Source organism: Salarias fasciatus, chromosome 11 (assembly GCF_902148845.1).
Source record: "Salarias fasciatus chromosome 11, fSalaFa1.1, whole genome shotgun sequence".
Lineage (NCBI taxonomy): Eukaryota > Metazoa > Chordata > Actinopteri > Blenniiformes > Blenniidae > Salarias > Salarias fasciatus.
This window is the reverse complement of record NC_043755.1, coordinates 24742145-24886323: the sequence shown is the minus strand read 5'-3', so window position 1 is coordinate 24886323 and position 144179 is coordinate 24742145. Positions and strand designations below refer to the sequence as shown.

Here is a 144179-nt window from a genome sequence, read left to right as displayed (position 1 = left end):
TGCCTGAGGCCTTCACAGTTCGTTCCTGATGGCGCAGTGAAGTAAAGTGAAGCCTCAATCAGACAGCTGCTTCAACCATTCAGAATTCGAGTTGGCGACTCTGCTCCTTCTAGCTAGCTACACTAACAGCATATCCAGGCCCTCTGATTTACATTCACCAAGAGATACAGTAGGGGGCGGTATGCACCTAAGTTGTTGGTCGCCTACCTCAATTATTCCAAAGAAGAAGAAGCAGAAGACCTGAAGAGAAATAAAACTTAAGCCAGAAATACCACAGGCCGAGCTGGAACTGAAACGCACGGATAATCTATATGACAGAGCAGTTGAACTCTTTTTGAGGAAGGAAAGGAGGATGGATTTTGTTTACAAATAATCGGGATTCTGGTGATTAAAATGTTCCTCTTTTCCTAAATAATATTGCTGTTTTATTAAGTTGTTGATGCTCATTGTATGTGCACAGATGTAGTAGGAGACTTGTGCACTTCAGCAAAGGCATTTATTCTGGCTGCACAAGGTGCTGTCCAACACCTCTTTATATGCATATCTGCACAATAAGAGTTTTTTTTTACAGACATAAAATAGTGTTGAGAGAGAGGTGGATTGGTTCAGGCGGATCTGTTCTGAAGGCCTTAGTGTGAAATGCACGGTCCGCCACTGTAGAACACAGATATTCGTACGGCGGACGGACCGGGTGGACGGTTATTATGGTGACTATAAACCCTAAAAGTACCAAGTTGCATTATCAGCGGCTTCGAGCATCGTTGTTTAAACTGACACCAAAAAGAACGGTGACAGTCGACTAACTTTGTTTCATTCACCGCATTTCTAAATCAGCAGGCTCTGCTTTGGTGATGTTTCTCTATGTTTCTCTATATTAAATATGTCTGAACATCTCCACATTTTGCTCTTTGTTTTTGGAGATGATAGGGTTTTTGTTACTGAATTCCTCTGTTTCCCTCATGTCTTTACACCTTTTTTTAAACCCTGTCACTGCTTCTATTAAGTGATATAAGTAGCAGTGGCTAAAAGACGCGATACTGCACTAAGTTAGCTAGTGTAGCAGCAGCAAACCAAGTTAGTATTAACGTCAGTTGCTTTTCTGTTGTTGTTCATAGGATAAATTTAATATGAAACAATTCAAGACTGAAGACCGGGGTTATTTTGCTGATGTGTGTGTTCAATATCTAAAGCTGATGTTTTATTTTTCACTAACCAGTGTATGAAATATGACAGTCATGTAGCTAACAGCAAACAGGCTACAGCAGTGGTTCTCAATGTTTCTCTGTTACGCCCCCCCTAGCAAGAAGAAAACAATTGCCCCCCCCCCCCCCCCCCCCCCAACACACACACACACACACTATAAATAATAGCATTTGTCTATAAAATTGTTATAGGTACACCTCTGCATAACATCCTTGGTAACATTAAAGAAAACAAAAAAGAAAAAGAAAAGATTTTAAGTGCATCAATTTGCCTGAAATTCAAAAAATAATAATATCCTAGTTTAAACTGTAAACATTTTTGACAGACTTATTGTACCATTTGCTGCTGGAAAATAAAATTAAACAAAATCAATAAATAATAACAAATTCAAATTCTATTCAGCAACATTAACTCAGGAGCACAATATATAAAACACTTTAACTTACAAAAAAAAAAAAACCGAATAAAACAATTTGTGTTGATTTGTTTTCCTTTTTTTTTATCAAAATGAAGAAGCCAGGATTAATGGCTACAATGAGCACGTTTTGCAGTGCACAGCTTCTCAAAGCGAGGTTTGGCTTCACAAAGGTGAGATGTTGCTAAAGGAAGCATAATGCCCACAGACCTCTGCCCTGAGAGTGGATCCTGCCTCTCTACACTCAGCCAGAATTCTCTTTTGACTCACTAACTTCGCCTCTCTTAGCCTTTCTTTTCATCCCTGTTAAAAATGTCTTCATGTTGTCTCAGGGTTTGTTTACTGTGCTTCACATCGCAGCTCGTTGCAAAAGAAACCTACACCATAGAGCTGCGCGCACTCTGACAATGAGAGCGCCACTGCCAACTACTGGAGTGGATGTGCAATTACACATCAGGCATGGCCCCCCCGGGCATGGCACTACGCCCCACAGTTTGAGAACCACTGGGCTACAGTACTGGGGGGGAAAAAAAAAACTATCAGGACACCACGCATTTTGAAACATTGCATTAAAAATCATTCTTAGGTCTTCAATCGCAAATTATTTTTATTACAGTCACAACCAAAATACTAACTAATCTTAAAGACAAGCATTAAAAAGTAAATTGGTTGGTTTGACATTCTTTACATATTTAAGGTTGTCTCAGCACTTTTTTTCCAGCACTGTATTAGCTGTGTTTTAAGTGCTGTTAAGATACTCTTTTTTTCTCTTAGAGAATAAGGACTTAATTAAGCACATATTTAAGGCAGATCAACTTGCATTCAAATGCCATTAATGTTAGAGATCCAATGTGTGTTGATTGTACTATTAAAAATAAAAAATATAATTCTAAACACGGTTGACACTTCCATATTGTAGCTATAGCTATACTTAGCAGTGAATTGACTGACTGGTTGATTAAATGATTCTCCACATTCAGTCTGTGTGTGTAATGGTTACTGGTTTTACTGCTTCAGGTACTAGCAAGTCAATAGGTGACACTGATGACAGAGAACCCCCTAATGTTCACGCTGCTCCGCCTGAACCTCACGGTATGTTGTGACATTTTATGTTGCAGTTCACACAACATAACGACTTCCTTCTATTTAAGTAACATTGGAATAGGGATCACATATTCACTTTGTAACTTGCCATTCTGAATAAAACCTAGTTAAAACTGAAGTAAGTCCTTATCACGATTCTTTATATTTTACAGACATTTCACAGTCCAGAGCAGCAGGTCCTACACAGCCTCATCTCAGCATTTTCCGGCAAACCATGCAAGGCGACAGGAAGAGGTCCTTCAAAAGCGAGTGGTACAAACCGTACCCATGGCTTGAGTACTCACAAGGTCAAAACTCTTCGTACTGTTTTGCATGCAGACATTTTCTTTGCCAAACACCCAGGCATCTGCATTTACATCATCTCTGGGAAAAAGACAATGTTTAAAGATGGTGGATTTAAAGGACATGAAAAGTCAAAGCGTCATGTCAATGCCATGTTGGATGGGATGAGCACAAGAAGGCAGCAGTAACAGATACTTCCTTACGTGATGCCCTTAATGAAGTATATAACCAGAAAGTACTAGAGAACCGAAAATATATTAAAACAGTTGCTGAAGTACTCCTTTTGACTGCAACACAAAACATTACACAACGAGGTCACCGTGAAACAGAGGAGGCAGCAAACAGAGCGAACCTCTTACAAATATGAGAAATGATTGCAAAGCATGACCCAGTGGTAGAGAAAAAAAAATGAATGGAAAGCAGAATGCCAAGTAGACAAGCAGTGTGATACAAAATGAAATCTTGGATTGCTGAGCAAACATGGTTCGTGAGGAGATCATTCAGGAAGTGAAGGAAAGTGAAGGAAAGTGAAGTTTTCTCCGTTATTGCTGATGAAACCAAAGACCTGAAAAAAAGGAGCAGCTTTCACTGGTACTTCGGTACTATTATAACGGGGCAGTGCACAAAAGTTTTCTCGACTTTCAACAAGCCACACGATTGGATGCAGAGGGACTCAAGGACAAAATCCTCCACTGCCTGGAGAGATATGGACTTGAGTACAGATCCTATCTTGTTGGACAAGGCTATGACGGAGCATCCGTTAGGAGTGGAAGACACTCTGGAGTGACGCCAAACATGCAGTTTACGTACACTGCAATGTGCATTGTCTGAATTTGGTGCTTGTGAAGGCAGTCCCAGAGGCTGACTGCTTTTCTGCACTATTGCAGAAACTTTGTGTGCATGTCTGGATCATATGTTCATCAGAAATGCTAGATGTGCAAAAGGAAATGTATGAACGTCCACCAAGGGAGTTACAGAAGCGAAGTGACACGAGATGAGATGAGCATGTAGATACCTGGCCTGCAGAAATCTAATGGACCGATGACCTGCTGTGCTTCGTGCTCTGCATGAGATTGTAACTGAAAATAGTGGGGAAAGATCTGTAGATGCTTGAGGTTTGCTGACTCAGCTAGACTTAAGCTTCATCAGTCTTCTTGCAACCTTTTGAAGGCTCCTTGGGGATGCAAAGTCCTGTCTGACATGCTCCAGTCTCCTTCACTTGACCTTGCCATGGCAGTGGATTTACAACCGTCTTTTCAGTATCCTCGACATGTTGCATATATCTGCATTTGTATTTTAGGTCAGATGTTGTCATCGCTGCCAGATGAATGACCCAATTAAGACAGTAGCACCAGCCTTACATTCCATCAAGTTACATCTTAAAACCTCTTGACTAATTTTAATTGTCATGCTAATAACGAGCTTGTGTGCTGCAGTTGGGGGTGCTAGCTTTAAATTTGTATTTGATAAATTCTCTGATCTGCAGGTTAAAGAACCTTGGGAGGTGCAAGGGGTGGATTTAATTGAACCGCTCCCGGAAACAGGTCGAGGGAACCAATATATCCTGACCATGACTGACCTGTATACCAAGTGGGTAATTGCAGAACCTCTGAAGTCCAAGACTGCAGCTGAGGTCTCTGCAATCATGATCTCCAAGCTGTACACGTTTGGCATGGTCAGGAAAATCATAACTGACCAAGGAAACGAGTTTGTGAGAAAGGTAAAGTTTTGCTTTTTTTTTTCATACGTCGATATGATATGGTGTATTTAAGCTGCGTCTGCTCATGTCACTGCAGCTCAATGACTGCATTTTCAGCACCCTGAACATTAAACATGCTGTCTCCAGTGCCTACCAACCAATGGACAGGTAAGTATTTGGATATCTGCCCTTGAGCAACGCCATTGATATCGGTCCCGATTATTTATTATCTATACCGAGACTGATGTGATGTGTTTTCATGGATGATAACAACAACTATTACAGGCTACATTGGTAGCTGAGAGACAGATACTCTTTCTGGACTCACTTCGCCCTGATGGGTTGGAGATGATCTCTACCGAATCGTGTTTAGGTTGACACTCAAGAAATGAAAAACTGGATGGATGGATGGATGGATGGTGATCCTGTAATATGATGTTCATGTTTTCCTTTAAAGGCTGAGGCTGACAGGTGCTTCTTGTTGGAGGTAATGTTTTCAATTTCCTTTTTCTTGAAACACATAACTGGACATAACTGAATTAGTAAGTACAGCCACAGGTAGCTCCATCAGGGCAGAAAGCGACATTCTTGTGTAGTGAGTGAAGTAATTGTTATGAAAAACACAATTCAGTACATTTCGCATTTTCAGTGTGTACATTTCTGCAACTTAATGTACAAATTTTGTATCATCATCGTCGGCTCATCTACATTTTACAGTTGCCAACATGTGTCCTAGTGGACATATTACAAGGAGTTGTCCTCAGTGAAGGTGACGTCGCGGTCTGCAGACTGGCTCTGGTGCTCCACTTTGAGAGACCTTGTGTATACTGAATCTTTCAGGAGGCAAGCACACTTTAAGTGGCTTCACAGTAAGTACTTCATTAAATATTACAATTACAAATGCAATTACTTTTTGCTGTTGTGACATATTTTTCACTAGCTGCATGTACGAGCTATGTGTATGTGTTTTTTTTTTTTTTACTTTTTTTCCCTTTCCATAGGTGTTTGCACGTGAAGCAGATTCTCTGCAAATTACAGAAAGGAGTACTGCAGAATGTACACCATCGAGATCTGCCAAGAATGTGGCGAGCAATATAAAGAAATGCCAAGAGGTATGCTAACTGTATAATGTTATATTTGTGTCATTACAGACACTGAAAATCTCACTGAATAGAATAGAGCTTAGAGGCCATTCTTCTGTTCTGTTTCTTCTACAGGATATGTTGGCAGAGGGAGAAGAGGAGAAGTGCTAGCCTTCTATTCAGAGGGGAGGAACCCAGGCTACTGCAGTCACTTCTGCAGCCAAATGTGCTAAAATCAATCAGTCAGTTAGTTCTGTGCTATTTTTATTTATTTTTTTTATTTAATTTTATATTTGTTAATAATCCCATTTGACAGAGTTTGTCCCCATCTCCTGGTACAAAAACTTTTGAAATGAGAAAATAATCCCTTAATAATTAAATGGCTGTTTTCTTTGTTGACTAATAGGTCACAACAGGTGAATGTGAATGGTGTTCTTTCAACAGTTAAGAACTTCAGTACTGGGGTTCCTGAAGGAGCTGTTAGTTCTCTTCTTTTTACTTTGTACACAAATGATTATAGAAGCACTCAATCTAATAACTTCACTGTGAAATTTTCTGATGATACTGCAATTTTAAGTCTTTTACGTGTCGGTGAGTGTCCATCAATCTACCACAATGAAATCAAAGCCTTTAAAGGAATACTGTGAAGATTTTGGACCCACGCCCTATCCCGATCATTTACAAGTGAGATAAGCTCATAAATACATTTTTTGTGTCTGTTCGTCAAGTGGCTGGAGCCCAGCTGTTAGCATCGTAGTTAGCTTAGCTCAACGGCTGGAGGTGAAGAGGAGAGCTGAACTGATGAAAGTGGACAAAATCCTCCTTCCAGTGGTCCAGGGGACGGTGTATTAGCACGTGAAGTAAATCCGAATGGTTATAAAACATTTTAAAAGACGTGTTTTCTTTTCAATCTGTTAAAATAATGTTTTGATACACACAGACCTGCACATGCGCAGTGCCCCACGGAAGGATATACTGGAGCACAGCAGAAGCAGCCATAGACTCAGCCGCTGTGCGCCGGTATATCCTTCCGCGGAGCACTATGCTTGTGCAGATCTGTTTGTATTAAAACGTTATTTTAACGGATTGAAAAGAAAACACGTCTTTTAAAATGTTTTATAACCATTCGGATTTACTTCACGTGCTAATACGCCGTCCCCTGGACCACTGGAATGAGCATTTTGTCCACTTTCGTCAGTCCGGCTCTGTTTCCTCTTCACCTCCAGCCGTTGAGCTAAGCTAACTACGATGCTAACAGCTGGGATCCAGCCACTGGACGCACAGACACAAAAAAGGTATTTATGAGCTTATCTCACTTTGTTAAATGATAGGGATAGGGCGTGGGTCCAAAATCTTCGGAGTATTCTTTTAAGGCTTGGTGTGATAACCATCATCTTACTTTGAATATGGGGAAAACAAAAGAGATGATATTCGATCCTAAATGTGATTGTATGCATGAACCGGTAGCAATAGATGATTGTTCAATTAAACAGGTCTGTTCTATCAGTATTTAGGCATTTTTATCGATAAGTCATTTAAATGGAATGAACATGTTGACTGCTTGTGTTCGAAGTTGTGCTGTGATATGTTGTTCAACTGGTTCACAAAATTGTTACTGATCCATCCCAGATCCTTTTCTCAGAATATGACCTATTACCATCAGGAAGGCGTTTTAGAGTTATTAGATATTAAACAAACCGTTATAAATTCTCTTTTATCCCTTGCTGAACAAGGAGTAACATCAAATCAACAGGTTTTAAGACTTTTTTAATTATACTTGATTGTGTTTATCTTAGACTATTACATTTTACAATATTTAATATTTTTGAAGTTTAATTATTAGACTGTTTTTTTTCACATTATGATGTATTGTGTTTTTATATGGTTTGGATGACGTTTTAAGTATGCTTTGTAGGTTCTTATCTTGAGTACGGTAGATGGTGGTGATGAGACTGTAGGTATGGATTGAAAATGTATTGATGGGTTATATGGAAGTAAGAATTGATTGTGTGACTGTTGAAATTGCAGTGATCTGATGTGGCACTTTGTCCATGACATTTCTCTTTTCGGACAATAAAGTTAATCTGAATCCAACTTGAGTGACTGTGTAAACCTGCATAAGGCTGTGGGCTGGCTCCTTCCCTGCTGCTTGGTTTCTTTCCCCGGCGCCATAGCACCAGTTCCTCAGATTTCAGCATCCATTGTTTATTTCTTTTTATGTTTTGTCCATTAATAAATCCCCTTTTATTTTTGCAATCAATCCAGTGTCATTTCCTGAGAACATTACAACTTCGACCCATAACATTCTGCATGTATTGATGCACAGGTAGGTAACACACAGACACTACATAACATGCCCCAGGCCTTGGAGAGCGCCACCACCTGGTCAAAATCTTGTTTTCATTTTCCCTGGCCCGCGGAGGATGTACCATGGGCGGCCACACCTCCAGAGCATCCCCCCTTGACACTTTGAAAAGTCAAAGAACCATGATTTTGACTGGGTGGCGGTGCGCACTGGCCGGAGACGGTGGCCCAAAATGTCTCACCACGCTGGGCAAGAACTCTGGCGAATGCCACGGCATTAGCCCTGATGCCTCCTGCTAAGCTAGCCTGTCACATCACATCACATTACTGAAATTGAACGATAGTTTAAATAAAGTTTTTTTTTAAGGTGGAGTAAATGTGCACTTGCGCAGTATGGATTGTGTAGGTTTTTTTTTTTTTCCGTGTTAAAATGCCGTAAAATGCATTGAAGTACGAGAAGCACAAGTGACGCACTTTCTGCACATGCACAGTACAAATCGGGTTCCCGGGACGGATCGGGTACTCACACAGCTCTCAGACGATTAACGTTTATCTCCGTAATCTCCGCTACGCACAGCGATGGCGTCACTTCCGGTTTAGCCACCGGAAATCACCCAAAAAATTGAAAACAAAAAGCGGCAATGCTGATTAGTTTGGCCATTTCACGACCGAGGGCCTGCAGGGGGAAGGGAAGAGGGGCGGGCTCAGGGGAGCGCGCTGCTGCTAGTGACGACACTAGAACAGACAGACCGTTTTCACAGGTACGGGAGGGGTTGTCTCTCTGAGCAGGAGAAAAATAAGGAAAGCTCAAACACGGGCACGAAAGAAAAAAAATTGCTTTGGGGGTGTTTTTGATGAGTAAATAACTATATAACAAAGTTAAAACATACAAAAAGTGAAATTTGCATGATACAGCCCCTTTAACTCAAAGTTGTTGTATGCTGAATCAAAGCCAATGTTTCAATTTATGCCTTCATCGGGGCCATGAACATGAATACTGTTTGGATTGAAAACTACTTTTTGTGCATGTACACACATCACAAGATACTGTATTGAGATTTTTTTTTTTTTTTTTTTTGTCTTTTTGCCAGTATGTTTCTATTTAAACATGTAAAGCTTATTTTACCTTTTACAGAAAGTTTTTAAGAAGGTCTATAGCGATACTTCAACATTTTGGCAAATTGGCCCATTTAGCGCAATTCCTTAGTCATTTCGAACAGCATACTTACTTTTTTTGTGAGGGCCTGGGCGAGCTGTTGTTTACTCAGAGGTGAGTCGGGGAAGGTTTTCGGGACGGACACAATGGGAGTGAATGGTATTTTTGTTCCCCCTCGTCAAACTCATCAAATACACAATCCAACAACCCCAAAACACTTTAGTGGACACGTTATAATCCGCACATTCACTACGCTGTGGAACACCAACACTATCCTGTTAGCACAATCAGGCTATTGCTCCAATGGTAAAATTTTTTTTTGTTGCAGATTTTCAATTTCCCCCCTCAGATATGTGGTGGAAAACATGCTACCGATTTCCACGGTAGACGACCCATCTTTCAGGAACATAATCAGCATAGTGCCGTGCACAGGTAATAATCATATCGTATTGGTCCGACTATAGGAAGATATTTTATTCCAGAAATTGTATTCTCAAAAATTGAGTTGTATTATAATAGAAGACTATTGTCATTACACTTCCGCCCCGCTAAATGGAGCCAAAGTACTGTTTTTTTACACTCTGACTTGTTAAAGCTCAGTTAGACAATGTTGTCCAAAAGCACTTTTTGTCATACTGAGTGAAATGCTCCTTGCCCTCTGGGAGAAGTCAATACATTATGTGTACGGAAAAAGGTGCGGAAAAAATCTGACAATTGTAGCGGCCACAGGACAGTAAAAACTCTGACCAATCGTAAGGTGCGGACCGCTCTTAAGAAACCAATCAGATGCTCCCCCCCTCCCCCCCCCCTCGCGGGAAAAATAGAACGAAGCAGAGCGGGCGTGCTGCAGCGAGCCACAGCGCGCACGGCCGTTTTTTGCGGCGTTTTTCTCTTTACTGATGAGTAAGTGAATGACGATTATTGTCTCTAATGGGCTGCCATACGCGTTGTGTGTGGGCAGTCAGACAGGTTAACATGGGAGGCGATCAGAAACTCTGTGCGCAGCGCTTCCGCGTCCAGTGCGTTCCCCCGTAACAGCGGGAGCTCCTCCAATGGGGTGGGAGCTGGGCAGAGCCTTGGGGAGATGCTACATTCAAGTACATGCTAGTTTTCCAAGATCGCTGATCCTAGCTTTAGTGCTCTGTGTGTGTGACCCTGGGAAACATCCTTTCCTTTTTTTTTTTTTTTTTTTTTTTTTTACAAGGCATGGTTTTCAGTAAAAATAAAACAATGTATCTGTTTCATACAGCAATACTACTTTGACTATGATTAAATTAAATTAATTTATTTAATGGGGACAATGCAGGTTTATGATTTTCACTCATTACAAATAAAATAATGTGACTAATGTTCTGCATACAGAGATTATAGCTATTGCAAGTTTCTACCTCCCATCCTTAGTTAGGCTTTTAGTAAAAGAAAACGAAAAAGAACAAAACAAAAATTAAGTTTTCAGCATACACCGCCTTGTTCCATTTACAATCATCAACTTGCAGAAGAGCACCCTTTTTACAATATTTAAATCATTTCAATCATTTCTGGTTGCAGGTGATTAAAAATGCATGCAGTACAATGTCTGTTTTTGCTTCAACCCGTCTTTGATATTTTTAGTTAAAATCTTAATATCTTGAATTGTTTTTATCTCACTTGGTAGAGTGTCATCTCTCATGTTTAAATTATTGATTCAACAGGTGGCACAAGGCAGATGGGAAGGAAAACTTTCTCCAACTACCTGGAGAGAGAGTGCGCAAAGATGGAAAACGAGCTCAAGAAAGTTTTTGAAGATCTACAATATATCTCGACCACTGCAGACATTTGGGTCCCTCCAAAACAGGAGCTACTTAGGACTGACAGTTCATTGGATAAACCCAACTACTTTGAAACACGAGAAAGCAGCTTTGGCTTGTAAACGGATTAAGGGCAGTCACACTTATGATCATTGCTGGTGAGATAGACAATATTCATTCTCTGTATGGATTGTCAACAAAGGTCACAGCCACAGTTACAGACAATGGCTCAAACTTTGTAAAGGTCTTTAAAATGTATCAGCCCCCTGTAGATGATAGTGATGACAGTGGTGATGATGATGATGATGATGATGAGGTCGCCTTCACAGATGTTATTGATGTGCTGGATGCTGCAACAGAGGATGGGATTGCTTTGCCCCACAATCTGAGGTGTGCCTCTCACACTATGAACTTGGTGTGATGCTGCGATATTGAAAAATGGCTAACTTTGAATCCTTCAATGAAAGGAATATACTGGAGTGCTACAGCACTTTGGAACAAGGCAAGTAGGTCCACTGTGGCCTCTGAGATAGTAGGAGATGTGTTCTCAAAAAAGCTCTTGGTTCCTTGTTCGACAAGGTGGAACTCTTTTCAGAATGATGCACTATGAAGAAAAAAGAAGACATTAATTATGACTTCAATTTGTAGTGTTACTTGCCACCAGGACGGTGGGAGCCAGCACGATGACATGCTTCCGAAGCTCGGCCTGCATGCTAACTAGGCTAGCTAGACCTCCTGCTAAAAACACAGACGCTTAACCGTAAACGCAGAAATACACGATCGACTATATCATCCCCCTCAAGCATAAACAGAACAGCAACATCATTCTTTATGTATACATACACAGCCACATAGATGGAACTCACCGGTATGTCAGAGGTGTTTCATTATGATTGCATCAAATGACAGCAGGGGATGTGTGACTTGTACCCCTTTCCCACTGGCCAAAAAACCCGTTTAAACCCGCTAAGTCGTGGCAGTGGGAAAAGGTTTGACCCGGGATTTCGACCCGGGTCGTTCACCCTGCAATCGACCCGGTAAATTCCTGGGTCAGCGTTCTACCGGCTTTTAGTGGGAGGAACTTACATGATGACGTCGACGCAGCGCGGCTAAGTTAGGCGGCCGGTGGTGAGGGGCGCTTGTTTTGTTCGCCTGCACCGTGAGTGGCGGGCAGGGTTAGTCCACTTCCGCATTGGCGGGGGCGATCGTTGAAGAAACCAGTTTATTGAAAATGATCGTCTATTTGTTGTGTTTGGAATGTGCCTGGATCGTGGAAACGATCGCTCCCGCCAATGCGGAAGTGAACTAACCCCGCCCGCCACTCACGGTGTAGGCTGACGAATCAAGCGCCCCTCGCCACCAGCTGCCACTGGATCAAACCCCTCTGTTTGGAGTGTGCCTCAGGAGAATCTCCTTTTGGAGGGTGACTGGCCCTCCTTCTTCCCCGTACTCCTACGTCATAATGACAACTGGAACACTGCTACCCTCCATGTGAACGCGCAAAACAAGGGGTAGGGCCAAGGGGAAGGGCTAAGGGGTGAAATGGGATTCAGCCAAAATGTGTCGTTCTACATATGACACATTATATAAATGTGCCTTTTTTAGGTTAAACAAAATGTGTATATGCATTGACACTCTAGTGGAAAAAGGAGCACAAATTCATCAATCAAAAATAGCATCCAACAATCATGCTAACTTACCTTGGTACTATGTTAGCTGCAGACAAGCTTCAGCTAGACTATTATCCTCACAAATAAAACTACCGCATATAGAGTATTATTAATTAAACAAGGTGACATTCATTACATCAGAGGTCAGTACGCCGAAGTGCAATGGCAATACCTCGCCCTGAGCAAACCACCTTCATGATCATGGTGTCTCTGCCAGGTAAGTATCCATCCTGCTCTGAAAGCAAACACGTCAGATACGTTAAGATGCTGGGAGATACTCTGTCAAGTGTTGCTTTTAGAGTTGTTCAGATTCAACTCTCGGATATTTGAATTAAACTAAACAAGTGTTGATTTGACAGTGTATTTTCAACGAACAACACTAACACCATTAAATTAACACTTTTGAATTTGCTGTGTATTATTACCATGTTTTCTGGATTATAAATTACTCCTGTCCAGAATATAAGCTGAAGCGTAGCCGCTACTGGTATCTGTATCATGCAACAGCGAAAACAGCTGAAACAGTGAACTAAAGTTGAAAGAGCGGCAAATATGGCTACAATGGATAAATGTACTGAAAGGGCTAAACACAGGTAAGATGAGCTCAGAAACCAGAAAAGACACATTAGACTCAGAATCAGCTTTTTGGGTAAGTATAATAGTCCATACAAGGAATTTGTTTTGGTGGAAGGTGCAGAAACAGAAAACACAGATTTACAGGGCACAAGTATAAAATATAGAGGGAATTAAAGGTCTAATACACGATTTTCTCGAAAAGACGAAGCCCCACGTTTGTTACTCACTTTTTGAACAACGCGCATGCGCCAGACCATCCGCCCGGCTCTCCTGCTTCTCCCAGGAAACGCGGAAGTGTACGAGCGCGATCTCCTCTTCTCCGGCGTGCACGGCTCTGTTTACAGTTTCTGTGATCCGCCTCGCTCATAAAGCTTTTTTTCCGAAACAGTTACAGTTTCATTATGTCAGACTCGCCGTCGGTAAGTACTAGCTCAGAAGCTCACCGGCTACATAAACACTCTGAATGCGCATGCGCAAAAGGGAGAAGCTGATTGGGCGCAAGCACGTAGAACCACCTTACGAAAGCAGCTCGTCAGAATGATTGACAAACAGACCAACCAATTATTTGTGATCCACCCGGAAATCAAAATGTTGTATTACACCTTTAAAAAAAAGAAATAACTCAATAGCAACAGTACAATAAATATGAACTGACAAGGATTTACAGAATTTACAAAAAATACAAATGGACTCATCAAACACAAAAGAAAAAAACTGATTTGTTTATGTCTCCTGGGTTTCGGGTTTAGTTTTTCTTGTGTTTTGAAGCGGGCTGTGGCTCTGGTCCATCATCATCATCTCTCTTGCTGTCACGGGGTGTGGATCTGAGGCTCAAGTGCAGGAAAGCAAGCAGAAGCAGGTTGGCAGATTAGGATGACGTTTATTTACAGAAATCTTGAGAGTATCAGTTCACCTCCAACAGGAGTAATCCAACTGAAGACGTTCAGAGTTCGCAGTAAAGCGGCAGAGGGGAGGAAGGTCCCCACGAGGCGTCGAGCGGAGCAGTGGGCGGTCAAGGTGGGTCTCCGAAGCGGTCTGGAGAGGCTGGCTGAGATGTGGCAAAAAAAAAAAAAAGACAGTCCAGCATCAAGTGGCACCACCCGCCAGGTTAAATAGGGGGAAGACCAGGTGTAGTTGATCAGGCCAGTCTGCCACAGGTGAAGCTCGTCCGCTGATTGCACTGGCCCAGCCGCTCCTGCCCACACGCACCAAGACACGCCCACCTGAGGAACAGAAGAGGGGGAAGGAGGAGAAACAGTGCAATGCTGCGCCTATCGATGGCTGAGGTGGAGGACATGACACTTGCGTTTTCTCATCAGGCGTTGCGGTTTTGAGCAGGCCGCTTCATCTGCAGCACTGAAAAGTAAAATAGAGTTTGTTTACTCAACCAAGACTAATCAGTCATCTCACTACAAGAGGAACAGCTGTGGATGTTGGTGGAGAGAATCGTTTCTATCCAGCTGATAAATCATGATTTCAGGTCATCGGCTGGTTTTGAATCAAAGCACTTACTGGTGGGCCTGTTGAGTCTCCTCCTCTTTGGTTTTGGAGCCGAGCCTTCTGAATGAGTGCTCAGCAGCCTCTCACCGTCTTCCTGTTTGGCGGATCTTGAATAAAAACAGGCAGGAAATGGTCAGTTTGTTAAAGTAAAACAACTGTTTGTTGAAATATGAATCAAATAAATACCTGCTGACACACTCTGGGACGTCCAAACAGTCTCGACTTCTTTTTCTGGCAGTGGAACTGTCCAGACTGCGGTAGACGCTGCTGCTGTCGTCCACGGCGGTGCTCCTGCTGGTGGTGTTGTCGGTGCCGGTGCTGTCAGAGCTGCTGCTGCCGGTGGAGGCTGTGGAACATTGTGGAGCATCTGTCTGAAAGCTCCACTTGTCACAGACCTCCATGAGCTCAACTGAGCGTTTCACACTGGAAAATAGAAAAAAACACTGAGTTCAAGCACTTATTCTATCATGATATGAGTCCAGTGAACACATCTAACATCTGAGAGCTCACTCACTAGTGGTGGTGGCGACTGGGGTCCAGGTGGCTCAGAGTGAAAAATGGATGCTGCACCATTTGTTGAGGTGTGATCCTCTGAGCTGGATCCAGGGTGAGCATCTTGGTGACCAGGTCAACAAAGGCGGCCCGGTCACACTCCAGAGCCTCCGGATCATCTGACGTGTCAGAAGAAACCTTGAAGGAAGAAACAACAACAGAATGAACATAAACTTCTCATATTTTCACAATAACTGGTGTTTTCAGTGAGATGTTACTCACCAGCAGAAGATCGTTCAGGCTTCCCTCAAGGCTCCGCGATCTCCCGATCAGCTGTCCTCCATCATCAGGCTGCAAGCAGAAAGATTTGTTTTAGTCCAGATGCAGAGGACACAAGAAGAAAAGACAAGCTGGACTGATCAAGCACAGCTAAAAGACACAATGACTTTTACCTTCAGAGTCCAGATGGGCGTCTCGCTTGTGGACTCTTCATCGAAGTAGTTCTTGGTATAGCGTCCGATCCTCATCAAGTGATCTGGAGGCAACCCGAAGAGTTTTGTGATCTGTTGTATCTGTGGAAACAGCATAATGTTGGATTATACCATTGAAATTAACTCTACACAGTGGTAAAAGCACTTATTGGAATGTTAGTTTTATCACATATGCATGAACAAGGGTTCATTAGCTTTCAGTAAAAACCAATAACTTATCATTGCAGTGCTGGAACTCTGTGGCCATACACTGTAAAATGACATCCAGTCTTAGAAATAAAGAGTAAAATTTACCATATGACGGCTGCAGCCTTGGAACAGAGCCCGGCCCATCAGCATTTGTGCTGCGATGCAGCCCAGTGACCAGACGTCTAAACTCTGGTCCATGGGGGCTCCCAGCAGCATTTCTGGACTCCTGAGGACATAAAGAGGACTAGAAATGTCAGGAATGTTGACCCGGCTTTCCCAGATATGCAGATCAGGTTTTGGTTACATACATGTAACACCACGAGCCGCAGACTCGACCCGTCTGCTCCTTGACGTTGTCCATTGCCAGGCCAAAGTCAATCACTTTGGTCCTGAGTGGTTGGCCGGATCGATCTCCCATCATGATGTTCTTTGGCTTCAGGTCTGTGTGGACGATGTTGCAGGACTCCAGGAAGGAAAGAGCATCAATCACCTCTTTATTTTAAATTTTAGCAGTCAGAGCTTGTCTTAAAACTTTCACCCAGTCAAACATTATCTTGGTCAGTTCAGACAACCTTTCAGAGTTAGTTTTGTCTGAAATGTGGATCAGTGTTGAGAAGGGAGCTGACTTTGACCTGGATGGATGGAGAATAATCCAGAAGAGTCTGATAAAGTAAGTGCTTTATTTAAATAAACTCACAGTATTACAGGAGAGGTTGCTACTGACTGGAACACACTGTCACATGCCAACTCTCCATGTATCAATGCACAGATGTGTCACACATAAAGTAGTTCCACAGCAACACATCTCCCGTTCTTTGAGTTCTGTTGGCACAGTGGTGTCCAGCCCTGTTCCTGCAGAGCCCCTGTCCACCATGTTTTAGTTCTCTCCCTCTCCCTGTTTTCACACACCTGCCTCGTTGACAGGCTCATTCCTGGGCTTTGCTCGGTGCTTGGTGAGGATCTGGATCTGTTTGGCTGTCTGCACAGCCCGTTCAGCTTCCCCGTTGGCCTGTGCATAGTGAGGGCTGGTTGTTGTGTGTCTGAAATCAAACATGTCAGCAGGCCATTGTCAGTAATCAGTTCATTTGGGTGACCCCATCTTGAGAAAATATTCAAATTAGCGATGTTTGCAGGAGCTGACATATTAGTGAGGTGGGCAGTTTCGATGTACCTTGAAAAGTAATCTACAATCTTCAAAACCAGAAAGTTGTGGGGGAGATCGGCCATGTATCACGGACAGCTTCCTCAGATATCTCCAACTCACTGGTCAATTCAGCGATGTCCTGCATCCTCTCAGATTGGGGATGTCTGGAAAGCGTGTCTGCGATGACCAGCGATACTCAGCTGTTAAGATATACCACATGCGCAGCAACAGTCTCAGATATTTAATTGGAACTGAATCGAGACCTTTGCTGTCAGTGAGTGGAATGAGTGGTTTATGATTGCTCTGCAAGACAAGTGTGTTTAGGCCATGCGAGTACCTTGAAAACGTCTCACAAGCCCATACTGCAGCAAGGCACTCCTTCTGCATTTGTCTCAGCATCAGTCATTGTCCTGCAGTACAACCCCACCCAGTCCATAGCTACGTGTATCAACACTGCCGACAATGTCTCTCTTTACATCAAAACACACGAAAACAGAGGCCTCTGTCATTTTTTGTGCTGCGCCCCATTCCCATGTTGCCTCGGGCTTGAGGAGCTCAGTCAGTGGCTTGGTGACTGCTGACAGGTGAGGGAGATACCTGCCAAGGCAGTCAATCATCTCGAGGACTCTCCATAGCTCCTGTGCGTTGGCCAGTGGCTGGAGCTGGGTCATGGCTTGAACTTTGGTCACTTCAGGCTGGATTACCTCCTCATAAATGTTGTGGCCCAGGTCGTTTTAGACGTCACTGTTGCAACAGAGACTTGATGTGATTCCGCTGCCTTCTCTAGTGTGTTGAGGCTGTTCTTGAGCCGCTCCAGCTCTGCTTCCTCAGTGCAGATCAAAATGTCATCCATGTAGAAGACAATGCCCTGTAGGTCCTTGAAAAAATTTCCAAAGGGTGATTCCAAACGGGAGTCTACTGAAGCTGCACCACCCGAATGGGTGAGAACATGGTTAGTTTTGCTCTCAATTGGGTCTACTGGAATTTCCCAGAAACCACTTGCAGCATCCGGCAGAGAAAACACTTTAGCATGAGTGAGCTTGAGCAGAATGTCAGCAGTTGTGGGCAGCATGAATTTCTCTCTTGACAGGTTCTAAAGATGGACACATATCCTTACCTGTTCTTTGTTTTTCTTTGTAGGGTTAGGTTAGGCACTAGGGCTGCAGCTATCGATTATTTTAGTAATCGATTAATCTGGTCGATTTGGTCGATTAATCGATTAATTGGATAAAATATTTTTTTTCTTAACATTTCTTTTTATTTTATTTTAGCAAGCATAAATCTCACGACGGACAAAAAAAATGAACTTAGTTTTCTAAAACTTGCTCTGAATACACTATAAAGCCATCCTTCCACCTCTCGGCCTGTTTCTCTTCTTCCTGTTTATTCCTTCATATAACTGAATAATTGAATCAAACCAAAGTGCCTTCATTCAACTTTTATTGGTTTTCAAGTTTTCTCCACACTGCATCCAAAATATGTTGGTGAGTGTTACTTTTTTTGTTTGTTTTTTTTTAAATGCTATGTGGAGCCGTGGAGTCTTCATGTTGTGGTCCAAATGACCGATCCCACAGCAGCCTCCTACGACTGATCATGGTCAGTCTTCTTTTTCTGGAACAAGTGGCTCCAGAAACCTTTAGGCCGCTTGTCATTGTCCACATTGACAACCACCGTGGCGTCCTTCACTGCTTTCGTGGCGTCCTTCACTGCTTTCGTGGCCGCCTTCTCTTCTCTGTTGTTTTGTTTTTTTGCCAACAACCTCCAGAAACGTCTTTTCTTCTTTTCCTTGGTCTTGACAGTCTCCTCTAAGAACCTGTTGTCCTCCTTTAACCTGGTCTTTTCAACCAGTAGGACCTCATTGTCATTCAGGAGAGTCTTTCTTTCTTCCACGAGACTCTTATTTTCCACCAGGAGGGTCTTCCTCTCATCCTGGAGCATCTCCTGAGCTGTCTGGAGGGTCTTAACCTCAGACTGGAGGGTCTTTCTCTCAGTCTGGAGGATCTTCACCTCATCTTGGAGCATCTCCTGGACTGTCAGCAGGACCTCCTTCCCATCCAGGAGCATCTTCTGAGCTGTCTGGAGGGTCTCAACCTCATCCTGGAGGTTCTTTCTCTCAGTCTGGAGTGTCTTAACCTCATCCTGGAGGGTCTTCTGAACAGTCAGCAGGACCTCCTTCTCATCCAACTGGGTCTGTCTCTCATCCAGGAGCATCTTCTGAGCTGTCTGGAGGGTCTCAACCTCATCCTGGAGGTTCTTTCTCTCAGTCTGGAGTGTCTTAACCTCATCCTGGAGGGTCTTCTGAACAGTCAGCAGGACCTCTTTCTCATCCAACTGGGTCTTTCTCTCATCCAGGAGCGTCTTCTGAGCTGTCTGCAGGCTCTTCACTTCAGACTGGAGGTTCTTTCTCTCAGTCTGGAGGGTCTTAACCTCATCCTGGTGGGTCTTCTGAGCAGTCAGCAGGACCTCCTTTTCATCCTCCACCCTCTTTCTAAGCTCCACCTCCTGCTCCAACTTCTCCTCCAGAGCTCTGTACTTCGCCTTCCATTCCTCTTCTCTCTTGAGCTCCAGACTTGTTTTGTCAGTCAGCTGTTTGGAGGTTTTCTGGAGCTTTGCATGGAGTCTCTCATTTTCCTCCAAGTATTCAGACGTGTCGCAGTCCGTGCTTCTGAGCTTCCACTCCAGGTTGCTCACTTGTCGTTTGAGGGCTTCGATCTGCTTCAGATGGCTCCTGCTTTCTGCCTTGACCTTGACTATCATCTGTCTTTTAGCCTGCATTTGCTGAGACATCCACAGGACTTCGTCCTTCAGCTTGTCCACTTCCTCGTTTTCCCACTGCTCTTGGTGGAAGGCTTCCAGTTGGCAAATTTTCATCTGCATATCCTCTTCAATCTCCTCAAACTCTTCACACCTCTTTGTACTCTCCTTCTGTTCACTTTTCAACATCAGGATCTCATCGTCGCGGTCTCTAACAGTCTGGCGGAGCTCACTGACAAGAGAACGCATCTCATCAAGCTCTTGAGTAACGTTCAGCTGATGAGGAAGGCAAGGGTTCTTGGGAACTCCCCTCCTGTCTCTCAGACAGAAATTTCCAGTCATTTCTCAAGAAAAGGGTTCCTTCTCGAAAAGAAAAACAAAAAACAAAAAACAAAAACAAAAAAAAAAGATGCCCGCTAGTGGTCAGTGGATGCTAGGTTCTTGGAGCTGTGTGTGGTGTGTAGCTGGCGAACAGAACTCGTGTGTAGCTGGCGAACAGAACTGATACAATGTGAGCAGTTGGAGCTGTCGAAGAGAGTGCTTGCTTTTGGTGTGAAAACCTGCGATGTCATCAGGTAGCAACGTCCTCTAGAGTGATGACATCATTAAGGATGGGAATCGAGAACCGATTCTTTTGTAGAATCGGTTCCTCATGTCTCGCTTCCAAGGAGTTGTTTGGCTGTCTCCTTAACGATTCTGCTTATCGGTTCTGCTGTGTGTGTGACGAGGTACCATGCACGGAGCGTAACACTGGGCTCACAGCAGCCATGGTGGCTGCGGTCCGGTCCGGCGCCGCTACAGAGCTGCAGTCCGGAAACTTTCAGCAAGGATCCTATTATTCCTCATGCTGGAGCCCTGCCCTGTCAATCTAAACAGAAGCAAGCCGGGTGCCAGAAGGAAAGTAGATCCGTGTTCCTAAATAAGTGATTTCAAAATTAAAATCTGTGTCGTGTTTTTGCCTACACATTGTTTTTTCTGTAATTCTTCTGGTAGAATGTATGACAAACAACGCGATCTAATCATTATATGCATTAGAAGAATGAACGATGTTGTTCTTACTCATTGTAGGAAAGTCAAACACCACCAGAATTGCATAAAACAAAGCTCTGTGACCAGAGCGGCTCTGTGTTGCCAGATTGGGTGGATTTCAGGGTTCTTTTGAACCCGACGGGTGGGTTGATGAAATGGTCATGTGTTTATGACGTGTTATTTTTATTATGCAAATCAAGTTTTTACAGTTTTAACATGCATTTTCAACAGATATGGAGGTTTGGGCTGCTTTCTATTGTTTGACGGTTTGTAACAATTCACCTATTATTTCCAAGGCGATCTTGCCACTACGCTTAAAGAGGTCATGGGCGGAAAACACCAACCAGCAGGGGTGACAAAAAAAAAATGAACTACTATTAATGCTTGCAGTAACATTTATTAAACTGCACAGGAACACTCATTGCTAGGATGAACATTGCACTTTAAATTCTCAAATTATTTAAATAAAAAATAAATAAAATACCTGACAGAGGGTTAAGGCCTTAGCTTCATTGTAAAAAAATCCAACACAGCACATTCACCTTTATAAACTGACAGCAGCCCTAAAATTTTTAAAGTGCATTCAAAGGAGTGCAAAACAACAATTTCAGAATAGTCACTTTTTTTTCTCTCTTCCGACGTGGTGCTGTCATAATACGCCAGCTCCGCTCGGCAGTGCAAACTTTGCACCGAGTTCTTCCCTTTTTTTCGTTTAAAGTTGTCCCATACTTTTGACATTTTCTGGCGCTTTCTTTGTTGTGCTTCCTCCTTTTCGCCAGCATTTTCTTCTTTCTGCTCTTCAACGCCCCGACGCGCCACGACAATGCGTCGGACGCGTTGCGACAACGCGACGCGTCTCGTCCAGTGTCGTCGCTGGTGGAACGCGCGTTCCCATTTGTTTTCAATTGTATTTTGACGCAAAATCGCGGAAAGCATTTGGCGGTGTGGACGCAGCTTTCTCCATTTCTCGCGTCGTTTTACCGCGCTGTGCTCCATCTGCTTGCTCTGACATGTCCGTGCGGCTTACACTCTCGTGCGGAAACATGCTGCGCTTTAGTTCCGGGCGCTACACGCCAGCGGTTTCATGGTAGTTTCACTGTACACAATTAATAAACGAATCCTCGAAGCAACAGAATTTAATTCGAAGCTTTTTTATAATCGAATTATTCGATGAATTGTTTCAGCCCTATTAGGCACACACAAATGTACACACATACAAACACACACACTCCCACTTTCGTCACTTACAGGACTGTCTCAGAAAATTTGAATATTGTGATAAAGTTCTTTATTTTCTGAAAAGCAATTAAAAAAACAAAAATGTCATACATTCTGGATTCATTACAAATCAACTGAGATATTTCAAGCCTTTTATTATTTTAATATTGCTGATTATGGCTTACAGCTTAAGAAAACTCAAAAATCCTTTCTCAAAATATAGAGGGTTTTCTCGACGTGTCATTAGGCGTGTCATCGACCCGGAAGTCACCATCTTGGAGGTACTCCGTATCACAACAAAGCACAAGTCCTAAGGAAGATCCAGAGCGTTATCAAGAAAAATGGTAAATTATTGCCGTGTCATTGGTTGTGCCAATAGGTCAGACAGAGAAAAACATTTGGAATTATATAGACGTCGCCCAGCGACAGACTGGCGACCTGTCCAGGGCATACCCCGCCTTCACCCACAGCAGCTGGGATCGGCTCCAGCCACCCGCCACCCCGAAATGGATAAGCGGTAGAAAATGAATGAATGAATAGACTTCCAAAAGTTGTAAAAAACCAAGGCGAGGAATGCCTAAAACTATCAGAGGAACGGAGGCGCTTGTGGTTGGCAAAGCTTAACCAAGATCTACGAGGGAAAAATCTGGACAACATCCGAATTTGTCAGGTTTCTTGTCAGGTAAGTGAAACAGAGTGCAACAGTTTAAGCTTATTAATGACTTCATATGTTACTTTGATCATTCATAAATGTTTAGCTTCTACAGAAAGTTTAATTTTTTATGTCCCTAGCCATGTACTACTCCTGAAAAAAAACAGTTTGTGCTAGATTTTTAAAGTATTTTATGTAAAAAGAATACATATTTCAGCTGTCACACTATTTGTAGCCATCAGCTTGGTAATATTTGCGTTTTAATCAATTATTTAGAACCCCAACCCGTACAAAAGTGCTGGTCCCCAGTGAGGGTCCAGGAGGTGGGAGCCAACTCCTACAGATCTTTACCACCAATAAACTGTAGCTTCTTGAAATATCGGGCTTTCTCTTGTAACCCAAGGCCTTCCCGATATTCCTTTGCTTCTACAGTCCGTTTTGACGAGTTTTCGACATGGCTGAACGCACTCAAATTGTTCCATAACACACAATCGCGACTACTGTCAGTGTGATTGTTTACACTGAGTATCTCCAATATGGCGGCGCAGCGAGGGTACCGCCCAAGTCGTGACGTCGGTGAAAACCCTCTATTAGAATATCATGAAAAAGTATACTAGTAGGCTATTTAACTAATCACTTGAATCGTCTAAATAACTCGAAACACCTGCAAGTGTTTCCTGAGCCTTGAAAAACACTCAGCTTGGTTCAGTAAACTCAATCACAAGTATGGGGAAGACTGCTGATCTGACTGCTGTCCACAGGACCAGCATTGACACCCTCCATCAGGAGGGTAAGACACAAAAAGAAATTTCTCAAAGAGCAGGCTGTTCACAGAGTGCCGTTTCAAAGCACATTCACAAAAAGTCTGTTGGAAGGGAGAAATGTGGCAGGAAACGCTGCACAACCAAGAGAGATGACCGCAGGCTGAACAGCATTGTGAAGAAGAGCCGCTTCCAGAATTTGGGGGAGCTTCAAAGACAGTGGACTGAAGCTGGAGTCCAGGTATCAAAAGCCACCGTTCACAGACGTGTCCGGGAAATGGGCTACAATAGCCGTATTCCCATGGTCAAGCCACTTCTGAACTCAAGACAACGGAAAAAGCGTCTGACTTGGGCCGTGGAAAAGAAGCACTGGACAGTTGAAGAGTGGTCCAAAGTCCTCTTTTCAGACGAAAGCAAGTTTTGTATTTCATTTGGAAGTCAAGGCGCCAGAGTCTGGAGAAAGGCTGGAGAGGAGCAAAATCCAAGTTGCTTGAAATCCAGAGTGAAGTTCCCACAGTCAGCGATGGTTTGGGAGCCATGTCAGCTGCTGGTGTTGGTCCACTGTGTCTCATCAAGTCCAGAGTAAATGCAGCTGTGTACCAAGAGATTTTAGAGCACGACATGCTTCCTTCTGCTGAAAAGCTCTATGGAGATGATTTCATTTTCCAGCATGATCTGGCACCTGCCCACAGTGCCAAAACCACCAGTAACTGGTGTACTGACCATGGCATTACTGTTCTCGATTGGCCTGCCAATTCCCCTGACCTGAACCCCGTTGAGAATTTGTGGGGTATTGTCAAAAAGAAGCTGAAAGACACCATACCCAACAATGCAAACGAGCTAAAGGCCGCTATTGAAGCATCCTGGGCATCCATAACACCTCAGCAATGCCACAGGCTGACTGCCTCCATGCCACGCCGCATTGATGCAGTAATTCGTGCAAAAGGATTCCCAACCAAGTACTGAGTGCATTAATGGACATTTTCAAATGTTTGATTTTGTTTTGCTGTTATAATTTTGTTTTTTTACTTGGTCTGAGGAAATATTCTAATATTTTGAGATAGGATTTTTGAGTTTTCTTAACATCTTCACCGTGTGACGTTTTCACGGGTGCGGGAGGGGCTGCCTCTCTGAGCAGCACAACGAGGGAAGCTCAAACACACAGGCACGGACGAAAAAAACGCTTTGGGGTGTTTTTGAGGAATACATAACTATATAGCAAGGTTAAAATATACAAAAAGTGAATTTTGCATGATACAGCCCTTTAATAACTGAAATCAGTGATCATATATGAGAGTTTGTGAAATATGACAGCTGCTACAAACAAATATTCAGACACACCATTGATCACAAAGGGACCAACGCCTTTTATTCTGTACATTCAGGACGAGTGTAAAATCTCAAAAACACACCAAAAACACTTGTTTGCTGGTAACAGAAATACTTTCTGTTCAGGGAGAGTTTAGAGCAGCTCACAGAGAAAATTACCTCAGGAGAGAATAAATTAAAAAGAGTGGTTTGATTTCATTAAACTATCTATACACTTAGATGAAACACAACTCATGATGTTTGGTCATCATAAGGGGAAGAGTGACTCTAAGGTTGTGTGAGAGAGTTGAAATGGTGTTTGTTTTCTTTTCATTCCTGCATTGGAGATATGTGTTTTGTGTGTATCTGGACATATCTGAAATGATAAAAAAAACCCTCTTTATTGAGATTAACAACCCAAATCCATGTCCAGGAACCAGGGCATCACTACACCCTCCCTCTATACATGGGAAACCAGCAGATTTGTTCCTGCACCCACCTCGGAGCCCGTCTCTGGTGAGCCTGGTAGAAAAACTACAGCAGAGCACCTTCACAAAATTAATTCACTGATAAATACTGAGTGGAACGAGCAGCTCTGATCAGGATGAGCCGGTGTCGGGGAGTCTGCTGAGTATCCAGCTCTTCAGCAGCTCCATCTCGGCCAGGCAGAGTTCGTGGTGCAGGCCGGGGAAGGAGTGGAAGCTGGCGTTCATCCCGGCCCTCCTCAGCAGGGCCGACGTCTGCTCCCCCCACTGGTGGGGCACCAGGTCGTCACTGGTGCCGTGGCACTGCAGCAGCTCAGGGAGCGACCGCCCCGCCTGGAGGCGCTCCTCCACCGCCTACACACACACACACACACACACAGCAGAAAACCTTTAGCTTAAGCTACAGAAACAAACTGAAATCCTACATTCGGTATCAACATGTTGAGATTCTCTGATCTCCAGCTTCTTGCTGGTGTCTGAACACGAGAACAAATTTTCTTCCCTTTTCTGAAAAAGAACATGTTTGAGTCCTATCGCTCTCCCCATCTACAGCTGTTTCTGATGTATATCTGAGGCCGGTCCCATGGTTCCAGTGACGGACTCCACCGAGGGCTGTTTGGAGCGACTGCAGCGTCTTCACTGCACCGTCTCTGCTTTGAACTGTCATGTCTGAGTCATATCTGTCGCCATCTGCACTGGGAATGCCAAGAGAGACGTGAAAGGCACAAACCGAAATCACTGTGGCACCTGACAGCACATCCAGAGAGCAGACACACATTTACAACGGAACATTGAAGCCAGAAGAAGTTTGAATTTGAAAACAAACCCACTTCAACACGGTTAAAGATATAAAACAAGTCGCTCAGCAGGAATAGTGTGACGTTCAGGTAGTAGAGCATTTTCATCAAGTCCATGAAGACTTTTCCACTCGGGATTTTCTCTAAGATTTAAACGTGACAGTGAGTCATTAAAGCACGACTGGTGGCAGGCTATCGCAGGCTGATACATCTCAGCAGGTTTGCCTCACAGATAAATGTGGAACGGCAGCAGCGATTTCCCTCCTCCAGACTCGGAGCTGTACCTGGTAGACCACCGAGTCTTTGTTGAGGAAGCTCGATAAGACGAAGACTCCCGCGACGTCGGGATGCTGCCGGCACGCCAGGTGGAACGACATGGCTCCGCCCATCGAAAAGCCACCTTCCAAGAGAGAAAAACAAACATCAACAACTTCCACGGGTCCAGTTTTAAAAGCCAAATAAACGTAGCCAACTATATTTTAATTTTGGTCCTGCTTCACTGAATAAGTGTGTATAAAGGTCCCGTCGTGGAGGCACTCCCCTCTGCACCACTAACTTAAGCTAACTCAGAGCATTTAATTCAGCCAGCGGTGGAAAATATTTCAAAAACGAGAGATGGATGGGACTTCTTAGTTCCACATCATCGGGTCTCGCTCTTTTTTTATTCTGCCCTGGAATAAACAGCCATGAGTCTGTCTTTAATCTCACACATCTGGGTGCATGTAGGCACACTGCGAACATCTGGGAAAGTGTGCGAGTGCCCATCATCCTGCTGGGGAGCTGAGGAGAGCGAAGGCATGTGGAATTCACATGGCTGGCCCTGTGTGTCCACCGGGAGGCACCTGGGCTGCTTCCTGCAGTTCAGCACTTTCACCAGGAAGCCATCAATCACTGTCACCATCTCCATCATATCACCTGGAGTCACACGCTAACGTCACCATTCTCAACACGGCAAAACCCGCCTGGAAATGGAAAATCAGGCTCCCCGTGAGCCGCTTCAGGGCTGAAACGTGACCACGTGATCCCACCATCCGAAACCTTTCCACTGAATAACACCGAAGAACCAGGCCCTGTCTACATGACAGCGTTTTCAAGTGAAAACAGGAAGCTGTCGTTGGGTTTCAGGAGCCCGGTTACAGCGGTGCTCCCAGCCAATGAAAGTTTTTGAAAACGCCCTTACTGCACACGCTCAGTAGAAGGACAATAAGAACCATGTTTTCCTCCAGGGTGTCATGACTCCCGTCTAGATTCTCCTGGTCCTGGTCCATGTAAAAACGACATGTTTTCCCTTGGAATGTTGTCGTGTAAAAGGGGCCAAAAACAAAGTATTTTTCATTCATGCATGGGACTATTTTTAAAAAGCAATCTTGATCTAATTTCTCTTTAAATGCAAACAAAGTCATATTTTTTTCCTTTTATGCTAACTTAAGTATTTTTGGTTTGCACACATGAAATTAGCTCACCGCAAGAAACTTGCTCCTGTATGTAAACATAGCAATTTATTATTAAAATCATTTATCCATCTTATTTCTGGGATGTGCAGGTGCAGCCATGACAGCGAATGGGGTCAAGGGTCAAGGGTCTTGCTCAACCTGTCCACAGTGGGATCTGACCCTGCGAGCTCCGGTAACCTCTGGACCACCACTGCATTTCTGACCATTTCCCCTTCTGAGACTCACTTCGGATCGATGAACCTTTCTAAATGACAGCTGGCTGAAACGTAATTGTGTGAAATTGTAAATATAAGGAACGGTACATTAGATATGATACTGGGTGGTCAGACATGGATTTACTGTATAACTCACACATAGGCTTTAGGTAACGGTCAAAGGTTGATCCAACAGGTCTGTTAAACCCAGTTCAGCCTGATGTTGCTCATTAAATGCAGGGAAACGAAGCTGATTCTACTGTTTGGCCGACTTGTGCTGCTGCAGCTCAGTGAAGTCTCTCTTATGTGGGTCCAACGGACATGAGGCTGATTGGTGTCTGATCTTTGGAAAGGAGGAAAGGTGAACCAAGGTCCAAACCGAGCTCCACCCGGGCTGAGGGGTCAATCATCCGCGCTCCGTTTTGTCTCCAGCACCTTGTTGCTTCATTCTTCCAGGTCTGATCTGGAACCGCGCTGCTACTGCGACGCTTTATCAGAAACACATGGCGGGAGGGCGGGGGAGGGGAGGGAGGCCATGCGTGGCCTCACGTGCAAACCGCGTGCACGCCGCTCCGGATGTATCCAGTTAGCCGTAATGACCATTCCAGGCAGCTGCTTCCTCTGTTTACTCTGGATCCGACCCTGCAGTCCGGGATTCGACGCAATTCATGCGAAAATCGGGTTTATTTGGGAAACGAGCAGAGGCTCCGGCGCCCGCGGTCGCACCGCTTCCTGTGTGCGCAAGAAGAACTGCACACATCCTACAGGTGCATCGCATCGAGTGGTGGAGCGTGAACTCCGCGTTCACCTCTTCAACTCCTGCTCAGAACTCTCCTCCCTTCGCTGGAACTGGATGCTGGGTCGTCGGGCCTGGCGGGACTCCCACGCCACGGCCCGTCCCGTGGGAACGCTCAGCGCTCTCAGTACACGGTTACTTGTACGTGAACTTGATAAGCAGAGTATTTGATGCAAAAAGCTTTTCGCGACCTGAAAATCCCCGATGGAAACCCTTTTGTATTATCTGCTGGCAGCACTTTAAAGGACGCGGTAACCCGATGAGGCATTCCTCAGTTTATATCATGACAGGGGGGAGGTGAGGAGCAGACCTGCCAAGATGGACTGCGGTGTCACTCAGAGAGAGAGAGAGTGTGTGTGTGTGTGTGTGTGTGTGTGGGAGGGGAGCAGATGAGTGAGGTGAGGGGGTGTAGGTCTGATCTTCACTGTTAGAGGGTTTGAAGGAGGAGGAGGAGGAGGAGGAGGAGGAGGAGGAGGAGTCTTCTCAGATCCGGATACAGTCTGTGTCCAGAACAGGAGTTTTCTGCTTCCTCTACTCTACAAAGCTCAAGATGTGTCCAAACCAAACCAGAGGACCCGATTTTAATATGCTGCTGCTGTTACTACAGTAACTGGAGTATGCATGAGAGAATATATAAGTGTCAGGGTATTTTAGAGTTCACTGGAAACTTCTGTTACTGGTTCTGAAATCCTTAAATGGCCCTCCAATCAGGCGAGTCCTCCTTTAGGCCCCGTTTACACCACCACATCTCAAGTGAAAACACATCGTTGCACACACGTGCTGCAGAAAAGCTGTAAACAGCATTTTCAAGCAGCAGCTTTCCAGTGGCTCTGAGCACTGCTGTAAACGGGCCCACTATATGTAATGAAGGGTTTCTGTTGTCACTTCAAAACGTCTTTGCTTGAACCTGAACATCTGTTGCAGCTGGAGGTAAAACCACCGCAGCATCTTCTGAAGGTCCTGAAAACGACAACGAGTCGAGGAGCGAGGCCAAACCGACAGGAAAACCCCTCAGGACTCTGATCCGGGCCACACCGGGCCCTGTGTGACGGCAGGTCCTCACCGATGACGATCCTGTGTTTGGGGATCCCGGCGTTCAGCTCGTCCTGGATGACCGACCCCAGAGAGGCGCACATGTCGTCGATGGACTCCAGATGCTCCGGGCAGTCCTGATAGACCTTGTGGCGATCGAACCAGACGTTGGACAGAGCCCCTCGCATGGGAGTGTACGGCCTGGAGGCATCGGGACAACAAGCACACTTCAGGCCCGAGGACACAGCAAGAAAACTCTGTGAACATGTGTCAAGATAACTGTGTCGTGTTTAGAGCTGTATGAAGAAAATAACTGAAGTCAATATTAATTGTGAGTTTAAAAAACAAAATAATGTATAATTGTAACAATACTGGGATGTTTGTAATCAAATTTATGGATGTGCTTCTTGGTCTACAGACAGTAAAACTGCAGTGAGTTTGAATGAGTCTTCCCATTTGGTAGATTAATTAAACTGAAAGTAATACTCACAAATTTCTGTTTCATTCCAGTTCGATTGCTCATCTATGAATGCTAGCATTAGAAATCTGGTAGAAACGCCACTAATCCCATCCCCTCACAGGGATTTGGTGACTGATGAACGAGGCTTCAGTCCATCAAGACCAGAACCTGTCGACACCAGGACAGTTCTTAACTGGTTCTAGGACGTACCGAGATGGTGCTGTGGGGTAAAGAACCCTGATGTGGCTGAAGGCCAGGTCTCTGCCCAGGACATCTTTCACCCAGGCTCTCAGACCCCGTCCAGTGTCACCTGCAAGGAGGAAACAGGGACGACTGTCAATAACACACAATAACACATATGTGGCAACAGCACATAAGAACAAGACAATAATCATAACTAATAACAAAAGGAAGCAACACGAACAGAAATAAACATCTTGGCGGCCCCGAATCCGAACGGCTCAACATAAACCCCTCCCAGCATGCCCTGCGGCATGCAGAGCGCCACAGCGACCCCCATGGTCGCTACAATATATTTTCCATCGATTTTCACCTGTGCAATGGGCTCTGTGCACAACTCAACCACTTCCTGAACTTCAGGAGGCTCCTTTGCTTCCTGCCTTTCATGTTGGACGAGCTGATTAGTGCAGGTGTGTCTGACCATTACTGTTGTGGTTACAGAGGTCAGGGACACCTGGATTAATCAGCTCGCCCTATCATGAAAGACTGGAAACAAATAGCCTCCTGAAGTTCAGGGAGTGGTGAAGTTGTGCATAGAATCCATGGGGTTGCTTATTGCAGAATACATTTACTCTAAACATGATTTCCCATAAATTTCCCTGAGTAATTACATTACTTAACCAGTTTTCCAGAACTACCAACTATAACTGTATTTTCAGACATTTTTCCCATTAACCTGGTAAATTCTCATTTCACTGACATCCTGAACACACCAAAAGCCTGTTACTTTAATGCACTTTCCTTTTTGTTAGTTAGTTTCAGTGATTTGAAAATCCAATTATACCATTTAAGAGTACAACAAAATTTAGAAAAAATAAAACAAGGAATGATTTGGGAAAGTGTTTAATAGAATGAAGGAGAGCGGTAAAGAACGCGCAGTGGACTAAAAGGAGGCTGCTTCACGGTAGAGGAGTGAGGACAGAGGGACAGAGGAGGACAGACAGACCTGAGCCGTGAAGGAAGAGGACAGACGCGGACTGTTTCCCTGAAGGAGACACCGCACACATGCGAAACTTCCTCGCCGCAGCCATGACAGTCCACTGGAAGTCACGTGAGGGCCAAATCTCGCGAGACGGACCTCACCGGTCGGGTGGCCGCCATATTGGATGGGTCAGTGCTCCGCCAGTGCAGTCATGTATACAGAGAAAGGAGGAATTTACAACATTAAAATTAACTTTACTTTCTGAAATTATCTTTGTTCTTAGATACAAAATGTTTCTGTACATTCCACGCCTTTCATTCTAAGAGATTTTATTGAGATTGTAACAGGTTGTTATGGCAACTCCACACCTCAGGCTCACGAGAATAGAATTATCCAGCCTTGGGATATCTGAAGTATACTCTAAGATAACTTATAACTTAGCTTTTTAATATATTCAAAGCCTGTCTTGTATGAAAAAAATTATCTCAGAAAAAAATTTCTTTTGACTAAAAACACAAACTCAGCTTATCAAAGGTTATTAATTCAGTTCCTCATTTAACTTATAAAATCTGCATGAATTCTCTTGTACATAGAATCAGAATTCAGCACACACACACACACACACACACACACACACACACACACACACACACACACACACACACACAGCCTCTGGCACCTTGATATCGGCTAGTAACCCCCTACTAGCACGGGTATCTTCTGTCAAGGCATTTTTTTAAATTACCAGTAGTTGAATTTTACTCATACTTTACTCAAACTAATACAATATTATTATTATTGGCTACGCAGTGGGACAGTGGTCAGTGCTCTCACCGCACAGTGCGTGTGTGTGTGTGTGTGTGTGTGTGTGTGTGTGTGTGTGTGTGAAATAATAACAACTCATCTTCCAGTGGGGGGAAGTGTATAGAACCCCCCCCCCCCCCTCCAATTTTTATTGCAGTGAAAAATGGATACATTCTGAAAAAGAAAGTTTGCATTTAATAAACTTAGTAAACTTAAAAAAAAAAACCCATCAACAACAAAACCTAATAAAATATAAATTCATTATGAAGGCAGACAGTATCCTCATTCTGAAATCTCAAACACCTGTGGCCACATCTTTTCCTCATAGAAAAGCCAGGACTGTCTTTCTGTCTGGATGCAGCGGCCATGAACGGATCAGCTCAGGGTTTCCATGTTGTGTTATACTCTTTCCTGCAGTAGAATATGAATTACAGACACTTTTATTACAACATGAAAAAAGGGAAAAAAGACGCATATTTAACCTATGAAATACTTCAATGATATGAGAAGATTTCTCTTAGATGCCTTATCATTTCAATATATTCAGATTATGCCTCCTCTGTATGGATAGAAAACTGATTTATATAACCAAACCAGACACTCAGGCAGTGTTTACACGACAATGTTCTCAAGTGAAAAAGAAAACTTTGGTAGCATCTTTTACGTCTCTTTAAAATGACGATTCAGCCCAGAGTCACTGAAAACACAACTTTTTGAAAACGGCTCCAGAGGAGGAACTTTTTGAAAATGGTGTGAAGCAACTTTCCTGAAACGCTGCTATTGTGAACCACGGCCTCTGAAATCGTGTCACTTTCACAATCAATCATCTTCGAAAGAAATCACTGTCATGAAAAAAGATAGAGATAGCGCTACTACAAAATATGAGTGTACTGTACAGTGTAAACAATAAAAACCAAAATCCAACAAAAAGATCTGTTTTAAAGTCTTACTCAACAAAAAATGTAAATGTTTTGAACAATCTTATTTTGTGAAATTCCAGTTTTACACAAATGCTGTTACTGGATTTGACTTCAGTGTCCAAAAAGTACAAAAATAAAGAAGTAATCTTTCTTCAAACTGTGTCATTGAGTTTAGTTTAACTATCGTATCACAATTTCAAACCACAAGCAGTCAGTCAGAGGACTGTTTCTAACATTCTTACAAAGCATGGAGGATTTTAGAAACCAACCACATTGCATTTTATTTTTTGATACATATTTGAGCATGAAGTTCTGGACCAGGAGGGACTGTGGACTGGAAATGACCTGCAGATGGGTTCAGGACCCCTACTGTGTCACCGCAGGATGTTGATACACCTGATTCACTTTTCCAGTTAACTAGTCAGTAACACCACAACCTTTTTTAAAATTCAATTCCATTTAATTTCATCTTTATAGCATCAAATACAACAAAGTCATGTCAAGCCATTTAAACAAACAATTCCACATGAAAAGCAGAGAGGAGAGAAACGAACCTGCAGAACCAGGCTCAGAGGAGACTTTCTGCAGAACCAGACGGTTGTGGTTGGGGGACAGCAGCAGACAGACTGGCTGTGAGGAGGGATTCAAACCGTGGATCAGGATTCTCTGTTCTAACATTCTACATGTAACTGTGATCTCTCAGAAACTTGCACCAGAACGCCTCACAGGGACTGAGTGGTTCCCCGTCCTCCCAGAGTCCCGGTCTTCGCCCGGCTGCTGCTTCCCGGCTGACCTCGGGATCTTGCTTCAACCTACAGTGCAGAATGCAGCGTTGGCTGGTCTCCTCCGGCGTTTATGGCCCCAGATCAAAGCCCCCCTCCTGCCGCCCTGCCAGAAGGAGCCACATAACTCAGGGAACATGAAAGAGCGGCCAAGTGTAAATTTTTTATGGAGAGAAAACTCTAAGTAAACACGCTGAACCTTTAACACGCTGGATCATGGTGGGACGGGACGAGACCGCCGCTGCCGGCCCGGCCCGACGCCGCGCTCGGCGGCTCCTCGCTTTATTTCCACGATGTCTCACGCTGCTTCTCCTCTCCTTTCCGCATGTAACCTGTGATTCATTCTACCTACAGCGTCGGAACAGAAGTTTTGGATTTGCAGGAATGCTCACAGGAGGCCAGGGAATTTTCTGGCAATACCGTTTGATTCTCAGGCCCGACTTTGATGTAGATGGATGTATTCAGCATTTTTCTCTTACTGAGAAAATTAGAAGCATACATGTCAGCACAAAAGTCAGCAGGGACAGCATACGATACAGGGCAGGCTCACTTTACAGAGCTGGCCCGTTTCAGCGGCTCAATCGCTCCCTCAAGCATGATTGAGAAATGAATGATCCTGTTCCTGGCCTTGTTCTGACCAGGGATCGTCCCTCATCTGCTCTCTGAATGTTCTCCGTTACCTTCCTGTCCCGGCCCGCTGTGTGGGGGTCAGGCTGACTTCGGACCGGGTCGCCCTCTTGAAGGTCTTCTCTTGGATGGATCTGTCACAGTCGATATCCTGAAGACCTCAGAAGGGAAAAGGTCGACTGCTGAAACTATTTTCTGGGCAACTCCAAGATACACAACTAATACGAAGCCAAGCCTTCCAGCTCAACTGGCTTCTCGCTGTTTGAGCTGAATATCCTCTAATCATGGATTTCAGTGGAGGCACGATGGGACCTGACGTCAAGCAAGGCCGGATTCTCACACGTGTTTCAGTAGAAGTGTTTCAGTCTGGGTTTATGATGGAACGTAGATTTCTGTCTAACCTACATCTCTGGCACAGGTACATACATAAAGTACATAACTAAAGACCACAAAACACACAGGTGTGTATTTGGTCGTTTGTGGTCTTGAATATCGTGCAGATCTTGCGGTTTCTGCTGATATCATCCTGTACATCACCCCTGTGATCCATTAAAGGCACCCGCTGTGAATTAATAGAAATGAAAGCTTTCAGTAAATGCTGCATTTATGTGCTTGGAAAAAGTTACAAAGCCTGTATGAGAATCTGCAAACCATCCCTGGGATGTGGTGCCGGCGCTGTGTCGATCGTGGCATCTTTTCTGCATCATCTGCAGCCGTGAGACATGGAAACGTTCATCTCCATCCATCCTGTGTGTGAACCCATCTCACGGTGTGACATCAGGTCAGTCTCACCAAAGAATTGCTTTTATTTCACAAAGACTATACCCAAGTTACAGGCATTAAGATATCTGTCATGCAGAGTTGTCTTAGGCCTCATTTACATGATGTTTCAAGTAAAAATGTATAATTCACGACCTATAAGACATGACTGAAAAATAGCATAATATGGGACCTTTAAAGTTTTTGTCTTTGTTCTAGAACCCAATATACCTTTTTAAATGTCCACATTTTTTCACAAAAAAATAACAATTTGTCCTTAAAAGTACTACAGTCTCGCCATGAAGTCATGAAATATTCTACTGCAAAATACAGTAAAATTTCCAGAAATCTTCTCCTCTTGCTGCTGCTTTCTGCATGGTTCTCCAAACTCCCCCTGACAGCATCAACCAGGAAGCTTTCACTGCAGCATCACTGATATCAGCTCAGGTCTCAGTGTTGACTTGTGTCTGTTTGTCTTCAGAAATTTGTTTAAAAAAAATATTTTCTTCTACACTTTTACAATTTGCGTGGTGGTTTTGTGGTCTGAGTAAGAACTTCTTGCAGGATGGTTTCCTCACACAGTCTTGTTCTCGGACATGTCATCAAGCTTTGGATCAAACATGAACTAAATGACTGGAAGGTGACCTGCTCTCACCGCTGAGCCACGAAAAGACAGCTAATGCCTAAAAGAAGAACGTGTGAAGCACAGAGTCGTTCTCGCTGTGCTTATGTGCAGGGAGTTGACAGATTGTGGACGTGGTTCAGTATTTCTCCTCCTTGTGAATTTGATATCTGTTGTTGTCTTGGTGCTTTCATTGCTGTGTCACTTTTTGATTAATAGCAGCTGCATTTCTGTGGAGCAGCCACACTCTGCGAGGACAGTCATGAAATTCCTGTCAGAAGATGATCTCAGGCTGTTTGTGGGAACAATGTCCGGCCATGAACTCCTCTCACAGTCAAAGGTATTTACGTCTTTGACAGCAGAAAAATACTTTCACACCTGCACCTTTTAGGCTGACAGTTGATTTGTGGGGGCTTGATATACTGTAAAACCCTGACAGGCTCACTGCACTCAAAATGTTCTATGTAACAGATTACAAAAGAATATTTAAGTGATGTTGTTAAGATGTTGTAAATTCTAAGTTATTTGAACTTAAAAGTATTAACAAAATCATTTAAAAATTATTTCATTCTTCTTTCATTTTCATTTGAAACGTCATGTGAGGTCCAAGGCTGGGTGCGAGTGGAGACGTTCCTGAAACAAACTGCTTGAACTCCACGGTGAAGCGTCCACGGTTGGTGCGGATTTGAGTCCTCTGCTGCTGTTCTGCTGGGTTCTATTTTATCCCTCCTGACCGCCAGAAGGCGGTGCTGAAAGCACTGAATGTTCTCCTCCGCGCATACGCAGTTTGAGTATGTATACCAACCTGTATATCATGTACATGTATATCACCTGTGACAACTGGGTGACCCAGGAGGAACAATAGATTCTGGCGGTAATCCAGCTTGTGTGCTTCCGCTGTTTGGGCTTTCCCTACTACTGCTGGGCCTCTGCTGTGGTCGTTGGGTGCACGGTGGGTGTTAGCTTGCTGCCACTATTCACGGCCGCTGCCGTGTTTTTTCTCATTAACGGATTATATCCGCTGGTCATACCCACCCGCTGCCCGAAGGGAGCCATTGTGTGGCTGCCCCTTCCCCTGAGGGTAGCCCCACCAGGAATTTACTGGCTTGGTAGGCTAGTGTTAATGTTCTGATCTGGTGCTCGCACCTTAAGCCCCCGGCGGGTGGTGTTGCCACAAAGGCAGAATGAGGAGGGGGGCACCGAGGCAGTGGAGTGGTAGTGAAGGCAGTGGTTGGATGGGTTCTGCTTGGATGCCAAGTGGCACTGTTGCCGGAAGCCCAGGGTGCTGCAGCAGCGCCTCCTGGACCTAGCCCGTGGCCCAGAACTTCCTGTCGAGGATGTCCCATTTGGTGTGCTCCTGGCACGCCAAGAGACTGCCACCATGCAGGCCAGTTTCTCAGGATGGGGTGCCGTCTGCCGACACGGGGCAGTTGGAGAACAGTGGTCTGTGTGGGGCAGCGCAGATCACATCAGTGCACTGGAGCTGCAAGCAGTACACCTGGCTCTCAAACCAGTCGCGGCCGGTGGCGAGGGGCGCTGGTGGCGGGAGCGCTTGTTTTGTTTGTCTACACCGCCAGTGCAGGCGGTGCGGTGTTAGTTCACTTCCGCATTGACGGGAGTGCTCGTTTCCACACCGGTGTTTTCAAGGCACATTCCAAACAACACAACAAGTAGGCCACGATTATTTTTAATAAACTGGTTTCTTCAACACTGCCCGCCTGGAATGCGCGGGTATGGAAAGGAGCGCTTCCGCCAATGCAGAAGTGAACTAACGCCGCACCGCCCGCCGCTGGCGGTGTGGCCGGCCAAAACAAACGCTCCCGCCACCTGCGCCCTTCGGCACCGGCCGCAACTGTCTTAAACGCGTCTTGGCTATGTCTGAGAGGAAGGCACACACTCAGAAGGCCAGACTACACTTTGACTGTCTTCAACATCAACCACCAGGGCGGCATCAGGCCCTTCTAGTTGTTGCAGGCCTTCCAGCAGTGTCTCAGCCGGGCTGCGACCTGGTTGGCCAGCCTGTGGGTCTTGTATCTCCAGGGGCCTGAACTTGCTAGGGGACTCCCTCTCCAGAATCCTCCACCAGGAGAGTGGTGCCTCCACTTGGGGGGCGGTGCACACAATTGGGGTTGCTTCAGAGGATCCAACCATCTGCCAGCTTGGGTTCCCCTGAGGAGAGCTGCGCTGGTGCACCCTTGGCCCAAGGGCCTCAGTTACACCATTTCACTGCTTCCTCTGATTTGACACACACCAGAAAATTTATCAGGAGGGCCACATGCTCTTGCTGTTGGCCCCCTTTTCTGGCTAGTGCTGAGCAGATGTATGGAGCCTGTCGGGCTGACCATCCTGACTGTCCAGAGTGCCGTCCACCTGTTGCTTAGTGGTGCAGCATCTGCAGTGCTTTGCCCAGTCCCCGTGGTCTTGGATTCTTGCAGGCTTCTCTGGAGGGAAGTCGTCCTCCATCTACCCTGAGGGTGTGTGTGGCAGCAATATCAGCCTGGCTTGATTGAGTTGGAATGCCACGGTGGGAACTACGACCTGGCGTCAACTTTCTCACGGGGGTGCAGAGGCTACGCCCCCAGGAGCCCCACAGGCTCCAGCATGGGACCTGGACTTAGTGCTGGATGGCTTGTGTGAACCTCTCTGGGAGTCTTGGCAACAGCTGAGCTACAGTGAATGCCACAAAAGACTACATTCTTGCTGGCCATTACCTTGGTGAAATGCATGGGTGGGGGTACATGCTTTGCTCATCAGCCCATTGTGCCTGAGGTGGCTTCTGGATCTTCAGGGTGCCACTCTAAGTCCGAACACTGTCCTCTTCCAAAAGGTGCTGTCGGGTCAAGCTATTCAGTCTATTTGGCTCTCTCCAAACAGCACTTAGCCCACTGGATGATGGATACCTTTCACCTCACACCACCACCTCACACATCTGCTGGATGTGGTCCTTTGCTCTGTAGGGTTCTCAGTGAGGTTGGTCTCTGGGATTTATTGTACTTCATTCAGTGCGTTCATAACCGTGTTCTGGCAGTCAGGAGGGATGAAACAGAATGGAAGATATGAATGTGACTATGGTTCTATTAATCCTGGATGATTGCCAGAGCGTTCTGTCACTCAAAATCCTTGTGATCGTGTGAGAAGAGTCGGTAGGAACCGAACCTGGGGTTGGACATCAGAACTTATTGTTGTTCCTGGGTCACCCTGGGGTCACACGTGACGCTGTTTTTACACATAATGGAACTGTGTATGCGGAAAGGGGAGCATTCAATGTTTTCAGCACCGCCTTCTGGCTGTCATCCGGGACTCATAGAACTGTAGTTACATTCTTAACATTGGGTTTTTTTTGAGTCAAGAGTCAACACAGAATCATCCGAAAGGTTTCAGAGAGCTCCCTGTTTTCTGACGAGCTGCGTGAAGATGTCAGTTTCCTTTTCTCTCAGGACCCTCAACCTGTCCACAGTGAAATAGCTTCTCGTCTCTTCATCTCTGACTGTGTCCCTGCTTTGTGGTGTAGTGGTTAGGCCTCTCACCCCATGATAAAAATTTCCCAGGTTTGAGTCCAGACTTGAGTTTCCACTACGGGTTCATCCAACAGTCCAAAAACATTTGAGTAAATAGTTGACAGTAAAACTGCATGTGAGTGTGAACGTGAGTGTGTATAAGTGTCTGTTTTGCTGTGTTTTCCTTGTGCTGCAGTGCTGACCGGTCCAGAGTCCAGCCTGCCCAGATGTCTCCATCGTCCACTGGAAAGTTGGACTGAAGACAGAATCCACTCCACAGTGAAGGAGAACCTCACCTCTCTGAACTACTACAAGACTGGATTCACTGCTGCTTCCAGTTTATTTTCACACTTCAGTATAGACAGCATACAGTCAGCCATAAAATTATAACCAGTGATACAAAGAACAGGAAGCTTATGAAGGACCAAGTGGTACTGAGTGGGTGACTGGGCCGGAGCATCAACAACGCTGTGGCTTATGGGATGATCTCCATCTGCTGTGGTCATTTCACATCAAGAGTGGAGGAAAACAGGCATTTTAAGAGCAGAAGTGTCATTGATTCACATCTTTCAGCTTCCAGCAGGCGCTATCTTGGTTCCTGATACCACCGTACCACTTTCATTGAGTTCAGGCCTCAGTGGTTGAGTACTGTTAAGAAAGAAACAAGAGATTGGCTTAATATCATGGACTCTGCAGTACCATACACCAATATTTTTTTCATGACTATTTCCTAACATTCTTTTATTATATTTAGCTAATTTGAGTGTTTTAAACAAAAATATTAAAATCCGCCTACAATGAACATTGAGGAACCAGTTTATTAAAAGTTTAGATTTCATAGTTCACAGCTGCAGCGTTAACAGCTTCATGTCAAACAGAAACAAAGCAGCTCATGTGACTTCATCCAAGTCCTAGCATGAGGTCGAAATATCTGTTTTCATTAAAATGACCGACTCCTTAGAGAAGACATCTGGTTGTAAATCACACACCTCATCAGACTGATCCTCACATGACTGTGCTGGTAGTTGGTGCTCTGTTCTCCTTTCTTCATCATCTTTCTGCCCATCATCATCTCTTCTTCTCATCCTGGTGAATCTGTTTCTTTGTTTTGGTATTTCTTCCTCTTGCTCTTTGAGCCGTCTCAGTCTCCCATTGCCCCTCCCTCAGCCGGCTGCCCGCTGGCACGATTCCTCCCGTCACAAAACATCATCATTTCAATCAACCACACACCTTTTCAAGTACGGACACACTCCCTCAGCCTCCCTGGAGGGGATTCTCATCCTCTCCGGTGCGGTGCAGTCTTTTACACTAATCGTCTCTGAAAGCAGCCGTGCAGATGTGTGTGCAGATGTGTGGCCTTGCAGCTCTCTCCTGTCCTGTCGGCTCAGAGCTGCCTGCAAACAGGATGAGAAGACATCCGGAAGACTCAGACAAGCACATGCATGGGTTTCAAGAAGATCACCCTGGGGAAGGTCGGCCAGCATGAGGCATGAGAGCAGAAGGTGGCTCCGGCTGAGCAGCATGACGCAGCAACAGAGCGATTTTCTGCAGGATCAAAGGGCGGCCATATTGGGAAAAACTTGTTGACCTTGCTTGTTGTCAAGCATCCAACCGTTCACCTTACATACCTGAGGCATCTTCTAGACAGGGTCATGGAGAATCAACGGTGCCTTCCAGCTGCTTCAAAGTTCTGGATTGCCAAATTAAAAAGGTGTTACTTGTTTGGAGCAATGCCAGTCAGACAGCAGTGTGGAGATGTCCATTAATGCTCCAGTTTCTCAGGAACAATATTAATGCAAATAAAACATTATGCCGCATTTCACTCACAGGAACAGCCTAACTGTATTCCCTCAGAAGCTCTGCGGTGGAGTTGTTTGTTTACGTCTCACCACACTACCTGAGGACTGGGAGCTGCAGATGACAGCCATGTGGGGCCCTTTCAACTGAACACCCTACCGGATGTACTGTGGCAGTGTTTGCAAACGGTTCGTGTTTTGTCCATTTCACTATTCTTCTCTTTCAAAACAAACAAACAAACAAACAAAAAAACAAGAATCAGCCAGATGTTGGCTTTAAAAGGTGATAGTACTGATGATATTTTGCCCGGCATTAAATTTGGCCACTCGCTTCACTTTCTGTTTAAAAATGCAAACTCACGCTGCAGAAATCACATCCAAGTATGAATATTTTTGCACAGTCCTTCTAGAACTGGACACAAACCTCAAAAACAGTTTTCCAGGTCTGCTTTAGATTCTAAGTCTTTCATTTTTGCATTTGGAGATCTAATTTTTACAAAGACAGAGCTCTGGTTCCACCGAAGGGGAGCCCAGACTCCATCTTGGGGACCAAAGGGGAAGTTCTAACCTCAACACTCTCCTTTTATCGTGCAGAGGTTATATTTATCTGTCATACATTTATCGTCCTCCCACACTTTTCCCAAATCACTGTTCTCCTCAACCTCATCTATTTCTCCTCCTTTCATCTATTCATCCTCATCCCTCAATGCCCCCTCCCCATCCCTCTTTTCATCCTCACTCCATCACCCTTCCTGTTGTTTTATCCATTGTCACACACATCTTTACTATTCCAACTCGGTATATACGGACACCTCTTTTATAAAGGATGAGTACCAGTACAAGTTTAGCTACTTGCTGATGCCGAGTACAGCCATAAGTATAATTAAATACCAGCTTATACCCTTGAATTTCCCTGCGATCATCCGGACCGGACCGCCTTGTCTTCAGTACCTTACCTTCTTGAGCCAATATTCTTCTCATAAAACCCATGAATGCCCTTTGCTGTGTCTTGATCCCTGCTACTGAATTCGGTTTAAGAACTCATGGTTGCAGTGCTTTGCTACAGAGCTTCCCAACCCTTTTTTCCTTGAAGTGCATCAGATTGCCTCCAAGAAAGGCTGTGAATTCCCTGACCGAGCCCCGACTTTCCAAAACATTGCAGTGAAGCCAAACGCTGGCTGGCTGACTCACTCACTCTCTCTCATCAACGTAGAAATAGAAGGCCTTCACTTTTTACACCAGTATGTCTAATTTTAACATCGGAGGTTTTCCCTTCTGCTCTCTGTCTCTGGAGTTCCTCTCTGAATGGAATTACAATTGAAAATGATATTAAAGATCGTATCCGCACTGAATTTGTGGACCATGGTCAAATCGTCCAAAAGCTTTTTACTCTGGATTAAATAAAAAAGAGAGAGAAGTCTGGGCACCAGTCCTGGAATATGAGTATCAGCCTTCAGAGCTCCATATCGCTCCAACGGCAGCAGGCTCTTCAGCAGATAGAAATGGACAGGGCACTGAAATGGAACATATTAGCGATGACAAAGCGAGCCAACATCCAGGACGCCGCGCACACTTAGCAAACTCACGTGTTGTGAAAAAAAAAATGGTGTCTTGATCCACTGCTACCGAGAGTGAGTGGTTCCAGTGATCTCAGTGTGGGAACCCAGCTTTCTCTCTCATTATTGGTGGGAAAATAGGCCGACTCTGACAGGGAATGGAAAGTGCAGGAGCGCGGCGGAGGGAGGCCGTGGTCATCAGATCGCAGGAGGAAGTTACAGCTGCACTTATCGCGCATGGCTGCGTTTCAAACACTTTGGGAGAAGTCACTCAAAGGGGCTAGCAAATGTGCAAATTATGGCGGCCGTGGGCAGACTCCTCATGTTCGACTGGATTTCATGATCTTCAGCATGTTAAATTCATCAGAGAGAATGAAGGGGGGTCGGAGGAGTCACTTTTTCCATTCTCTCATTACGTTGACCTCAGACTTGGTGAAATAGGTGCCCGGACCGCAGTGCAGAACAAGAGTGTGATGCTGGGACGGACAGAAACCTTGCTGGTGCTCAGGAGGGGAAGCTGAGCAGCAACCCAATGTTTACCTTCGGATCTGGGGTCATTCTCAAGCACAGAAACTGTAAATTATACTGTGATGTACTCGCATTGGGAATCATTAAGAGGCGGGGGGAAATACCCCCTCTGGCTGATAGATTCACTCTTCTGAACTGATTCCTCCGTCACAGAGATGATGAAGCCACTTCACCAACTGACCGGGTCAAAAGAAAAGAAAAACATTTGAATGGATGTGAAGTGCGGCTGACCGACTCTTCAGGATCATTAGTAAAACAAATCCGATTAAGTCTGAAAACTCATATTTTCCTCATTCTAAGTAGATATTTTTGGCTCAATACCGGAGATTTTTGTATTTTTACAATAAAACATGTTGACAGCTTTTCCCCAAAGACAAAAACCAACTGCAGGAAGGAAAAGTCAGACGAAATCTGACATGACACCGTTTTTCTGTAGTAGAACCCGTTTTTAGAGGAGAACTTTCTTCATTCTCATCATATTTAGTCCTTAAATGTGTGTTTCAATAAATAAATGTCATGTTTAATCAATGTTTTCCCATTTTTCTTATTTCTTCCAATAAATCACAAAGAGCAAGGGATTATGGGGGAAAAAGTATCAATTTACCCCGCTACGCCATAGTTCACAAAAATTAAGTGACAATTATACACAGTAAATAAAAAATAAACAACTGGACAACTAAACGTCCTAAGAATTTGTTAACAGAAACTTTGACCCCATTTTAACAGCATTTTCAAGTGAAAATCGGAAACTTTTGCTTCATTTTGGTTGCAGAAATTGTGCTTTAACAGTTGTCAAGTGAAAACAACCCGCTCATTAAAAACCATTCACACATGCTCGATAAATGTGAAAAGAGAAAGGTGATCAGACTCTAGCAGTAGCATGATCTTCGATTGCAGCCCAAATGAAGGACCGTCCTGGAGCCTGAGCAGTGCTGGATGGCTGCTGTGTTGGAGAGGCTGTCTGACCAGGCAGGAGGGTGAGGTGGTGAAGGAGGAGGTGGAGGCTCACAGCCAGAGCTCCTGGGAGGACGACTGACTGTTTTACACTGAAAATTAAAGGTGGGCTGTGATTCGATGTGTGAAAACACAATCGGAATAAGAAATAGACCAATTCAGTCACCTTTGACCCGGCTGTCTCTCCAGTGCAGCGGCTGCTTTTGGAGATTCAGACTGTCGTACTGAGCCGACAGTGATACCGTCCCGATGGGATCACACCCTCAATGTGGTGCGATGGTTCGTGGGTCTCTAGGACTAATAGAGCTATGTGGGCTGGAGTACTCCTCTCCTGGTAGGGTGACCCATACTGGACCGGCCAAAGGGCAGAGACCAGATGAAGAGTGACCCTCTGCTCCTCCATGTTGGGCTGTAGACTAAATAACCTGCCCTGTAAAACCGAAACTCGTGTTACTTCTGCGCTCCTCCAGGGTTAGATGGCCAGTGCAGGTGGAAGAAATACATTCCATCAGAAATGAAGCTTAGGAAAATACAGACCCAACGCACCCTGTTGGGCTAAGGTTCTATCTGAAGTCTTTAAAGGTCTTATATTATTTTTCAGTCACGTCATATAGGTCTACGAAGCCCAAAAACATAGTAGCCTATATAAGTTCTTCGCTCCAAATTCATCCTATGTTCGGAGTTTCAGCGGTCTAAAAAGTCACTCTGAGGAGCCCTCCTCAGAACAGGCTGTTTCTGAGCCTGCTTCCCAGTATGCACTTGAATGCATCTGGCCACGCCCACTCTCTCTCACACACACACACACACACACACACACACACACACACACACACGTGGTGGGGGCACAGTCAGGGGGAGGAGTTAAAGCTCGGGTTGGCGATTTGAATGAGATACATTTTTTTTAAATACTGGTTAAAATGATCTTTATGACCCGATGGGAAACAATTCATAGCGTGTTCTTAAAGTAGTTTGGAAAATATCCGCTACCTACAGCAGGAGTAAAACGGGAAAAACAGCAACCAATCGTCTTGACGGGACACCTTTTTTTAAACCAATCAAATCCCTTCGCCGTTCGACCTGCCCCCTGCGCGTACATGTCAATGGCGTGCACTGACCCTGATTCAGTGCGCGCGTAGAAGGACGGAGCGTCGTTGCAGAATGGCGGAGAAGAATGTTTGGGGCTTTACTTACCGGTGAGTGCGCCATACTTGGCATAGTGTAAATAAAGAAAAACGAAGAAACGAAGCGCTGAGGACAGGTTACGCCAAGAACGCACTGGACGCGGAAGTGCTGCGCGCACTGCGCGCGCGGAACATCTCTGCGTCTCTGCTCCCGACGGAGCTCCTCCAATGGGGTGGGAGCTGGGCGGAGCCTTGGGGAGATGCTACATTCGTGCTACATGCTAGTTTTCCAAGATCGCCAACCCTAGCTTTAAATCCTCTTATTTCAGGATAAGGGGACCAAACTCAAACTCCACCGTTTCAGCTTCAGTTTCAGTTTCATTTTCACAAAATGTGTTGTAGCAAGACAGGGAGGGAACACACAGTTTTCACATTTGAACGTCATAATGAGGCTACGGCTACACATACTACTATGAGAAACTCTTCACAGAGCGAAAAAAGCATAATATAAGACCTTTAAAACACTGGGTATCTTCATGCCATACATTCCTGGGGCTTCATTTATTCTGCAGATATTTCTGATCATTCAACAGCTTTAGGAATGCAAATGAATGGAATATATATTTATATATATATATATATTTTTTTTTTTTTGAAGTGCATTGCAATATATTGCAAAATATACAAATAATTGCTGATTTCAGTATATTGTAATATACTGGAAAATATAGAATTTTCAAACTCTTATGGGAATACATTGCTTAATATATAATATATTGAATGATAATATATTGAATGATATTTTCCATTATACTGTATTATATATTTGTTTCATAACGATCGCCGGCTGATCATCACACAACATGACATTTTATCAAAATGAAGAGAAGGCAAAGACACTGTAGCTCGATTAGAACAACTACAGCAACATGTAATGTAGAATATAACAGAAGCTTTTATTTTGATAGAAAGCTGACATGTAAACACAGCGCTGCAGCAGGAAACACTCAAGAACTTCTTTACCACGACACCGGCAGGTTGAGCCCTGACACCACGGTTCTCTGGAGAACATGGAGAACCTGAGGTGTGTGGATCCCGACCTAAGCTGCAGACTCACAGTGTGTGACGTCTGTCTGTAAATGCAGCTTCATTAAACATGCTGTTCAAAAATTTGACCCCCCGCTGTCTGATTATAAAAGCTTTATGAAACTGTGAAAGTCTGATAAGTGATTATATTAAATGTATGAGATGAATCTGGTTCAATTCCCCACCATCACAGTTTCTGCTGTGTCCAAACTCTCTGTCCTTCAGGGTTACAGCTGGCGTAGCAGTGCCTCATTCTCACAAGAAGTAATTTTTTTAAAACTGTAGTTGTTGGCACTTTCAGGACTCGTTTTCAGTGTTCGTAATAATAGGGTTTGTACTACAGTATTTGCCCGAATATAGGACAATATTTTTTTCCAGAAATTGTCGGGGTCGTACTATAATCGAGGACTAGTTACACATCCACGCCACTAGATGGAGCCAACGTACCGGTGACCAGGAAGCGAATGGAGCGTCTGATACCCCTTTCCCACTGACCAAAAAACCCATTTAAACCCGCTAACAATCGGCTCCTCATGGCAGTGGGAAAGTGTTTAAACGGCATTCCGACCCGGATCGCTCAACCCTGCAACCGACTCGGGTTTTAATCAGCTCGGCTCCAATAGACTTTTCGTGTGAAAGCCAGACCCGGGTCGACGCGGCAATTTACGTGATGATGTCGCCGTAGCGTGCCTACGTTCACGCGCTTGTTGTTGTTTTTAGACACAGCGCGAGATATTGGCAAAACGGTGAGACCGGAGAGCTTCTCTTGATGCGTGGGGAAGACGAGATTCATCTACAGGTAACGGGGACTGAGCTCTTGTGCACTGTTTACTTTCGCTTTGCTCCGTCGTGCTGATGATGTCATCAACGTGGGACACCATCAGCACGGGAAGCCAAGCAGCCCGCCTGCGGGCGATTAGACCCGGGTCTGCAGGCAGTGGGAACGGAATTAACTGCCTAACGGTTAGCCGGTCAACCAGTGTTTAAAGATTATTATTTTTAAAAAATATATTTCTCATTTAATGCTGCAGTAATATTTTTTACCTTAAATCACGTGAAATGTTATCTCTGTTGTGAGTTTTTGAGTTTAGAATAATTGAACAATAAAAAGTTCTTTTATGAGTAACCTTATTGTCTTCAAAATATTTTTATTTTCACAAAATGAAATTTGAAAAATAGGAGTCGTCTTATAATCACAGTCATCCTATATTCGGGCCAATACGGTATTTGGTGTAGTACTGTTGGGTTCAGTACTAATAGGGTTAATACTGTTTGGGTTAGTATAATTAGGGTTAGTACTATTAGGGTGAGTACTAGTACGGTTAGTTCCAGGGTTGTAGTTCTGGATTTCATCTCTCAATATATTCAGCTGGATTCTGATCAGAACTCTGAAACTTTTCATATTTTCCTTTTGTTGGAGACTCTGGTGACTTGCATGCTGCTTTTCCTTCACTTTTATGCTTCTGTAACAAGCTGAAACTCCCTGGGGGGATCAATAACGACTTATCTTATGGCGGAGGTGGAAAGAATGCTGTGGGAGGATTCCACCCACATCAGCTGCTTGGAGTAGGAAGAGGGTGATTGAGCAGGAATACAGGACAGGACTCCCTCCATCTCCCGTGTTTCTCCCTTCATTCCATCAGCGAGCTGGAGTGGGGGTGAAAATCTGATAGTGAGCTTACCTTGGCCCCCGTTTCAGAAACAATGTCTTTGGAGGAACACACGGCAAAAAGGCTTGACTTGTTAGTGGGTAAATCTAGTTCAGGAATGAAGTGAACAGACTTTAAAAACTATTCAGCCACAGAAACCACGACATCGTTAATATTGAAGGAGTGGAAGTCCAGGAAGAGATTTAAAGATATGTGGGAGGATGGTTGATGTGGTGTGAGGAGAAGTCTGGGAGGGACCTGCCGGGCTGGACGGGGACGAAGTGAAACCTTAGAACGCTCCGTCTGTAGTCTGTCCCACTTTAAAGGAAAAACAGAGGAAGGCAATGAAAAAGGTTTAGTTCTGGACGAACCTCGGCTGGAAGTAGAATTCCAGGAAGATTTGGACTTTTTTTGTGTGGGAGAAATGATCAGATTTTTCAATTCATTTCAGTTTGATTTCTTTTGTTCTAACTACAACACTGTCATTTCAAAACACTTTTTTGGAGAAAAACCAACAATTGTACAGCGAGCAATCAGAGGAGACAGAGGAAAGGATGAAACCAAGATGTGACACTTTTAATATATCTGTCTTATGTGTGTCTTTAAGGAACGGGCGTCTGCCTTTCCTGGAAATCATTATGAAAGGAACAGACACTGGACAGTTTTTAATTCATTTTTAATAAGAAAATTTTAATACATCCATGATGTTATTTATTTACTTTTAAGAAAAGATTCTATAAAAAGATCAGCATTTCCAGGAGGCTCCTCCTTCCACCCAGACTTGAACTCAGGATAACCTCGGCCCTGGACAACAGTGCCAACCACTACAGCTACGCGGTGTGCTTGTATTGAAACAACATTAAAAAAAAGTTGCATTTCCCCCAGTTTCCACTGACATGGAATCAGATGGAATCTCTGTGAGGGAGTGAAAATCCTTTGTTCCCCCAAATGACCTCCCTGAATAGAAACAAAATAACAAAGGTTGGACTTTACTGAGACGGCGGAAGGAGAGGAAGAAAAGTCAAGCAGACTTACAGTTACAATACAGTTTGTGCATTGAGATGTTGCTCACTGTATCCATTCATACCAGACAGGTTAGTGGTGAACGGCGGATATTTAGACATAACGGGACAAACGACATGAGAGTTATGGGACCTTACTCATGAAAATGCAATTCAGACAGGAAAAATTTCTGGTTTTCAGACCGTAAGCTCTCAGAGGACTTATAAATGGTGGTCTGATTGTTTTTAAAATATCCAGTTGTCAGTTTTGTTCCATATTTCACCGCTGCTTCTACTTCTTTGGATTTCTGCTGGAGGTGGACACACTCATTGTTTGATAACCAGCACCACAGTTATCCTTCCATTGACTGTGTGGGAAATGATAAAAGTTACAAAAGTCTACATTTGTCAAATCAAAGTGACTGTCTCCTCTGAACTCCTTCCTCATCCTGGTGCGCTGCTTGGTGTCCTCTCTTGATGTGTTCTCTCAGTCTGAAGGTCTGAGCAGAATCTGGTTTTAACCATCTTAAGTTCACAGCTGGCCACACTGTACGACATGGATCTAAAAACCTTTCCCATGACGTGAAGTTTGCTCTGTGCAGACTGAACCAGGAAGTAGGAAGATGGTCGCAGAAGGATGACGTCCACATCAGGAAGCATGTGGTGTCCATGGCAACCGAAGTGTCAACAGAGCACCGACATTCACTAGCTAAACATGAAGGAAGCTCTAGCTTCCTCCCGCCAGGTGCAAAGAAAGGAGAAAAAAGGAGAGTATAGATGTGGTCGTTTCTTGGAAAGTGAGACGAATTTGTGATGCCAACTTTGCAGAGGGAGTGAAGTAAGCACGTGTTAGTTAGCATCTCCCAGCCTTTTACGTTAGCATTGTGTGGTATTATTAGCCTTTACTTTTCATCTTTCAACAAAACACTACATGTAAACATAAAAACATCAGCATGGGTCGCAGCAGCAGTCCTTCCATCGTCTCAAATTTCTGCCACTGTCAGGATTTTATCACCGCTGGTCTTTGGCCCCAGGCGAAGATGCTGACGTCCCTGACCCGGTTGCACAGGCCGACGAAGTACCACGGATTTAGAGCCAAGACGAACGATATCGCCACATTGATCGTTATCTTTCATCTGACACAGCCGAAAATCGCTGTCTGTTCAGAGTCGGTATAGGCCACTACGCTTTACACAACATTTCAAGTAAAAACACACTGTTTTTCAACATGTCCTTTTCAGAAAAGTGGAGGCAGCGCAGAGATGCTAACAGCTAAAGCTAACTATCTCTTTACTACCGGTAAACAAAGCGAAACCAGCGCGGCTGCCAGCTGGAGGTGGCGCGGAGTGATATGAAGGGAGAGAAAATAGTGCCAAGCGTTTACGAGGTCTGACTTTTTTGCCGACGACGGTTTGTGATGCAAATATATCACTTTTCCGAACACATATTGGTTTGAGAAGAAAAATGCTTTATTTTCGGGACCCCAGCAAACTTGCCGCACTACTTTCGTCTGGACCGAAACCGGACAGGATCTCCGCTCACTGGACGCTGTCAGGGGTCAGGGGTCAGGGTCAGTCTGTGTGAATGCACAACTCTGCTGACGGGGATGCCATGCAGATTCATGTCAAAAATCCCGAACTGTCCCTTTAACGATGGGAGAACACGGATATTTGATGGACAGAACACCAAGATGAATCTCGTCCTGCCGTCTGTTCCAGCAGTGACTCGTGTGTCTGTCTGACTGTTGTGTTTGACGGCATTTCGTGTGAACCCCACCGCTTCCGTGCACGATGACAGTCGCGCACCCCTCGCTCTCACCGCGTCTTTCTGCCACTGCAGCAGTGAAGCAGCTGAATAATAAAAGGCCGCAGATCTGCGTGGTTCAAAGGTTTTCCTGGGAGCCTGAACTTTTCCAGGAGTCACCACGTCATTCTTTCCATAAGTGCTATCCTGTCAAAGTCCTTGTTTACCTCCATGACTCGGGCATATGTAAGTGGAGAGGTATTTTAAGAGCCAGATAGATTAAAAGACAGACATGAGGGTGAAAGGAGATATGAGAACAAGAGGAATGTTTGGAAAGAGCAGCAGGAATCAAGTCATCTTTACAGTCACACACAGGAAAGACGTGTTATTTATCATCCTAAACAAGAGTGAAAACAGTGATGGTACTCTGGATGGTTGAGGATTCCTGCTCTGGCACGGAGCGGCAGCCTTTAAGGTCACTCTGACCAAACATCAGGTATGCAGACAGTCGAAGCCAGAATAGAAAGCTCGCTCTGAGGTTTATGTTTTCATCTGGATATGAAAGGAATTGCTTCATTTCTTTCATAACATTCCTTCCATGAAAGGGAGCAACAACATCAGGAGCAGCTTCTGATATCAAGTTTACACTTTCTTTTTAATTTCACTGTTGCTTTTTGTACCAAAGCTGATACAAAATGGATAGGACCTATCTAAAGGATCATTTGAGGAAGTTGTTTATTGTACAAATATTTCTACATGTTCATCACTTTAGGATATAAAGGAAAATACTTCAAATTGATTAAGAAAGGCAAGAAGAGGGGATTTATTAAGATAAGGGTAATAAAATGAAGTCTATTGCTTCATGGAAAGCCTGAGCAAAGCGCAGTGTTTTCACTCCTGATTAAAAAGTGTGTCAGCAGGAAGTTTGTTCCACAGTGAGCAGAGGAACTAAAACCTGCTTCACCTGGTTTCCTCTGACTCTGGGGACACTTGAATGTCTTTCTGAGGACTTCAGCGGTCTGGATGGCTCAGATTGCACTAGTGAATCTGAGATGGATTCAAAGCCTCCCAGAGCAGAAGTCAGATTTTGAGATGGATCCTTTGAGGTGTCATGTGCTCCGCCCGCTTTGTGCTGGTGGGCCGAAGCTCAGGTGTGGCGTTCTCCACCCTCTCCGTGTTACTGAGGACTCTGGATGAGCTGCAGCGGTGTAGCACTGTGCTTTACCATGGCCTGTAAACACAGCATTATAATAACGATGAAGAAATCTCTCTGAATCGAGTTTGCTTGGAAATCTGCTAGTTCTTGTTTTTTTAAGGAAGTAAGCTGATTTCGCTATCCCCTCAATGTGGTTGTTGAATTTCAGGTCTGAGTCCACAACCTCACCCAGATTTCTGCTTGATCTGACGTCCTGAGTAACATGGAGTCGAGATGACGCTGACCTTTGACCTTTTTTGTTTGAGAACAAAAACAATGAGCTCTTTTTGTTCTTGGTCAGGTTCCTAACAGCATAATCAACTGAACGAAAACACAACTTTTTGAAAACCCTCCGACTCTGTCTACTAATATGCTCTAATAGGGTCAGGCAACTGCAACAGGATATTGGAGGGACCATCATATTGATCAATGATGCTGTATTGTTCAAACACAAGACTTTCAAATTGTTGCTGAACACAAAACATTCTGAAACAAAAAAATGTTTCAGCTTTTCTCTTTATTTGTTCATAAATCCATTTTGTTTAGGGAGCAGTAATATCTAAATGATGGAGCATCTCCCCCTAAGCAAGCTCCTTTTATTCATCACTGCCTGTAGCTGCGTGACTGTTTGAAGTCATGGTGTAAAAATAATGGCACACATACTGTTGATAGCAATGCTGTGTGGTATGACAAACTCCCAGATTTACTGCTGCTTCTTGCAGACAGTAACTTCATTGCTCATCCAGAGCAGCTCATTGTTTACATTCTTCCTGCGTCCCTGCTGAGGAGTTCCTGCTTCCAGCACTTTGTTCAGATCTTGTGGTGACGTGTGGCTCCAGCCGTCCAGGCCTCACCTCCCTCGCGCCTGCCGTACATCAATCCCCCGCTTCAGTCCCTAACTACCCCAGGCTTAACCCCTCGCTCTGCACCCCCCCCTCCCCTCCCCCTCCCCAGGTCAGTGGGTTTATCCCCGGCCCGTCTCGTCATACTGATGGACAGGGACAGTTGGGCTTCCTGGCTCCGAATCAAGGCCAGCACTCAGCCTTGGAGACAACGCTTCATTCAATCGGGGCTCCATTCTGCGGGGGAGAGCCGGGAGGTATTGAAATGACTGCCGCCTCTCTCACGTGGCGCCGCCGAACAGCGTACGCATGAGGCGAGACGGGGCCTCTGTCGCTCCGTGGCACTGATGCACGCAGATCAAGCTGCAGAGAAATCAGAGTTGGCCAAGCTACAGTGATATCATATGCAAGCGTGGGTTTCTATCTGTCTCATTTAGATGAGTATCAGGATCCCGAGGCAACAAAACGGGAGCTGTGGTGGGTTCAGCGAGGCCGACGCACGTCCCCACAGATATTACATTTTCTCTGGCAGCAGCCTTTTATTTGCCTGATGATGCAACCTTGGAATTTAAGGCAAATTAAAAACAGAAATACTTTTTTTTTCTTGCCAGATGCAAAATAATGAAGCAGAGGTCACCAAAGACGTACTTTCGATAATCATGAGTGAGATATGAAGTCCAAACTGCACAATATGTCTTGGTAAGGTCTGAAGACGTGCTTTTATCAAAAGTGACTGTAGGTGTGGCTCTTTTTAAGTCCTGAGATGGAGCGTCCTCCTCTGAGTCTGGTTCTGCAGGTTTCTTCCTGTTGAACAGGAGCTCTCTCTTTCCATCAACTCCTTTACTCGCTCATGTGGAATTGTTGATTTTTGTTTGAAAAAATGCCTTGAAATGACTGTGCTGTATTTTATGCTACCGACGTATAACCGAATAAACTGAAATGACCTTTCCAGGTGTGACTAAACGCCAACTCATATCAGATCGAGATCTCCATTCCTTCACAGGACAAACACACTCATGTTCTCACCAAGGGGGAAAATGAAGTTCACCCATTAACCTGACATGCATGTGTTTGGACAGTGGCAGGAGAACCAGGCACACACAGGGAGAACACGCAAAGTCCAACTGGTATTTGAACCCATGACCTTCTGACTGTGAGGTAAGGGTACTAAACACTGCTGTAATTCTTCCCTTTGTTAAACCCGTAAAGCAGTCTATTCGTTTCAGAGGTTTCGAAGAGGTTTGTCTCCTCGCCTCGTCTGAATTGCTCTTTTAATGGGATTTAATAGGTTCGTGTTTTGACCCATCAGTCATCAGGAGAGATTCTTGTTCGGTTGAAGCTCTCAGGTTTTTTTATTGAAGATAATCTCAAGCCGTGCCGCACCAGGTTTTTCTGCCATGCTTCATGATGTTTCTGCGTCGACTGTCTGTCCACGGCCTGTGCTTCTCCTGTTCTTGCGGGTTTCATGTTGCTGAGGGTAGCTCCATGTCTCCTGATTGCTAACACCTGTGTCTTGTCAGCCCTGATTTCCTCTACGTGTGTTTGAGCGGGGTCCTCAGTCTACTCCGTTGCCAAGTTGATTCACGTCTTCACGTCACAGCCTCATGTCATGTCACATGTGTGTACAGCGTAGCTCCAGCTGTTCCAGGTTTAGACAAATTATTTCATGTTTAACCTGGTTTTCATCCCAAGTTACTCACTTGTCTGGTTAACATCTTATTCTGCTTCATTTTTACGTCCGTCTTACCACCTACTGCTGAACTGGTTGCCTGCTCTGGACTGTTTTGACTGAAACATGGTGCTATATTCCCACAGACGGAGAGCTTGAGAACCCCGTCCATCCTGCTGGCCATTCACAACTTAATTTTCAATTATGGCCATCTGTTCTTCCAGTTCATGTGAGGACTAAATGGGGTCGTGGTCACACCCCTGGGCATTGAGTGGAGCCTGAGAAGGTCCGCAACTGCTAATGACCAGGCAGTGTAAAAAAAAAAAACAAAAAAAAACACACACACCCTAAACCAAACAAAATCAATCCATAAAACTGTGGGGAATTCCCAGGCCTGTCATGTGACGGTGTAAAACTGTGTGCTCAGGACTCCGCCAGACGCCTGAGCACACAGCATTATGGAGAATTACGGAGTCCCCAGATGTTTGCAGGCATCCAGGGGAACCCTGGCAAACTCAAATCCGTGGAAAAATGGGAAGGAGCAGAGCATGAGTAAGAGAGAAAATGAGGGGTTTCAGCTGATATTGTTTTCAAAAGACCAATATCTGTCAGACATAACGGCATTCAAACCCCTATTTATTTGTCGTGTTTTCTATTTTTTTTTCACTCAGAATCTCTTCCAAAGTCTCCAGCCATGCCGCAGATTCAGTTATGACTTCAGAATTTTCCTGGTCGGTGGGGTGTAAACTGTGTGGGGATATCGGCACACACACATTTATCAGTCTAGGAAGAGGTCGAGCCAGCAGAGCGAAGCGTAAAGGAGCAGTGCAGCAGTGTGTGTGTGTGTGTGTGTGTGTGTGTGTGTGTGTGTGTGTGAGACGACGCACATGAGCAGGAAAGACAGCAGCTTCATGGAGTTTCCATTCAACCATGTCATATTCCCCAGCTCACTCTGTCTTTCCACAACTCCTGTGTTTCGCGCTGCCTTCGGCTCCTCACACTGCCTCTCTGTTCTCCGCTCAGGACCCACACTCCCACCGATACTCCGGCTCTGCCTCATTTGCTCCTTGAAGGAGAATTCCTGGCAAGTGGTCCCAAAACGAGGCAGCTAATGGAGTTAGCAAAAACAGACTGCTCACTCTTGGTCAAACTTAAAAAATTAATTGAGGATTCAAAAAAGCTGCACTGAGCCTTGATTTACTTCACATACACCTGTGGAGCCATATTCGTAGATACGAAAATCTGTAACTACATGACTGACCAGTTTCACAGGACGGTCAGAATATTTTGTTTGGCCCACTTTAAATACTTAACCTTCTTAAGCTTCTAACATGACTTCTCTCCAACTTCAAGCAATGACCAACCAGGGGAACAATACATGGACTGAGGCCCCGTTTGCATGTCAATGGAAAAGCATCATTGTTGCATGTTCGGTTCAGAAATGCTTTCATTAGCACTGTCACGTTTTGGAAAACTGACCTGATACCCACGACTGGTGTCAATATCCATGCATTCTGAAATATTCCATCCATCCATCTTCGACCCCTTATCCGGGACCGGGTCACTGGGGCAGCAGTTTAAGCAGAGATGCCTAGACTTCCTGTCCCCAGACTCTTCCTCCAGCTCTTCCTGGAGGATCCCGAGGCGTTCCCAGGCCAGCTGAGAGACAGTCTCTCCAGCATGTCCTGGGTCTTCCCTGGGGTCTCCTCCCGATGGGATATGTCCAGGACTCCTCCACAGGAAGGCGTCCAGGAGGCGTCCTAACCAGATGCCCGAGCCTCCTCAGCTGGTTCCTCTCAATGTGGAGGAGTAGCGGCTCTACTCCGAGCTCCTCCCTGGTGACTGAGCTCCTCCTCCTGTCTCTAAGGGAGCGCCCAGCCACCCGACGGAGGAAGCTCATTTCAGCCGCTTGTATCCGGGATCTTGTCTTTTCGGTCATGACCCAAAGCTCATGACCAGAGGTGAGGGTGGGAACGCAGAATGACCAGTAAATCAGGGCAATTTGCCTTTCGGCTCAGCTCCCTCTTCACCACAACGGACCGATAAAACGACTGCATCACTGCAGACGCTGCACCGATCCGCCTGTCAATCTCCATCTTTTTCCCTCCTCATGGACAAAACCCCAAGATACCTAAACTCCTCCACTTGGGCCAGAGTCTCTCCACCGACCTGGAGAGGGCAGGCCACCTTCTTCCGGTGTGATTTGGAAGTGTTGATCCTCATCCCTGTCGCTTCACACTCAGCTGCAAACCGCCCCAGTGCATGCTGCAGGTCCAATTTCCATAAAGCCAACAGGACAACATCATCTGCAAAAAGCAGCAATGATATCCTGTGGTCCCCAAACCGGACCCCCTCCGGCCCCTGGTCCCCAAACCAGACCCCCTCCGGCTCCTGCTGCACCTAGAAATTCTGTCCACAAAAATAATGAACAGAACCGGTGACAAAGGGCAGCTCTGCCGGAGTCCAACATGCACCGGGAACAGGTCCGACTTACTGCCGGCAATGTGGACCAGACTGTACTCCGGTCATACAGAGACTGGACGGCCCTTAACAAGGTATTGCTTCGGGAATGTGGAGTTCCCGAAAACAACATCCTTAAATATAATATACGAATTATTGAATGAGTCAAAACAACAGTCTTGATGTGATTTAAAAGATGTGCTGCCAGTTGGATTCCCTACCAAAATCAGCGGCTTATCCAGCAGGCCTCTGCCTGTTTTCAATGGCACCACAAAAGGTTTATGGGATTTATGACCAGAAGCCAGAAATGATTGAGACATTTAAGGTTTACTTTAGGTAACTGTCTATTTTTCAGTCATTGTAACATTCAGCATTGCTCAAGAAATGTAATCATGTAACATCAGTGTACTCATTTTAATTTATTTCAAATTAAATCACCCAGAAGGTAGCATTTTTGTTAACATGGAAGATAAAATGAACACGTGGACCCGCTCAAGTGACCTCTGCTTTTACTTTAGCTCTGCCTTAGTATGATGTTGAGTGTGTCCTCTAGCTTTTGGCAAATTGCAGATCACACAGGGGGTGGAAAGGGTTCTCCGTGAAATATTTACTTGCTTTTACTTTTGAATATTTCCTATTTCATCCAGTTTCCAGGGGGAGGTGTAGTAGAGTGCTGCAATCCCAAATCTTAGTAACCCTAACCCTCTATATGTTGGATGTTCTTGGGTAAAACACTGAGCTCCAGCCCCACGGACACGATGCTTCAAGGGAAAATTGATCATTTTTGTTTCAGAAAATTTTGTACATGTTTTTGAAAATGATGCAGTTGGCATGTTGATCCACTAGTGGGTGCTGTAGTTTGTTTTTTTTTAATGAATTTACACACATCCACACTGAGAACAATAAGCAATGAACTTTTCTTTGTGACCACAAATTCTTTGTTAACCTTGCGTTAGAACACTGAGAGACGATCATTTTCCTCGGTGTTCGTTCTTGTGTTCGGTTACTCCTTGGGTAGATGGATCTCGTTGGATCTCTGGGCAGAACACCAGTTCGATCCCCGTCCAGACGCCAGGACTCCATTTCCTTTCTCACAGCTGTAAATTAGTGGGAAAGCATTTGGTGGCCCTGAAACAAAGACTGGTATTTACATTCAAAACAATCAAAACCCTTTTGGAGGAAGCGAGAGTCGGGACAGGATTAACAAGTGACTGCTAATGGCCTGTGTGAGATTACACAGTCCTGCCTGACGGCGGGGGGCCGCCGGCCTGCTCTGTCCCACGTTTAACCTCCGTTTGGACTTTCCATCAATCTGCGTGAAGGTCTGAGTATTCTTCCAGCTGGAATTAAAAGATGAAGGGGATGCAGGATCGCTGACAGACAGGATAGAAGTGGTTACAGTGAAATGTGTATTTCAACACGTAGATCACCTCTCACACTGGAATGTCCCCCACAGACTCTTCAGGAACTTTCCTTCCCTTCATTTAGCAAGCAAACACCTGTCCAAAGAACATGAACGCTCCTGAAACATCACTCAGTCCTTTTGGTTTTTTGGGTTTGCCGCAGCTGCTGAAGGAATTATTTCGAGTCCACATGATATTTGAAATGCAATGAATCTGTTTTTTCAACATTCAGACCCAGAGCTCGGCGTTTTTCCAGCCTCTAACGCGCCGTTTTCTCCTTTGGCAGTGGGGTGGCATACGTTTGTGTAACTACCATTCGACGGCTGATGTGGTTGGAACCGTGGCGATGTCCAGCACATTTGTTTCAGGTGTCTGTCAACCTGAGGTTTCTTTCTCAAGACGCTCGCAGTTTTTCCTACGACCTTCCTTTCCTTTCTGTGTTTACCTTCCAGGGCCTGGAGGTTTCAGGGTGCTGCCCAGACTGTCAGTGGTCTTCCATTAATGTGGACTTTCCCTGTGGCAAAGCAGAGAAACAGTTTAACGCTCACCTAAATACATGAGAAAATATAAACTCACTGACTTTCTCAAAGTGTTCCCACCCTTCAGAGGCTAAGTTCTTTATTATAACAGCATTATTACCATTCTGTCATGGACCATGATCCCAGGTCGGGTGTGTCTGGTCTGACCTTTAAATGAGTTTATGAATCTTAGACCTATTTCCAAGTGAAAACACCAAACTCCCATGGTGCTTTTGGTGTCCGCTCGGGCTCCGTCTGCATGTAGACAACACAAACGCCGCTGCTGCTCATTCACCATCGTGTAAAAGCAAAAATTTTGTGAAATGAAAACTGAAAAACGTTGCGTTTTCACTTAAAACATGTAAATGGGGCCTTAGAGCTGAACTGAATATGATGTGCTGATCTTGTGTAGTCCTTTGTCATTATCTACTATAAACTATCTACCTGTGTGGTCTTTCTAGTCTCTTCTGGTTTGATTCTTGATCTCTCATCATTAATCCTTTCTTTTTGTCTCTATTTTTAAAATCTCTTCTGATTTTTGTCTGTGGCTGCTGATCCACTGGTCTTTCTCTCATCCAATATCCTCATGTTCCTCTCTTATAATGTAAGTCACAACTTCTCCTCTTCAAGATTACAAACCATCCATGCATCCATCCATCTTCTACTATATCACGTCATCCAACTCAGGATGACAGAGAGCTAATTCCTGACAAAGGAGCAAAGGCAGGGTAAAGACTGCAGAGACCCACAGTCCATCACTGGAATGAGACTGAGAGTCAGAGGTCAACATGTGACCTCAAATTCATTTTACGAACTGCAGGAAGGAACCAGAACACAGAGAGAACATGCAAACTGAAAGGCCTCATTTGGACCTGGAGCCATGACGTTTTCTCCTCAGAACCAGGCAGAAACACAAACCACTACACCAGAAACCGAGCTCTCTCATCACGACTCGTCTCTCTCTGAATCCAGGCCGAGTTTTTTTCCTTCACTTTGTACGTCTGCAGACTGACTACCTGCTGCAGTGTAAATATCAATAAAACGGTTTTATAAATGTATAAACCTTGATTCCAGGTCCCTGTTTGCCTTGATTTGCATCACCAGGTGTACACAATATATTCTTTTGGTGAAATATTTGAATTCTCCACACATTAGTAATACACACCTTTCTACTGCTTCAGATCTGTGGTTTTTCTTTTTTTTCCAGTCTTGCCTTCGTCTGTTTTGTCTCTTATTAAATGAAGAGTAAAATCAGGCAGGCAGGCCAACACTAAGGGGATTGAATGTCTGGAGCGCCGTGTCTGTCTCGCTGCCTCTGTCTCTGCCCTGATGGTTTCAATACACCTGTCAAACTTCAGAAGGCGGCGGCAGCCCGGCCCCTCCCCCGGCCTCCCCCTGTCTGAGTCAAACACAAAGCGAGGAGCTAATCCCCGGCTCGGAGCAGACTTGGCCTTCCTGCGTGCTCGCCGGAGGAACACTACACTCTGGCTCGTGGGCTATTATTGCTGCCACACGAGACCCGGGGCGAGCAGAGGTGGATGGTATCGGGTTCGGTCAAATTGCTGTGAAAGGAATGCCTTGGCAGCCAGCGTCCAAACACAAACACACAGCCTCACGCTCTCACACACTCTGTGGGCAGACATGTAATGTGCAGCGCTGCGCCGGTAGCCGGGCCGCCGAGGTTTTCCGTCTGCTGCGGGAGCGCGGCGCATCGCTCGCTGTGGACGTCATGATTCCGGCGTGATGACTGTGGGATCTGGTGCGATTGTCAATCACGTCCAGATTGGGTGGTCTGATACAAACTGTGCTCCGGGCCGTGTTGTTTAACATGTGTTCGTATAAATTCCAACATTTCAGTGTTGCAGTATCATGTTTAGCTGTTAATGTCAAGTCCAAAGCTCTTCAGTGTTCAGCAGCGACTGACGAATCGGCCTCACGGATTCAACACGTTTGAAGGAAATGGCTGTAATGTTCTCAAACAAGTTTTCTAACTTATCACCTGTTCATGTATTAATGTAGGCCATGTTGTAATAAAACAGATTTCAAATATATATAATAGAAGCAGTAATAAGAAGAAGTCTGGCCTTTATATATGACCTTCGACCTTCTTTGTGCCATTCGATTGTTTTATTGTCGTACTTATGTCTTTGTTTTTAGGTTCATCAGTTCCTGATTTTGGAGCAGCTGTTACCTCGACTGAGTCTCTCTGGCAAATGGATGCTGCTCTGGTCGTTTCCAGCATCGGTTATCAAAAGTGGTCCAGAGACGGGAAAGAGGTGATCTGCTGACGAGGTCACCGGTGGTCAAAGGTCATGAATCACTTCCCACTGAGCAGAGCGTGGTCCAGAACATGGTCTCTCTGCACATCCAGAAGACGTCCTCAAATGAGACAGAATGAAACTTTTTTATTCATCTTACTCTGACGGTGTACAAATGTCTCATCGAGACGAAGGAAAGACGTTTCATTGTTGTAATTATCTGACATCGAGAAGACGTCCTCAAAGGAGCCAGAACAAAAAACAGTTTTTTTTTTAAGTTCAGCTAATTTGACAAAAGGTGGCCAGTTAAACCAGAATCAAATTCTCTTCCAAGTTATTTTTGTTTTATGTCGATAGTAATGATTACTTACAAGAAAGTTCTCCCAACTCAAATGCTGTGGTTATTTACTGTCTTGTTTAACCCCAGAAGACACAAGCTGTTTTACAGACACTGCCTCTAAGATACCTGAATCTACCTGGAATCGAGGCAGGGTAGGACCTGGTCACTCTCTGGATGGGAGACTGAGAGGGAAAACCAGGAAGCCTGGGTGGAAGCAGTGAGTGATGGTCAGAGGACCTGATGGACAGCTGTGGCTGCATACGGAGCTTACCACCATTGTGTGTGAAGTGAATAAAGCCGTTGTAAGAGACTTTGAGCTCCCTCAAAAAATATGTAATTAAAAAAGAAAAAGATTCTTAATTATTATAAAAACCAGGTCTAAAATTAGAATAAATTTGACGTTGAAAAGACGTCTATAATGACCACATCTGGACTACAGTCAGCCTTTATGTAGAGGTCCTGAAGACGTCAGTACTGGACGTTCACTAGACGTCGTCTGGAGTTACAGTCTGAACCTTCATGGGACCAAAACTGGAAAAGTGAAAACGACGTGAAAACGACGTTGAAAAGACGTCTTTGGGCTGTCTTTCAGCAGTGGGTTTGTTCTGGCTGCGCTGAGGACGTCTTCTGGATCTGCAGAGAGAACGCCTCATAGACGTGTTCTGGACCACGTTCTGCTCAGTGGTTTAGTTCCATCAAGAGTGTCAAGACTTCCAGTCCAGATTCTGCTGGTCCTGGTCCTGCTCCTTATTCTCCTGGACTTGGTGGTTTCAGAGTCTATTCTGTCTGTGTTCTCTATAGTTAATGTGTAGAGCGAATTGTTCTGTACAGTAGGTGTGTGTAGTTTCAATTGAAAAACAAACAGCACCCACTAATTGCCCAACATGCTGACTAAACACACGAAACGTTTCTGAAATGAAAGAGTAAAAACGTTGCATTTAGACTAATGCTTCCATGTAAATGTCTGAATCAAGTGTTGAGCTGAGATGAGGAACCCTGACAGCCACGGTCCTCACAGGAACCGCATGACCTGAATTCTAAAGGACCTTCCTCACCTGCAGTCTGAGGTTTTCTCCTTGAGCTGTTGATACTTTCTCATTGAGAAACGTGTCTTCCAGCAGCGCCAGCCCTGATAGGTCCTGATGTAACCAGATAACCTCTGTTTTTCACTTCATCTGTCGGCGGGTCACTGCTGTGAGCCTGACGGATCATGTTGAGGCGCATCAGCGCAATTCAAATAAATATGAAAATAAGAGTCGGCTTCACAGTCAAAACAAGACCGGCGCGACAAAAAAGAGACAGGTAAGCATGAGAAAACACAAGAACACAAACACAAGACGGAGTTTCACTGAAACTTAAATAATTTATTTACCACTAGAGCACCACGTCGGTACTGTGTTACAATACAGCACAGTGGGTCTCGATAACATCGCCATCGTCAGAACAACAACAAATACACATTAAAAAACAAAAAACAGCTCTATCGTGACAACGTTGATGCTTTTCTCTTTTGTTCCTGCGGTTCAGTAAGTCCACTGGCATCAAACACCTGAAGGAGCCGGCCGGGTCCATCACATGACATTTCCACCCTGGGGTAGCAGAGCCCCCGCCCCCCACCGCCCCCCAGAGGCCCCACACCTCTCTTTGGTGTCCACAGCTTTGCCTGCTCAGAGGCGACGTGTCAAAGAAGACCAGAATACGACCCTGTCTGGGACCTGGAGTGGACCTGGGAAATGGGTTTACGCTGAAAGCTCCTGGTTGGTGTGTTTGTGAGAGTCTGAGTGTTCGCTGGAGTTTGGTTTGAAGGTTCAGGCATGTCAGAGATCAGAGATCGGAGATCGGAGATCGGATCGACACACAGCACTGGACGAGGCACAAAGGCCTTGCTCACATGACCACGTGATCGAGAGGAAACAAGAAACTTTCCCTGCGCTCTGGGCGTCCGTTCACACCACAACGGTGTTCAGAACCACTGAAAACAGAACTATTTGAAAACAGTTCCTAAGGTGAAACTTTTTGAAAACATCTGTCTCCATGGAAACGGGGGAAAGCATAACTTCCTGACAGTGATGTCTCCGTACGGAAACGTTCTTCTGCATGCGATTGTTCTCTGTGTGGTTTCATTAGGAAAACAACCGTCAGCACCGACTCATGCTAACTACGTCGTTTCCATGGAAACGGACATGGAATTCAAAAGGTTCCCCGTATACACCTGAAACTTTTCTGAAACAAAAAGGATGATTTCTCACTGGAGGCGTAACCGAAGGAAAAAAAACACTAAACTAAACTAAACTAAAACAGCATCAGTGCAAATGGTTGCTTTTTAAATCAGGACATAAGAACATGAGACGACTTTTCCACATTTGTGTTGGCAGAAGAACAAAACACTGATGGAAACAAAAGGAAAAAAAAAACACTCAAAAGAAGTCATTTACCCTTTTTTTCAACATGTTTGGCTCTTCTGTTGTTTCTTGAGCGTTTTGTTTACTTCCTGCTAGCACCTCCTCTCAGCTTTCATCATGCTAATCGCTAACTCCCCCCGCGCACCGCCGTCACGTCGCAGAGACAGCAGCTCCCAGGCCTGCGGGCCGCCTCCACCCGTCTCCGGCTCTGACGGAGGACGCGCCTGCTGGCTGGGCCTTATTTTGACATCCATGCTTATTCCGGAGTCTCACGTTGCTTTACGACCACGGTCTCAGAAACGTGCTGCTGTGATGTGAAAACCATTGGAGAATATCGTGCGGTCTGAAAAGGTTAGATGTTTTCCTGTTGGAGGAGTTTCTCACTTGTCAGTTTTGTTTCAAAATGAGTCAAATGCTTTCAGTGCCCGGTCAGTTTAGCACCTAAACTCCACCGCTGCAGCGCCAAGCTGCTGGAGAACAGGCAGAGTGTGGTCTGGCGTTGGTTTACTCACACTAACTCTGGCCGTTTCACACAAACACACATAATCTGCTGCTCTATTTTTGCCTGGATGTGCTCACAGAGTGAAGAACCCACTGTCAGACTTTGAACCATGTTTCTGACCAACCTTATTAGATGCGAGTAGTTTTCTGTGGCAAGATTCCTGCTGGAAATGGAATTATGAATTACTCTTAACTCGAATATTAATATGCTTGTACTAATTAGGTTGAATTTGGCTTATATGTCTTGTAATTTTGGGGCAAAGTGTGTCATCGTTTACACTTTCCACACCGAGCAAAGCCAGAGTAACCTTGAAGGGTTTCCTCTGTAAACTCACTTCTTACAGACATAATCTGTGTACTTTTCCGACCTGAGCGTTGCATGTTGGTTCCTTCCTCCTCTCTGCCTCCTGACAGGCTGCTAAACCTCAACACCAAACCGCTGCATGACAGCAAGAAAATCCAGAAAAGCATTCTGAAACTGAAAAAAAGAAGAAACAAATCAAAGAATCAGGAGTGACGGTGAGACGAGGAGAGTGCTGGATGATCGATGGAGTCGGCCTGTGTGTCGTTTCCAGGACGTATTTCACATATATACACGTATTACGTAAACTTCCAGTGTTTGCCTTACTCTCGAGTCGTGATGTGTGTGTGTGGTGCCGCATGCTGAACGTGCCTTCAGAACACACACACAACAAAAAACAATAACAACAGGACTGGTGTGTGTTCTGGATCATTCTGAATACTGGGAGGAGTTCACGCTACCAGACTGATTTACAGCACGCACTGCGATGTGCAACGTTTGCATTAAATGATTGTTTTCTGACTTTGATTTTACTTGAAGCATGGACATTGCTTTCATCAGATAATTCCAGTATCAACATGCTAAACCCTCTTTTTAATACTCCTGAAGTCCAGATCTGGAATATTTCTGCAGATGCTGATTTCTCGTCATATTTGAATAACCTTTGAATTCATCAGATCTTTCAGGGCTGACAGGCTAAACTGTGAAATGATAAACAGTGTGAGTTGATCTAATGTCTTGTGGCTGAGAATTTGGTAGAGACCAAAGGGTGAGACTCATTTTTGACATTCCCGGTCTCCAGCGTTTTTCTTTTATTCACTGAGTTGCTTCCAACTGGCCAACACGACGAGGACTGCCAGCTGGACTCACTGCTAAAGATAAATTCCAAAACAGTCCATTGTTTTACAAAGTGTACCTGGTGGCTGCAGCTCATCGTGTCGAGAGCTGGATCCCCACGTCTGGTTTACAAACTGATGCCAAGTGCCAGATACGGAGCAGTTTGACTGAGAGAACAGGGAAACTCCCGGCTGTCAGGCTGCCCGGGTCGTGTGTGGATTCACTTATGATGATGAACGTGAGGACGGTCTGTTTCTGGCCAGATGAGACCGCCGGCGCTAGCTCCGGCTCGCTGCTCAGGCTCTCCTCCAGTGCCACAGTGACCGTCAACAGCGTCAGACGCCTGGAAATCCAAACAATGCTCCACAAACAACAGGAAAACCGCAGCATGGACTCGACACAAAGATCCCGACACACCAGTCTGCTTGTGAGGCTGCTGGACTCTGAGGGACACACTCCTGGCTGCACAGCATCGTTCCTTTTCTCCAACACACAACTCCTGAAGTGCCGCCGTGAGCGTGATAGTGCATGAGAGGGAACGGGCGGGGTCTGACTGCAGGGATGTGAGTCCACTCTGCTAGCTCTACGTGTGTGTGTGTGTGTGTGCGTGTGTGTGTGTGTGTGTTTGCTTCAAGAACAGGAGAAAGAGAGCGTGTGTGTTCGTTGGGGGGGCTTCTAGCTGCACTTGCATGATTTGACTTTCATATTGGAGAGCTGCTCTATCTTGGGCGTCTTGCCGATGTAGTAGAGGATGGTGAGGGGCTCCAGGTCCTGCGAGACGCAGCAGGGGGAGGCCGACGCCTCGGGGTTGATGGTGTTGTACAGGCCTAACACCTGAAGTGGACAGAAAAGAGATGCACACTGTATGATCTAAGACCATTTAAATAAACAGATAAACTCCAATCTGTGTGGACAATAAGAGTATTAATGTGACGATGCTTCATTTCAGGGTGTTTACAGCTGATCAGCTGATCAATGTGTTTGATCAACGCCTCCATAACTCGTAGTTTTACCTTTGAATGCTGGGTGTCTGCGCTCCATAGATACGGACACGCCCCAGCGCAGAAGTTGGCGTCGTAGCCTTTGGGCTCATGGATCCACCTCCAGCCCAGGTCTTTCCTGAAGTCAATGTAGAGCGAGCGCAAGCAGCAGTTGTCCTGAACGTTTCTGGAAGGAGAGGAAGAAGTCGGGTGAACCAAAAGCAGGAGTCGGTTTCTCCGTGTTACAGAGCTTTAATCACACCATGAATGACTAAACTGATTATATTTCACCAGGGTCAGCCATATAAAGAAACCAATGTGTGCTGTTCAGGGAGGTGCCTTCAATATTCTGGTAAATATTCTTGTTATCACTACATGAAGCTAACAGTGAATAAAAACTTGACTGAACCATATGGAAACAAAACCAGAGAACTTTCCATGAAAATACATCCACTGGTGAGCTTTCCCAAGAGGGAGTCCACATCAGCTTCAAGAATAGCTTCCAGGTATTTTTCATGGTTCAAAATTTCCACATCTTCTCAAAAATATCCACAGATGAAACAACAGTTTCCCCTAAGATCCGTTTAAAAACATTTATAATGAAAAAGGGATGAATCACAGCAGCCAGTGAACAGTCTCCATTTGTCTGGATTCTTGTCATGAATCTTGTTGTTTAACTCAGCAGATGATTGGTGAGATGAGTTTTTTTTTTCACACGGTGAAGCAGATGATTAGACTACCATTTTATATTTCCACATAACAGTTTGGTTTTCTTGGAGTCTTTAACCAGAAAGTTCTACAGAACTGAAACGCCATTTCATCCATCTGAGCCGTGCTGGATGAGGACCCGGGTCCTGGACGGACGCTCACCGGGAGCAGTAGGCGGCGTCCAGCGCTCTCTTGGAGCGGTGGTTCTTGTGCTGCGACTGGGACTCCAGCCGGTAGGAGGGCAGCAGCATGAGGAGCAGGTGCGGAGCTCGAGCGCTGTGCCGCCGCCTCTTGAAGACTTTCAGGTCACCGCCGATGAAGCTGTCGTCAATACCTGGAAACGTCAGGACCGGATCAACACGCTGCAGGCTGTGAGCAAACCGTCTATACAGCTACACAGACTGAGGTCTCGTTCACACTGCAACTGTCTGGAAATGATGTCTGTTTACAAGGCGACAGCAGAAAAACTGAGATCCATGTCATTTTCATGTTGGACCACTAGTGGGCGCTGTTGGTTGTTTTGAAGCTACACACATAGTGCAGAGAACAAAACACTGTAAACATTAACATGGAGAACGCAGACATTCATATGGTCATTGTCAAACTCAAAGGTCACTCAGAACTCGTGTGGTGCTTCATCTGCAGCGTCTTCTTCTCTAACACTGATATAAAGAAAATAAAATAAAAACCTGCTCAGACTGACTTCAATCTCAATCAACAGTCCCCATCAACAGCAGTCCTCTCTCATGTTAAAGTAACATTTGTGGGAAGAAAACAGCCGATGATCAGCCATAACACGATCCCTATCGGAGTCATATTGTGTCTAAGAGCTCTGAAGATGTGCTATAAGCTGAGAGGTGGAGCCTCAGTGGATGGGATGGATTTTTCCAGCATGTCCCTCCACTGGGTAATTCTGAGGCCAATTCAAGGCATGATGTCAAAGAAAACATGATTCATCCGAGCGGGCTACCTTCCTCCAGACCTGGTGCTCGTGTGTTCACTGCTGGAATGGCGCTCAGAGTGGGCACTGCTGTGAAGCATTCTGCAGGATCCAGAAGCGCCGATGATCTTACCGTCCCGGAGCCTCAGAGAGCATCGACCGCCCATCATACTGTCATCTTCAAAATATTAGGTCCCGTTATCGTGAATATGGAAAACCTTTGTTGAGCTTTGGGTGTTTATGCTCTAAAAAGAGTCGACAAAGAGTCGCTCCTGGAAACGCTCCGACTCCATGTAGATGGAGGAAAACACCTCTTCTGAAAGGCTGATATGGCCCACCCCCCACCGTGCACACCCCGGCCGTGGTCAACAGCTGTTCTGCACATGCTCAGTAGATGGACTGTAGGATAAATGTCTGTGTACTCCCATCGTTAATGTTGACAGCGAATCGTTCTCTGGCCGATGCCTTAAAACAGACATCATTTTCAAAACGTTGCCGTGTAAACACGAAACCTCTCTGACTGGTTTCCACCAGTTTCCTTCTCAGTCCATCGGTTTAGTTCCTGTGTAGGCTGTGTATCAACAGGAAGCTGGTAATATGATACATGACACTATAACATACTGTGATGCATTAGAACTAATTCCCCCAAACATTCATCATTTTTCAGTTATAAGAGAACATAATATGTTTGCATAACCAGTGTGTTTTCATTAAACAGGCCTGCATTTCTATTTGATTTCCCACATTGTGCAGTTTGAACAGAATATTCAACATTTGGACAGAAAAGTCCAAAATGAATTCAGAAAGTTATTTCTATTGTTATTTTAAAGTAATAAAGTCAAGAGGGTAATAATGTCACTGCAATGTAATAATATATTTGCTTACTGTGATGACATGTTGCTACATATGTGAATAAGCTTGTTTTTAATTCATATTGTTACTTGATTTGCACTCAAGAACCATCTTTTAAGTATTTTATCTCTGGGCTAAAATGCCTTAAAGTCTTAAAAAGTAAAATAGATAATATGGCTGAAAAATATTCTGATGAATCTTAACAAAATAAGACAGTTTTTGCATATTTAGTTAAATCTTACAGACTGCTCACCTCATTTTAACCATGTTTTGTGTCTCCAGAGTGTTTCGGAGTTGAAAAGCATCAAAACGTGGTCAGAATGAGCTCAGAGCTCTGAGTTAACAGACTGAAAGGTCACAGGTCATGACCCTCGCGGAGCCCAAGCAGCCCAGAGAAACGGCAGCGCTGCAGCCAGCGGAGCAGCCCGTGGATGTTTAGAATCAAATAACCTGCGAACCGTGCCTCCAGCTCCTCACTCTTGTTGGGGATGATGTAGTTGTTGGACGGGACGAAGGTGCAGCAGGGGCAGTGCAGGCTGAGCTTGAAGCCACTGTTCCTGTCTGGAAGAGGCGAACCGTTAAACCGGCGTCAGGCCGCGGAGCGGCGGCGAGACGGCAGCACGCACCCACCTCTGTGGTTCAGCCACTCACTCACGGCCTCCGTCACGTCGAAGGACAGCCACTCCCCCTCCGTCTGCGTCCGCACCACCTTGCTGTCGATGTACCTCTGCGTCGGGGACGTCAGGTCTTTGTGTCCTAAGATCTGTGAACCAATCAGAAGAACACATCAGAGTCTGATCGGCCTGGTGACGTCCAGCTGGAGGGTCCAGGAGTCCAGGCGCTGGTTCCTGTCTGAGAGTTCAGTTAAAGCTCTCACAGCGCAGAACGGCCGGGAACTCGCAGCAGAGGACAGCTGTCGAGGCCTGCTTCTTCTTCTTCTTTTCTTTTGGTTCCTGCTCTGATCGATCGTCCAGGTCTGGGAGGAGCTCTGAGCGTGTAACCAGACCCGGGCCGGGCCGGGCCGCCTTCACTCCGCTGTTCTCCAGAGCCGTGTGTTTATGCTGGCTCATCTCCGCCTAATGTGTAAAACACTGCTCCCCCCCCCATACCCCCACCCCCTCCTCCCCCGTGTCCGAGCTCTGTGTGGGAAACCTGACGGAGGACGAGATGAAGCCCCGACACCACCGGTAAATGTGGAAACCAGGCGGAGGAGGGAGGAGGCGGCACCAGGAACCCTCCGTCTCTTTGGATATTCCATCCATGACAAGAGTCTCAAGCTGTCGGTAAAATTCTCACACCGGTGGATCAATTCTTCTGAACAGCTGCATTTATTGGAATTCTGTAAGTGAAAGGCAGCATTTTCACTCGCTGTGGGCCAGAAGCTGTAAACACGTGGTGTTTATTAGGTTCCAGAAGTTCCTCAGCTGAGTCCAGGCGTGGGATGATTCTGACGCTGTGTTTACAATGTGAGAAGTCACGGAGGAGACGGAGGAGTCGGGTCAGCTGCGACGGACGGACCCACAGCAGAAAACAGCAGAAGGAGAGCTCTCCCGGCGCCGGTCACCCTGGAGTTCGTTTAAACCAGATTTAACCCAGATTACTGAAGCTCCTTCACACCGTCTCTCATCAGTTTGCAGTCTGGACAGCATGAAGAGAACAATCCCCTCATACAGCGAGTCCAGATGAAGCCTCTCGCTGTGAAACGTTCTGCTGACGTCCTGAAATCCTCCCTGCAGGACCAGGACTGGGGTTTTAGTCCAGGAGCTGCACACCTTCTGACTTATTCTCTTGAAGTAGAATGACGGCACGAACACATTTAGGAACCGACCATGGGCCGGTCTCATGTTCCTCATTTTTGTTAAAAAATAAAATAAAAATAGAGTGCATGCTGAAGAATGATGCTTTTACTGCAAAACTCACAAGAAAACCTGTTTCACCGCGCAGCGTTTCTAAAAACCTGAAGGAACACTTCCTGTCTGGAAGTCGACCTTCTGGTCCTCAAACAGAGGACGGGTCTCTGTCTGTGGAGCCGGCGGTCCGTCACGCCGCCGCCGCCAACGGCCGCACGCTGCACGGGAAGCCCAGAGATGCCTTTCCCAGAGCGACCGTTTCCATGGCGACCGTCCCCAGCGTTTCTCTAGGATCTGGGTTCTGCAGCCGGCGGCTCGTCAAGCTGCTTCAGCACCAGACTGGAACCGCAGGTCTGCAACGCCTGGAGTCTTTTCACCACTGTCAGCTGTTTTCCCCTAAAGTGGGATAATAAACCTCAAAGCTACATAAAGTCTCACTGTATGAGTTCAAACCTGTTCCCAACCTGGAAGAGTGGAGACCATTTAGCAAAGTTTTGTTTTTAGTTACTTAGTTATTTCAACTTATTTCAGGAATTTTTTTGAATAATTCTGGCATCTTTATTTTTCCTTCTTTCAAGCGTTTCTATTATTTTTGGCTATTTTAAATGCTTTAGTTGTTTGGACTTGTTTTTAAGGAAACACTGACTGTTGATTTTTTTCCTCCTTCAATAAAAACATTTTGGGACATATTTTAACTGGTATCTTTTTATATTTTGAATATGGTATTCTTTAAGGAATTTTGAAATAGCTTTCTTTTAAAAAGTTTTTCATTTTATCTACTGGTTTCAATTTTTTAGCTTTAGCTTTAATTTTTATTTTAATTCGACTTTTCAAAAAAAACAAAAGGAATCAGGGATTTTTATTAAATTTTTTCGGTTTTGGCTGTTGAAACTGTTTCACACAGGTTTTTTTCCTTCAATTTTAGCTGTCTCTGTTATTTTATTTAATTTTCTTTTATTGAACCATTTTAACCAGGAGATACAAATATTGTTTTTAATTAAATTCAAAATGAAAGTACAAATACTCGGGTTAATAAAATACTGACATGATAAAAAGAAGTGAGTGGAATATTTAGAGTAGAGCATCGGCTCAGAATGAAGCAGGTAGTAGAAATATTTCAACACGTTGTCATTTCCTCCCAGCTCTGGTTGTACTGTGGACAACACCGGTGAAAAGTAGAGACCGAATGAGACTGAACTCCCAATACTCACCAACACACAGCGACACTGATCAGACTCCAGGTGATCAGGAGCTGACTGATGGGAAACTTCTGAAATCTGTTTTCATTTTCCTGGAGTCTTGAGTTTTAACTTCAGTTAGTGGATCGACTGCAGAGCCACTGAACCGGAGCCATGTGAGAAGTTTATGAGGAAAAGTCTGTGTTTGGTGGAGCTGTTAACGGCTGCGATGGCACGGCGCCACCAAGAGAAGAGGCTGGAAACCGCCGCGCTAATCTTTAACACTGAGCTAGATTTAAAAACATATCATCCCATCAGTCCTGGAGAGAAACCGAAGCTCATAAAATAAAGATTCAGCAGTGACTAGACTGGAGGATGAAAACTGTTTTTTTTTTTTTTTTTAATGAAGCAATTAAAAAAATCAAATACTTCCTCAATGAACAAATGAACAAATTGTGGCAAAATAGTCCCTGTTATGTATAGTCTGTGTATTTTACCTTCACTGAACTTTATTGATTGTCACTCTCGACACAAGACTGAAATTAAGATTAAGAGATTAAGACTCTTAAAGGAATACTCCAAAGATTTTGGACCCACGCCCTGTCCCGATCATTTACAAAGTGAGACAAGCTCATAAATACTTTTGTTGTGTCTGTGTGTCCAGCGGCTTGATCCCAGCTGTTAGCATCGTAGTTAGCTTAGCTCAGCTGCTGGAGGTGAAGAGGAGACAGAGCCGGACTGACGAAAGTGGACAAAATCCTCCTTCCAGTGGTCCAGGGGACGGCGTATTAGCACGTGAAGTAAATCCGAATGGTTATAAAACATTTTAGACATGTTTTCTTTTCAATCCGTTAAAATAGTGTTTTGATACACACATCTGCACAAGCATAGTGCTCCGCGGAAGGATATACCGGCGCACAGCGGCTGAGTCTACGGCTGCTACTGCTGTGCTCCGGTATATCCTTCCGCGGAGCACTGCGCATGTGCAGGTCTGTGTGTATCAAAACGTTATTTTAACGGATTGAAAAGAAAACACGTCTTTTAAAATGTTTTATAACCATTCGGATTTACTTCACGTGCTAATACTCCGTCCCCTGGACCACTGGAAGGAGGATTTTGTCCACTTTCGTCAGTCCGGCTCTGTCTCCTCTTCACCTCCAGCAGTTGAGCTAAGCTAACTACGATGCTAACAGCTGGGAGCCAGCCGCTGGACGCACAGACATAAAAAAGGTATTTATGAGCTTATCTCACTTTGTAAACGATAGGGATAGGGCGGGGGTCCAAAATCTCCGGAGTATTCCTTTAAGACCATGGTCTTAGCCGGGTGTTTTGTGTGTTTTTTCCTCCCCTACATGGCCCGTATGTGTGTGATTGTCTGTCTCTGGATGTTTTTTAGAGTTCTGGCTTGGCTACTCTTTTAAACCATTCAACGTCATAGGTTGTTTTACTGAATCCCTCGGGTCTCCAGCCCAGGGTTCTGCTACCTTTATGACCAAAAGAGCCATGTTTGTGACTTTTAGCCAAGTCAAGGTGTTCTGGAGCCGTAAAGCACATTTAACCTTTGAAATGAGTCGAATGCAGCTCAGAAAGCTTCATATAGTTTTGATGCACATGCAAAAAATATATCTTATGATGCATTTTTGAACATTTTATTAAATTGAAGCTATTTTTGTACTTAATTTTAACAGTTTTGCTCCTCTTTTCAAGCATTTTTTTGTTGACAATTTTTAAATTTAGCAGTTTTGACCGTTTAACCTCCTTTTAAGCAGTTTTCCATGCTTTTTTTCCAACCATATTTATGTTCTTCTTTTAGAAATTCTAGACATTTCACAGTTTTTTAAGACTTTCTATCAATTTTTTTCCACACTTATTGTGGTTTTAGCTACTTTTCCAATTTTATTTGAATCTTTTTTTTAAAGGGGCTTAAGGCAAGATTTGTGAAAAACTACACATGCATTTCCAGTTTATTCAATGCTAATGGGCCGTGAAGCATTAAAAACCTAAAATAACAGACCAATCCACGTATCTCTCTGTTGCCTTATACAGGCTGTGTGCCACAGAATTTGTTGCAGTTCGGGGTCCGAATTTCCCGCGCAATCGCGGGGATGTGACAATTGACGCTGTATGCGCGTTCCAGACAGCTTTGGAACAGGGAGAACATGGCCGCCGTGGACACGGACTAAAACACTGCAGCTGGCAGGGTTTCCGCCAGACCTTTTCAGTCCGGGCGCCCCGCCCACACTAAACTGTGCAGCGGCCGGACAACGGAGAGGAGAAAAAAAAAAAAAAAAAGACTCTCCGACAGTCGAACACCGGCAGCTGCGTTAGCTGCGGAAGCATCCCCCACCCACGCCCGAGCGGACAGCTCACATTAGTAGCATTCCCCGCGGTACCACACGCACCCCCCCACAAAAAAAAAAAACAAGCAAAAAAAAAAAACACACGCTTCCCCCCATCCAATCTTTTTTCCAGCAGGAAACCCTGCTGCAGGGATACAAATGGATTCTTCGGCAGCCATCAAACGACCTGCATCCACTCAAAGCCCACAAAAAAGTGCCACCACGAAGAAAATAAGGACTTTATCAGCGTTATCTCGTGAGTCAAAAAAAAAAAATGGCCGAAGCCGGTGCGCGCTCCGTGCCGCTTTGGCTGGTGGCTGCAGTTCCCTACAGCGCCTATCGCAGCAGCATTGAGGTAAATTTTGTAAAGTTGCCTTAAATCCCTTTAATCCCTTTTGAACTAAGAGTGATGAATCATTTTGAATAGTACTGAGGTGTGTAACTATAATAAAAATAAGTTCAATGTTCATTCACATTTCATATTGTGAAAGCTCTGTGGAGCGACGGCAAGGGACTGAAGAGCCGCAGGTTGAACACCCCTGCTCCAGCCAAACTCAAATATCTAGTCAAACCAAAACAAAGTGCAGCACTGACAGCGGCAGTAAACACAACAATGCTGTAAACAGGCCAACACGTCTTTTTAGATAATTATGAATGTACTGTGTTTTCAAAGCCTTGTCAAACGATACGGATGTTTTGGTCACATTCTGTCTCTCTAGTCAGAACTTGGTCTTTTCCAGACTTCTTGAATCCACTCAAAATCCATGTCAATGATCAAATTCATGACACATAACCCAACCCTGCACCCCGTCCGTTTGGCTACCTGGTAGAGTTCGATGCGCTGCTCAGACACCCGGGCTCCGGGGTTCTGGAGCCGGAAGATCCTGAGCTCGGCCTTCACCAGGTTGGAGGCGTTCTTCTCCATGGAGGACACGTCGAAGGTCAGCCGCCTGAAGTACGGGTTGAAGTACGTGGGAGAGATGACATCTGAAAGACACACAGGAGGGTGTTTTATCGCAGGACGGAGGCTCGGCGGAGCTTCACGCTGATGGGTTCTCGTTACGCCATCAGCAGTAAATCAGGACAGAAGTCAAAACTGAACGCCAAGTGAAACTAAAGAGGAGGCGAACGGGACAAGTCAAGCCATCTGAAATATCTGCAAGTTGAAAATAGCAAAATCACATTCTCATACTTTTAGGATTTTTTGACCAACAAGATTCTATTTGGTCCAAGCCTGTTATCCTAAATATTATCAATAAATGCAACTAAAGCTCCTGTCTTTGATGCACATTAGCAGCATGACTGTGTCACTGACGTGAAAAATCCAGTCACATCTAATATGGTTTTGCTCTCAATGAATTCTGCCCCAGAGTTCTGTTTAAAGTGTTTCAGGTGAAAAGGCCTCATTTTTCTGTTAGTTTCAGAAAGATTCTGCACGGCAACATTTTGAACCGATGTCTAACAGGGATTCAAACCAGGGTCCCTTCCACTCAAACAGAAGCCATACCTCGCTGCGCCTACCATATATAATAACATGTGACCATTTTTAACAGGCTCGTAAAAGATTCCCAGTACTGAATATGTAATATTAGAGGCAGAAATTGGGCTTTATGACTTTAAGGTTTGATTTGAGTTGATGGTCTTTTGACTGACGGGAAGAGAATCCCGTCCATTACGCCTCGTAATAGCATGACAGCGACATATATCTTCTCTTAACCTCAAACTGTGCAGTTAGAGCATAAAGTCAAGCTGCAGTACATTCTCCATGTTTATTGGACATAATAACATCATTTACGACCCGGGACTTCAGACTCCTCCATAAGGAACTGTCACTTTGCCAAAGTGGTAAAAACATTATGGATGATGAGTTTATGTATGATATCCACCACCTACCATCCTTTAAAAACCTCTTTACAAGCGGCCTTGAATAACAGAAATATATCATCTGGTACACCAAGCTTTACATCTTACTCCAGCGGTTACAGTGCATCAGGATGGAGGATGCGTTCTCAGTGGAGCCGCTCCGTCTCCATCAGAACAGCCTGGTAACAGAGTCTGAACGCGACCCGACCTCCGACCCGACCTCCGACCCGACCTCCGCTGTCTGTTTCCATGACAACATCACCGCCTCAGACTCAGGACTACATAAAACACAATCAACAAACCTGAGTCAGGAGACAGATTAGGAAAAGATTTTCTCAGAATATTTGCGCCGGAGGTCTGTCAGCGCTGACGAACGTCCTGCGGAGCCACAGCGCCTTACGCAACCACGCCGAGGAATGTCTGCACCGGCGTGCCCAGCACATTCACACGTGGAGCTCCGCTCATACCGGCATTAAAAAACCAGATGAGAGGAGCCGTTACCTACAAACACACACACACACACACACACACACACACACACACACACACACGCACGCACAGTCTTGTATTTCTATCCTTGTGGGGACCGTCCATTGACTCCCATTCATGTCTAGCCCCTAACCCTGACCCTTACCCTAACCCTAACCCACACCACAACAAAGCCTAACCCTAAAGAAATGTTTTTGCACTTTTACTTTTTTCAGTAACAACAACATGGTCAAGAAAACACTGTTTCTCCTACTTAGGACCGGAAAAAGGTCCCCACAAGGCACGTCGTTCCACGTTTTGCTATCCTTGTGGGGACATTTGGCCCCGACAAGGATAGAAATACAAGAACGCACAGCCCGCCAGCATGGCAGCCGCCGAGCACAGTAGCAGCACAATCCCCCCTCGTGTTCTACCCAGAACCATGTGTGTGGAAGTGTTTGACAGATGCTCACACAGGACTGCAGGGACACGAGCAGCACTGACAGCCATATGTACACACACACACACACACACACACACACACACACACACACACACACCAGAGCGCGTCATGCTGGAAACCATGTGTGCGGTGAGGGCCCGTTTGACAGCGTCCCACAGCAGGGTGAATTAGGAGGCCCCGCAGCATTAAAGCCACCGTTCTAGCGCCGGGGCCAAAGCGCGGGATTAGCAAGACGCCGAGGTTTGTTTAGAGAGCGCAGACGACCACGGCAACCAGAGAGTCTTCACACACTGTTTTGACTCAAAATAACTCAATACTGACATTTTCTGCGTCTCGCTTTGGCGAGTGTGTTTTAATTAAGCAGCGCGGTGACGACAGCCGTGCACGGAGGGAGGGAGATGGTGAATCTCCTCCGACGGCGACCTACAGCACGGCCGACTTCACACACAGTCATGGAAACACAAACACACAGCAGGTCTTCTGGAATACTGCGGTCTGGACCGAAGAATCAAAGATCAAGTTGTTTGACCGCAGGAATAGCAAACATGCAGAAAACAGACAGCATGTCAGGAGGAGAAGCTCCGAGCCGCTCTGACGCACGGCGCTGGAAACGTTTGGCGACGGAGCGTCTTCCAGTCATCGATTCAGTCCAGAAGTCCACATCAAATCAAACCGAGCTGGATGACACCAGAGGACTGGGGCTGAAACACAGAGCTGATGGTGCAAAAAGAAGAAGCAATTCTAATAATTTAAAAAAGCAAATGCTTTGTTTTATTATGGGAAGTCTAAAGAATAATGCCTTGTATCGATTCAGATGTTTCCATATTCAGTGTCAGTTGAGGTATCCATAAATTAGTAACTTTAGAATTACTCTGGTGAGATTGACATTTCCAGTAAAAAGTTCATTTCGATGATCCAGATGTGAACTGCATGAGGCTGGAGTTGGGATCAGCGCTTTTCAGGCCCCAGTTTCACAACGGTCACAAGTGAAAGTGCTCGAGCCGCTGAAAGTGCAACTTTTTGAAAACATTCCAATGCAATAACTCCAAAAATGGAACTCCTCTGAAACACTGCTGCTGCACATGTGTGAGAAGGGTTCACTCACACACGGAACAGCGCTTCTCCAATAACGTCAACATTCACTCCAGCATCGTCTGCATACATGGAGACCGTCCATCCATCCTTGATGGACGAGAACAGCGAATAAAAACAGTTTGAAGGAGCTACAGTGTCGACAGCATGCTGCCCTCTGGGTGCATACACACATGCTTTGACCCATCATGCAAACTACAATCCTTCCAGCGTTTCTGCCGTTTCCATGGAGATGCTCATCGCTTTCAAAATGTTCCCTAGTACAGGCAAAACCTTTCTGAGACTAAAATGTCGAACCGATGCATTTTCATTTGAAACATTGTAATGAAAGTAACCTTCATGTGCATACGGGGAGCAGGCTTGGACCAAAGGGGTGACGAACCTGGGTCAAACCTGGCCTGCTCAAGGACTAAATTCAGTCAATACAATGTTTTTTCAAGCTCACAAACAAGAACTTAATGCTTAATTTTTTTTTTTTTTTTTTTTTTTTTCAGAGTATAACATTTTACAACAGACAATATTTATGGAAAATTCAAAGGAATAACATTAAAACTGTGTTTACATTTGTCAAAACTTTTTTAAACCAGCATAAAAACTCTTTTTTTTTTTTTTTTTGAACACCTGAACCGGGATGTTTGAAGAAAAATAAAAAAAAAACAATAATAAAAAAAATTAAATTAAATTAAAAAAACCCCATAATATTAATAAATGAATAAGAATCAGCACTTTTACAAGATTATCTTGCAGTTTCTCAGTCTGGTATGTTTCTAAAATTTGGTTGCTTCTGGTCCCAAATTGAGTGAGGAGGTGATTCTTTCCATTATATATATGTTATTAATTGTATCAACCCCTTCTCTGGTAATAGGGGGGTCTGGCTGTGACCATCGCCGGGTAATGGTTTTCTTAGCTGCAATCATTATTATTCAATATAGTTTTTTTATGAGCAATTCCCTTGAGAAGATCAGTTTCGCCAAGGAGGAATGTCTTGAAATGAATAGGAATCCCAATCCCAAATATTCCTTCTGTTGTTTTATGAACCTCATGCCAAAACTTTTGTAGCTTTGGACATTTCCAGAACATATGTAAATAGTTTGCTTCCTGGTTCCCACAGCCTCTCCAACATTTGGAGTCTCCTCCTGAGTAAAAAGATTTTAACTTTGGTGTGATAAAAAATCTCATTAAACATTTCCAGGCGAATTCCCTCCACATGTGTGAATTAGTACACTTCCATTGCATTTCACAATAATTTTGCCATTCTTCTTTTGTCATTTCAAGTTCTCCTTCTTTTTCCCATTTGTTTTTTATATAATCTGTGGAGTATGATTTTTTTGTTAAGAAACCTCTATAGAGTCTTGAAATAATTCCTTTAGTTGCTTCACCTGAATATGCCCTAAGGATTTCTTTTAATATTGGTTCTTCCTGATCTATTGGATGTTCTTTATTGCATTTATCAAAGAAATTCCTTAGCTGCAGAAAACGATAAAAGTCCTGTTGTCCGAGAGAAAATTCTTTTTTGAGAGTCTGGAAGTCTTTTAATTTCCCTTTCTTTGTTAGTGAATAGAATGTTGTAATTCCTTTGTCTACCCATGTTTTAAATCTGACATCAAGTTGATTAGGTTTAAAATCTGGGTCGTATGCACTCCATCTGATTATCCATAATTTGTCTTGTAATTTGTATTCTGCTTTAATTGTATTCCAAATTTTAAGTTGAAATGTTAACCAAGGGTTTTTTAGCTTATGCATTACTTGATCTATAGCCTTATTACCTAACACTGCTTGAATTGGAAAGTCTTGAATTAGTTTCTTTTCTATGTCTTTCCATCTTGCATTGTAATCCTAATGCTTAATTTAATCAACAAGATTGACAACTGAATGTTACGTCAAGGCGAGCGGACTTAACACTGACTAGCATCAGCATTAAAGCTACACATTGGACAAATAACTGAATATACCCTTGAAAACAGTGAAAACTGGACATTTTATCAATGAATAAATCTCCTCAGGAACTGGAAAAACTGTGAAACTGAGTATAAAATGAGTGATGATAATCAGTTTCTGCCTGGAGGGCATCTGATCGGCTCTGAAACCGAACATTTTCATCTCCAGATCAGTCTTGATTTCACTGGAATGAGTGAATATGACAGGAGAGTGTGTTGTTCATTATCTGCATCAGTAAAACATGAGTGGTCCACTTCACTGCCTTCTCCAGAACAGAATACACACCGAGCTTTTGTGTGTGCTCTGTGTCAAAGCCCTTTTTTATCACTGACTTAAGTGACGCATGCTTTTTATCTTTTCTATCTGCTTGATGAGAAAAACATCCTGAGCGGACTGGCGGTTTCTCTGGAAGTGAGCAGAAAGCAGGAGTGCAGGAGAGGAAGGAGGCCGGCGGGGAGATTTACTCTCCCATCCAGCGTTTGACTCTCAGGATTCTCACAGCCACTTGCGAAATATTTCTGCTGTTTTGTTTCAACATGGTGGTCTCCAGAGTGTCTATCCCTCTCCCCAGCTAACGCCACAGTTTCCACTTAGAGACACGCACTCGGAGTTTGGATCATCTGTCCAGGACTGGCTCTGCTCGTATGATTCTCCAGATACTACAGCAGCCTCCACTTCCACGGCTGATGCTGGGAAAAAGTAGAGGTCTTCTTTTGATACTGTTTTGAAGTTTGAAATTGCTTTAAATTTCTCCCTCAGATTCATTTAAGTTGCATTTTAGGTGTCTGTTTACATTACAACAGTGCTGGAAGTCACTGAAAAAGCAACTTACACTCAGTAGATGACAATAAGAACAATGTGTCATGACGCCCCGTCCAGATTCTTCTGGACTTGCTAGTTTCAGAGTTGACAGTCACCGTAATAACAATCCCACTTGGTGTTCTGTCCATAAGAATACTTGTACTCTCCATCGTTAATATTTAGAGTGTATTGTTATCTGCAGCGCGTGTGTGTGTGTGTGTGTGTGTGTGTGTGTGTATGTGTGTGTGTGTGTGTGTGTGTGTGTGTGTGTGTGTGTGTGTGTGTGTGTGGTTTCATATAGAAACGGACACAGTTTACATAATATTGCTGTGTAAACATAAAACTTTTTTGAGATGAAAATGTAAAGCTGATGCCTTTTCACTTACAACATTGTGTAAACAGAGCTAAATTATTGGTTTAAATATATAATAAGTCTTTGATATATGATAAAATATGTGAAATAAATCATAGGTTGTAAGTCATATCAGGCACATTTTAGAAAAAGGACTACATTTATCATGAATTCATAATTGAAAACATTTCATGCTTCATTTGTTTAAACAAGAATTCACCGCATCTCACACCAGTGGAGACTAATGTCATGAAAGCTGCTCGGGGCAATTTGGAGTAAAACAGGCAGAATCAAACCAACAACCTCAGGGAGGGAGCTCGACCGGCTCGACTTACTGAACGTCACGAACAAATGCGTTCAAATGTGGCATTTGACTGGAACTCACAACTTTGTTTAGTAATTCATCCTATCATATTAAGAAGTAACTTATGATGGTAAGTACCATCTGTGACCACAAGAGGTCACTGAATGACAACAGAAAGCTGCTACTGTACGATAGAAAAACCTCCTTATTACCATAATCTACTGACAACGCAGGAAAAATGTTGCAAGTGAGGGAAATCTGTCCAGCAGAATATGAACTACTGATGCTTTTTAAGCATATATTGTTTTGCAAGAATAGAAATTATTGTGTCTTGCTATGCTGATAAATTCAGCTATAATGGAAAAAAATAAAGCAATAACTGGTTTCTTCATGTATTGCGCCCTGCTGACGCTCCAGTGCTCTGAATATAGACCGTTATGAAACGCAGCGTGCAGACCTGTATACAGACCGCCTGTGGCCTGAAGGGATTCTGAAGCAATAACGTGATCAAACAAGCACACGTCAGCAGGTTTAATCCTCCTGCTCCTTCCGGTGCGAAGGACCGGTCAACATTTAACAGTGTGCTGTGTGAGCGGCCCATCAGCAGATGAGCCAAGAGCAACAATGCTCTTTCTGGTTTCCTTCCCATTCGTCAACAGAGAAAGTCACACTTCCAGCTCCTGGAAGCCCGGCCGAAGGCGGAGTGTTTACACAAACTGCAGCGGGGCCTCATGAATGACTCCACTGTGCCTCAACGCAACACTGGCCGCATTGAGCGGAGGCTCGGGGAGGGCTGCGGCGGCGGTGACACATGCTGTGAAAGGCGGACGCAGAGCTGGGCTTGGACCGCTATCTGCTTTCCTTGCTCATGCCAATATTTTGATTCGCAGTAGATGTTTTCGCTTTGCAGCATTTCGCTAAATGTCAGAGAGGTCATGAGCGAGAAGCCTGAGAGCTCCACCAAGCAGCAGACAATGGAGACATTTTTTGCGGCGTGTCAGTAGCTGCTGAGGTTCCAATGTGAAAGGTTTTTGTTTACCCCGGACCCCACTAAACTAATTTGTTTTTATAGTTTTCTGTTTCTACTAAAGAGCTATTCAGTGTAATTGGAGGGTTTTTACTGTGGAGAAACACTGCAAGCTGGTTCTAATGTGCACGGTTTGTTTTTGAGGCTCTGATAGCCATTAAAGCATCAGGACCACAGCAGGGAAGATGGGCCACATGTAGTAAAGTCATCAGTTCGCTCAGAGACCACGAGCTCTTTTGATGGAGATGTAGCAAGGCTTCTGCTCAGTTGTGCAAGTCGTCATTCAGTCATAGGATGGCAGGTTCGCTCCCCCATCAGAGGTGGTGTCGTGGTCCCTGTAGAAGCAAGTCTGCTCAATTTTTGTCCTCTTTTCAAGCAGTCCAGAAATGAGTGAACTGGTCCATAGTTTTTGTTCATTTTCAGACAATTTATCGGTTAGCATTATTTGCCTCGTCATGCCCGGTGCTGCTCTGCTTCTGATTGGCTTTTCAGCCTTCATCAAATCAGTGAATGCAGTGAGCACCAGCCAATCAGAGGCGGAGTAGGGCAGGTCATGGCTTCATCATCCTAGGGGAAGAAACCCCAGCTGAATGGTGCATCATGGGGGATTTGGAGGTGGATGTACACACTGTCGCTGGTATAGGCTGTATACCCTGGACTCCACCGCTTCACATCAGCCCAAAACTCAAATGCATGAATCCAGCTCCTTGAGGCAGCCGTCAAACAGTCAAATCAGAAGTTAGCTGTGAAACTGCTTATGAAGATGAGATTATTGTAAAACAAAGCAGAGTACCCTTCAGTCTCCCTGTACGTGCAGAAACAAATGACATTTTAAATCCTTCAATCCACGATACAGTCACAGAGGTTCAGCCAATGGATCATATTCCAGCAATGATCCACTGAAAGAAACTGTAAACATAATGGCGACGTGTCTTAAAAACCAGTAGCTGACTGATCCATTCAGAGCCGAGAATTACACGATCATTTCTGTTTGATCCACGAGGGATTGTGGCGGCAAAAGCAATGTCCATGTGAACTGTTGAGAGTTCATTTATGGTGTGGTCAGCAGTAAAACATGAAAAACAGAGAGAAGCGGCTCAGACATCAGATGTCTTCCACTCATCGTAGCAGGATCCTGATCCACCACAGGTCTACTGAAAGATACAGGAAAAGCAGTGGATGAAAGGGTGTTCTCGATTTTCATGATGGCCAACAAATAATAACACCGTGACTGGCATCATGTGCCAACAGGAACATTCAGATGAGAATTCTGTATGAATTGTATCATTTCCACCGAGGAATGACGCGGATGGATGAAGTGCTGCTGAGTTTTCATGAGCTCAAAATTAAATGTATTAGAATGGAGTCAGTGGGAAACTATGGGATGTGAAAAATCTATCATTAAAAGTCGTGGAGGGCCAGCAGGAGAAATGGTTTTCACCATAATATCTACTTTACAAAGGCATTAAATGCATTTTCAGACATTCATACAGACACGTAAATTTATGTAAGAGCATAAACTCTTCTCTGGAGTTTCCACAATCTGGTAAACACATCCAATAATCCATCTTTGTGAAGGCAGTTGTGATAGACCAGTGTCAGAATAAAAGATGTGTCAGTCTGTCATGTGCAGTATGGGGTAGTTTGGTCTTCGGCCCTGTTCAGAACAACCTTTCAAATGAAATTACTAAACTTTTTTTAGCCTATTGGACGTCTGATGCTCTTACCCAAGAAAAACGGAAAACTTTGAAACACAACTTTCTGAAATGCTGATACTGCGCGTGTATGTACACCACGGCGGTAGTAAGCACTTCTTCTGCACATGCTCAGTAGACGAGCTTCATCATGGCTCCCATATGGTCTGGCGGTTAGGATTCCTGGCTGTCATCCAGGTGGCCTGAGTTCATCTCCCGGTATGGGAGCATGTCTTCCTGCAGTTTCTCACCTCAGGGACTAATAAAGGTTTTCTAATACTCTCTTGGGAACCTGGAGCTTTTATATTCCAGAGTCACGCAAGAGCAATCCAACCTGGAGGTCTATCCCTACGAATGTCCATGTTCTCCCATCGTTAATGTTTATAGCACATTGTTCTGCATGTGTGCGTCGTTTCACTACAAAAACAACCAACAGCACCAACTAGTGGGTGAACTACATGGAATTAACAAGAAGCATTCTGCTTCTGGTGCTTCATGTTTCTGTCTGTCTTGAAACTAACATCAAAGAAACATTCTACTAGTTCAAAACTTAACCAGGAAGAGACGAGCTCGAGCGATCATGACATGATGTGACGTGAAGGCAAAGATCAAAGATCAAAACCCGGACAACAACACTGCCTATGATTCAGTCGCAATTTCAAAATGGACGGTGTAAATGTAATCAGATTAAAGTGCTTCTATGGAGTAGATTTAATCAGATTACTTGTGGTCCATGTCACCGCAGACAGTGTTTCTGTTGTTTCCATTTAAACTGACATCATCTTTAAATTGTAGCTGTGTAAACACAGAACTTTTCTGAAACAAAAACACAAAACGTTGTGTTTTCATTTGAAATGATGTCGTTTGGCTCCAACATTGCTAATGCTTCTCTTTGGTCCTGCCAGCGTAGGCCAGTAAGAAGGAAAACTTCTAACAAAGAGTCTGCATGCTGAATTCGAATGTATTTTCTTTCCAAGAAATGTTCACGTTGTCATGAGTTAGTGAGCAGAAACTCTGCTGCAAAGCAGTTCATTTAATTCAGCTTGATTTCAATTTGAAAACTCAACATGCTGAGATTATTTCTTCATTAACAGCATTGAAGTGCAGCGCCTGAAGATCTGCTGCCACGGAGAAGTTTCCAGAGTTGGCATCATGGATCAAACCAAACCCAGATCAGATGAACCTCGTATAAAAAGAAGTTGTTGAACCCCTCTTTTCGGGGCTCTTGTGGTGAGGGGTGGAACACACATGCCTCCACTGACGGAGCTTCATTTCAATAAATGCTTGATTTGTTGTTCCACACGCTGCAGATTTCACATCGTCATCAATCCACAAACAACGCGCCGGCGTGCGTGGGTAAAGCGAGACCCACGGGGAAATTCCAGGAGGGTGGAGGGTGGGGGGCTTAAGGAAATCGCAGCGGAGAGCCTGCCGGCGGCGGAGGAGCCACAATGCCACCGATTTATCCAAACCCGACATGAAAACCATCCACCGCAGCCGGCGCCACTGCGGTCTGGGCCAGCGTCTGTTCGCGTGTCTGCTCCATCACCGCCTCAGACTGACGGGACCAGGACAGTGGCAGGGCCTGCACACACACACACACACACACACACACACACACACACACACACGGCCTGCTACTTCCTGCAATCAGCCACTTCATTACTTATCACTGACATTACCTCACATACCACCAGGGGGTCAAAGCCTCGGGCCTCAGGCCGAAGCCCTGGGGCAATGCCTCGGGGTAAAACCCTGGGGTAAATCCTCGGGCCTTGAGGCAACACCTGGATCCAGATCCGCGCCCCTCCTGGGGCAGGTGGGCAGCTCGTAGGCACGGCACTGGGTGAACAGCGAAGTGACTTTATGAATGATCGTCCCCAGTTTGAGAATCAGTTGCTACGTGATGAGAACATGGATTCCCGAGCCGTGAGTCACCGTCGCCAGCTGTGAACCAGTTCATCCAAGAAATTTGCTGTCTTTGATTAAATTGGAAGGTTTTCAGAGGCCTCCGAGGATCGCTTCGAAGTAGGAGAAAAGGGAGGGAGAAATCCAAACGTTTAGCGATACTTGGAGTCATTCTCTTTGCTGTGCTGCCATCATGACCGATAACATCTCTGACGGGACCCGCACGCTGATCGGGATCAGCCATTACATTACAACCACCTGTCTAATATCCCTCTGGTGCTCAGATCCGTCCAGACTCGGCCTCCACTGGACCTCGGAGTGTGTGATGTGGTTTAGCAGCAAGTCTTTTCCCCCTGAAGGTGGCGAGGTGGGGCTTTTATGAGACCACATGGATACGGACCACTGCAAACCAGGAACACCCCACCAGAGACTAGTCCTTCTCAGACTGACTCACATCCTCACTCCTGCCCACGCTTCTGCTCAAAACACACTTTGAGGACTGAGGTCCTGCTTTCTCAAGGCTTTTCAGACTGAGTGCATTTCACAGGTTGTCAAGTCGGAATAAAACCAGGACCAGAAAGTATTTGGTCCTGTTTACATGAGAATAATCAGCTGGAAATGTCAGAGTCTACATTTGCTTATGCTGAGTGATTAAAAAGATTTGAAGAACAAAAAAAGAAGAACTGAAACACAAGCTGTCAGAGGGTGAATGTGGATGGCGAGCTGATTGTTTGGCTTGTTCTCCTTCCTGTACGGCGACCTTTAACACCTTTTATCATCATTAGAAATAGAACAGATTGATTTATTAAATTACGCTGTTTTGATATCTTTCTTCAATGGAAACGGTCCAATGAGAGAGTAAAGAACTGAGCAGAGAATCTCTGGTTGGCATCATTTTGAAACTTACAGGTTCTTTCCCATTTTTATTTTTCCGGGTAGTTAATTGCAGCAGTTCTAATCTGGAAAAAAAAAAGAGTGTTTTTCTTTTCTTCTTTAACAGACTTTGAATCCAAATGCAACCTGTGAAAAGAGGTTGAAGCTGCCACAGTGGAAATAACTCCTGGAAACTGAAGAGCTTGAACACGTCACAGTGAAGACTGTCAGAGAGGGGGAGCAGGTGTGTCAAACATGCGGCCCGTGGACCTGAACTGGGCTGTCAAATGGTCCAACAGTAAAACCTACAAAAGATACTTTCTTTACGACTTTTTCCATAACTGACCTGCTGCGCCTCAGCCACTGGACGGTTTCAAACCCAACAGAGACCCAAGTCAAGAGATGAATCACCCGGAACCAAAGTAGCATGACAGGCTGAATTCAGGCATCGTGGCAAAACGGATTTCAGGTCGTTCATCACACTGGCATTGAGGTAGATGCAACGAAATTCAATTTCAGAGCAAATTCTGGCATTTCTACTGAAATCTTTACACAAGCTTTTTCTTTCTCCTGAAAATGTAACTTTCTTGGGTTTATTAAAATGACATTTGATCGTAAAAACATGTCAAAGTGACGCAGAATGCCAGGCGAAGTCTGCAGACGGCGGGCTGTGATTGGTCCAGAGGACATGGGGCGGGTTAAGAAGCTCCACATGTGGTCTGCATGAAGGTGGAGTAAATGTGCATTTTATTCTAGAAACTGTTATATTCAAGCATGAACATCACACACAGGGGCAGGAAAAAAAATTCTGGTTTTGGCGCCGTCCACAATTCGTTGTGCATCTCAGACAAATCTGTTCAACGCCATTTTGCCGATATGCCGTTTTTTGAACTCGTCTGTCACACTGGACGTCAGGTTCTGCTGTACTGTGCATGGCGACCGAAGTAAGACGAATTTCTCTTGTTTCCTGATCTTTAAACCGTCAGTCCTGCCAAAGCTACTAAATATTAAAGGTGCCCACTGATTTCCTCCAGGTACTTTGGATGTTATGGAATATTCTGGAGAGATTGAATTAGGTCCTATTGGATGGTTTAAGATGATATTCTACATTCTGTAGTTAAACCAACAACCCCTGTGAATCTGATTAGATTCACCTCAATATGAATTATACTTCTTATGGCAACATCATGAAAAGAGAGAAAAGAAAGACACACTTCTTCATGCCAGCGGACCGCAGCGGACCACTGCGGCGGTCGTAATAAAGTGTGCCAGACGAAGTCGAGACTCGGTGGTTTCGGTGTCAGAAGCCTGAGTCATGCAGTCCGAGCTGGAGGGAAGCTTTCTGAAGCGCCGATATCAGATTGTGACTGTCTGTGTGTCGGAACGCTCTGCTGTGCGGAGACGTCTGCTTCTACCATCAACGCGCTCCGTCCGAAATCCTGCACACAGATCCCAGATCAAGCTTCAGAGGTGGAGAGGATAAAACCCCCGCTCGGGTTTCAAGGCCTCATGTGCGTTATGTATTTAGGGATCCTTCCCTCTGACGCTGACACGGAGCCAGGACAAACACACATCCCCTGAGTGGAGTTTAGAGAGTGGGCTGGAGGCGGCGTGGGGCCCCGCTGTCAGTGACCAATCCATTTCAAATAATAAAACCCAGAGTGTGTTCCCAACTGGAGGACCTCAGAGCTCATCGTAAACCTGCGTGAGGGTCCATCAAAGACGGGTTTCCTTCCTGAGGGGAGTGCCGCTCCCCCCCCCGCTGCTCACTCCGTGACTGGCCGCTTTGTCAGCAGAAAGGACTGCCTCCAGGGCGAGCGCCACTCAGAGCGCTCCGACATGTTTTCCACACAGAAGGTAGCTGCATGCAACATCCCAGGATTTTTAGAATTTGGGAAATAAAACATGATCCATTCAAAAGCCGTTGCTGGAAACAATCCTCAAGTCATGGAATTGGAATCATTTTAATTTATATTTTAGATCAAAACGTTCTAAATGTAAACATGAATCGTCTCCTGTGTTTTCTGGACATATGAAGACGTCTCGGTCCGCTGGCTGCTGGTTCCACACCGCGGTGCAGTGATAAGAGTCTCAGAGCAGGTTATAGTTTCCTGGTTGGACCTCACTGTGCAGTTTGCATGTTCTCCCAGTGCAATTCTCCAGTTCCCTCCAACAGTTCCATAATATGCATTACAGGCTAACTGTTTTTTATAAAACTCACAAATGTGGAAAACCTCCAGTGCCTCTTGAGGGTTTACTGACACTACAAAGCTGGTGGGAGTCGCTGACGACTCAACTTTTTGAAAATGTCTCCCAAGATGGAACTTCTCAAACCCGCTCCAACTCGGTCTTTGTGGAAACGGAGAAAATGCAACTTTGTGAAACAGCGCTGCTGCACATGTACATGTAGCCAGAAATGCTGAGCAGAAAACTTTAACAATGTCAGCGTCACATCAGGGAAACAGCTGGTGCCAAAAGGCTCACAGTTCAGACTGAAAACCACAGAAGTTCAGCACAAACCTGAACTCCGTCCGTCCTGACAGGCTGCACCATCACATGCAGGTTTGAACTATCTCTAGTGTTCATATAAATAATGTGAAGTACTTGTAAACATCGAGCAAACATCGTAGCTGCTCGGTGGTTTCTGAGTCAGCGAGCGTCTGAGAGCGGAGGACTCCAGCAGACCTCCAGGAGGCGCGGCTCTCTTCCATTCTCCTCCGTTTCAAAAGCGTCTCTCGGAGTGTCTCTCGGTTTTGATCCAAGCCTCAGTTTGTGGCTAGCTTGTTTGTTTTGCATGTTGTTCTCTGCTCTGTGCTTTTCCCTCCTGTTACGCTCTGACTCTAAACGGTGCAAGCTGAAAGCCTCGGGAAAACCAGAATCTGCAAAACATTTCATCCTGCTCTCAATTTCCACTCTTGGAAAAGGCTTTTCCACTTGGATTGATAGGTTTCTCAGGATGTTACATCCTACGGTACGATGAAAAGGCCAGACTGTAAACGGTACTGATGACATGAAGCTTTTCTGAATTTATTTGACCGTGAGTCTGTCTTTGAAGGGCTCCTATCTCCAAAACAGGGACCAGGAAGTGGGCCGGACCAGTGAAATGGTGCAATAATAACCTTTAATTTTTAACTTTTCTTGATGAAAATGTCTGTATTTTTACAAAACCAAACAATGACTCCAGAAAATGGCGAGCAGCTCGACTCTGGGTCTGTCTGGAGAGTCCAGCCGGTTCAGAGCCTGATTCATGCTGCTCGATGCTTGACCCGAATCTTCTGGCCATCAATCCTGAATCAGCTTCCTGTGAACGGAGTCATGAAGCTTCGCTGCAGATAAAACAGCATTTCAGCAGCCGTGCTTCCTCCTGTTTATTTCAGTGAAAAAGGTGCAGAAACGCTTTGTTTATTCATCTGTACGACTGAAAGACTGAGTAAAAAAAACCTCCGAGTGGCAGCAGTGTGTGAAGGCCGTGGGAGCTTCCCTCAGTCGAACACACACTTCCCGCGTCGCTGGTGTGTTGGTTACAGGCTGCAGCTGATCAAACTCTGTGTTTCCACTCGGGGTCTCAGGAAAAGATGTAATGATTCAGCTGGCGGCGGTTTTATTGGGCTCCTTTACGCACTGTCAGGTAGTTGGAGTTCGCAGCATGAAGGGGTCATTACTGTGCTGGCCGGGCGAGCGGGACACCTGCCGAGAGCAAACCTGTGATCTGCAGGACGGCGAAGAAACCATTTGAGCTAAAACTGTTTCATTTGGAGTCTGGCTAGACTTTTTTTTTTTTTTTTTTGCTCCACAGATTGCAGGCCGTGAAAGGATTTTAGCAATTTCCAATTTAATTTTCCGAACTTCGCTCCTCTCCTCGTGACCTGAACAGGTGGCGGCCATATTATTCCGCTCCATGAGCTCAGAAATAACAGATTTAGAGTGTGGGAATCCATAAATGAAAACATTTGCTGTGAAATAATTATGCTGTGATCCCAAACTGTTTGGAATTCAGCTGTGACTGCTTTTGCAGATGTATTGGCATGAGGGAATCCATATGTGCACGTCCCGGCTTCTGGCGCGGCCAGCACCATCATTAACGTCGTTTTCCTGACATTTTAACCATTTTGGTTACCATTAGACATGCAACATGTAGCAGACATAAAATTAAACATAAAATGCAACATAACCTTCCTTCTTTGTTGCAGTTTTTTTCCTCGTTTCTTTTTCTTTTTACTTGTGAGCTATTTCTGTCTGCAAACTCCTCCAAATCCTGAGTTATGACCGGATGCAACTGTTTACTACCTCAGAATCACTTTTACCATTGGAGAATGGAAATACGGACTAAATATTGGCCTCCGAGGCTGAGATGCTGGGACTGACTCGAGGGAAAACTATTTGACCTACTTTAGAGTGTTTCCCACTTCTGGAAGACAAGAGAGAAGACAAATCACATCAGTCCCAAATTAAAGGAGACTCAAACCCAACAAACCCAAAGTGGTAGTAATATATTACATTTCAGTGGGTGGTGCTTTGGCATTGCGGTTTGCACTCTCGCCTCACAGCTCGAGGGCCCCGGTTTGATTCCTCTTCTCTTCTGTATGGAGTTTGCATGTTCTAGGCTAGCCTGCTCGGCTCGGCTCCAGCTTTTCAGATGGATGAATGGATGATAGAAAACAACCCAATTTCAGTTGGCAGCAGTTAAAACTCAAACTACAGAGTAGGAAGTCCCTGCTTTGGCAGAACTTGAGGTCAGTTGGTGGAGCTGACCGGTCAGTTTTGTGGCTGTGGGTACACCGCTTCGGTTAGATTCCATGAAAACAAACCTTTTCACTCAAGTTTCTTTGAGGAATCAATAAACCTCGACTGAAAATGTCTCTCCAGACACTTTTGTAACATAAATCCCACATCTGTGGGGTCTCAAGCCACACTGATTTAGGACATGTTTACATGTCTCAAGAAAGGTTTCGCGTTTACCCAGAAACGCTTTGAAAAAGATGTAATGTTTAGTAATGATAGTAATGTAATGTAATGACCAGGACCAGGGGAATCTGGGAGTCATGACACTCTGGAGGAAAACGTTATTCTTATCATCCATCTTCTGAGAATCTCTCTTACAACAACACATCATCAGCAGGGCAGAACTAAGCTTCCTCACGACGGTCTGATCCCGGCTCACACTGTGAATCAGAGCATTAGTGAACTGTTCACAGGACCAGGAGCAGCGTTTCTGACTAGTTTTCCCTCATTTCCACAGTGTTTTCCACCAAGCGTTTTCAAAATCTTCCACCTGGTGAGGCATGTTCAAACCCTCGTCACGAGAACGGACACCAAAATGCAGCAGAAGTTTTCATCTAAAAACAACACATTGACGGGAACTGAAGGCTGAACACAGGCCTCCTGAGGTCCAGACTGTTTGCGGGTTATACATCACATTGGTGACAAGACTATCTATGTGTGCAGAATAGAGTTTTGGGAATCAATCTATGCTTAGCTTCTTTGTTTCCATTTTATTTATGATTTTTTTTTTAATGGTACTTTATTGAAAATAAATACGTTTGCACTGCACCTGTTTGACATTTGGAGTAGATGCATCGTTTCAAAAAGCAGCCTCCGTCTCTTTACCAGATTCGTCTCCACTGCCAGAATGAGACTGAAAGAATCCCAGGAGGCTGCGTCCTCTGGAAATTCCTCCAGATGAAGCGACCTTGAGCTGCTCCCAGAATAACTGAGGTAAGTCAGTTCCCGGGTTAATACTGGGCCGTAGCTGGTTCACCCCGCCTGGAACAACTCCAAAGGAAGCATCCTGATCAGAGGCCCGAACGGCCAACTGTTGAACTGAGAGCTCGTAATCCAAAGATAGATTTTATTTCCTGGAGTGACATTGAACTTGTGGGTCAGATCTGAAGACAATATGTCTCAGAAGAGACTCTGTCAGGTTATTTGAATGTTAAAGTTAAAACTCTCCATCTCTGAATAAGAAGTGAACATGTGTGCCGGATTCAAATCAATTTCTTCTCTGGTAAAGAGAAAAGGAAAATATGAAATTATCCACAGAGGGACTAACAGACGCTCCAGAACATAATGGTGGAAGCATAAAACCAATCAAATCAAAAGACATCTGTCTCCGGATCGAGATGGATAAAAAGCACCGTCTCCAAGAATAGCCGATAGGAAAGTTCAATAGTCCTCCGTCTGGCGGCAGAGAGGCACTCCCTGTTTTCTCTCCTCCTCAACAACTCTGAACTGAGTCCAACAACACTCCTGCTCCTATAAGCGGGCAGTCCAGCTGTCCTCCGCCGGTGTTTACGAGGCTCTCCTGAAGCCGTGAAGGCCTCGCAGCAGCCCGCCATGCAGAACCCAGCGTCCACCTCCGTGCCAGTTCGTTCACATAAAACGCCCAGAGAGAGAGCAAAAATCAGCTGCACTTCACTTCACACCCACCTACCTGCAAAACCAGGACCCTGCTAACGGCGGCTCGGCGGACAAGAACCCTCGACTCAGGTTTGAAACCGGGACCAGCTCTGCTCAAGGAGCAGAACCAGGCTGGAGCTACTCCCACCCTGACCTGCTTCTTCCTCTAGTTCATCATACAGGAAGAAAACTTTTCATCAACACAAATTACCTGTGAAGATTTATTCTTCCGCATCAGTGGCTCTCATAGCGTGGGTCGAGCTGACTGGTGGGGGCGCCAGAGAGCTTCAAAGTCAGGACAGCATCCAGACCACAACAGGGTCCAATCACAGCTAGTGTCAGTTAGAAGCAAGAGAAAAGCAACGGTTGCAGTGAATTCGTCAGTGAACGTCAAACTGGCCTGTTGATTCACATATTCCAAAAGTCATTTCATTCTTATCAATTTTGATGTTTTGTTGACCCAGTGACCCCACTGGTGGAATAGAGGGTACATGCTGCTCGTCACCTTCCAAAACAATGCTGAAAGACCAGGCTTTCACATGAGTTCAACAAAAAACCTGTGAATTCAGTTCTTATGGTTAATATCAATGTTCAAGCCTGAATGTCATGAAACCACACGACCATATCCAGAGAGCGCGCTTTGGTTGTTCGCTGCACTGTTGTGTATTTTGGCCTTTTGAAAGCAAAAGAATGACTGGGCCTGACCTAGATCACTGAAAATTCAATCAATCCAATCCCCGCTGCGTTTGAAATGGAAACTCTCCTTTTTAAATTAATGTTTTCTGAAGATGTTTTTGAACTGTGGCAACAGAAGAGTTGGGGAGCAGAGACAACAAACGTCAACACTGTCGCTGCCTCCAATCAACACAATGCATAATGTGAGCAGGTTTCCTCAATCACGCAATGAGAAGAATATCAACGTCTGCTCGACTTTCATCGAACGGAAGACTGAAGACCAAAACTCTGAGTGGAATGAAGAGGTGGAATGATCTTAGTCACGACAGCCCAGTGAGCCTCAGCTTAATCCTACATGTAATACCACTTCCTTCCACAGGGTGGTGCACTGAGTCACACTTTCATTCTGCAGATGAAGAAGAGTAGAAGTAGCTCATCTCACAAACACAAACGGCTGAAATTTCACACAACAGCGGCTTCACCCTGGGAATCAAAGGAGCATGACCCAGACCTTACCGACTACACCTGATGGGAAAACATTCCGTTCTTCTTGATCCTGCTGATGCTTCTTTGTGAATTAATTTGTGAAAATAAAACTGCAAAGCAACAAACTGTCATGCTCTTGAGAAAGGCTTCCTCGGTGAAGCTCAGCGACAGCCAATTAAACTGTTGTCATGTTTCAAGAGGTGATTTATGGAAGAGGAAAGTGGACAAACGGAGAAAGAGGCGGCGACGAAGCAGAGGAAGAGGCAGGAGAGAATGATGAAGAGCGGGGAAGATCGAAGCAGACGGATACCGACACGAAGCGGCCAAGAGGAAATGAAGAAAACAGCGAGAGGACAGAGGAGGGAGGTGTCAGGAGCGCAAAGAATAGAAGAAACGTATGAGAGAGAGAGAGAGAGAGAGAGAGAGAGAGAGAGAGAGAGAGAGAGAGAGAGAGAGAGAGAGAGAGAGGGATCAGAAAAAGATCTGGAGAGAGAGGGAATATGAGCTCCTGCCTGTCTGGTTCCCTGCAGACGCCTCCGCCCAGCCGCTCACCTGCCAATAGCAAATTGAAAACAACTCGGCACATAATCCCTGGGAACTAAAAATACCCGGCGCTCTGAAAGCCCATCCGCCGCAGCCTGTCAGTCGGCACAGCCACAATTCCCAGCAACAGATAAACAGGCGTACACACAAACACCACACATGTTCTCCACACAGGGATCAAGTCAAACAGCCATTCCAACACACACAATGACCACAGTGGTTCCCAACATGTGGCCCAGGACCAAGGCACTGACCACTCCGAGGTTGTCTTAATTACATTTGCACATTTCAGAGAGAACTAGAACGAGGCTCTGGATGATAGTGAGAACGCGCTGGTGATACAGCGTTTAGGTCAATCAGGCATGACGGGGGTTGACGGTTTCCAATGAGGGGCAATCTGGAGAGATAAGATTAGGAACCACTGGTTATGCATGTTAGATGGAAGATTTTAGTTCCCGTTAGTTTACAACAGAAACTAACTTTACAACCGAACAGAGCCCTGCTGATGAAAGTTCCTTTAGTGAAGCAACACAACAGTTCACCAGGCGTATCAAGCAATCGGGGGATGCTGCCTTGCTTAAAGCCCCGGCTTTAGGAGGGAAGCGAGTCTCAGCTTGAAGGAGGACGGGGTGGATGGACGGATTAAACCAACCCATTAAAACCTCCAGACTGGGCTCCGGTCCAGGCGATGTGGAATCACCGAGCCAAACCAGGACGGTGTGTTTGGAAATGTCTGGGTTGGTGCTGCTGCACAATTCTTAGCTTTTTCCCACAAAATTCCGCAGAAAATTGGCAAATGACATTGTATATGGACAATGTACATTCAATTCATGAAACACTCTTCGCCTGAATTACTAATGTTAGCAAACTTTTTAAAATATGCTCTGAAAAACATAACTTCTCTGAAGCACTGCTACTGGAAAACATTCCATTTGTTTTCAAAGGAACCGTGTAACTTTATGCTGCAATGGCTGAAAAAAAATGCTGAGGGAATCAATGTGAAGTGTATATTTATTTCATAAAGACGGACTGAGTCACACTCACTGATTTGTTCCTGCGCTGCTGCTCTGCACGTCATTATTTGAGTCCTCGTGCTCTGGATCGTGTTGACAGCGTATTGTCTTTCCCTCCATCATTCTAACTTCTCATCATGACCGGTGGCAGCAGGTCAGATGAATCAGTATCAAGGAAAAATAACTAAAAACAACAAAGCCTTCTGAATGGGAACTGCAGACGCACAAGCAATCGAAAACAAAAGGGAAGAAAGAAAGAAAAACAAACACAGTTGCATCTGGTTAAAATTGGGACGAAGAAGAGAAAAAAGCATTTAAAGCACAAATCCTCAACATCATGTGCTTCAGTGTTTTTACTGCATATCGCTCATTCACCCGGAATCGTGCTACTTTACACAGTTAACTTAAAATGCACACTTCATGTAAGTCAGGTGTGTCAAACATCCGGTTCATGGCCCGGAACGGGCCCACAAGAGGCTCTACTCCGGCCACAACCAACCAGATGGTGACATTTCAAAGAAAACAATGATTTTTCAACACATTACTTGAGATGAGGACACACAACACAACAGTAACCTCGAAGCCGAGCTGTCAGTTTAGAAAAGCTCAGCCAGAGGAGGAGATTTCTGGACGTTTTACTGTAGTTTGCATCATAAGGTTTTATTAAAATTGGCTTTATGTTGAGATTGGAATCATTTCTTGTAGTAATTAAGATTTTTCATTTCATCTTGTATACTTTGCACCAGAACAAAGAAAATTTGTCACCTGACAACCTGACGCAGACCTTACCCTCAGGATAACAATGTACAGGTGAAGGTTTTTTCTTTCTTTAAATCAGCTCTGCTCCACTGCAAGTCAGAAATCCAAGTTTTGTGAAATCAGCATTGAAGCTAAAGAGAGGATCCCGCTGCTGTGTGTGTGTCCTGGTGAGACCCAGGTGAACCCCTCTCGGAGGGCCAGAATAGCACAGTGTGAAAGTTTGGTGCTGATTCAGTATTACATGAACCTTGGCCTGGGCTGCCCGGGGATGCCTGGAGCGCATGGCCCGGGTCCACTGTTGCCGTCCAGCAACAAGGCGGTCGGAGACGCACGGCCCGGCGTGAGGAGCGCCGCATCCACCGGCCCGTTGCATAACCCGAGGCGCTCCACCAGCTCCGTCCAGCATGTGAGCCTCCCCACGGCCAGCCCCCCCCCCCAATCCCCACCGCTGCACTCCTGCGAAGACGATCGACTTCCAGAGGACTGGTGCCGTTGCTGTAAACAATACACTGCTGGAGGAGAAGTTGTTATTCTTTTGACTCTCTCTCAATCGCTCCCTTTCTCTCCCTTCTGTTACGCAATGCTGGCCGCGGTGGCTGAGCGGTTGGAGTGGCAGCGCCGTCCAGGTCTTGCGTAAGTGAACAGAAAGCGGGCTCTCAACAACAGCGCTGCGGCGAGGTCCGTCACCCAGGCAAATAACCCCGGGTCTTAAAAGTTTGCAGCTCCGCCTGCAGCTGCTTTCTCACTCTCTGATCGCTCCGGCGTGGGGAGAAGAGCCCAGGATCTCGATCAGCGAGGAAAACAACGGCTGGCTGGAGTTATTATCGCTGATTCCACTCAAGCACATGCAATCCCTGCGGTGATCCTGCAGCCCTGACAACAAGCCTGCGCTCTTCACTGTGAGGAGAGAGCAGTCATGTGAGGGGAACAAAGGTTGCAGAGACTGTTTGGAGATGTCCACAGCTCACATTCCCTCTGTCCAGAAGCTCGGAATCCCCTCTGTCTTCAAGTTTTCTGCATTAAACCAAGAGATGCCCAGAGAGAAGCTTTGGGATGCAGGAGGTAGAAAGTCTGTCTCGCCTTCTGCAGCCTGTTGGACACACAGGGCACGTTGTCTGTTTGTCCCCCAAAAAACTTGCATGAGCTGGACACAATGTTTGTCTACATTTCAAAATATAACTGACTGTGAACCATATTTCAAGTGAAAACACATTGGTTTTTCCTTTTCATTTCAGAAAGTTTTTGCGTTTACATGATGACGTTTAGAAAATTCTGCCCATGCAATCAGAAAAAATGCTGAAATGCTCTATAGCAGGGGGGCTCAACCAGTCGACCGCGGAGTGTCACCAGGTAGACCGCGAGCTGCAGGGAAAAAAACCCAAAAACTTTGAGCAGTGAAAAAGAAAGAAAGAAGACAGCAATGTGTGTGCGCGCACGCCAGCGAGTGTGCGAGTGTGTGTGTGTATGTGTGTGCGCGCGCACGCAGCGCTTCATGCATGAGAATCAGCGGTGCGGCTGCGGGGCTGGCGGATTCTGTGGGGGGAAATCCTGAACATTTCAGATTCGCCCCTAATTAAAGTAGGTCTTGCAGACAAACTGAACAGTTGAGTACTTCAACAGTGGTTTTAGCATGTCAGTAAAGACCCATACTAAAGAAAGAAAATGCTGTTTTCATATTTTTTTAGATTAAAATGGCATACAGAGGCCTTTCAAACATGGGCAAAATTAAGACTGTAGGGTTTTTTTTCAGGAATTCCACCCCTGTAAAATTTTTCACACTCAGACTAGGGCTAAGAACGTGATTGTTTTGCAACTAGCAGTGAAAAACGAAATGTTCCGGTGAATTTCATGCTTCTAGCTTGCACATTTCAAGAATTATGGACCTCTGAAGTATGTACCTGAATGACAGTTATCAGATTTAGGCGGAATCCTACCCCCTTAAAATTGGGTGTAAAAGCAAAACGTGTACACATATGACCAAAAACCCATTTGCTACCTTCTTTTGGGACCGAATGGCACGCTGAAACTGAATATAATGCAAATCAGTAATGGTGCTGCTGGAGCCACTTGAGATGGAATGACCCAATAACAAACAACAGCACCCACTAGTGGCCTGGCATGGAAACAACTCGGTTGGCAGTGCTTCAGTCATTTCCATGTAAACGGATGTCATTTCTCAAGTGTTGCCATGTAAACAAAAACCGAAACGAAAACATTTTGTTCTCTAAGTTGATGCGTTAGAAGCAGAAAAAAACGGCCAAACAGTCTCTAAAACTGCAGCTATCCTGAAGCGTTGCTCTTCGTTTATCAAAAGTGGTCTGAGGGCGAGAGCTGGGGGCTGAGATCAGGCTCATTGATACATATGGTCCTGGACAGGAAGTTCCAGCAGATAATGATCTGCTGGTCACATCCTGGAGCCAGATCTCACAGCAGACCTTCAGGGCGGGTTTGGCTTCCCGGCATTACACAGGTGGTCATAATGTTATGGCTGGTGTCTGAGTGTGTTTAAGCGGGTCAGATTTAGGGGAAGGCTGGGGTTTGTGTTAATAGAGCGGACCTTCATCATCATGGTGAAAGTAATAAACACGTGGTCGGAGGAGCCTGGCTGTTTGAATCTGGCGAGGCTCCCGTCCGTGTGGCTGCTGCGGGGAAACCGGCATGTAAACACAACATAAATGTGGAGAGAAAAAACAAGCACAGCTTCCTGCATCACTTCACAAACGTTTGAGCTGTCAGAGGGAAACACTCCGGCAGCGACTCTTAAAACTCATAAAACGCAACACAAACCTCGATTCCAAGTCTGAAAACTTGCTTCAGAAAGCTTCACCTCGTCCAGCAGCAGCTTCTGTCTCAAAGCCCGATCACGCTCCGAGAGGACCAGGAGACGCCTGTCTGTCAGAAAACCTCCTGTCCCCCTGGCACAGTCCGTCAGTGAACTTTGTTCTCCTTCCTCTGGATGATGAATCAGCCTTCAACGAGTTTCAGCAGTTTGGTTGTTAAGTTGCCAACATGGTCCTGTGCTCACAGCGGTTTGAGCTTCTAACTGGTCAAAAACTTTGTTTCTCCAAAGTTTAATCGATGTTATTTAACTCAAGCCTTCATGAACTCATTAGCTGTGATGACCATCCTTTAAACTGCTTTAAAATTCCCTCTACCCCTCCTGATCATTAGAAATGTCTTCTGACTGCTTTCTTTCACAGTTTGCACGAGGCGGTCCGAGGCCGTGGTTACAAGGCAACGTTTCCAGTGACAAAGCATCGTCTTCACGCTTTCGTTTCAGAAAAGTTTCACGTTTACACGGTAAAGCTATGACTACAGTGTCTGTTTACAGGGAAACGACAGAAAACTTGAAAACCATGTAGTTTGCATGCCAGGCCACAAATGGGTGCTGTTTGTTTTTGGACTGAAACCACACACGTGCGCTCAGAGAACGTGTGGATCCTGGTGGATTAACTCCATCCTGCCGCTGCAACCCAGCACAGACCAGATGGATGGATACAGCATCACTATCCTAAACTCTCATGTGTAGCTGGCAGTGGAGGTTGGAAACATGCCTGACATTCACCAGTTTTTGTGAACATTATTTTTATGGCTACTGTGTTTACACACTGTGTCACTTTTTCTCTGATCTTAGCTGATATGGAAACAGAAGCATGGATCAGGGGAGCTGGTTGACTAACTGGCAGTAAATCATGTTTTTTTAAGGGAAATGGTTAAAACGCATCACTGAGTTTATCAACAGTTTTTTCCTTTGCACAGTCAATTATGCCATAATCTAATTTGCATATCTGCTCATTTGCATATCTAGGTCAAATTAGATGATGATGTCATTTAAAACTGATACATTGTTGCAACTAAGGAAAGTTCAAAATGACATCATCATACAGAAAGAAGGAACCTTATTGGAGCAAAGTGCATCACATGACAGAGATACAGCCACAGAGCCCTGATCATTCAAAGGCAGCTTTTAAATGGAAGTACAGACCTCTACTGACATACATCTATCGTGTTTTATTATTCTTTTACAATTGTAGAAATCCTATCTACAGTTACAAATAAAATTTGATTGGCGTCTTGTCTCATATTATCACACAGCAACATTTGAATAATTTAGATTAATGTAGTTTCCTGTTTGTAATATATTCCAGTAATTGTCCGTTTAATTCATTAACCATGTATTCAGTTTGATAATAAATAAAGGAACATGTTACATTGAGAGAGGAACCACATTTTTTGATATATTTAAACAGGTTTTGTCAAAGTAACACAATAGTTACTTTTCCTAGTAACTTACTTTTAAAATATTTTACCTCAGTTACTTTTTTGAAGAATTAACTAGAATCTGTAACTAATTACTTTTTAAAAGTAATCTGCCCAACCCTGGTCATTATTGAGAAAATTCTACACAAACTTATTGGCTTCTTTGGTGTCTTCTGTGATTGTCAACATTGTCAGTTTGGGGGAAAACGATGGAGGAAAGGTACTGAATGTGACCCAGCAGAGGGTTAATCCCTGCTTCCTGTATGGAGGTTCTGTGTATGATCCATCTCACAGCTTTCCTTTTCTCGCTCATTTCGGCCCACATGTGTCTTTGCTGTCCTGATGTAACTGCTCTGACCACCTGACCTCAGGATAATGCTGCGCTGGGCTTGTTTAAACAGCTTGCTCAAACGACTTATATGGTTGTTTCGCATATGAAGACAAAGAGGAGGGATTGTGAGAAAACGCGGAGCTGCTGAGTAGGCCAATGGCAGAGAGAACAGCTGGAGCAGAGTGTTGACTCCGGAGGTTGTCGGGGTTCAGCTCTCAGTGGGACCATCAGTCATGTTGGAAACACAAAGTCTCTGCTAACAGAGCGTAGCGGTCCTCAGTCTTCCATGTAGACCTCTGCAAACTCATGGAGGAAGCCAAAAGCTGAAGAATGCCAATGTGAATGTGAATCAGATATCATTAAACGCTGCACAGGAACACGCGGCGTGAGATGTTGACAGGACATTTTCTGCAGTAAATTCTGTCGATGTTCAGACATTTGGAAGCACTTCGATTCTGACCTTTCTAAAGGTAATGACAGCCGTTTTATTTCTAATCATCCTGCTGTCGGCTGCATTTCTGTCAAGTCATAGGACTGGTTTAAACTCAGTTTCCAGTGCAGACTGAGAATGTGATTAAGTCTGACTGTGTTGCACCAGCGAGTACCTTCAACCTTAAAGCATTCTGGGTAACTCAGGATGGAGGCTGAATGGATAGTATGGGACTTTTGCTGCTGCCTCAGCAGTGATATGATGTACACGGTGCACAAACATCAGGAACAACTTAACATTCAGCGCTTTGCTCAGGAAAACTGCTACTGAAACCCAGCTGGCACCTTCCAACGGGAGCCTGACACACTTGATCTCCTGAGCCACGTTGCCCAACATATCGCCGAACACAACCCTGGGAGCAACATGGTACAATACACTGGTAGTACGGACATGTCTGACTATATGATTAGAAGAAACCATCCAGTCTAAACGCTGCTTTCTTCTCATTTTCAAATCAGAAGCATTCCACTTTGCAGACTGAAGAGGAAAAGGACCGTCCAGTTCCTGAGAAGTGGACAGAGGTCCCACTGCATTCTGGGGGCAAAGGCAGTCTCCAAGCTAGAGAAATAAGCCGCTGACTGGAGGTTTGCAGGTCCAATGCTTATTTCCAGTTTGAATCTGTCTGTCTGTCTGTCCTATCCTTTTCTTTCCTTCTTTCCTCTAAACCCCACAAGAACAGCAGAAATCTCCTCGGAGTCTGGTTCTGCAGGTTTCTTCCTGTTTGAGGGAGTTCTTCCTTCCCCTGCCTGCTCTGCTTGCTCATGTGAAATTATTGATTTTGCTCTATAAAAGAGAAATGTCAAATGACCGTGTTGGATTTACACATTAACACATTACAAATTTACATTACACTGTGAAAAAAGAATTGAAGTGGACTTGAACTGACACCCCACTGCTCAGAGTTCACCACTTTGAGCCCCTGAACAAGGTTCTCGACTCCAACAGCTCCTGGACTTAAGGTTTGCTCTGAATTTCCCCGAGGGAATCAATGGAGTGTGCTTTCTTTCTTCCATTCATGAGAAGCCTACAGATGTGGAAAGACACCAACCATCCTGAAGAGTACATTGAGGTTCCAGAACATCTGTTCCAGTCCAGACAAAGTCTTTTTCCGGGATGGAATCTCATAATTCAGCAAGTCGATGTTAAACCACATAACACTGTGGGTCTGCAGTGGCAGATTCCAGGTACTGAACTCTGCTCCCTGCAACTGGTACAGAAAGTTGTTAAAAAAAGAAGAAAGGTTCAACAATGCTATGGTACTGTTTTCCGTTTTTTCTTTATTTTTTTAATTAAAAACCTGTATCACTAAAATCAGGTGCAATAAAAACAATTCTCTTTCAATCACCTACGCCTCCTGGCCGTGTGAAAGCATAGCAGACAAACTGTGAGTTGAGTATCACTGCATCCTTTATTTATATTTCACAGCATTTTATATCTCCAAATATAGAAAACTGCAGAAAAACTTCCAGCAGAATTTAAGGTGAAAACACAAAGCAGAAAGAGCTGCAGATAAACTTGTGATGGAGAGGAGAAAAGCAGACGAGGATGTTTTTTTCTCTTCCTCACACAGGTTTTGACCGACAGCTTCTCCTCCCGGACCGAGCAGGACAGGCGGTCACCCGGTTACACGACAACTGAAAATGCAAAACTTTCTCTGCATTTTTTCGGAGTCCCTGAAACTGCAACTTTTTGAAAAAGCTCTGAGTCCATCTCAGTGGAGACAGTCAAAGCTCTGCCACCGCCTTAATGTCGCAGCATTTCTCTCCTCTCACACCAAGCAGGCTGATTTGTGGAGCTTCACTTCCATTTTTGATCAACGCTGTGAAACCAACTTGAACCAATCAGTCGTGAGTTTCTGATTGCAGAGTGTGTGTTTCGGGTGTCAGCCCTCCTCCTCCTCTTCCTCCTCCTCCTCCTCCTCCGGAGCTGAATCCTGCCTCATCTCACTGTGTGTTTGTCTTCATGTGTTTGGCTGTTTTTACAAGCCTCCCTCTACAAACCAACAGCTGCCACACGACTGGGTTTATTTAGAGAGGCGCTGTGGAGTTTAGCCAGAAGTTTCTCTCGGATTAGCTAAACACCATCCATCATACAAAAGGCTTAAGCGGCCCCGCGCTCCACACGTTGAACACACAAGTGTTAACAAAGTGAACACACAAAGAGCCAGACGTCTTATCTACACCGAGACATCAAAACATAAACACACACAACTTCCATTTTTCTTTCATTGCACTTTGTCTCCTCCAAAGAAAACATGAGAGGAACCACATGGCTCCACGTCTCCCAGGGAGGGCCGCGAGGAAGACCTCCTTCAGTCAAGAACACAGCAAGTAAGTGGTCACGCTAGTCATCAATTCTCATTAAAGAGCCCTTTATCCCCTCATGAATTCTCAAACAATAAAAAAAAAGAAAAAAAATATTTCCATGTGTTCTAAGTGTGAGAGCAGAACAGATTTGGAATCTTGAAATGAGCTGAAGATGTAACTCTCAGGTCCTGTTTACACGACAATGGTTTCACAGGAAAACGGAAAGCTCCCGTTGCCTTTTTGAGGTTACGTTCATTCAACAATGGCGCTCAGAGGCACTGAGCACTGAAACTCTGCAAACACGACCCAATGAGGCCGAGGTCTGCCGGGAAACCATGGCGTCCCGTAACCATAAGAGAACTGATGAAAAAGCTGACATGTGGTTTCTAACAACAAGCTCTGGTTAAGCTTTTCTGATGATTTACAGTGAATAGCTAAAAGTTTCTATTAAAGTATAAATATTGAACAAGCCATCAGAAACTAGATGTTCTCTGCGTTAGCAATTCACTAAACATGTTCCAATATTGATGGGAATAAATTCATTCAAGCACTGAGAATCTGAAGGTCCAGTTTGGAGCAGAAAGAACAAACTCTTTTCAGTGAGTCAAACCGATCCAACCCTTTTAAAGTGAGCCAAGCCAATACAACCAGGCCTTTACGGTGAGCTGAGTCAATAGAACTGACTCCTTTTAGTGAGCCGAGTCAACAGAGCCGGAACATTCCATCACCGTTTACACACCGACTCCCTCTCACTTCTGGTCATTCATTACATTCTGCTTCAAAAACGCCTGTGGCATCAGCAGGATGTCTCTAAGACCTGCAGCTTGAGCTGCTTCATAAACTTCATAATCTGCTTCATAAACTTCTGGGAAATGATGACCCGGTCAGTAAACCTGGGTTCAGAGGTCACAGCACAACACTGAAGCTCCATCGCTGCGTCCTCATGTGGGTGGCTGTGCTTCAGTGGCGAGGTGGTCGTCCCACAATCGTCTGCATGTCCAGGTGTCCTTGGGCAAGACACTGAACCATAAATTGCCCCCAGCGGACGGACTGACAGCCGCCTCCCCTGGTGTGTGAATGTGTGTGTGAAAGGGTGAATGTGATAATGCAGTGTAAAGCCGTCAAATAAGTGTAGTCATGTGCATTTTATTTGGCCAAAGAATTTTTCCTTTTTTTTTTTTTGAGCAATTCCAAAAGGGTCCTTAACTACCTTTGATTTTTGGATCCAGTATCCAATATGGACCAGGACCGAAGGCTCTCATCATGGACCAGGACCAACAGACCCTGAATACCAGCCAGAACCAGAGACTCATTGTCCCATCAGACAGAGAAATCCTCATCACACTGGCATTTGACTTTGTTATTGATGATATTCAGTCAAAAGGCTCATTTACGAAACCAAGGATTGATTGATTCCTTTTTTAAATGTAATATAACAACTTCTCACTGAAGAAAACTTTGGGTTCTGCGTCTCTGTTCAAGTTAAATGTTTCTTGAAAGAGAAACACAGAGCCAGTATAAATATAATTCACTCTCTTGTCTCTGTTTATGATTGGTATAAACGTAATCCAAACGTAACTAAAAAATATCTGGTACATTAATTTTGTGGTAGTTAGATTAATTTTATTTAACAGGTAACTTGTAGGCTAATTAGTAAAAAACAGAAAATGCAGTAATAGCTGAATGTAGTCAGTGACTGACGTGAATAATTTGACGATTTTTTTTTGTGCAGAGAGAACAGAAGAGCCTCCTGTGGCATCATGTCATTTGAACGTCTGATCGGACGAACCCTCACCACCCCAACTTCAGAATATGAAGTGGAGGCTGTGCTGGGCAGCGGGGGATTCGCCATCGTCCTTCAGTGCAGAAAGAAGCTCACCAATGAGACGGTGGCTTTAAAGCTCATTAAGGAAAAGTTTGATAGCCGACTTGCTAAAGAGGAGGTAAGGCTCAACGTATCTCACATGTCCTGATATTCAAACATCCAAAAAACAGCAAAGCATCTGATTTGATACAACCTCATTTGATTCCAGGTGAAATTCCTCCAAACCCTGAAGAAGGCAGGCTCAGAGAACTCCAGCATCGTCACTTTCAACGAGTCCTTCGATTATCATGGGCGGTACTGCTTTGAGTTCGAGAAGCTTGACGTCAGCCTGTCCGACTATCTGAAGGACCATTCACTCAGCCTGAAAGAGATTCGCCCCATCCTGTAGCAGGTAGATCTTTTATTTAAGAGGAGGGTCTAACCTCCTGGTTGCATGTGGTGGTTTTCATCAGATCTCAACTGAAACCTCAACCCTGACATGGCCTTGACTTAAAAGTCAGAGAAAAGAAAGTGTAAAAAGGAGGGTCTGCAGCCGGTTCTAGCGAATGCTGGTTTAAAATGAGTCCTCAGTTCACTGACATGATTGGATTTGACCTGCTGGTGACTTTTAATATTGTTCTGTGTTTCTTTGTTTCAGGTGATTGATGCTCTTTCCTTCCTGGAGTCCTGCAACATCGTCCACACAGACCTGAAGCCAAAGAACATCATGATGGGAGATCGATCCGGCCAGGCGCTCAGGACCAAAGTCATTGACTTCGGCCTGGCAATGGACAACGCCAAGGACCGGACGGGACGAGTCTGCGGCTCGTGGTGTTACATGTATGTAACCAAAACCTGATCTGCATATCTGGGAAAGCTGGGTCAACATTCCTGACATTTCTAATCCTCTTTATGTCCTCAGGAGTCCAGAAATGCTGCTGGGAGCCCCCATGGACCAGAGTTTAGACGTCTGGTCACTGGGCTGCATCGCAGCACAAATGCTGATGGGCCGGGCTCTGTTCCAAGGCTGCAGCCGTCATATGGTAAATTTTACTCTTTATTTCTAAGACTGGATGTCATTTTACAGTGTATGGCCACAGAGTTCCAGCACTGCAATGATAAGTTATTGGTTTTTACTGAAAGCTAATGAACCCTTGTTCATGCATATGTGATAAAACTGACATTCCAATAAGTGCTTTTACCACTGTGTAGAGTTAATTTCAATGGTATAATCCAACATTATGCTGTTTCCACAGATACAACGGATCACAAAACTCTTCGGGTTGCCTCCAGATCACTTGATGAGGATCGGCCGCTATACCAAGAACTACTTTGATGAAGAGTCCACAAGCGAGACGCCCATCTGGACTCTGAAGGTAAAAGTTGTTGTATCTTTTAGCTGTGCTTGATCAGTCCAGCTTGTCTTTTCTTCTTGTGTCCTCTGCATCTGGACTAAAACAAATCTTTCTGCTTTCAGCCTGATGATGGAGGACAGCTGATCGGGAGATCGCGGAGCCTTGAGGGAAGCCTGAACGATCTTCTGCTGGTGAGTAACATCTCACTGAAAACACCAGTTATTGTGAAAATATGAGAAGTTTATGTTCATTCTGTTGTTGTTTCTTCCTTCAAGGTTTCTTCTGACACGTCAGATGATCCGGAGGCTCTGGAGTGTGACCGGGCCGCCTTTGTTGACCTGGTCACCAAGATGCTCACCCTGGATCTAGCTCAGAGGATCACACCTCAACAGATGGTGCAGCATCCATTCTTCACTCTGAGCCACCTGGACCCCAGTCGCCACCACCACTAGTGAGTGAGCTCTCAGATGTTAGATGTGTTCATTGGACTCATATCATGATAGAATAAGTGCTTGAACTCAGTGTTTTTTCTATTTTCCAGTGTGAAACACTCAGTTGAGCTCATGGAGGTCTGTGACAAGTGGAGCTTTCAGACAGATGCTCCACAATGTTCCACAGCCTCCACCGGCAGCAGCAGCTCTGACAGCACCGGCACCGACAACACCACCAGCAGCAGCACCGCCGTGGACGGCAGCAGCAGTGTCTACCGCAGTCTGGACAGTTCCACTGCCAGAAAAAGAAGTCGAGACTGTTTGGACGTCCCAGACTGTGTCAGACTGTGATTCATATTTCAACAAACAGTTGTTTAACTTTAACAAACTGACCATTTCCTGCCTGTTTTTATTCAAGATCCGCCAAACAGGAAGACGGTGAGAGGCTGCTGAGCGCTCATTCAGAAGGCTCGGCTCCAAAACCAAAGAGGAGGAGACTCAACAGGCCCACCAGTAAGTGCTTTGATTCAAAACCAGCCGATGACCTGAAATCATGATTTATCAGCTAGACAGAAACAATTCTCTCCAACAACATCCACAACTGTTCTTCCTGTAGTGAGATGTCTTGGTTGAGTAAACATACTCTATTTTACTTTTCAGAAAGCCTTAGTTTTGCAGACGAAGCGGCCTACTCAAAACCGCAACGCCTGACAAGAAAACGCAAGAGAGATGAAGACGACGGAGCCGAGTCACAGTCCTCTGCTTCAAAATATAAGAAAAATTAAACCGGAAACCCAGCACAGCTCTGACAGGTGCAGGGATTTGTCCGGTCATTGTCTCGCCCTGCACAGAGCCGGCTGGACGCCAGACTGCAGCTCCCCGCTCAGACAGCACAGCCCGGTCACTCGGTCCAGAGGGGGGCGGAAAACGCCGGCAGGTGGTCTCGGCCGCCAGGCGACTCATGGCTCAGCGTCTGGACAGAAGGTGAGTGAAGGATTCCAGTGGCCGTTCATCCTCCCTCCACCCTGTCCAGGTTTACCCATGAAATCAAAATGGAGCATTTCCATCATAAAGTGCCGCTCACAGCAACTGATGAGGCTCCTCGTAAAAAATGGGGGATGAGCTGTGCAGCACTGAGAGCTTCATCGTCTGACTATGAAACTCAAGGAAAGAGAGAAAGTCAGTGGTCTTCAACTAAAAACAACGTTGAAACTAATAAAAAACAATGAAACCTCCCCATCTATATTATGGGAAACTCTTAAAGTTTTTATAAGGGGCACAATTATTTCTTTGACTTCTCATGTGAATAAACATCGAAGGTCTCAACAGAAAGAGCTGGAAAAGCTATTGCAGATCTAGATAAGTACTCTTGAATACAGATGCGTCTGACTTGTATAAAGACAGAATAAGACTCCAAACAGAACTGGACCTCCTCCTTACTATCGAAGCCGAACAGCTTCTCCTTCATTCCTGAGGGCTAATATACGAACATGGTGATAAAGCTGGGCGCCTCCTGGCACATCAGTTGAAAGCAAAATCAGCATCGAACCAAATTACTCGGATAACAGACCAAACAGGCTCTATAACCTTCGACCCAGACAAAATAAATAGAACCTTTTATTTATTCTTCTCTCAGCTGTAAACATCAGAAGTCTACACAAACGAAAACCAACCAAAGGAATTTTTTTGAAAAAATCGACTTACCTAAAGTCTCACCTGAAGACAGTAAGAGACTGGACTCCGCTCTCACCCTGTCAGAAACTAAGGAAGCGATACAGCTGATGAATAGTGGCAGATCCCCAGGCCCTGACGGGTACCTGGCAGAGTTTTTAAAAAAAAATTCTGATCAATTACCTCCGTTATTACTTGAAATGTTTAACCACTCATTCAAACAAGGCACCTTACCACCTACACTTATTCAGGCTGCTATCTCTTTAATTTTTGAGAAGGGGTAGAGGTCCATTAAATTGAGCCTCTTACTGCCCGATAATCACTCCTCCCCATAGACGTTAAAATACTTGCAAAAATCCTAGCTCGACGATTAGAACCTGTCATGCTCCAAATCGTTTCGGATGACCAGACAGGATTCATAAAAGGAAGACACTCATATTCAAACATAAGAAGGCTTCTTGACGTTGTCCTCTCCCCATCTTCCTCTGGTGTATCTCTTGACGCCGAAAAAGCATTCGACAGGGTGGAGTGGGCCTATCTCTTTTTTCCTTGCGACAGTTCGGTTTCAGTAGCAACTTCATTTTGTAGATCAAATTACTTTACTCTTCTCCCTCTGCCTCAGTATGTACAAATAAATCAACGTTCTATTCCATTCCCTCTCTTTCGTGGCACGCGGCAGGGGTGCCCATTGTCTCCATTATTATTTGCACTAGTAATTGAACCCTTGTCGGCTGCTCTAAAATGGGAGACTGGATTCAGGGGAATTGAAAGATGGGGTATGGAACATCGCATCTCATTATACACGGATGACTTACTTCTTTACGTGAGGGATCCTCAGACGAGTATTCCACACATCTTGACATTGTTAAATTCATTCGGTCATCTATCTGGATACAAATTAAATATCTCTAAAAGCAAATGTTTTCCAATCAACCAATTGGCCATAGACATACCACCATCGTCTATTTCTTTTGATTTAGATGATAAAGGATTTAAATACCTCGGCATCACAATTACACGATCCATGCGAACAACGCGGGAACAAAATCTGAATTCATTGACAACAGCCGTTAAGTCAGATTTACAAAAATGGAATTATCTACCACTGTCTAGGGCAGGTAGGATACAAATTATAAAAATGAATGTTCTACCAAGATATTTATATGTCTTTCAGTGTCTTCCAATATTCCTCCCCAAATCCTTTTTCACGACTATAAATGATATTGTGTCATCATTCATCTGGGCCGGTAAACGTCTGAGGGCGAGTCGGATGCTACTATGCAGGGACAAATTAAAAGGAGGTCTCGGTCTACCTAATCTCATTAGTTACTACTGGGCTGCCAGCGTGCACAAAATGATATCATGGTTTACATTTCCTCAATCTAGTTGGTGCCAGAGTGAGTCAGCATCCTGTTCCTCATTGTTAGTTCTAACATGTAGTACTTTACCCATTTCCCCGTCAAATTTCACCACCAACCCGGTAGTTTTTGTGACTCTAAAAATTTGGGCACAAATAAGACGTCACTTCCTCTCGCAACCCCCATTTGTCGTAACCACTTATTCACTCCGGCAAAGATAGACCCACGATTCACTCCCTTAGAACATAAAGGGCTACGCAGTTTGGGAGATCTTTACATTGACGGCTCGTTTGCTCGCTTTGATCAATTAATCTCTGCCTTTAATCTACACAGATCAGATTTCTTCCAGTACTTCCAGCTGCGGGACTTTGCAAAAACGTACGCTACATCATTCCCACATATTCCAGCACCCAGTAGAATAGACCTGGCCCTTAAAGCTAAAACTCTAACAAAGGTCACGTCTACTTTTTGTACAAGTTATTTTCTTCGACTAACAACAATATTGTTAATAAGATAAAATTAAAGTGGGAATCAGAACTTCAGTTGAGTTTTTCCGAGACCTTATGGGAGGGGGCTATAAAAAATGTTAATTCATCATCTAGCTGTGCGAGATTCTCTCTAATAGAATTCAAAGTCCTCTATAGGTTCCATTATAGTTAATAAAAACTCTTGAGACTTTACCTAGGCGAAATCGATGAAAAATGTAACGGATGCGCACAGGCTACATCTAATCCACATGTTTTGGTCTCGTCCCAAACTGTCTCAATTCTGGCAACGTTTCTTTAAAATAATTTCAGAAGTACTGGGCATAAACATAATCCCATCTCCACATATCGCTATTTTCGTCAGACCTCCAAAATGCAGCTTTTGGAAAACCATTCTCGAGGTGGAACTTGTTGAAAACGCTCTGACTCCTCTGTACAGACAGGGAAAAACTACATTTTCTCTGAAACGCTGCTGCTTGTCATGAACGTCACGGCTGTAGTAAAGAGAGTCAGTAGACGACAATAAGAACAATGTTTTCCCCCAGAGTGTCAGGACTCCCAGTCCCGATTCTCCTGGTTCTGGTCCTGGTTCCAGTCCAAAATCTCCTGAACCTGGCAGTTTTAGGGTTGACAGTCACAGTAATAACAATCCAACCTGGTGTTCTGTCCATATGAATGTCTGTGTTCTCCCATTTCTTCAGTGCCTTTGAGCAACACTGCCCCATAAACAGACGCTCAAAACATAAGAAAAGTTTCCGTTTTCATTTTAAAACATGGCGGCGTGAGTCAGGCCTCAGCCTCTGATGTGACGATGGCAGATTAGCACTCCATCATTATTCTGAAAAAGATTCAATAACCAACACTGGTCATATGGAAGTCATAAGTATCGATCTGCTGCTCATGACCTTTTCTCTACCTGGTACTGCTGCCTTCAGGAGGACAAAACAGAGCATTAAAAACAAGGACAACCAGATTCAAGAGCAGTTTCTACCCAACGGCAGTCACCACACTCCACACAGAAAGACACACTTGTGTTGATGAGGGATCAGTGCCACGGCACAAGTACAAAATGCACAGTTGAAGAGACACCTGTGAGAGTTCTCCCCCCTCACAATTCAGAGGGAATTACACATCAAAACGGAGAAAACCATCAGGTTAAATCAAATGCTGTGACGAAGTGTCCAAAAGCAAGAGCGAGATGATCCCCAAGGACATGCTGGTGGATATAAAGCTTCAGGAACAATGATGGAAAGCCTGCTTCCTCATGACAGAAGTCTTAACTGATGTCAGGCGGAACTTTTCAAGGATTTGGCGAAACGTCTGAGTCCTTCAGAGCAGCAGATGTTTCTCTCATGAAATGAAAGAAAGAGGGAAAATAAGGAAGTTTAAATTAAAGCTGGAAGCAGTGTTGGACGCGGCTGTACATCCACCAGGTGGCGCTAGCACTGTACAGTACACTGGCCAGTGGAATTCATGAGGACTGGACTGTGATCACACCCGAAGTTTCAGCAGAAGCATGTAGAGCAGAGTTCCTGTTTCCTGTGGCGCCATGGCTAATGTGGCAATCATCAAATGAGTTTGATCAGATGTAAAATCTGATGCAACGAATGAAGTTTGGGCCCTGATCGAACCACGCTGAGGCCATTTACAGTGCACTTCCTGTTTCCAGCAGGTGGCGCTGTGGCCAACGGTCGTTACCGTCATACGGTTGTGATCATGTCGGGACTCTGATGCAATGTGTGAAGTTGGATAGCAATCGAACCGTGTTCAGGCTATTTACACTCCACTTCCTGTTTCATGGAGAAACGTGGACCCCTGGTGGCGGGGCCAGGACCGGCTCTCAGACTTTTGAGGAAGATTTTAAGAACTTCTGCTCATCAATCGCTTTTCTAGTAACTAACCAAATTTCAGGGAATTTGGAATTACCAGTACATTTGGATCAAAATCGTCCAAAATGGCCGCTCACCGAAAGCACGTCTGTCTTCCTCCTGGCAGCTAGCTAACTGTAGCTAACTGTAGCAGGGGGGACTCGGTGAACGAGTGAAAGTTAAAGGAAAAACTAAAAAGTCTTGAACAACTGGTACTCACACACGTGCCGCAGAACTGCGCCCGTTGTGCGCTTGTGTAACAGCAACGTTTCAGAAAAGTTGCATTTACCCACAATTCCACAAAGGCTGAGTTGGAGCAGGTTTCAAACACATTTCTGGTTATTTGAAATCTGAAATGTGACTGAATAAGCACAATATTTGGACAAGGTAAGTTTTCACAGCTGAAGCTGTGGCTGAGGCGGATGTGCAGATATTCGTCTGTTGAGGGCAACGTTGCACATGAAGATCTTCCTGGCATGGGTGTTACGACCTCGCTGAACTATTGTTTGCATGTCTTAGAGGGGGTCACGTTTTAAACGGGGTGCCTGGACCTCCCCAGTGCCCCAATTTAATCCAAACAATGCCCCCATGGTATCTCTGCCCGCCAGAAATCTGTTGTGTAATATTTTTTAATACGACTCTGCCACCACAAATGCCGCTCCGAAGCTTCAAAGTGTGTAATGTGGTGAATTGTTACCTGATGGGGAACTAATTACTGCATCTGAAAGCAGCTCACTAAATAAAAGCAGAGCAGAACATGTGGTCCACATTTGCTTTTGTAAACAAGCAGTCAGTCTTTGGCTCGCCGAGTTCCCTCCATGTACCAAACAGCCTGTTCCACTGCTACAGTAATGTGTGTTTTTATTATATTACTCATATTGTGGTGACTTTAAGTGAGTCTTCATCTCGGTTTGAGATTAGTGTAAGGGTTTGGTTAAGTGGTTTTGGGGAAGCCTTGAGAGAAAGTGGATGGAGGCTTTGGAAAGGGACCGTGCCTGTTCAGAGACAAACTGGCTGTGAAGGAGCGTTGAGCGATACACTGAGCCGCCTGTTTCCCCTCAAGGACAGATCTGCTTTATCACACTCCTGAAGCGTGCACGCCTCTGAAAACTCCACTCCGCTGCTTTGGCATTTGGCGCCGAGGTCACGAACAGCAGCGGCGTTGTGTGTGCGTGAGAGACCGGAGAGAGTGAACAACATCCCGGTGCCTCTGGAAGCGCTCATCGAGGCTCTGCGCTGCGCAGGATGTCCGACCGGCGGCGTGCGGCTCCGTCCCGGGACGGGAGCTGGACCTGAGCTCACCCGCAGGCGACCGGCAAGCTCAACGGTATCAGGAGGACAGTTCAGAAGACACACACATACACACACACACACACACACTGGGCAGGTTTCTCAGAGAACAGGAGGGAAAAAAACACGATAAAAATTACAATCCAGATATCAGACAAAAACCAGAAAACGCTCGTGAGGAACAAATTCTGGACAAACACAATCTGGCAGAGAGCAACAAGACAAACTGCTCAGAGGAAGAATATTTCAAACGACCTTGAAAGCAAAGGTTTCCAACCTTTTTCCCCTTGGAAAATGTCCTGATTGCCTCTAATAAAGGCTCCGGACCAAACTGCTCCTTCAGGTTTCAGCTTTGCTCATGAGGAGCCGGAGAGTGGGAAAATCCATCCAAGTGTGAACTTCACACGAGAGCGCTGTTTAAAGCAGCTATAAGTCTTCACTAAATGTTTTGATAACTGTGAAAACAGAGTTAAATTAGCTAAAGGAACAAAAGCAAAGTTTAGAAAATGTCTGTGCTTTAATGGCGTCTTTTGAACAATTTGATTAGAACGACAGAGATTTAAAAAATTTTAAGAGGATCGTGGAAGCATCAGTGGGGCAGAGAGAGTTTAATCAAATTACACTGAGACATCGAACTCCAGACCTCTGAAGACGCATCAACAGTCCTGAGACTGAAGAATAACAAGACGAGAAGACTGAGAGCACCACCTCCCTGACAGGGGATCAGTGTTCCTGCTGTCTTTTAAAGCTTGAGGACCGTCACTCCGCCGCTTCGTCGCTCCATTTCCACATTGAACATTCCGGACGCCGCCTCACCGCAGCTGGACATAAAGTACGTTACGACAGACGACATCGCTTCAAACAAGAAGTGACCACGATTAGTTTGCTGCAGACATCTGGAGCTCTGACGTTAGAACCTAAAATCACTTTTCTTGTCGATATTCCAAGAAAATGTAAGTACCTGATCAGGATCTGTGAATTCTCAGTTCTGAAGAACTGGCTCTGAGGCCAAAGTTCTGCTCCTCATAACAAACCCAGTTTTTAAGTTTTAAAGCTCAGTCTGAGCCGTTTCCATCCAGACGGAGTCAGAGCAGCTTTTGAAAAGTTGGAATGAAAGTCCTTCAAAGGAGGACGAGACGACAGAAAGCCATGCAGCCTGGAGGCTGTGGGGACCGCTCAGCCGGGGCCGGACAGTGGCGAGGACCTCCCTGTGTAAACACAGCAGCACACAGCGGGTCAGTGTGTTCACGGCCTGTCATTGTGGGCGGAGCTGGAACTCCAAAACACCCCAGAGACGCACAATCAGCCAGAGGGCCCGGCGGCCACAACACTCAGCCACTCTGTCCGCCGCCGCCGCGAACAGGGGCGGCCTGTGTCCGCTCTGCTGCAGCCTCCTGCAGATGTGGAACACAGTTGTGCCTTTCACACACGCAGAAAACAGCCGGCGTGACGCGAGCGCAGAAAATATCAGCTTCAAGGTGTGCAGCTGCTGCTGAAGCTGAGTGTGACGGCGATAAACAGTGTTTGACACAAGCTTTCAGGACTTCTGCGCACGTTTAGCACACGCTAGGAGCTCAGACGCTGATAGAATCGGTTTAACCTCCCGGCCTCTCAGACCTGCTCACCCGTCCACCGACTGGACGCCATGCTTGGCGTCCCGGACAGACATGCTGCAAACGCAACGGCTTTGCGGAACTACCCACCTCGACGCAGGACTTCAGGGGCACAGCAGCACAGTAGCACATATCAGCCTTCAGCGTGAGGAGTTTGCATGTTCTCCCTGTGCCTGCCTGGGTTTTCTTCAGACACGCTGGTTTCCCCCCCCACAATCCAAAGACAGGCCGGATGTCATTTTTGTCATTTACACAGCAGATCATCGCTGATGGAGCAGTGAGCTCCCATTCCAATCAGCACTTTCACCAAACCTGAAGAAGATCAACAAGACCTGGAGCAAAGTACAAGGAAAGATCCAGAGAAAAACTAAACCTCCAGCAGAGGTTTTCCTTTTCCTCTTTCAATTTCTTTGCATCGAAATGAGTTTCTTGACAGTTGTGTTTGTCAGAATGGTTAAAACAGTGTTTCTCTTCAGGCAACAGCCTGTCTCTTCCAGGCTTCTCGATGCAAACTGAATCAGGTCGACTGGACTTGGTGATTTGTCTTTCGAGACGTTTCGCTCCTCGTCCAACCGACTCCATCAGTTCGTGGAAACTTAAGCAGGAAACTTTCACAAACTCAGTACGGCTCTGACACTAACGCCGCTCAGTAAGAAAGTAAAGATTTATTACTGTCTGATTCATCTGTTATTGAAAGTAATGTAAAGGTCGTTGCACGGGTTGGATGAAAGGTAAACTGCATAAAACGTCTTTGCCGGACACGGTGAAGCAGGACGGAGCTCTTCACGGCTCTGGAGGGTTTCTGCTGGCTGGTGTCAAGGGACGATCCAGAAGAGGGGGAAACGAAGCGGGGGGGGGGGGGGGGGGGGGGTCTTCCCTCCAGTCCTCCAGAGCCCAGCAACAGAGCGGCCCACCTTCTGGAATTTTCCATGGAGAGACTAGCGGGTAGGGTACACACACACACACACACACACACACACACACGCAAAACACACAATGCCTCACAGCTAACTGGGTGTGACTGTTGCAGGACCTTCGGACAGCTTCTCCATGCCCTCACACACACACACACACACACACACACACACACACACACACACACACACAAACACACAGCGCCTCACCTCTCCTCACCCTCCCAGCGCTGTCATACCCCCACATCGCTGGCACCCGCCCAGACGGGGCTGACCCTGAGTGTGTGTGTGTGTGTGTGTGTGTGTGTGCACGGTGTCCTCTTTCACAGGGACCGCCGCTCACACGCCAGGCTGAAGGCGGCCGGGTCCAGGGGGGAGACGGCCAGACCCCCGCTCCTGTCAGCCTCTGGCTCCAGATGTGCGGCCCTGGCCGGCGTCTGCAGGCCCGCCGGGCGGGACGGCTCCACGCCTCCTGGATCCCCGGACTCCCGACTCGGGATTATTTATACCCTGGAAATGCTTTCCTCCCGCGCCTGGCATCAGGCCCGTTCTATTCATATTTAAGGTGTTTACACAGGAGGCAGGGCAAAGGAGAATATTCAAAGCAGAGTACGCCTCGGGCAGACAGAATGTCACGCTCATTTATTTTTGCTCCTCCTCACGTGCTCACATTTCAAACGGGAAGCCGCTCGTCGCTTCACGTCTCCGCACTCCCCGCCGAGCTCAGGCCTTCAGGGGTTTCTGGGTTCAAAGGTCAGGCTGATCAATGAAAGCGCTCACACACACACACACACACACACACACACACACACGCCTTCTTTTTGTCAGTATCTCGTCCTCTGAGATGTCGGCGCGCGGCTCGGTTCAGCCTGAGCCGAGGAATGTTGGAAAATCCTTGGGAGAGGAAGGCAGCGAGACAGATGGAGCCGTTTGTTCAGGTCTGTGCCGTCGGGATGCTAATGCTCTGCTCTCTCTGCATCTGGATCAAGTTCTCCGGGCACAGCGCGATCCGGAGAGGGGAGGAGGCGTGCCAGTTCAGGAAGAGAAGAAAGAGAGACGCTGACTTTTGGCATAAAGCTGCTTTACTGGGGAAGTTCAACTTGTGAATCTCTTTATTGTCTTAGAGGTTAAAGGACAAACCTGAATGTAGAAACAGGAGTTACCGAGAAATCGTACATTTCTGTCTTAAAGTCATAGAATGTAACTCACTGCTTTGGCAAAACAAACTCCTCATTTGCCTTTTAGGACACATGATTGGTGCAATTACCTGAAAAATATGGACATCTGTCCTTTAGGACACGAAACTCCTGCAACTACTGCAAACAAACCCAATAAGTCATGCTTAGCGTGACAGTTTAACAAATAATAAAGCAACACAGAGCCATCGTTTGTCACTTGCATATATGCAGTATGAACTGGGTTTAACTGCATGAAACTCATATTGGCACTGTTATCAGTTTAAAAAAATCCCCCAAATAAAAGGAAATATTGCCAGCTATGGAGACGTGTGGTTAGAATCAAAGTCAGCTCCACTGGTTTCCAGTGGAAATCTCTGGTCCCTGGATGTGTTTACATCCAGTCATGTGAGCGGATCGAATCCATTCATGAATGAAAACACTTCATGTAAACAGGATTCGATCCCGTCTGGTTCTTTCACAGAGACACGTCCGTCCAGCTGAGACGGGGTTTCTAGAGGTTTCTACATGGAGAGGAACTAAACCCTCCGGTGTTTTCAGCTCAGTGGAGTCTGTTCCGTTTTTCGCCTCAGACGCCTCATTCAGCCCGGTTTCACCTGGACTGGCCCGGACCGGTAAACTGCAGCCATGAATAGCCTTTACGTTTAATTTTTGACTATTTCCTTTGTTGTGGTGAAGAGTATCGGCGATGACAACGTTTATATTTTCAAAAAAACCAAAGACTTACTACAGAAAGTAACTCCGACCCTCCCTCCACTGTCCGAGCAGGAGTCTCACCTCTGAAGCCGAGTGCTGAACTGAGTTTTACTTTTTGATAAAACACACACTGCCATAAATACACTTGTTGAAAGTGTTATGGAAACACAGTAAAGTCACTGAACGAGGCGTAAACATGAGTAACCACATTTCAAATTCTGAAAAATGGAATTGACTTTCCCGCTGCTTCAGCAGCCTCCACAGCACTTCACACACACATTCACACTCCGGTGGGGGAAGCTACCATGTAGGGAATCTCACCTGAAACATTCCAAGTGAGAGACGACCTGCTTTACCAACCGAGCCACTTCATAAAGACAGGAAAAACAGAAAAACCTCTCACTGCGCTCAGAACAGTCAGGCTTCGTGGGAAGTTGAGCTCAGCTGTCACTGGCAGAATGTGGAGTTAAACCGTCAGCAGAGCCGAAGTGCAACAGCATTTAGTTTAATTTGGTGTTTCTCTATCCTAAATTTTTATTGTTTTTTTTCCCCAAGTGTTTAATCCTTTGTCTTTCACAGGCGTGTTTATTTTCTTAATTTCTTGTTTTATTTCTTTATGTAATTTTCTGTATTTCTTTGCCTCGATTGCCCTGTGTGTGAATGGTGGTGGTGGGGGGGGGGGGGGGGGGGGGGGGGGGCTCATCCTCATCCTCACTGCAGTAAACACCTCGACTCAAAGTTGGATCAGCTGAACTCCTCCGATCCCCCGCGCGCGTCCAGCAGAGCATGACGGGAACGATTCTCTACAACAATCACAAACACACGTGACCACACACACACGCTGGCTCGCTCGCTCGCACGCACGCACGCACGCACACTTACTTTCCGCCGGGTAGACGGGCAGCATGTCGATCTTGTGCACCTCCTTGGCGTAGTACTCCTCCTCGCTGCGCTGCCGCTCGCACGTCGCCGCGCGCTCGTTGGCCTTCTCCTGCAGCAGGTCCCGCGTGCTGTTGTAAATGGCGACGATGTCCCGGGACACCTCCTCCGGCTCGGGGAAGTCCTCCGGGGGGTTGGTGAGCTTCAGCTTGCTCAGGATCTGCCCTCGGATGGCCTCGATCCGCTTCTTCTTGAACTGGTCCATGTCCAGCGTGCTGCACGTGGACAGAGTGAGAGCCACGGTGGCCAAGTCCAGCGCGAGGAACACACTGACCAGAAACACCTTCATCTTCTCACGTGCACGATAAATTACAGGACAGAAAGCCGGATTCGGGAGAGGTTTCCCCGTCAGATTCCACCAAAAAGACGCGTCTCATCAGCGAAAATCAGAGTGGGACGCATTTACGCGCGCGAGCCAAACGGCCCCGAAATGTTCTTTTTAAAGCGCGTGCCTCCGTTCCGTCGGTTTCAAACAAGTGTACCTGAAAATCCATCCACGAGGTCCTTCATTAGGAGGAGAGAGCGCACATCCACTGTGCGTAAAGGGCGCCGCGGAGCGCTGCCAGACGCGGACGCGCGCCCAGCCGGAGGATGCGGGGAACGTGGAGGAGAGCGGGGAGGGTTTCGGGGTTATCTGGGAAGAGGCGCACAGCTGTGGAGCCCGCGGGGCCGAGCACACCTCCGCTGCTCCTCCAAACGCGCTTCAGGGTGGAGAGAAGCGACGCATCACCTCCGGTAAGGCAGACGTCGTCCCGCCGCGGACTGGAGCGAGAACCACTTGCTTCCAAAGTGTGACCAACGCCTCAGAAAGTGAAATTCAAAAGAAAAAAAAATTGCTTTCCAAGGTGAAAACGTGTGCTTTTCAAAGTGAACCGGGCAGAGTCGGAGCGGCGGAGACAGCTGGGAGTTTGTCCACGGAGCGCCTTGACGCGTCTCCCTCAGCCCATCTAGCTGCGGAGCGGCTCGTCCCGTTTCCACCGGCCGAGGAGGCGGGAGTCGAGTCTGTTCAGCGTCCAGCTCCGCTCGGAGTCATCACCTCTCGGAGTGAGGAGACGGGAGAGCTCAGTGCGCACCGCGGCGGAGAGCGGCTCTCTGGATCCCCCCGGATCACCGAGCAGGGTCCTAAAGCCGGTCAGAGCCGCTCACCGCTCCCACTCCCATCGCTCTGGCGTTTTTCTGGGCTCAAAGAAAAGAAGAGGGATTCTTCCTCCTCACTTGGTGATGAAATCCACTTCACCACAAAGCACATCAAATGGTGCATTTTAAAATCTGGTGATATCAAGGTTATTTCAGTCCGCACTGCAGACTTTAAACACTGACTCTCGTTACACTCCAAACGTTTCCCTTTGTTCAGGTAAAGATGCTTGAAGAAAAGTGTTTGGCTCTTATGCAGAGGAAAATAGGATGATTTCAGAGTCATGCCATCAGAACAACACAGCAACCAGACAGGCCTGCACCTCTTTTTTTAATATTGATTAATTGATTGATTTTAACTGATAAAAAAAAAAAAAAACAATTCTGTGACTATTTTGAAGCCAGACATTTAAAACTTGATGTACAGCAGCATTTTTCTTTTCTTCTTGCTTTTTTTGCGGTCAGAACCGTGAAAAAAAACCTGAAGTACAAAACTGTGAAAGTCAAGAACAAAACCCCAGCTGGTGAAATGAGGTCTGGAATCGCAGGCGAAGGCTGGAACCACTGATGAATGTGTGATGATGGATGACTGGGTGAATGGATAAATGGCAGGGTCACTGAAACCTTTCAGTGAAGTCAGTTCACCACACCGCAGCACTGAGGATGGAGCGTCAGGTGGCTGTCATTTGACACCAGCTTCACAGGAAGGCGTGCACCAGGAGCTGAGCTGGTCCTGATGTCAGAGTGTTCACAGCAGCTCTGCTTCAACCTGCGCTTCACCTCGTGGTTTGACATGTTTTAATGTTTGATCCCGACAGTGCCAGGCTGGAGCGGCGCAGTGGGCCGCGTTTAACGGCCGGGACGGCGGCGCCATAAAACCAAAATGTATTTCAGAGCCGGAGCGCCCGGGCCTTTAAAACAGGCCAGTGAAGGTTTAAAGTCACCTTGATGTTTAACAAGGAGCCTGAAGCGATGGAGTCCGTCAGGAGGACGTCCAGCAGGGTTCTCAGGGTCCTGCAGGTCTCCTCCAGGTCTAATCCACCTGGAGATGATCCCACTTTACCTGTTCTCCAACAACATTTTAAAATTTAACTTCACAGATTGTTATGACATTATTTTACCGCCACTCAGGTTGACACTGGACTGCACTGTTTGGGGAATAAAATGAGTGTAACATCCCTGGATTTCATCTTTATTCTCACATATGTGGTCTCAGTGTTCTTCTAATGTGGAACGGCATTTCCATGACCCTGCAGAGCACTTCCTGGACACACAGAGCGATTTCCACAACTTTAATCTGTGCATTGTTTAGAGAACCCTCAATACTCGTAAAGGTCTGCAGTAAAGATGAATTCCTGTAATGGTCCCTTAACTCTCAAACTCTAAAGTTTCTCACTGTTGTGGTTCCGAGTATAACGTAATGAAAATGTCTTTATTCTAATAAAACCAAAGCGCCGCTGCAGAAGACGACTGCCGTCCCCCCTGGGGCTCGTTCTCACAGCAGCAGCCGATAACTCAGAGCTCAGGGTCATTTTTAAAAATGTTTAAAAACCTGTGTGCTCCTTCACACTACTGCCGTTTGCTTGGTGGTTATTTGGCCACACTGGATCATCTTGCAGCCCGGATTTGGTCCATGGGCCTTGTGTTTGACACCCCTGGTTTAGAGTTACCATGAAGCCCATGAAATTCAAAAAATCTCTTTTGTATTGTGCATTTCTGTCCCGTCACTTCACATCAAATAACCAGGAAAAGAAGGGATCTTTTCAGGAAGAGGAAGTAGAGAACTCCCTCCGGCCTGCTCCAGCCACACCCGACGCTTCCAGCTCTGTTTCAGAGGATTCCGCCCAAACAGGCTCAGGCCTCCTTTTCTCTCTGCTGATAACACAGATCCGCTGAGCCCACTTGACCCCGTTCAGTCCAGAGACTCTTCCTGAAAGCCCACAGGAAGCTGAGTGCAGCGAGTCAGGACGAGAGCTGGATCAGACTCTACCCCTCAGCGACCAGGCCTCCCGCAGGCTTTCACTCATCTCGCTTTCAAACCGATCCTCTTCCTACCAGCAGATTCCACTCCAAATGCCTTCAGCCTGATCCAAGCTTGACAAATCACAGAACCGAGGTCAACGACCTCTGACCCGTCTGTCTCCACAGTTTTTAAACGTGAAACCGTTAACAGGAAAGTTGAAGAGGTTTATGGGACAGAAAGATGGTTGTTGAGTTTACAGAGAGGAGTTCATCCAAAACAGACAGGTGTGAACACTAATGACATAAACCATCTGCAAGCTAATTCCTCCATCGTTTTGGAATATTTTACAGCAGCTGACACACAAACACAGCAGTTTTTTAGGATTTCCACTAAATCTCTTACTGTTGTACCGACGTGAACATATTAGTCAGCAAATAATCATCAGAAAGCTTCAGTCAGTCGACATTAACAAAGAAGTAGTAGATAAAAAGCGGTGGCTCCAGGATCAAACCCTGAGGTACTCCGCATGGACACAAAGTGTCAAAACAACCAACATGAGGACAAAAGCAGCTCCAGACACACTCTCCCAGCTACTGAACCTCATCTAGACGTGATGGTCTCTAAAGCAGAGCCGACGTCCTCACACCTCAGGACAGTCACGAAATCCTCACAACAGTCTAGAAACAGACCGGAACAGGAAGATATTAACTCTACTGTAAGCAGAAGACACACAAATGATGTTCCTCCTGAAGAGATCACAACACAATGGACAGTAACCGGAAACCAACTGCCCTGATCTGAGGTGAGATGTGTCATAACGATGATGAAGTCTGTCTGCTGGAGGAAAGAGCTTCATGAGGCTGGAGATGGAGTCAAAGCGTCACATGATACGACCATATGAGGAGATGGAGTCGATGTCATGATGCCCAAAACTAAAGTTCCCTGCAGTTTGAAACTTTATTCTCCAAAAAACTTTATCAAACTTTGAGTCTTGAACTGGATTTAATACAAAAGTTAGAGAATCGACATTATTTACACGAACAGAACAGAACAGCTGAGTTCATCCTCTGAACAGCGAGAAGTTAAACTTCTACTGATCTGCAGGAAAACATTTCATGACCCTGAACCATCAAACAGGCCGAAGGCCATTGATCCACACAGTGGAGCTTCTGATTCCCACATTTCCATGTCATTATCACGGAGGTCAGCTGAACGTCCGGCGCCGAACACCAGGCTGTGTGGAGCAGCAGGTGCTGTGAAAAAGTCTGAGTGTGATTAATCCCAGTGCGACTGCTTCCAGATGGGAATCCACCGCCTCATCAGGAGCAGGACCGCCGCCTCGCCTCCCCGGATTCACCTCCGCACGCCCACAGGTGGCAGGTGCTCAGGGGTCAGGGGTCAGGGTCGGCCCGCTCCCGGTCTGCAGCACCGTCCCTGAAGGCATCGTGGAGGAACGAGGAGCTGCTTCCATCTGCGACCTTCTCTTCCTCGCCTCCTGCTCCTCGTCCCCCCCCTCACGCCTCCTGCTCCCCCCCCGCTGCTCCTCGCCCCCCCCTCACGCCTCCTGCTCCTCGCCCCCGCTCTCTTTGTCCCAGTCCTTCATGGTGGCGCCCATCATGAAGTCGTCTCTCAGGACGCTCCAGGCCGGCTTCTCCTCGGCTGCAGGCTGTGAACAGAGGAATCCGCTCCGTCACCGAGACTGAAATGAGGCGACGGCGCCCCCGTGTGGCCGTCATCGTGTGGAACTCACCGGCTGCTTGTCGGCCCTGCCGGCGCCCCGGCCGCCCCCCTCCTCCCCCCTCAGCACGTCGATGAAGTCCTTCTTGGACACGGACGTCAGGATCTTGGCCTTCTTCCTCTCGGAGCCGCCCACCTCCTTCAGCTTGTCGTCCATGGTCTTCTGGTGCTTCTTAACGGCGTTGAAGAGCTGCACCACTCCTCTGGGGGGGGGGGGGAGGTCGGAGGTGAACACCAGCAGAGCATCTCGCTGCGCCCCACGCTGAAGGCCCGTCCTCACCTGGTGGCGATCCTCTGCAGAGCCTTCTCCCGCTCTCGGTCGTTGACCACGTTGGGTTTCTCCCTGCACATCGTCTCCCAGGCGTGTTTCTTCTCCACCTGTCAGGAGACGCACTCAGAGTCACAGAACAACCAGGAAACGCTTCCAGCTGACCAGCTCGCTGCTCAGTGTTCTACGTTTCTATCTTTACACTTTTAAAAGACACAGAACATCTCTACGACATTCCTACGGGCCGTGGCGGTCTTTTAAGTGTATCCAGAGGGCGCTATAGAGCACATTTCAGCAGTGATGGGGTTAAGTTTTTTCATCAGATAAGATTTTTTGCAGGTCATGAAGTGCATATTGAATTTGAAGCGTTTGGAAGCAGGTTAAGGGGTCAAACACGAGGTCTGTAGAATAATTAACACTGTAGTCACAACAGAGTCCTTCCCCTCCGGGGCTCCGTCTGTAATTATAAAGGTTATTGGATGATATCTGATAAATATGAGACAATATTGAGTATTATGTTCACACATTAATCTGTGATAAATAGAAAAACGTCTGCAGATGATGCTAAAAGCTTGAAGATTTGTTCTCTTTCCCTGAGCTGACATCAGCGTGTTTGAGCCAAGTGGGGTTTTTTTCATGCACTTTGATGCTTTTGCTCATGTTTATTTGTCTCCACCAGGTCTGAAAAGAGTAAAACTGTAACTCCTCCTGTAACTCCTTGTCATTAATTTGTTGCTTCAGTATTTTAGATGGCTGTCAAACTAAATATCTTCGTCTGTCACGCTGAGCTGAGCTGCTGTTTTCCCTCATTTCCATCCAGAAGTCATTGAAATTGATTTTTTAGGCTTTTCTACAGAACATGTGGAGAATTGAAATTACATTTTAAATAGCGTGTGTGTGTGTGTGTGTGTGTGTGTGTGTGTGTGTGTGTGTGCGTGTGTGTGTGTCCAGGCGAGCTCGGCTCTACCTGCTTCTTCCTCTCCAGCTGCTCCTGCCTCTCCTTCTCCTTGATCTTGTCCAGTTCTTTGTTCTTCACCAGGATGCTGCTCTTGTTCTGCTCCGTCTTCTTCCCCAGGATCTTGGCCATGGCGTCGGCCCAGCCCGAGTCTGCGTTGCCCTCCTCTCCGGCCTCTTCCCCCTCCTCCTCCTTCTCCTCGTCCCCATCACTCCCTCCTCCGTCACTCCCCTCCTCTTCCACACTCCCTCCATCAGAGTCGCTGGCGTCCTCAAACTGAGGGACTTCGTCCTCGTCTCCTGTGAAGAAACACAAACCAGGAAACACTAAAACATGAATAACATGATTACTGCTGCTTTGTCTTGCTGCCTTCAAACGCCTCTCCTACTCCAGTTGAAACATATATCTATCTACAAAAATACAGAAAATAACATCAAAATCTGACAGAAGATTTCTACCGGAGTCACTCAGAAGTGCCTCTTCACAAACTGGAAGCCATGTACCTCACTGGAAAACTTTCATCTCCTCTCAGTAGCAAGCAGTCATTCGGCTTAACGACACTCGGTACTTTCACCTCTGTGGTCCATCAGTCCATCTCTTTAACGTCATTCACCTCATCTGATGTTGTGAGACATTAATCTTCTCTGGAGCTCACTCCAGCAGCATCCTCAGTTACACTGTCACATCGATCCTGTTCTCAGTGTTTTGGCTGTGATTACTTCTGCTCCCCCTCCAGTCCCAACGTCCTCATATTTCACTGCTTTCTCCTGCAGGTTTTAACAGAATAACACTAACTGAATTTGACCATGTGTAAAATCATTTGATGTCTTAAATACAAAATAAACCTGTGGTGATAATTTACAAACAACAACTTCAGCATGCAGGCACTGGGCGCTGTTACTGGGATTATTAATGTAGAGGGAAAACTGGCTCATTAGCAATTAAACATTCACAAATACAAAAATAATGTAAACACCCTCCATCAGTTTTCAGCGGAGGCCTCAAGTATCAATGTGTTTATTGGATGCAGTACAGACAAATTGAAATATAAATATAGGAGCGAAAAAGATGCTGAACAGACACAAAAACCCAGTAAATGATAATTAACCTGCCACTGATGAGCGGGAGTTTATTTGCAGATTCCAGTGTTTCTGTGTGTTAACATGAATTCTTCCATAAAAATCCATGTAAGCCACCCTGTCATCGTGTGTTCAGAGAGGAAACACATTTAAAAACCAACCACAGATAAACACCATCAACTCTACAGAAAAACACCACAGCGTCTCTTTAACTCATCGAACCGGACACCGGAACCTCGCTCCGTTCTCCCTGCGAGTGTGAAGTAAACATTCCTCTGACCGGGTCTTTAAAAGAAGATTTCGGTGGAAATAAACTCACCAGAAGACGGTTCACGTGTTCCCTCCGCAGCCATTGTGAGTGCAACTGTAACAAGCTCCGTGCGGCTACACAAAACAAAGGTTCCGCTTCCGTGAGCCGCGGGTGACTGGTGCAGCGATGTTTTATGTCCGGTGTGAAACACACGCCACAGGTAATGGCCGTTTCTCAGAATTTTTAGAAAATAATTTTTAATGTTATTTTTTTTTATCAAAAAATAAAATAAAATTATTAATAAAAACAAAAATGCAGTCTTAAAAAACATACAATCATAAATACATAGATAAAGTTATACAGTTTACACAAGACAGAGGACAATTAAAGGGCAACTCTGGTTTTTTGACACCTGGACCTTATTTCTAGGTGTGTGCATGCTCATATACTCACTCAGACAAACATGGTCCAGCTCAGAGTCCTCCAGAAGTTATTTAGATCCAACCGATTTAGCCGCACTTAGCGGGGGCCACGGCAATGGAGCTTTAGCGCGGGACATAATCTCTGCAAAATTGCTCATTTCAGCTATATTTCTTCATCCATCGCGTGTTATCAGAAAAGTCAGCTCGTCTACCGTCTTCAGGGGGTCAGCTGACAGTTTTCGCTAACTTAGCCACAATTAGCTCGGATGGGAACGTTGCAGCTCCTCTCCCCAGCAGAGAGGCACTTTGAGTCAGCCTGGCTGTCACGGCGCCTGGGTGCCTGACTTCCAGGGGCCGAGTTGCGGCCGATTGGGTAAACGGCCCGGAGCTGCTCCACTGAGGCGACGGGAGAGCTCCAGCAGCCACGGCCTGCTTCAAGTGCCTCCATGGTTATGCGGCGGGTCCCTGCACGCTCCGCGGCCGGCATGGAGCGCGTCTCCACCCGGGAGCGGAGATCCGGAGCTGCTGAGTATTAATGTATCATTAAGAAGTCCTCTTGTAATGAACTATCCTTTTACAACACATGACAAACCTGAAATTTGAATGAAAGCTGCAAATTCAACAGGACCATGCCTCAGTTCACCATGTGCTGCAAACCTGCCAATCACAGTCACTTTCGTTGTAATTTTTAATCTTTAAAGGCACAAAACATTTAGCCACATGGAGCTGGGACTCATATTATGATCAGGATAACTGGCCAAATTCGAGAAATGATAACGTAGACTCATTCTTAAATTTATTACTCCTCACTGCCAAATACAGAGCAAAGTGCGCCCCTGGTGGCCCAATAAATACGCTGCAGTGAAATTTCCCACAACAGATAACATGTTGGCCAAATCTGACTCTCTGGCTGCTTCTGCAGGATCCATTGATATGTTTTGTTTTAGTGATAGATGCACAGAGATGTAGCAGCAGTTTGAGAATACTCTCAGCTTGAATTGAATTGAACTGAATTGAATTGAATTGAAAGTCCTTTATTTGTCCCACATGGGGAAATTGCAGGGTTGCAGCAGCAAAAAGAATGTGGAAAGAAAAACAGAAAAATACAAAGCCAACCATACAAGAAAAAGTTAAATACAATTTGTATGTAAAATTAGGTTAGATATAATTAAATAAATAACAGAAATATACTGACCGACACAATTAAATATTAAATATAAATGAAATATAATTTAAATAGAAATTTAAGACAGATATTAATTAAGTAATAGATGTAGACTGACAGATATAAATTAAATATAATTTACATAAAGATATAAGACAGATATAATGAAATAAATAACAGATATAAAGATATACATTAGCATATATAAAGAGATAATTCAGATATACATTTAAAACAGACAGATATGTACACTATAGCAATAACAGATACCGTATAAGTTAAACACTTGAGACAGATGAGTATGTACAGTATAATAACAGATATAAGTTACCGTAAATCCTCTTATAGTAGCCGGGACTTTTATTTGTCTCAAGTGCAGCTGGCACCAGGCTTTTAATGGAATACAGGTCATTATTAGAGGATTTACGGTAAATGAACACTTAAGACACACATATGCACAGTAATAACAGATATGTTAGATATAATTTAAATATATTTAAGACAGACAGTGAGTGGGTGAGAGGGTGATGATTGCACATGATAAAATTAAGGTGCAGATTATCCTGACATATGAGAGTGTGTGTGATGTGTGTTGTGTGTAGTTGGAGCAGTGCTGGTTGTAAAGTCTGATGGCAGCAGGGGTGACGCCCATCAAGGACGCACGCGCCTGCAACTAAATGCACGTTTAGGAGCTACTGTGGTGATTTGAAGTGTGTTCTTGGTTTTTCTTTAAAAGGGCTGATTGATAAGGACCAAATCTTCACCCACTCCTGCACATCTTTTTGTTGTTGTTGTTGTTGTTGTTGTTTTTTTTTTTGTGCTTTGCCTTTTGAAGCAAAATACGGTTTCCCTTCTATGAATGCAAGGGGAATAAAGAACAATATAAAGCACAAATCTATTTTTTTGTTTTGCAAAGGGCTGACTGTTATTTTCTGCAAGAAACTCATTCATCTACTGAAGACACTTTTTGGAAACAGCAATGGGGAGACCGTATATTTTTTTCAGCCACAGATCTTCACCCTCTGCTGGAGTTATGATCTTGCTGCACAAGTTTCCTGGTAATGTTCTCCATCACAACAGTGACTTAGGTGGACATTGGGTTCTGGTTGTATTTGAATTTAATGATGTTAACTGTAGTTTATTAGCGGTGTATCAGAACAAAACAAGACATTCTATAGTAACATTTCAGAGCAAATCGATGAGTGGAAAACCTCCTACAGGACTGAAAATGAGACTTTAATTTAGCTCCTGATGATGGGAAAAGGTCAAAAGTGCTTTATGAAGTGGCCAATTGCAGGTTTTGTTCCACTCTTCTAGAGGCAGCTGTGCTTCTTGTTGCTACCGGCTAAAATTGCAAATGACTGTGACAAACACGATGCAGCGATTTTCGAAAAAAAAAAAAAAAACGCTTGTTCATCAGGCCTGCAGCTGAATCATCACGTGTGTTTGTGATTGGTGTGACCGCGGTGGTTGACCCTTTCACATCGCTGGGTCTTCTTTGGCCGGACTTGAACCGGCTCCCGCCCAGAACCATTTGGTTCAATGGTTGCATTGCCGCCAGACCACCACTAGGGCGTTTGAAATCGTAAAAAAAAAAAAAAAAAACGTTATGTCATGATAAAATAAGGCGCAATGTCAATGTTCTTTTCACCACATCACCGCCCTGATTGAGAATTAAAAAAAGACTTTGAATGAGCCTTAAATCCACAATCTAATATACAGCGATCACTGGCGGATGGCCAACAGAGGCGCTGGGGCACCGCCCCAACACTCACCACTAGACTCAATGACGCATGGAAAAACTGGAAAAGAAATGGACACTTATTTTTAGACTACCACAATAAATATGACACAGGTAGTGATCAGTCAACTTCTTTCTTTGTTTTGGAATCAACGTTTTTATTGCTTTTCCACAACGGTAATACAACGAACCCACACAGCACCCTCCACTAAATGCAAAGCAAAAACCACTGCATGCAACACACAACCCCAGCCCACCCCAAATGTGAAACTAATCGAAACATATTCCACCAGCTTAAGAAAGCTGCATGGTTACAGATCTGCAGTAATAATATATTCGTTGATATTTTCAATCTGTAAAGATTGCAAATGGCTTGTGTGTGCGTGTGGTGAATAAAGGCAAAGGTGAATGAAGGGGCTGAGCAGCATGGTTTTATTTTTTGTTTGAAAAAGAAGACACAACGCAGACAAACATCTCAGTCACACTTATTATAGGAGGCCAGGCCCATTCCACAATGCTGAAAATCAGCATTTGAGCACTGAAATGCTGCATGCTGAAATTCGGCATTGTGGTGTTGGGTCATGCTGGGCTCGAAGCAGCTCCCTTCTAGAATCTCATGATTCATAAATAGTTGCATTGCCACTAGACCACCATATCTAGGGCAGTAATACGGCACAAAAAAAGCATTATATCCTGATCAGTAAGGCACGGTGTTTGCGGCTTTGAATTGTTCATGCTGGCCGATGATCACTCCAGGTGGATCCCCTCCAGAGTGCTTGTAGCTGCAGCCATCTTGCAGAAGTGCTCCCTGCCTCCCACAGCACATGAGGAACACGATTCTTGATTCTTGATTCCAGAATTACGGGAAGTTTGTATCTTCTCCAAGTGCTCAGGGGTTTTTTTTTGGTGTAAAGTGCATGGTGGTCCAAGAAGAATTCCAACAACCGCAAAGCCTCAGACGCCCCTGTGATCTGTGGTGTCCTCTAAACTGATACGAGTTTGTGAACCATAAACTGAACAACCATTCTATCCTCAAAATAAACTCATCATGAGAGACATAATAAGCCATTTTCTTGATTTCAACCTCTTGTGGTTTGTTTTAAATCACATTCTGAGCTTTCACACCGCCTGAAACCTGAGATTTGTAGTTTTTTTTCGACTTGCGAGACACTGGCAGAGCAGAGATCCTGCAGATTAGGACAGGATCAGTGATCTGTGGGAGGAAGATACACCTGCTGAAGGTGTGTCCTGGCTGGCTGTCATATAAACAGACAGCAGAGTCCTCCCTGTCACTTCTCAGGACACACGGAGCTGCGAACTCAGCCGGGAGACGTGACCTGAGGAGATTCTTCAGTCTGAAAAACACCCCGGAGCAGCATGAAGCTGGCCACACGTGGTAAAGACAACTCTTCTTTTTATTATCTGCAGTTTCCATTCATGCTCTGTGTTGATGTGTGGAAAGCTACAGTCTCTTTGTAATGTGTGAATCCAGCAGAGCAGAAACTGTTAAAGGATTGAGATGGGCTCAAAGTGCCTCATGTCTGAAAATACAGTTTTATTTCACTGACTGAGGAGATTTCTGTGTTCAGATCCACGTCTCTTCCTCTGGGCTCCTGTCATTAATAACATGAGGTGTCCACTGGAGATGCGATAAGAATCGCTGCAGCATGCCGCCTTGTCTGGTTAAACCGGACTAACCAGTCCTCTCAGCATGTGAGCCGCTGCGGGTTCATCATGTGCAGCTTGACACTCGCTCACGTCGATGGCAGGTCAGAGAAGGAATCCACCGATAAACAGGATGAAATGATGAAAAAGGGAGCTTGATATTTCAGCGTGGCATGTTGTCGTCAGGTCGGCACAACGTTCACGGATTTTATTCAAACTTTATGCAAATAATGTTATTGTTCTAAAAAGTGAGCGAGCGATGTGAATCTGGACTGAGTGTCAGCAGCACCGTGTGCTTCCCCTTTCAGGAGGCCTGAGCGGCCTGAAGCAGGCGGCGGTGGGCCTGGCGCTGGGAGCGGTGGGGGGCTGCATGCTGGGCGCCACCGAGGACCCCGTGGAGAAGACGCTGTCCCTGATGACCGCGGCCGGGCCGCTGAAGCCTCTGATGGACGCGGTCGGCACCGTGGGGCCCTTGGGCCTGGGGTCCCTGGTGGGAGCCGCGGCGCTGACCATGGCCATGACGTCGGTCATGGCCGGCGTCATTCTGGCCGCCGTGGTGGCTTCGGTGTTCGCGGCCACGAGGAGCTGCGGCGCCTCCCACAGGGACTCCGTGGGGCTGTGGGTGAGCGCCGGGCTCGCCGGGGCCTTCGGGACCACGCTGAGCGGAGCCACGTTCGGGGGCCTCAGCGAATGGATCGTTCAGAGCTACGGCATGCTGGGACTCCTCTGGACCCTGAGCGTCTTCACCGTCTTCAAGCCGCCCATGCGCTTCCTGTTCCGGCTGCTGTGGAAGCAGGGCGAGGCCTGCTGCTCCCTGGCGTCTTCGCTGGACCGGGCCCGAGAGAGGGAGGACCTGGAGACCACCGAGCTGCAGCAGAGGCACAGGGTCACCCTGCAGATCGAGGAGAGGATCCTCACCCTGGACCGAGGAGGCGGCGGCGGCGACGGCGACGGCTCCACCGATCCCAGGACCGCCTGGGCCACCGAGCGGAGGCAGAGGGAGGAGCTGGAGAGGAGGAGGATGGAGAATGAAGAGGCCGAGATGAAGCAAAGGACCTTCCAAGACTGGATCAACACCATCGTCAGCAGACACGTGGATTTCCTGGCGTTCTCTGGAATCCCGATGACGGTGGTCGCTGTCATCACGTCTGGATTTGGGTTGGTCGGTTTTGGACGCCACCAGTCTGTGTTCATCGTGCTCCTGGCCCTAGTGGCGGGGATCGGTTATTACCTCCTGAAGTCCCCGGACTTTAAGTACTGGATGCTGGTGGGATGCATGGGGATGCTGGCGACCTTCGTCATCGCGCTGCTGACGCTTCACGCCGGGCAGGAGGCGCTGACGGCCGCCACCAAGACCAGAGCAGCCGGAGACGATCTGTCCAAGGAGGCCATCAGGACTCGAGTGAACTACCAGTCCTCTCTGGAAGCGCTCCACGCCGCGTTCTTCGTGTCCAGAACGTGTCAGCTGAGCCTGGGCGCCACCGTGGGCGGGGCCCTGGTCAGGCGGGACGCCGGGGAGGTAAAGGTCATAGCGGGGTCGGCGCTAGTGGCCGGGACCCTACTGGCCGGGGTGGAGGTGTTGGCCCCGGTGCTGGGAGACGGGGGGACGGCGGGGGCCCTGCTGGGCGTTGTGGGGGCGGCCGGGGTGTCTGTGGGCGCCGTGGCCGCCGTGGCGGTGCGGTGGTCCCAGTGGGCGGGGACTGTGGGCACGGTGGCGGGGCTGGTGGTCGGCGCGGTGGGAATGGGGAAGTGGCACTTCGTCAACATCGGACTGCAGATTCCCGTAGCCTACGTCTTCGCCATGACCAATCCTCTGTAGCTGACGGCCGGCGCGTCGCCCCGGCGCCAGGCGGTCCAGGACGGATTCAAACGTCCAGACGCTTTTCAACGGATACCTCAATGTTGAGAATAAAATTCTGTAAGTTTCATAATATTCATAAATATCATTTTCAAGTGAAAACTGGAAACGTTTGTTGCATTTTAGTTGTTTAGCACATGACGATGCTCGGAGTCACTGAAAAGGGACTTTTTGGAAACGCTCCTGCTCTACCTCCGTGTACACTGAGGAAAACGCAACTTTTTAAAAACAAGGCTCTGATGCCCCTGAAAATGATGCTCATAGAGGGTTGTTCTCTGTTTGCAGGTCTGTGTGATTTTATTACAAAACCAAACAACAGCGTTTCCGCCTGTTCCACAACGAATAAACAAAATGATCCGTTTTCCCTCGAAGCGTTGTGGTGTGAACGGCGCCTCGGTGTTTCCTCCAGCCTGACACCTCGCCGTCGAGTCAGTGGGTCGTTCAGACACATTCAGCTCATTGCAGGACATGAAATTATGCCGAAATTAGGGTTTTCTTCCATAAATTGTATTCAGAGACTCTCTTCACTGTTGAACATGATGCAGATGTCAAGATGAGAGCAGAAGAAACTGATCATGCAACTCTGTGAAAACGTGTTGTATTTTGAGCTCATTCAGCTTTTTTAAAGTTTGTTATTTTCATGTAATGTTCATGTTCATCAAACAGCGGTGGAAAGGTTTGATTCAGGATATTTTGGAGGATTATCTGCAATGTGAGGAACTGTACTGAAACCAAAAAATCACGTTTCCATTTCTTAGTGTAGGAAAATACTGTCTGCAACACTGAAATGCTTAAAAAAAACAGTGAAGCGGGTTTTCTATCCACTAAAAGAGTTGCTGCACAAGGCAAACAAACCTCAGAAAGTTTCCCTCCGTTGAAGTGAAACTTCTGGATTATTATTATTATTTTTAACGTGAGTTTATTGTTCTTCTTGTTCCAGTAATCCAGACTGTTGTTTATACTCAAGCTGAAGCATGAACGTGCCAGATGTTTTCTTTTTTTTTCCCTGATGTACACTGAACACATTTTTTTTAAAAGAATTGAATCACTGTGATTTCTGATCCATATGTGCACATATACAGCAGGACATGAAAGAAAATCACAAAATGTCATTTTTTACTCCATTTTATCATCCACAAACACTATCAATATCATGAAGATATTGTAGTGCTGTCAATTTTAATCGCGATTAATCCATTGAGGTCTGCCAATTGGGTCAAAGAAAAGAACGAGAGGATAACAGTGTTTTTCCTGACATTGGGACTGATTTATGAGGATTAGATTCTTCATTGCAATTGATCTCAACTTTAAAAAAGTTAATTGTTGACAGATCTCCATGAATTAATCACGATTAATTGTGATCAATGCGATTAAATTGCGATCAATGCGATTAAAACTGACAGCACTAAGATATTGATATTACCATTTTAAATAGCTCTGCTCTAACACGTGTGTCTCTCTCTCTGTTGGTAATTTATCCATCAAATTCAACTTGTTGTATTAAAACTAAACCAAAGCACCAAACTGTTTCACTGTAATGGCAGCTTTAAAGGTCTGAACCGACGCAGACCCAAAACAGCTCAGCTGGTTGATTTGAAGAAAGCAAAAAAGATGAAGATAAAGGGGTTCTGTTTAAGTGACACGGCTTCTAAAAAAGTAGGATTTATCAGCTGAATTACTGTATTCCTATTTTCTTCAGTGAGACTAACTGTAAATCCATAAATACAATATGATAAATATAATTTCTTTTCATCTCCCTTCATTGGAGCCATGTCAGAGATGAGGATTGTTCATACGCTGCTTTCTTCCAGGTGGGATGATTTCCGTTTCACACATGTGGCCCAGCTGCCTCTCTTCTCACTGTGACTGCAGTAGAGGACAGATTGTCTCTTTGTGTCTCACGTGGAGCGAAGAACCGTCCCGTGTGGGAGTCTTTCTGCTCCGGACCGTATCGGTCTGTGTGAGTGATAAAATGTGGGAAAACCAGTTTTTCACATCAACCGTCAGCGAGTCCGAGCGGAGGAGAAGAAAGAAAACCGGCTGGTGGAGCATGAAGCAGTCCGCCCTGCTGCCATACCACGCCTGAACAATGAATAGATATTATGAAGTGTTGGCACTCTCACACGCTGGGCCCAAAATCACATTATCAGAATGACATAGGAAACATCTGATGCATTTTATTGAAGAAACCTCAGCAGATCTGAGGAAAATAAAGAGACGAGATACAGAAAGTGACCAGCAGGGGGCGACAAGTTAAAGGCTAAGTCTGCACAGAGAGGTCAGGGAGATACAACACAACACAACACAATACAGCACAAAACAGTACAAAGCAGCACAACACGACACAACACAACACAACACAACACAACACAACACAACACAAAGCAATACAATACAATAGGCTACAATACAATACAACGCAACACAATGCAATACAGTACAGTACAACAGCACTGTATTATTTTTTGCATTAACACTAACGAGTGTAACTATAAAATAAATCTATTTCTGTAAACTATCTATCCTACTGATGAACTGATCAATGTTTTACCTTTAAATGGGAAAAAAGGTTTAATGAAAACTGTAAAACTTTAATATTGACATTTATTTGTGAAGAGAGCCTCAGAAAAAGATTGTGTTTGTAGAGGAAAAAGCTTCACATGTTTAAACACTGAGCGAGCTGTTCTGCCTGCAGGTTGATGAACATATCAAAGCCCTTTACGATGAGCTGCCCCGCCCCCTCTCAGGTTGTTGCAGTGCAGCTGTGGACACAGCTCCTCTCAGGTCTCCGCAGGCCTCAGTCTGCTCCGGATTCACCGTCACCGCGAAAGAAAAAGGAGATTTCAATAGTTTTTATTCTGGGTGTCAGTCATTAAGCATTAACTGAGGATGAAGTAGAAAAAAAACAAACAATAACAAGCAGAAAATTTATGGGTTAACCTTTAACTTCAAGGGGAAAATGTTTTCACTGAGAAGAATGAAAATCTCTCTGCACAACAAAAATGACAGTCACTTCTTACTGTCCTCTAAATTTCAAGAAAATATATGTAAATACAGGATTTTTTTGACATTTCACATTATTTCACTAGATATGCACCAATTTATCTCAGAAATCTGAACCTTTTGATGTTTTTTTCTTTCTTTTTTTAAAAGATATCCTAGATTAAGGATTGAAGTGTCTTTGGTGTCATGAGGCACGTTTCATGTGGTGGTCCAGGCTGGGCCGATGATAAAGCAGCAGGACCAGGCTCCTGTGTTCATGTGTTCATCTCTGATCTGAACCCGTCGGCTGGACTGTTCTCCTGATTTCCATCCACCCAGAGATTCACGGAGGCCGTGATTTTAAAAGCATGACATGTTTTCATGTTTCAGATGGGATGAGTCAGATGCTTTTGCTGCTTGGAAAAAATAATAAATCAACAAACAGATGCATAAAATCAGCTCATACTTGTTACAGTGATCATGCAGAAGTTGCTCAGGTTGAGATGAGATGAGGAGAAACGGACATTCTTCAGACTCCGTCTGGGTCAAGCAGCTTTAGATCATGTTTGTGATGAGGAGCGCTGAAGGTGCTGATCAGAGGAGTGTTACTTCTAAATGAGATGCAGTGAATCGAGCATGGCAAACATTATTTTCCTCTGTATAGTCGCTGAGCACTGAGCAGTTTGCTGCGGTACAGGGGTTTACCTTCATGGTTCACGTCTTTTAGGAGAAATGAGCTTAACGGTAACTCAGCTTCTTGCATTGGAGTGGAGTCCAGATCTCCTCCAATGGGATGGATGGATGGATGGATGGATGGCAATGCTTCTGCAGCAACATGGGCCACTATTATTCAACAATGCTTCAGCACTTAGTGAGCCGACATGTCAGCTGATCAGCAAGCCTGAAGCATCAAGACACCAGATCACCTTTGACCTCCACTAATTATAACCATTTGTTTTCTGGATAAAGCTGCAAACTGAACAAGTCACTGGCTCCAGGAACATTTCAGAATGACCTTTTATGGAGAAAAAAAAATCCTTTTTGACCCCCTGACTGCACACCACTGGTTAACAGTGATTGGCTGTTTTCGGGACTGCAGACAGTTGATACTTACAGGACAACCACCTATAAAGAAATGCTACGACAAAAAAGCATGACACCTTGTTGGAAGATTTTTAAAAATGTCTTCTTCCTCCACAAGTGGACTGTTATGAGGACTGTGTTCAGTCCCTCTAACCAGGAAGTATTAGTGGTGTTAAACTAAACACAGGAACTCCCTGTTTGGTTCACATGGTTTAAAAGAAGTAGTGTTTGTTGTTTTCTACTGTTTGGAGTCATTCTGTTTTATTGATCACTATATCAGGACCTTCAAGCGTCTTTGCACCACATTGAAACATCAGTGTCATTATTATGACCCTATATGACACCTGTGATGAGGAGAGAAAGGCTCAAGACGGTCAACTTTTAAAGATTCTATCGTCCATTAACCGTGGCGGTTTATAAACTGTTACACCTGCTAACACGTCTCACGTGTAGGAAAACAAGTGAATGTAAAGGTGGGGTTGTTTTTTAAGGCATTCTGACTTCTTGCTGCTATCTGAAGGAATGCTTTTAAAGTTCTGTTTCGAGGTTGAAATGAAGGAAAGCTGATGTTTAATGGCGTTAAATGGTTTGGGTTCATCTGTTTTATTCCGTAATGAACTGCGCAGTGCGCACCATTTCACACCAGCGCCTGCTGTTGCTGGCTGAGTTGCAGTCGGCCCCTCCAGGAACAGCTCGTCTTTCCTCCCTTCAGGTTCCCCGGGGGCATTCCAAAACTGGCGAGGTATATCCTCGATCGAGGACTGAAACTGGGCATCTGACGCCGACATGGGAACACACACGTGCACGGGATTCCCGGGCACCACACTGGAGGAGATCGAGGCTGATGCCAGCTGGGGCGGCGACTCACAAATCTGACGGCTGTTACTCGAATCCCGTTGAACAATGTTGGGTAGAAGGATCTGTCAGTCCTTGGATGTGCCAAGGCCAGCCACTGTGTGAGGAGGTCAGAGGTCACAGTGAAGGACCCAAGGCTGTTGTTAACCTTGGTTTGGTCTACCTGGGAAAAGGCCCTGAGATGACTGAACCTGCAGCAGATTTTGATGCAGGTGCTACTGAAAAGATTTAACATGGCTCTTTGTTTTCTGCAGCAGTTCACCTGAAAGCAGAATCCAGGGAACTGGTTCAGTGGAGGATTCCGCAGTGTGTTTGCTGCTCGATCCTTTCAAGTTGAAAATCAAAGCGTTACTACAACGTCATCCGCAAATGTGGAGACACATTTCTGCCATACAGCAAATACTGAGTGAGCCTACAGAACAAACACCATTCAGCGATGGCTAATTGTTATAAAAACACAGCACCCCCTACTGGTCTGGCAGAGAAATTACTGTTTTCACTGTTTCTTGAGTTTGACTGTGTGAAGTCATTGCTGTCAAAACTTTACTGTCTGAATGTGAAAGTTTCCTAAGATTAAATGCCCCCACCAACAATTGGCCATTCGTTTTCTACTTTTAAAGAAAAATGTGAGTGATAAAGAACTTCTATACCTGTTTGTAATGAATGCCACCAATCAAACAAGAAAAAAAAAACATTCTGATTCTGAAGTTCTTCGGGGCTTTCTCTATAAGTGAAATCCATTTTTCCCATGTCGTGTTTCCCAGTTGTTCCCTGTTTCTGATGAACTATGAGGTTTGTGCAGCTTGTCGTCCCGTTAAAACACTGAAAGTGTGCAATACTCTTTATCGACTAATCTTAACTTCTAACAGTTCAGACATGACACTTGTCTTCTCTTGGGATGACTGATGGACATCTTTCTCTATTTTTATGGACTCCCTGAGAAACAGCAGGATTTCCACATTTCACCCTTTGTTTTCAGAACCACCTGATTTGTCACAGAGGAAACATTCAGGTTCAGATAAGAATAAAACCATGTTAAATTTCTCTGAACTTTTCCAGGCCCCGTTTACTTGACAAGTGAAAACATACTTTTCAGGTTTTTGTTTCAGAAAAGCTGCCCAACGGCGTACGATGTCCGTTCACACAGAAACAACAGGGATGCTGAAAAGATGTGTGTGTGTGTGTGTGTGTGTGTGTGTGTGTGTGTGTGTGTGTGTGTGTGTGTGTGTGTGTGTGTGTGTGTGTGTGTGTGTGTGCGCGCGCGCATTTATATGACTGTTTTTACTGCTCAGCACTTTGCGTTGTTTATATGAATATGAAAAGTGCTTGTACAATAAAGATTGAGACTGAGATGGCTCCGCCCACCGCCATCACTGCTCTGTATCTGGCATGAGGAAGTCATCTCCGGCTGCAGCGAGGCGCCGGCATCGCTTCTGGATCATGCTGCCCTCCAGAGGCGGTCTGAGCTCGGTGAGTTCCACCGTCTTCTGCAGGAGCTGCTCCCGGACGGCCGGTTCCAGCGCCGCTTCAGGCTGACGCCTGGTTTCCACCAGAAGCGTTGAACAAATGACATCGCGCACGCCGCTCGCCGCAAGCCGCTCGCCGTAAGCCGCTCGCCGCACACCGCTCACTGCAAGCCGCTCGCCGTGGCATCACATGGTCGTGGTCGGAGCCCTGCATGCCCGACGTCAGCACATCCGTGAAGACCTCCACGCTGATAGGCTGTCCTGGCGCCAATTCGCTTGAAAAGTTCAATTATTTCAACTCGAGCGACGAGCGATGGAGCGATGAAGCGGCGGGCTTTGGGCGGCGATCGGCGAGTGGCGGCGACTGGCAGTGCAAGTCGACGGGCGCGCAGATTTTTCGCTGGAAACACTCGCTGCCGGCCGCTCGCCGCGTCATCGCTCGCCGCGTCATTGCTCGCCGCCCGCTGCCCGCCGCTCAAGATTGAGCGACAATCGCGTCATTACATTGACTTGGTGTGTAATCTCATCGCGCAGACAATTCGCGTGGCGTCCGGTGGAAACACTCCGTGAGCATGCCAGGCTCAGGCCGCAAGTGGATTTTGTAATGAAACCACACACATTTTACAGTACGAAGGCAAAAATACTCAGTAAACACTAACAACGGGAGTACACAATATTCAGAGCTCGAGTGTTTTCAAAAAGCTGCTGTGGTGGCGGGGCGTGGCCAAGCTTGGCTGCATGGCAGAGGGAGAGCGGAGCCGGAGCAGGCCGGGGAGAGGAGGGCGTGGGGGGTGATTGCTCTCAGGTGTCAGTCGTTATCTCGCCCTCCTCCCTCTCCCAGGGCTGAAGAGAGCGCTCCAGAAAGAGCGACAGGGAGAACCCACGGAGAACCCACGAGAGACCCGATGCCCGGGCTCCGGGCTGGACAGAGGAGCAGGAATCGCCGTTGTTTCTTTCACTTTTTAAGAGCTTGTGAAGTTCTAAATTATTATGGTAATTATTTTAAATGCTGTTTGATTATTTTATGCTTTATGTCTATATTAATTACAAGTTTAGGAACTTTGGGTGGAAATTTGGTGCAAAACTACAATCAAATTACAAATTAAGAAAAGTTTTTTTCCCGTTTCTACAGATTTTCTAAAAGTTACGTTTTCAGCGGCTCAGCGTAACGTTGTCCTGTAAATACAATGTTAATCTCTTCAGGTTGATTTGAAGATGATGAAGTTGCCACGGTCTGTGGTGCTGCTGTATAAGTTCCAGTCATACACTGATATTCTTCACCCTGTCTTACTATGGCAGTTCATGGACGCTTATGAAGCTGTAAATGGAGTTCTTCCAGGTTCCTCCATGTTGGAAATAAACAAGCAGACCCCTCAACAAGAAGTTTACCCCTCATTCAAACTGCAGAAGAGAGAAAAAAGTAAGCATTAGAGGTGTAGAGGGGTTAAAGGTGCTGTAGGCAGGATTTTGCTAGTCAATGCTAATTTTTCTTTTTTCTTTGGATTAAATGTTAGAGTATCCATTGATAATCCTTTAGGGGTGTAGCATAATTGCACTACCGCGAGGGCGCAGCGTTTCCATCTGTCTCTGTTCTGAGCTGAAAAGGAATCTCGACAGCTCCAGGTATCTTTGACCAATCAGAAGAGCCCATGAAGCTCTAACTGTGATTGGTCGAGGGGCGTTCGTCGCACGTTCTTGTGGGAAGAGCTTAACTTGCGTAAGGGCGTGATGTCAGAGAATACAGAACAGGATTGGCTGTCCTGGGTTTCAAATCACCATCTTAGATGGGTCAAATCGCCATCTTGCCATCTTGCTTAGGTAAACCTAAGCAAGATGGCGGAGATGCGGAATCCTGCCTACAGCACCTTTAATTCATCCTCTCACACATTGAGAAACTGTTTTTTTTTTTTTCTGTAATGTCCAACATAACTTGAAGCTGCATAATTCACATTTCTGCATTTTTATACCTCAGTCAGAAGTCCTGAAAACCTGGAGAGTTCACTTGTTTACTTGTTCCTGAACTCTGCCTCTGTGCCGGCCTGGTTTTACTCTCTCTCTCTCCTCAGTGAAGTCAGTTCACTCGGTGACCACGGTGGCCACACTCCGTCCCACTGAACAGGCCTCTGGCCGTCCAGACCAGCGTTCTGGGAGAATTAATGCAACTGGTGGATGTAAACGTCTCTGATTGATGGTGTTGCCGTGCGTCTGCTGGATCGGACCGTGAAACTGCTCCGTTTCATTCTGGAGCTCTTCTTCCCTCTCGTGAACACAAGTTGATGAATCCAGACTCAAACAAGTGAAGACAGACGGATGTAAACAGGTAATCTTTGTTTTTTTGGATGCTTTGGAAAGGTTCGGCGGCGTCCTTTTTGATCAGGTACCCCCCTCCCTGCCGAGCTGCTCTGGTCCGCAGGTCCAGCTGGCTTCGCCCCGGAGGCCCCCAGATCTGCTGAGGCTGAGGAAGCGGTCCATGTCCACCCACGTCTTTCCCACACAGCCTCTCTGGCCTGCCTGGGGTCAGTGCGGGTCAGCACTCTGCTGCCAGCGGCCATCACTCATGGATGAGTTCACAGAGGAAGACATCAAACATGCTGAGAGTCGCACACACGCACACACACACACACACACACACACACACACACACACACACACACACACACAGGTCCTCAGCGTATGTATGTGCACACACACGCTGCAATATTTACAACAGGCAGCTTAGTCTGGTCAACGACTGAAAAAAAAGCCCGGCGCTAACGACACCCTGCGCTTCCAGGTGCGGAGAGCTGATCCGGCTGGAGCGTATTCACAGTTACACATTCAGAAGTGTGCACCGAATGTCTTTGTCTGCATGCGAGCAGGTTCTGGTGAGGAGAATTTGTTCCCTGGAAGAAAATGAAAGCAACCGTGCAATTAAAAAACTAGAAGTCATCTGTGAGCATGACTTTAACGAAAACACAAGTAACTGAGGACACAAAGACTCTGCTTCTTTAAAATGGGGCGTGTCATTTATGTGACTGTTTCTGTTTTTTTTTTACTTGTCAAACAGAAACAGTTCAGAAGTCTCATCAGTCCTTCTGGAAAACCCACCCTCCAGAATTTCACTAGTGTCACTCTAGAATATGACAAAAACATCCATCCGTTCACTTCCTTTTCTTTCATATGACATTACAATAACAATTTGGAGACCAAAGAAGGCCAAATATGCCCAGAAGAGAAGGAACCGAGTGTCCTGGCATCCAGGGTTCACATGTCAGAACCTGGTTTTACCTCCTTCCAGAACGCGGCTCTTTGCTGGAGTGCTGAACCTCCATCATGCTCGGTAGCAGCCTGTGAACTCTTCTTTTCACTGGGTTGATTCTGAAGCAATGAGCAGGTCAGAAAGAAACGTGAGCCCGACCAGAACTTCACTCCGGCTGATCAGCGGTGAATTCACATTGTCTGTCAGGACACTGAATCTCCAGTGAAAGCAACAGTTCAGTGATTTCCATGCTCGGAGTTAATAAAAACACAACTTTTTGAAAATGGCTCCCAAAGTGAAATACTGAAAACACCCAACTCCGTCACCATGGAAACAGGAGAACGATGCCACTTTAATGAAAGGCTGAGACTGCGTATGCACAGCAAGGCCGCAGCAAATAATTTCTAGTTTTCAGTTGAAATGTTGTGTAAAAGGGGAATAA

The 144179-nt window shown here is 45.4% G+C and overlaps 4 protein-coding genes and 1 pseudogene across 4 annotated transcripts; 1 reads left to right on the top strand and 4 right to left on the bottom strand.

The window, feature by feature from the left end:
• Positions 1-12776: 12776 nt before the first annotated feature.
• On the bottom strand, positions 12777-12927 carry LOC115397531 (uncharacterized; annotated as a pseudogene).
• An 11913-nt stretch (positions 12928-24840) lies between these two features.
• On the bottom strand, positions 24841-31319 carry lyplal1 (lysophospholipase like 1). Its single transcript, XM_030102619.1, has 5 exons — positions 31221-31319; positions 30245-30344; positions 29606-29775; positions 26383-26498; positions 24841-25655 (listed from the first exon to the last, which is right to left on the bottom strand). The coding sequence occupies exons 1-5, from the start codon at positions 31303-31305 to the stop codon at positions 25416-25418; spliced, it is 711 nt and encodes a 236-aa protein (XP_029958479.1). The 5' UTR covers positions 31306-31319; the 3' UTR covers positions 24841-25415.
• Positions 31320-63788: 32469 nt separating this feature from the next.
• tgfb2 (transforming growth factor, beta 2) lies at positions 63789-120332 on the bottom strand. Its single transcript, XM_030103563.1, has 7 exons — positions 119820-120332; positions 75038-75201; positions 69478-69610; positions 69298-69408; positions 67218-67389; positions 66381-66534; positions 63789-66201 (listed from the first exon to the last, which is right to left on the bottom strand). The coding sequence occupies exons 1-7, from the start codon at positions 120163-120165 to the stop codon at positions 66043-66045; spliced, it is 1239 nt and encodes a 412-aa protein (XP_029959423.1). The 5' UTR covers positions 120166-120332; the 3' UTR covers positions 63789-66042.
• A 4196-nt stretch (positions 120333-124528) lies between these two features.
• On the bottom strand, positions 124529-127365 carry rrp15 (ribosomal RNA processing 15 homolog). The gene is made up of 5 exons (XM_030102435.1): positions 127332-127365; positions 125946-126232; positions 124991-125088; positions 124724-124913; positions 124529-124639 (listed from the first exon to the last, which is right to left on the bottom strand). Exons 1-5 carry the CDS (start codon positions 127363-127365, stop codon positions 124529-124531), a joined length of 720 nt encoding a protein of 239 aa, XP_029958295.1.
• A 4520-nt stretch (positions 127366-131885) lies between these two features.
• On the top strand, positions 131886-135162 carry LOC115397385 (uncharacterized). The gene is made up of 2 exons (XM_030103659.1): positions 131886-131986; positions 132564-135162. Exons 1-2 carry the CDS (start codon positions 131968-131970, stop codon positions 134072-134074), a joined length of 1530 nt encoding a protein of 509 aa, XP_029959519.1. The 5' UTR covers positions 131886-131967; the 3' UTR covers positions 134075-135162.
• Positions 135163-144179: the final 9017 nt, after the last annotated feature.

Coding starts and splice junctions, on each gene's coding strand:
- lyplal1 (XM_030102619.1), bottom strand. CDS start 31,305: ATGGCTGCGGCGAGGAAGTTTCGCATGTGTGCGGTGTCTCCTTCAGGG. Junction 30,345..31,220: donor CCTCTTCCTTCACGGCTCAG/GTCTGTCTGTCC, acceptor TCCTCCTTGCAG/GTGACACTGGACGGGGTCTG. Junction 29,776..30,244: donor TACCCCACAGCACCATCTCG/GTACGTCCTAGA, acceptor CGATGCCTCCAG/GCCGTACACTCCCATGCGAG.
- tgfb2 (XM_030103563.1), bottom strand. CDS start 120,165: ATGAAGGTGTTTCTGGTCAGTGTGTTCCTCGCGCTGGACTTGGCCACC. Junction 75,202..119,819: donor GCCCGTCTACCCGGCGGAAA/GTAAGTGTGCGT, acceptor TGTGTCTTTCAG/ATGTCATCTCTCCCACGTAC. Junction 67,390..69,297: donor GCTGGAGGCACGGTTCGCAG/GTTATTTGATTC, acceptor TGACGTTTCCAG/GTATTGACGACAGCTTCATC.
- rrp15 (XM_030102435.1), bottom strand. CDS start 127,365: ATGGCTGCGGAGGGAACACGTGAACCGTCTTCTG. Junction 124,914..124,990: donor CTGCAGAGGATCGCCACCAG/GTGAGGACGGGC, acceptor CCCCCCCCCCAG/AGGAGTGGTGCAGCTCTTCA. Junction 124,640..124,723: donor GCAGGGCCGACAAGCAGCCG/GTGAGTTCCACA, acceptor CTCTGTTCACAG/CCTGCAGCCGAGGAGAAGCC.